The sequence below is a fragment of the Pelobates fuscus genome, chromosome 4, assembly GCF_036172605.1.
Source record: "Pelobates fuscus isolate aPelFus1 chromosome 4, aPelFus1.pri, whole genome shotgun sequence".
Lineage (NCBI taxonomy): Eukaryota > Metazoa > Chordata > Amphibia > Anura > Pelobatidae > Pelobates > Pelobates fuscus.
The window spans coordinates 171211426-171355604 of NC_086320.1; the positions used below are offsets into that span (position 1 = coordinate 171211426).

A 144179-nucleotide genomic window follows, 5' to 3' on the forward strand; every position below is an offset into this window, starting at 1 on the left:
AGTGGAAAATTTTAAGCCCCTTGCAGGAAGGGCAGCAAAACCTTGGCGGGGGAGCTAGGTGCTGAAAACAGACCATATAATTTTTGTTGAGAGAAAGGCTCGATTAGCATATATCACATGTGGCATAGTCTTGTTAAAACAAAGATATTTAAACAAAGATATTTATTTGAGCAGTAACATACCCCTGTAAATCTAAGATTCTCCTTAGTAGTAAAAAGTGTGGCAAGTCTACTGCTAGGATAGAGAACCTAGTCACATTGCATCAGACATCATAGTAAGCTGCAGTGTGAGCTGTGAGAGTGCCTGGGACAGATCCTGCTATCCAGGATCTGTCACATATGCAGCATGTGAGACAGGCACAGTAAGTAGGGGGATAGCTGGAATATTGGGCTATCTCCCCTTATATAGGGAGAGGGAAGGCTGGCCACATGGCCAGCAGGCAGCAGGGCAGCTCGGTGGGTGAGACCGGGCTGTTTGCGACGAACGGAGCCCATGCGGGTCCGAAAAAAAATGGCCGCCACGGCTCCAACAAAATGTCCGCCGCGGCCACAAAAAGGACTAGCGCGGCCTACCGCGTGGTGCTCGCACGGCACTGCCACGGCTCAAAAAGTTGCTCAGCGCGCGCCCAGTGGCCGCGGGGAGCAGGTGGGGAATAAGGGAGAAAGGGTATGGGCGACAGAGCCCAGCAGGGGGACCCAGGGAGCGGAAACAGAGTACAGGCAGAGTCAAAGCATCAAAGTAGGGACATCCAGTCCCCATGCAGCAGAGTGATAAAAACTGCATAAAGTAACCCAGAATAACAATAAATCAATGAGCAGTATCCAGAATCTATCATATAAGTAGCCTAAATACAGCAACAGATGTTAACAAGTGATACAGCAGCTACATAGCATGAGGTGGTATAAGAAATAACACAGAATAAACTGCCCAGCTAAACCCAGCAATAGACTGCCTAGATAAACACAGCAGACAAACTGTTAAAATAAATTCAGCAATTAAGCTGCCTAAACAAACCTATTAAATAGACTGAGTAAACAGATTGTTCAAATAAGCAAGCAGCATGTAGGAGAAAAAAACAACCCAGAGCAGAGACAACTCTGAGTTGGTGAGTGCTCACCTGGAGGCAGCAGCAAAGAAAGAGGAAGTGGAAGATCCTGCTTAGGGGTTTTATACTACTGTTGCTTTGTTCTGATTGGTTGTTTTGAAAAGTTCTGTTAACTGTTTCTTTGCTGCTGGAGGTTTCAGTAAAGAAGGTAAAGCAAATATGAAGCCTCCTGCCCTGCCATAAAATTTGGACGGATACCCCCATTTATACTTTATCTGATTATTTCTCAGAATATTAGTCACTGTCCCAAAATATCTTCTTCCTTTTCTAGTATGCCAAGACAAATCTTGGAATATTTTCAAATTTTGATGAGTATAATTTGCTTATGTCTCCATTTTTGATCTGTGTTTGAGCATAACCTGTTCTTTGAACCAATAATGATGAAAGCATATGAGAACGTCTCTAAAGGCCGTTATTGGTATCCTCTTTGGTCTGGCCAGGCGATGGAATCTGTCCATTATTTTCTTATTTGGCTCAAATAAACCTAAAAAAAATTAAACAAATATTCCTGTAATTTATCACCTGTGACTTGTTTGTTGATGCCTCTAATATGGATATTATTCCGCCGACGGCGGTCTTCTAAACCGCATATCTTTTGTTCCAGATCACCATATTTGGTAGATAATTGATCATATTGTGTTTGCATCTTGCTTTGTTGAAAATCCAAAGGCTCCAGCCTTTCTTCAATATGTGTCATTGTTTGGTTTATTGCAGCAATATCTTTTTTTTATCTCTTTAACATTATTTTGAAACTCTAAGGATATTTTTTAAAGTAATAGCTGTTGGCTTTTTCCCCCCAAGATTTCAGAAAACATTGCCTGTATCTCATTTACGGAATGAGTATTATTTTATCTATCCTTAGCTTGAATAAATGAAGCACCTTCACTTATTTTCCCTACGCTTGGAGATTGTGGAGTCTTTTCTCAGATCTGATATCTTTGATCTCTTTTTTTTTTTGTCAATCTTTCTTTTATTGAGGCATATGTTAAATGGGGTGAAAAAAGTTTTGTTGGCCTATGAGATTCTCAAATGTGGACGGACAGGGAGGGGGTAACCCTCAGGGTATAAAGTGAAAAGGGAAGAAGAGGCTGTCCTTCTGAAATACCTAATATAAGGATGTTGGTTAAAGACAAGATCTTCTTAAATTGTTAGGAGCCACAAAGTATTTGGGGTTATTTTCCAAGGACTTTGGTGTATTAGAGCAAAAAAAGCGTAAGAACAATACTTTAATAGGGAAATAAACAATCCTAACTAAAACAGTCACCAATTTAGATAGCAGTAGTGTGATGGTTAGCTAGCAGCTAGCAACCAGACTTCCTAGCATAGAAAAAAATCGGGATGGATAGGTAGGGGGGGTAGACATAAAGGGGAAGACACAACTTAAAAAGTGGACACAGGCTGTGTCATGATCCAGACCTGTGTGCACAGATATATATTCTATTGGTTCCTAGTTAAGGTCAACAAGTAGAATATCAGGCTACACTGTAAGTGGAGACAAGTGTCAAAATGGTGTAGCGTACTATACTTGTAACTAGGTAAATACTCCAATGAATGATTAGAATAAGGTAATGTATCAAAAAAACCTCTTTGCGAGAACAGATATGCTGCTACTTTCTAAATACTTCCGATAGGAGGGATACCAGTGTGCACCCTGTATAACGTGATAAGTATACGGTACAGTTACACTATCCACAGGTGTTATAAGTACGTGGAGTGCTGATATCAGATCGCCTTGTATAGCGCAATATATATGCTGATAACCATGTTCATTGATTAACAAGTGTACCGGGTAAGATTGTGTTTCACCCACAGTACATGTGAGAATTGACTGCTGCTGTACTCCGTAAGGTAAGAGACAAATTACTGACAAGATTAGAATGACTGGGGTAATGTATCAGTTTCCCATAATAAGGCACTGGGTGGAAGATTAAGTGCCACTAAGCAAGGCGGTATAAGCGATACTAGTTGTCTCCCGATTCAGAGAGACTGCGAGGTTAAGTGACCGCTTCAGTGCTAATGGGTGTTTGTCCCCGTGATGGACCAGTAGCGGAAAAGTCGGCACTAAAGGGTAACCAGATGTAAAGTCTGGTATATGTTCTATAGCGCCAGCTCGTTTACCTCTTTGATTAGTGCCTGCCGATAGTGTGTCAATTTTCCATAACTAAGCACTGTGGGGGAATATGACCCTCAGTTGGGCAGCACGAGAGGCAATAACGGTCTCCCGGGTCGGAGAGACCTGAACACTCCGTGGCCGCTTTGGTGCTGAACGGGTGACACTCGATTGGGCAGCACGAGAGGTATACAGGTCTCCCGGGTCGGAGAGACCTGAGCACTCCGTGGCGGCTTTGGTGCTGAACAGGAGCTGCTATCCGTCATATATTGTCATATGATGATAGCGGCTAGGAAGGGCGGCCCAACTACTATCGTCAGATAATTTGCTAATAATAGTATTAGAGGTAAGGAGCAGGAAAAAGTCAGAAAGATGCCTTCGAGGGCATCGGTTATAGTAAAGCAGAGGTGAAACTGATTTGCTAACAAGGGAAGTAGCGTTTTAGTAAAAGTAACCGAGTAAGTAGAATAATAATATAGTGTATAAGTCACAACGGTCTATCAATCAATTGTTATACACTATGTGATCGCTTGACCAAAAAAGGCCTGATGCCTTGGTCGGTATCTCGAACAAATAGAATAATTTGTAGCGAGTTGTGACAGGACCAGTTAGGTATCTATTTCAGTTTAGAATAGTGTCGGAAGGACCCGACGCGCGTTTCGCCCTGTTTAGGGGCATCAGGCCTTTTTTGGTCAAGCGATCACATAGTGTATAACAATTGATTGATAGACCGTTGTGACTTATACACTATATTATTATTCTACTTACTCGGTTACTTTTACTAAAACGCTACTTCCCTTGTTAGCAAATCAGTTTCACCTCTGCTTTACTATAACCGATGCCCTCGAAGGCATCTTTCTGACTTTTTCCTGCTCCTTACCTCTAATACTATTATTAGCAAATTATCTGACGATAGTAGTTGGGCCGCCCTTCCTAGCCGCTATCATCATATGACAATATATGACGGATAGCAGCTCCTGTTCAGCACCAAAGCCGCCACGGAGTGCTCAGGTCTCTCCGACCCGGGAGACCTGTATACCTCTCGTGCTGCCCAATCGAGTGTCACCCGTTCAGCACCAAAGCGGCCACGGAGTGTTCAGGTCTCTCCGACCCGGGAGACCGTTATTGCCTCTCGTGCTGCCCAACTGAGGGTCATATTCCCCCACAGTGCTTAGTTATGGAAAATTGACACACTATCGGCAGGCACTAATCAAAGAGGTAAACGAGCTGGCGCTATAGAACATATACCAGACTTTACATCTGGTTACCCTTTAGTGCCGACTTTTCCGCTACTGGTCCATCACGGGGAAAAACACCCATTAGCACTGAAGCGGTCACTTAACCTCGCAGTCTCTCTGAATCGGGAGACAACTAGTATCGCTTATACCGCCTTGCTTAGTGGCACTTAATCTTCCACCCAGTGCCTTATTATGGGAAACTGATACATTACCCCAGTCATTCTAATCTTGTCAGTAATTTGTCTCTTACCTTACGGAGTACAGCAGCAGTCAATTCTCACATGTACTGTGGGTGAAACACAATCTTACCCGGTACACTTGTTAATCAATGAACATGGTTATCAGCATATATATTGCGCTATACAAGGCGATCTGATATCAGCACTCCACGTACTTATAACACCTGTGGATAGTGTAACTGTACCGTATACTTATCACGTTATACAGGGTGCACACTGGTATCCCTCCTATCGGAAGTATTTAGAAAGTAGCAGCATATCTGTTCTCGCAAAGAGGTTTTTTTGATACATTACCTTATTCTAATCATTCATTGGAGTATTTACCTAGTTACAAGTATAGTACGCTACACCATTTTGACACTTGTCTCCACTTACAGTGTAGCCTGATATTCTACTTGTTGACCTTAACTAGGAACCAATAGAATATATATCTGTGCACACAGGTCTGGATCATGACACAGCCTGTGTCCACTTTTTAAGTTGTGTCTTCCCCTTTATGTCTACCCCCCCTACCTATCCATCCCGATTTTTTCTATGCTAGGAAGTCTGGTTGCTAGCTGCTAGCTAACCATCACACTACTGCTATCTAAATTGGTGACTGTTTTAGTTAGGATTGTTTATTTCCCTATTAAAGTATTGTTCTTACGCTTTTTTTGCTCTAATACACCAAAGTCCTTGGAAAATAACCCCAAATACTTTGTGGCTCCTAACAATTTAAGAAGATCTTGTCTTTAACCAACATCCTTATATTAGGTATTTCAGAAGGACAGCCTCTTCTTCCCTTTTCATATGTTAAATGGGATACAGAATAGAGTGAAGGGGATGTACGTTTTTTATACAGATTGGGATCATGCTAACATAATGTAACCTCTCTTATGAGTGACTGCCTCCTTTGATATTATTGTAACATTCTATAATATTATTAACAAGTTTAGCGTAATAATAGTAAAGTAGTTAAACACAAGCGAACCATCAAGTGGGTTATAACATTTATGTAACATGAGAAGCAATGCACGTTTTATATAAATGTGGCAGAACCGTAGCTTATCGGCACACCTTTTTATATACTACATGGAGATATCAGTTGTGTAGATGTTATGTGTATGGTGTAACTTGCTGGGCTAAATATGCATAGGATAGAGCTAGTCGCTCTTAAGGTTACAGGAGTGTGGCTTGTGTGTAGTGTGCCATACTTAAGAGTAGTAAAGTAGCGTAGAGTATGATACGGTAGAGTAGAGTATAGCACTGCCTATGGGCTTGTTAAAGTATAAAAAACAAAAATGTACAGGTATTGTATTTCTGTGGTGGCTGGAAATCAGGTGTGTGGCTCGTTGGGGGCCTATGTGTCGGAGTGAGAGTAGTTAGGCTCGTTTTGTTCCCCTAACCATGGGGGAAGCGGGGGGTGGGGGTAAAACTCCCCTCTTGTGTTTCCTGGCCCATGACCACCCTGGTAGTAAGGCTGGCCTAGGTAAGCGGTTCAACTAGAAATAATAACTCTTAACAGTAGTATTGGAACTAAAGTAGTGTGGATGCGGCCCTTGGTTGTTTATGTGGGCCGTGTCTGGTTAGTCTTTCAAGTCCCATTCGATGGTTCCTGTTGGCATCTCGGGGTGAAGGGGACTACAGTCGCCGGGTCCCAAGTGTGGGTGCTTGCTAGGTCGTCAGGAGGTGCGGTTATTCCCAGTTTCCTGAATAGAGCTAGAGCTTCTTCTGCTGAAGATAAGGTGTGAGCGTTCCCATTGTGGAGCACTCTGAGTTGTCTTGGTGATGTCCAGCGGTACGCTATTCCGGCGTTTCTGAGTCAGCTTGTCACTGGGGTCATTGGGCGCCTCCACTGTAGGGTGTGCCGTGATAAATCTTGATAAAAGGACAGGTCTGAGCCCTCGAACCGGTAGGGCGTGCGGTCTCGTAGTGCCGCTAGGAGTGTACGCTTGTCTTGAGCGGATGTGCAGTGGATGAGGATGTCGCTGACAGCCTGAGATGGGACCCTGGATGATTTGGGTACGCGTAATATATTGTCGATTATTACTTTTTGGGCTTGTGTCGATGATACTAGTGAAGTCACCAGGCGCCTCAGATAGTGGGGCAATTTCTCCTTTGAGATGGTTTCGGGCACCCCCCCGATCTTCAGGTTGTTTTGTCTGGAGCGATCATCCAGCATAGTAAGCTGTAATGAAAGTGTTTGTTGGCTTTCTGCACTTTTTGGAGCAATTCTCCCATAGTGGACACTGCTTGTTTTACGTCTATGATGTCGTCTTCAGTGGCGCGGACCCTGTCTGTCACCATCTGCAGATCTGTCTGTATCACTGCTATATCTGCTGCCCGGGTCTGTCTAAAGTCCGCAAGTAGTACCTTAATGTCTTGCTTGGTGGCTAAGTTGGAACAGCTCTGTTGTTCAAATTGAGGCTGTGTTTCCTCCTGTGTGGGAGTTTGGGGTGTATTGGTGGCTTTACCTGCTTCAGGCATCGCCATCTTGCTTTGGGCCTGCTTCTGAAGCATGGACCCGATGTCTCTGGAGTCTCCTGGCGTCCCCTGTAGGGGTCTTTGCGATCTCCTCCCCATTTCAGGTAGGTGCCCCGGCGTGGTGGCTGTGGCTGTCTTTGTTCGTGCGGCCAGGATCTGGAACGGGTGCTGCCACTCCTCGAGGCTGAGGTCCGGGGGTAGGTGGTAGCCCGCAAGCCTCTTTTTCCACAGTTTCAGCCCGGGTTGCAGGAAAAACTGCATGTACCGGCTCCTTGTGTCATGCTGGTGCTGGTCTGCCAGTCGGATGGTCGGGTCGGCTCCTGATTTTAGGTAGATTTTGCCGTTTGTCTCGGGAGCAGCGAGTGATGGCGTCCGCTCCGACCTGCAGTTAAGCCCCGCCCCTCTTTGATCTCTTTTTTATCTTTTTCAAGGGCCTGACTTTCAGGATTTTTTTTTGAGGCCATTATTTGGAGTTATAAGCCTTAGTAGAAAAGATGTTATTTCACTTGCTTTGTCACTTTACCTATTTAACTCTTTAAGCGTAAGTTCTCCTTTAAGCACATATTTAATAAGGCTCTTTCCGTTAGATGGGAAAAATGATTGCTCCACTTAGTATAGACTTAAGAGGTATTATATAAGGCATTCTTCTGCAACCAGCCAGGTGATACAAGCCATGAATTGCAGAGGGGAAAAAATAATATATACTTAGAAAATAATATATAGATCTTTCTTCTATAACCGATCAGGTGATATAAGCCACAGATTGCAAAAAAATAAATAACAGAAACAGGTTACTGTAAAATGCAATCAAAAAATGACTCCCCTTTGGATAAGATTTGTGCTCCACTTAGTATGTTCTTAAGAAATAATATGTAGGACTTTCATCTATATCCAGTCAAGTGGTACAAGACACAGATTACAGAGAAAAAAATAAGTATATGCTTAAAAAATAAATGTAAAACTTTCTTCTATACGATAAATATAACACTTTCTTCTACAACCACTCAGGTGATACTAGCCACAAATTGCAGAGAGAAAAGAAAAGGCAAAAAACAAGAAAAATGTGACAGAGTGCAATAAAATGCAGTTAACAGATGAAGTATATATTATTTGACTCATTATGTTGTTTGAATAAAGGACCTCTCTGGGGCTTCCAATCCATTAGCACCAGCTCAATGCTCTGGAATCTCCTTTTCATAAACTATCCAGCTTAGAGGTATGAATTCCAGCCAAAACACTGCTGTCTTTTGCTCCCCGACCGTCCCAATTTATTTGGACAAATGGATGAACGAGACAATTTTTGTTCGAATTGTGATTCTTTAGAAAAATAACTAAGTCTAGTTCCTCCTAATCTTCAACAAGAGAATACTAATTGAATAATAAATCTGTCAATTTTATTTTATTTTATTTAACTTTTTCTAACTAAAGGGTTACATATGTTAACCTACAATGCAATCCCTAGGAAAAACTCCTGAAATAATTCCCCTAACTCTTCTTATGCGACAAAAGACCATGTCTGCTAGACTGCTTCTCATCATCGTCAGAAACCAGGGGAAATACTACAGGCACAGATACAGAAGGTATATCAAACTGATTTAAACTATGTTTAATTGGCAATGCATTACATTTATATTACCAGAGTTAAATGATCAAACATTTAAAAGGTCGAAAAATGGTTTATGCACTAAGACCTTCTTCTTGGTAGCAAGGTTGATAGCTACTTTGATGTGACGATATATAGTTATGGGGTTGTTTTTCAAGCAGTGGATGTAAGATGTCCTTGAAGGAATTGTCAAAGAGAACCTAAAATACATATAATGATGCAGGCTTGTTAGTGGCAAGGAATGTACCAATGCAAAGACTGCAATAGCTGGGCTGACGTCAGTGTTACATTAGCAGAGAGGGAAGGGAGAAGGTGCAAGGGAATAGAGTCAAGTGGACAGGATGTAAGACTGCAAGATCAGAAAAGAGTAAACACCTACTCTACGACTGGAGTAAACTAACTGAGCATGTTTTCACTCCAAGCAAGTTTTATTCAGGCCGTCAAGAGCAGATGAATAATCATGTTAGCGAAAATGCTAATGAGAAGTTTCAAGATAAACGATAATTAGAACAGAGCCTTGTCTTCACATGTTTATTATTCCCAAATTTCCTACCCCTCCTCCACAAACTTGCACCTGGAGGACATAAATTGGTCAATAATCATACAATAGGTGGTTTGCACTCCACCACTCTATGAAGATACCAATGGGTATTTCCAAACACCTTTTTTCTTTTTTTTTTTTTTATTATTCTTTGTTTTTTATTTTAGACAATATTAGAGAAAGTATGAAAAGTTTCCTACCACTTTCCTACCAAATTGGTAACAAGCAAAACAAAATAAACAGTTATGTGGCAGACAGACCTTTAGGACAGAAAAGGATCATAAATAATGTACATGTGTATTGTTTGGGCACATGTTCAACTGTATAAGAATTTTACATTTTATATGTGTTATAAACATACAGGGCTGGACTGGCCCACCGGGATATTTCCGGGAAGAGACTGGAGAGCCCTATTACCTATAACTAATACCATTTGGCAAGTTTTCCCTCAGACTGTCACATATTCCTAGTTGGTTCTTCATTGGATTTCCACATTTTTGCAATTATTGATTTAGTTGCTAAAAAGGTATGAATATTTAAACACAAATCCTGTAAGTGGCATTTACCCCCCTCTAGTATAAGTAGCAGGACTTCTATTGAAGTTATCTCAAATATAAAAGCCAGATAATTCTCCAACCAATCAAAAATAATATTCCAATATGACTTAATTTTTTGGCAACTCCACTAAATATGTAAGCACGTTCCGTTGGGTAATTTGGGGTCAAATACCACCTGTTGGCCACCTTGAAATGTAATTATAATAGGTTTAAACAATGAATATATGGACCTATCTTTTAAATTGGTTTTATCCAGCCCGTATGGGATATTGAAATTCCCAAGTCTTTTTCCCAAATAGACATAGCTGGTGAACAAGGTGAACAAAAGCCACTCTTTTGATGTTGTCTTAATTAAGTGTTTATCGAAAAATTACTTAACGCTCCAACAAGAGAACAATTACTCTGTGGCATGCAGGAATTCTTCAGTTAATTTATTAAACTGTTTTATAATATTATTAGAGTTTAATAGATCTAAGAAGATATTTAATGCCTGCTTTCTTACATTTATTAAGATTAACATTTTCCACAAAATAAACAATTCTCTCTAACTTTTAACCCCTTAAGGACCAAACTTCTGGAATAAAAGGGAATCATGACGTGTCACACACGTCATGTGTCCTTAAGGGGTTAAAGGGACACTATGGGCACCTAGACCATTACAGAGTAATGTTTTTAAGAAACTGCAATAATTACCTGCTAGAGTTAACTTCATCTCTAGTCTCTTTCTACCAGGTGTAATTAGACCTTCCAACAAGTCAATGATCCCAAGCATAAATCAAATTCCACCAAGACTTGGTTGCAGAAGAAGTCCTGGAAAATTATACAATGGCCATCACAGTAACCTGACTTGAACCACATAAAAAACAATGGGATGTGAAAAAGGCAGTTACAGCACGCAAACCCAAGAATATTACGGATATTGCTAATGGGTAGTGGGCCAAGATTCCTCAGGAACGCTGCCAGAAGTTGGTGTCTGGCTATGCATCTCATTTACAGCAGCTCATAACAGCAAAAGGGTGCTCTACTAAGTACTAAAGATGCTTGCAATGGTGGGGTTGAATAACATTGAGACTGGATAAGTCATTATAAGGTACATTTTCAGTTGAATTTGGGGAAACCACGTGAAGCATTTGTTGAAAGTCTGTATAATGGGACAAGAAATCTGATTTTCAATGTGGGTTGAATAATTTTGTTTACAACTGTATATAAAGATTCATAAAATTAATTAAGAGCTTGACCAATATCAGATAACTGCATAAAAAAATTATCTTTGATAACCAGCATCATGACATCTATTATTTATTCTTTTTTTGCTTTTCTGATAATATTTTACCCAATTTGTTGCCTGGACTTTAAAATGTTTGCCTTAGTGTATCCATATTAAAAGCAGTCTTCTGTCTTAGGATAATATTTACCACTTCTTGAGTTTTCAAGAGCTTTGCAAGCTTATCATGGTTTTGGTCTATAGTTTTGGTCTATTCCTTTTATTTTAAACATTCAACTTAATGAGATAACCCCTACACACAGATTTAAATAGTTGTATAGGATTGAAGTGTCTTCAAGATTATTCTCTAAAAATATTTTTTTTAAATGGGAAATCAATTTTGACAAATATTCTATGTACTAGGCATGGGGAAAATTTTCGGTTCCGCATTCCGAAATTTGGGATTTTCGCAATTTGGCACTTCAAGACTTCGGAACTTCAGCAACTTCGTCACTTCGACACTTCGGAAATTCGGCAACTTCGGAACTTCGGAACTTCGGCAACTTCGGAATTTCACGACTTCGGCACCTCGGGACTTCTCTTGCAGCCGCTCGGTAGATAACTCTACCAAAAGGCTGAAAGACCTAAATTGGTCTTTCAGCCAAATTTACTAATACTAAGTAAAAATTACTTAGCATTAGTAAATTTTGCCCCTACTCGCTATGTCGCGAGTAGGGGCATGTCTAGTAAACAGTGAGCAGCCTGTGACTGCTCATTGTTTAAAAAAAAAAAAAGTATCCCCCCTGAGCGGCGGGTGGAGGCCCTAAATACTAATCAGGGGGGGACCGAATGTCCTCCCCCCTGACCCCCACCCCTGAGCGGTGGGTGGGGGCCCTACAGTAAAATAAGGGGGGGAACTAATGTCCTCCCCCTGGCCCCCCCCTTGAGCGGCGGGAGGGGGCCCTAAATTGGAATAAGGGGGGGTCTAGTGTCCTACCCCCTGGCCCCCACCCCTCAGAGGCGGGTGGGGGCCCTAAACTAGAATAAGGGGAAGGGGACCTTATGTCCTCCGCCCTGGACCCCACCCCTGAGTGGTGGGTGGGGGCCCTAAACAAGAATAAGGGGGGCGACCTAGTGTCCTCCCCCAAGGCAAACACCCCTGAGCGGCGGGTGGGGGCCCTAAATACTAATAAGGGGGGGAACTAATGTCCTTCCCCCTGGCCCCCACCCCTCAGCGGCAGGTAGGGGCCCTAAATACTAATAGGGGGGGGACCTAAGGTCCTCCCCCCCTGGCCCCCACCCCTGAGCGGCGGGTGGGGGCTCTACAAAAGTGTCCCCCCCCCCATTTTACACAGCGTGGGAAAGTTCTTTGGAATTTTCCCACGCTGTGTAATTTGACTCATAACTTAATCCACCAATCAGAGAGTTATGAGTCAAATTACACAGTGTGGAAAAATTCCAAAGAACTTTCCCACGCTGTGTAAAAAGACACAGAGCACTCTGATTGGTGGATTTCAAACCAACCAATCAGAGTGCTGTGACAGGTAAATGTAGAGACTTACCTGTCAGTTTCTTCATTTACCTGTCAGAGCACTCTGAGCCTAATTGCAGGGCGGGGCAAGGCTTTATAAGCCTTGCCCCGCCATGCAGAGCTCAGTCTGCGTGGAGCCCTCGCCGGGTGAAGATGGATTATTTTTTTTGCGCTTTTTTTTTTTATAATTGCGTCGGTTATTATGGTTTTGTATTTGGCCTTTTTTGGGGCTGAAAAAAGAAGATTTTAGAAGAAAGAAAACATTGAATGGTAAGTTTTATTTATTTTTTTACAGGTACTTAGTTAAAGGTCCCCCCCTTATTATTTTTAGGGTGAGGAGGGTAGGTAGGGGGATAATTTTTATTGGGGGGAGGGGGTGACTAGGGGTTTGGGGACCCCTAGTCACCTGGGGGGACGGACATTCTTTTCAGGGCCCCCACCCGCCTCTGAGGGGTGGGGGCCAGGGGGAGGACACTAGGTCCCTTATTCCAATTTAGGGCCCCCTCCCGCCGCTCAAGGGTGGGGGTCAGAGGGGAGGACATTAGGTCCCCCCTGCCTTATTAGTATTTAGGGCCCCCACCCACAGCTCAGGGGTGGGGGCCAGGGGGGATGACCTTAGGTCCCTCCCCCTTATTTTACTGTAGGGCCCCCACCCACCACTCAGGGGTGGGGGCCAGGGGGGAGGACATTAGGTTCCCCCTTATTATAATTTAGGGCCCCCACCCACCGCTCAGGGGTGGGGGCCAGGGGGGAGGACATTAGGTCCCCCCCTTATTCTGATTTAGGGACCTAATAGGTCCCCCCCTCCCATTATTTTACATTAGGGCTCCCACCCGCCGCTCAGGGGTGGGGGCCGGAGGGGGCCGGATGGGGCCGGAGGGGGCCTCGGGAGTGCGGACCTTTTTTTTTTTTTTTACAGTGAGCAGCCAGAGGCTCACTGTTTAATAGACATGCCCCTACTCGCGGTATAGCGAGTAGGGGCATAATTTACTAATACTAAGTAATCTTTGGTCTTTCAGCCTTTTAGTAGATAGCTCCCTAATACAGTGGGAATTAGGGAGTTATCTACTTATTCATTCCTGTCATTACATTGACTGGCCAAGTAACTTACATTGTATATGAATGTATGTTACTTGATTGTTGTAAGTGTTGCAAATGCTTACAGCTGGATCCTGGCTATGTTTGTATACTTTTTATTTAAAATTGTTTACAATGTAATATTCTTCTTATTTCACTGGGTAAGTATATTAGTACTTAGGCAATACTGAGCTTCGACACTTCGGATCTTCGGCAACTTCGACACTTCGGAAATTCGGTAATTTCGGGACCTCGGCAATTCGGAAGTACCCGAATGTCCGAATTGCCCGAAATTCTGGCGAATTCATATTCGGACCGAAACGAATTGCACATGTCTACTATGTACCTTTTTTTCTCATGAACAGCATTATTCATTTTACACATTGCTTTATATAGTCCTCTAATTCCCACAATAAGATATTACAGTCCAACCACATATTAGGAATTATCTTGTCTGTGCAATCAGATCTATAATTCCCCAAATCATGTCGATATGGGAGGACATATGGACATGAGACAGATGAGTAAATTCAGTATCATTTGAGTGTAAAATTCTCCAGTCATACATATCATATTTATCCAAATTTAGATTCTGTATGCAAATAAAATCTCCTGCTATAATTATTCTCCCCAATTTTATATTTTCTAGTTGTTGTAATAATTTTGAGGTAAGACAAACCAGTGGAACATATTATCAACAAATACTGTCCATGATGGTCAGAATATTGATATGTCATTTCAAATTGAAGAGGTTTTGAAATAACCTTGAAATAATTCATTGAGGAAATGTTTCTCTCCCCCAATTGATTTTATGATATAATCTCCAATGTACAGGCAAAAAACAATCTATAAACATAAAAACACAAAATACCAAAAATATCAGTGTGGGGGTGTAGTGTGTCTGAGGTGTGTAGTTTGTGTGTGTGAAGGGTGCATAGAGTCTATGTTGTGTGTAGGTGGGTGAGATGTGAAAATCTATCTTAATGTCTCCCCCCTCCTTTCTTCTTACCTTTTACCAGGAAAGGGAGACATAATGCTGCAAGCCCTGGTGGTTCAGTGGTGACACATTCCCTTTAGCCTGTAGCTGCTCCGGCTGCGGGCTGACTCTCCTGTACACCCGCGAGCACAGCACTGTATCGGAGCATTGCCATGGTAACGTCCTGCATCGCACCAACCAGCCTGCTCGTGGAAGGAACACAGAGCCTCCCAGACCCTTCCCTCCCTCTGCTGGAACTAAGCCCTCTTGATCTCCTTCACCGGCCTGAGAGGGCTTACAGCAAGGCTGGCTCTGCATAGGCTAACAGGAGAGATGGAAGGATCTCCCCTGCTGGCTTTGGCCCATGGGCATTTTCTGCAGAACCCAACACCGCCCACCTAAAATCTCGAATTGCCCTCTAGTGGGTGGTAGGGACTAGGTTGACAACCCCTGTACTAGAGTATGAGTATATATTAAAATAAAAGTGTGGATACCAAGACCCGAACATGTGAATAGCGTGACATAGATTTTGGCATGCTTTAAAAAGTAAAACCAGGCAAGTATAGAGTAGGTACTTAAGAGGAGGGCTGTGAGCGAGTAAATTGGAGCTGAAATGAGGGCACTGAAGGTATAAGCGTCTTTACATCCCTATCGATCCAACAAAATGGTGCCTGCATCAAAGATCAAGCACAGTAAACAACAAACAACACCGGGTTCAGACAATGAATATATTATAAAATATGACAATCTGGAAGCATATATAATATATAAATAAAATGGGGAAGTAAACAAATATATAAAATACAGACACTCAGTGCTGTTTAAAAAAAAAAAAGGAAATATAAAATAACATATATAAAATAATATAAGCATATGGTAAATGTGACATAAAATAGGAAGCAAAAACCAAAACATATGCAAAATATGAATATAATTAATAACATAATAAAAGAAAAACATGTATATAATAGTAAGGGCTTGTAGGTGGTTCCATGTGTGTAATGTTGATTTCCAAGCAGTAGCTATAACCATATGTATACATTTTGTGTTGGAATTAAAAGAAGAGGGCAAATTGTCCCATATTGCCATCACTGGGGTCAAAGGACCACTATAGTCACCCAGACCACTCCATCAAAAAAATCCACTTTACTTCCCATGTATAGGTATATAAAAGTAAATAAATTGTAAAATAATGTTTTGCCAACTGTTTTGCACATACTTCAGAATTGGTTTTATTTTATTTATTTCAGAAAGTGGAATTTTTCATTGACTACTGATGAGACAGCTTGCATAGATAATCTACCCTGGGAAACAAACTTTTTTTTTTTTTTTTTACTTACGTTAATACTGGTGATAGATAGACTGCATTGATGACCCCTCGAGTAGTGGCGTACTGGGGAGCAAGAGTAAAATTTGATACACGTTGAAAAGTGATGCATAATTTGAGGCTTGAGACTTATCAGTGATTCCTACATTTACATGCTAAATATTGTTTGCTAAGAAGCAGACCTTATCTGGCCAAAACTGTGCCGTTAAAGGGTTAATGAAGAGTTGGGGGTTTTTCACGAATCTTGCTGGGCATCTAAAAAACTGTATTTTGGGGCAGTTTTAGTGCTTCTGAAGAAAGGGGATTAAGGTAACTCACTGAAAAAAGTAAGTTATTACAACATTCCACACAACATAGCTATAGTACCGAATACTTTCCAATTAAAAAAAAAAGCAAGATATTTTCAAACCATGAAAACCAGTTACCGTATATACTCGAGTATAAGCCGAGTTTTTTAGCACATTTTTTGTGCTAAAAAACCCCAACTCGGCTTATACTCGAGTCAATAGTCTGTATTATGGCAATTTACATTGCCATAATACAGACTGGGGGCTGTGGGGGCTGTAAGAGAGTTTACTTACCTCTCCTGCAGCTCCTGTCAGCTCTCTCCTCCTCCGTGCCGTCCGTTCAGCACCTCGGTCAGCTCCTCTCGCGAGACTTACACTGTGAACTGACAGAGGGAGCTGCACGGACGGCGCGGAGGAGGAGAGAGCTGACAGGAGCTGCAGGAGAGGTAAGTAAACTATCTTACAGCCCCCACAGCCCCCCACAGAACTGCCAATGCTGGACCACCAGGGAAGGAGAGCCCCCCTCCCTGCCATGTATCAAGCAGGGAGGGGGGACGAAAAAAAAATAATTAGTAGTAATAAAAAAAAGAAAAATTAAATAATAATACAAAAATAATAAAAAATTAAATTAAATAAATAAAAATAATAAATAATAATAAAAGAAAAATTAAAATAATAATAATAAAAAAAATGCCCATCCCCCACCAAGGCTCTGCAACACACACACACACACACACTGCATTCATATGCACACACGCTGCACTCATACGCTCACACGCTGCACTCATACGCTCACACGCTGCACTCATACACTCACGCTGCACTCATACACACACGCTGCACTCATACACACACGCTGCATTCATTATGCACACACTGTAAATAAATATTCAATTAATATATATTTTTTTAGGATCTAATTTTATTTAGAAATTTACCAGTAGCTGCTGCATTTCTCACCCTAGTCTTATACTCGAGTCAATAAGTTTTCCCAGTTTTTTGGGGTAAAATTAGGGGCCTCGGCTTATATTCGGGTTGGCTTATACTCGAGTATATACGGTACGTACACACTAGTTATGACAAAGACAGAAAAGTGAGCAAAACCCAGAGGATTGCCATCCAGGGGTGGTATGCCCCAGGTGACGAAAAAAAGGGAGGCGCACACTAGCATAAGTGCTGCGCAGCAGGTGACAACTTTCTCACTGTCGCAAGTGGCTGCAGAGCAGCTGATACCGATACTGGGATTTCCCATTACCCCAGCCCTAGCATGAGTACAGAGCTGCGGTGAGCTGGGCAATCAGTGCCAAGAGATACCAGCAGGTAACCACCGGACCGAAAGATTGGATTCCACTAGTGCTCCCTTTTAAGTCAAGAAAACGGGGGCTAGGTGGACCTCACTGTGGAGAAAATTAAAACACAAATTGTGTGTGCACAGAGGGGGCGGGGAAGGACCGCCATGCTGGAAGGTGGCACAATAGTGCAGCTCCTGCAATCATTCCCAGTTTTAACACAAAAAAGACTCTATAATTACCCGACGACTGGCAACAGTGATCCAGTGTAGTGATGTCCCGAACTGTTCGCTGGCGAATAGTTCCTGGCGAACATAGATTGTTCGCGTTCGCCACGAATGGCGAACACATGCACTGTTCGGTCCGCCCCCTATTCGTCATCATTGAGTAAACTTTGACCCTGCCTGTACCTCACAGTCAGCAGACACATTCCAGCCAATCAGCAGCAGACCCTCCGACCTCCTGGACAGCATCCATTTTACATTCATTGTGAAGCTGCATTCTTAGTGAGAGAAGGGACAGTGTAGCTGCGGCTGCTGATTTGATAGGGAAATTGATAGCTAGGCTAGTGTATTCAGTGTCCACTACAGTCCTGAAGGACTCATCTGATCTCTGCTGTAAGGACAGCACCCCAAAAAGCCCTTTTTAGGGCTAGAACATCAGTCTGCTTTTTTTTTCTGAGTAATATAATTGCAGTTGCCTGCCTGCCAGCCTGTGTGTCAGGCTCACAGCATATACTGTGCCCACTTGCCCAGTGCCACCACTCACTCACTGGTGTCACAATAGCTTGCATTTAAAAAAACAAAACTAACTTTTTTGACTGTAATATAATAGCAGTCAGTTTCCTTCACTAGTGTGCGTTTCAGGGCCTGCCCAGTGCCACCACTCACTCAATGGTGTCACAATAGTTGGCATTTAACAAAAAAAAACTTTTTGGACTGAAATATAATAGCAGTCAGTTTCCTTCACGAGTGTGCGTTTCAGGGCCTGCCAGGGCACAGTGTCACACCAGTGCAACTCATATCTGGTGTAACAGTAGTGTACATTTTTTAAAAAAAAATACAATTTTGACTGTAATAGATTGAATAGCAGTTAGTTGTCTTCCAGCGTGTGTGTCAGGCTCACAGCGTATACTGTGCCCACTTGCCCAGTGCCACCACTCATATCTGGTGTCCCAATAGCTTGCATTTAAAAAAAACAAAACTTTTTGGACTGTAATATAATAGTCAGTTTCCGTCACCAATGTGCATTTCAGGGCCTGCCAGGGCACAGTGTCACACCAGTGCAAATCATATCTGGTGTAACAGTAGTGTACATTTTTAAAAAAAAAATAACATTTTGACTGTAATAGATGGAATAGCAGTTAGTTGTCTGCCAGTGTGTGTGTCAGGCTCACAGCGTATACTGTGCCCACTTGCCCAGTGCCACCACTCATATCTGGTGTCACAATAGCTTGTATTTAACAAAAAAAAAAACACTTTTTGGACTGTAATATAATAGCAGTCAGTTTCCTTCACGAGTGTGCGTTTCAGGGCCTGCCAGGGCACAGTGTCACACCAGTGCAACTCATATCTGGTGTAACAGTAGTGTAAATTTTTTTACAAAAATACAATTTTGACTGTAATAGATTGAATAGCAGTTAAGTTGTCTGCCAGCGTATGTGTCAGGCTCACAGCGTATGCTCTGCCCACTTGCCCAGGGCCACCACTCATATCTAGTGTCCCAATAGCTTGCATTTAAAAAAAACTAAACTTTTTGGACTGTAAGATAATAGCAGTCAGTTTCCTTCACGAGTGTGCGTTTCAGGGCCTGCCCAGTGCCACCACTCACTCATATTTGGTGTCCCAGTAGGTTGCATTTAAAAAAAAACTAAACTTTTTGGACTGTAATATAATGGCAGTCAGTTTCCTTCACCAATGTGCGTTTCAGGGCCTGCCAGGGCACAGTGTCACACCAGTGCCACTCATATCTGTTGTTACAGTAGCTTGCACGCATAGTATCAGTAATCGGAAAAAAAATGACAGGCAGATGCAGGCCACCCAGCAGGGGCCGTCGTGGTCGTGGTGCTGTGATTCCCTTTGGCCCTAGAATAATGCCAAGTGTTCAGAGGCCACGTACCCTGAATTTGAAAAGTTCTGAGGACATAGTTGACTGGCTAACACAGGACACCCAATCTTCTACAGCTTACGCTCGGAACCTCGACGCACCATCCTCCTCCAGCTTAGCTTCGGGCACCTCACAAGTTACCACTCGCCTGCCTGCCGCCACCACCAACACTAGCACCACAGCCGCTTCACTTGGAATGTCAGAGGAGTTATTTACACATCAGTTGGAAGAAATGAGTGATGCGCAACCATTATTGCCAGAGGATGTAGATAACAGGGATATGTCTCAGTCAGGCAGCATTACACACGTACGGTGTGATGATGATGTTGTACCCACTGCTGCTTCCTTTGCTGAGTTGTCAGATACAAGTGAAGCGGTTGATGAGGACGATGCCTCCGTGGATGTCACATGGCTGCCCGCTAGAAGAGAAGAAGAACAGGGGGAAAGTTCAGATGGGGAGACAGAGAGAAGGAGGAGGAGACAAGTTGGAAGCAGGGGGAGGTCGTCGCAAGGAGCTAGTGGCACAGTCAGACAGCATGCATCGGCACCTGGGGTCAGCCAGACAGCACGCCAATCAGCGCATGCTGTTGCCACCACCAGAATGCCCTCATTGCAGAGCTCAGCAGTGTGGCATTTTTTTTGTGTGTCTGCCTCTGACAACAGCGATGCCATTTGCAACCTGTGCCAAAAGAAACTGAGTCGTGGGAGGTCCAACACCCACCTAGGTACAACTGCTTTGCGAAGGCACATGATCGCACATCACAAACGCCTATGGGATCAACACATGAGTACAAGCAGCACACAAACTCAAAGCCGCCATCCTCCTCCTGGTTCAGAATCTTCAGCCACGTTAACCACTGCTGTCCTCCTTGCCCCCTCTCAACCATCCGCCCCTCCGTCTCTCACCTTGAGCAGTTCCTGCTCATCTGCCCACAGTCAGGTGTCTGTCAAGGACATGTTTGAGCGTAAGAAGCCAATGTCACAAAGTCAATCCTTTGCCCGGCGTCTGACAGCTGGCTTGACTGAACTCTTAGCCCGCCAGCTTTTACCATACAAGCTGGTGGAGTCTGAGGCGTTCAAAAATTTTTTAGCTATTGGGACACCGCAGTTGAAGGTACCCGACCAAAATTTCTTTGCACAAAAGGCAATCCCCAACCTGTACTCGATTGTGCAAAAGGAAGTAATGGCATGTCTGGCACACAGTGTTGGGGCAAGGGTCCATCTGACCACTGATACCTGGTCTGCAAAGCATGGTCAGGGCAGGTATATCACCTACACTGCGCATTGGGTAAACCTGCTGATGGCTGCCAAGCATGGAATGCGTGGCTCTGCAGAGGAGTTGGTGACACCGCCACGACTTGCAGGCAGGCCTGCTGCCACCTCCTCTACTCCTCCTACTCCATCCTCTTTCATAACCTCCTCGGCTGAGTCCTTTTCTGCTGCTGCGTCTTGCTCCACATCAATGGCACCCCCCCAGCTCCCCAGGTACTGTTCCACATCCCGGATACAGCAGTGTCACGCCGTATTGGGGTTGACTTGCCTGAAAGCAGAGAGTCACACCGGACCAGCACTCCTGTCCGCCCTGAACGCACAGGTGGATCAGTGGCTGACTCCGCACCAACTGGAGATCGGCAAAGTGGTTTGTGACAACGGAAGAAATTTGTTGGCAGCATTGCATTTGGGCAAGTTGACACATGTGCCGTGCATGGCACATGTGTGTAATCTGATCGTACAACGCTTTGTGCATAAGTACCCAGGCTTACAGGACGTCCTTAAGCAGGCCAGGAAGGTGTGTGGCCATTTCAGGCGTTCCTACACGGCCATGGCGCACTTTTCCGATATCCAGCGGCGAAACAACATGCCAGTGAGGCGCTTGATTTGCGACAGCCCGACACGTTGGAATTCAACACTCATAATGTTCGACCGCCTGCTCCAACAAGAAAAAGCCGTTAACGAGTATTTGTATGACAGGGGTGCTAGGACAGCCTCTGCGGAGCTGGGAATTTTTTTGCCACATTACTGGACGCTCATGCGCAATGCCTGTAGGCTCATGCGTCCTTTTGAGGAGGTGACAAACCTAGTCAGTCGCACCGAAAGCACCATCAGCGACATCATACCTTTGTTTTCTTCCTGGAGCGTGCCCTGGTACCCGTGGTGTTGTACGTGGCTGGGGGGAAGAACATACCTTCAGAGAGATCACTGAGGACGAGGAACAGGACATGAGTAGCTCGGCATCCAACCTTGTGCAAATGGGGTCTTTCATGCTGTCGTGCCTGTTGAGGGACCCTCGTATAAAAAGGCTGAAGGAGAACGACCTGTACTGGGTGTCCACGCTACTAGACCCCCGGTATAAGCAGAAAGTGCCTGAAATGTTACCGAATTACGGCAAGTCGGAAAGGATGCAGCAGTTCCAAAATCAATTAAAAAGTATGCTTTACACAGCGTATAAGGGTGATGTCACAGCACAACGGGAATCTAACAGGGGAAGAGGTGAAAGTAATCCTCCTCCTCCCACGACCACGCCGGCAAGGACAGGACGCTTTACAGACGTGTTGTTGATGGAGGACATGCGGAGCTTTTTAAGTCCTAAGCATCGCCACAGCCCTTCGGGGTCCACCCTCAGAGAACGACTCGACCGACAGGTAGCAGACTACCTCGCCTTAACTGCAGATATCGACACTCTGAGGAGCGATGAACCCCTTGACTACTGGGTGTGCAGGCTTGACCTGTGGCCTGAACTATCCCAATTTGCGATAGAACTTCTGGCCTGCCCCGCTTCAAGTGTCCTGTCAGAAAGGACCTTCAGTGCAGCAGGAGGTATTGTTACTGAGAAGAGAAGTCGCCTAGGTCAAAAAAAGTCTAGATTACCTCACCTTTATTAAGATGAATGAGGGATGGATCCCGAAGGGACTGACAGTGGGCGATACATTCGACTAAAAAAGGCCTGATGAGGGGGACTACTTAACACACCACTCCTATCTGGTGGCACATTAGATTGCACGCGCAGTGCCCCAAATTAGAAGTAGGAGGACCGACCAAGCATCTTTTTCCATCTCCCGCTTCCTGGGTGGAGGAAGAGAGACCTTCAATGACATCAGTGAGGACAAGGAACGGGACATGGCTAGCTTGGTATCCAACCTTGTGCAAATGGGGAGTTTGCGGTTGTGCAAATGGACTGTTTGCAGTTGCTTGCAGTGCGTTAAATGGGGAGTTTGGTCTGTCACTGTGAAGCGGGCGTAACCCTTACACTACCTGATCGATACAACATCATTCCTGATGTTTTAAAGCAGGTTATTCCAAACAATTTAGGAATGTTAAGTGATGTATGCCCTTTATGAATTAAAACCAGACTCTGCATCAACTATGTAATTTTCCATGGGAGTTTTGCCATGGATTCCCCTCCGGCATGCCACAGTCCAGGTGTTAGTCCCCTTGAAACAACTTTTCCATCACTATTGTGGCCAGAAAGAGTCCCTGTGGGTTTTAAAATTCGCCTGCCCATTGAAGTCTATGGCGGTTCGCCCGTTCGCGAACATTTGCGGAAGTTCGCGTTCTGAAAATGTTATGTTCGCGACATCACTAATCCAGTGATCCGTCACCCACGATGGGGACAGCTCGGGCGGTAAGTGGGGTGGACGGCCGCTGCCCTGCTATCGCAAAGCATGGGGCTAGGTGGATCTGGCCCTGTTTCTCCCCCCCCCCCCCCTCTGGACCGGTGGGGGTGATCCCGGTCCCCACCCTGGGCCTACCAGCGTGCAGAAACACCAGCACTCCAAGCTGTGGCAGAGCTGCCCCAGAACGCGGCGGCCGCAATCAAAATGTCGGAGACCGCATGTTGAGCCACCCAAGAGGGAAGACGGACGCACCCGCCTCACACTGTCAGCAGGCCAGCATGGGCTACAAGAAACCGTCAAGTACCTGCTAAAACCCATCCCGGGTCAGGCCAAACTGTGGCAGAGAAGCCAGAACCACGTCGAACCAACGCAGGCAGCATTACAAGTAACCGGCGAGGTCGGCACCTGCAAACTACCACCCAAACTCAACCAAGCTCACTCACAGAGTGTGCACTAGCAGAGAGAGACAACGCTCCAGCGACGAAGCTGTACACACTGACCCTCTCGGATAGTCCCAGTTTGACTTCTTCAGATATCTGATAGTGCCCTATTGCAGTGGCCCGTGAAAGGCACTCCTCAATTCAAGCAGCGCTGGGAGAAACTGATATGAGATCACTTCCTCCCAGCGCTTACAAAGGAGAAAACATGTAGGAAGGAAGCAGCCTGCCAAAGCACATACCCTTGCTCTGTAACTGGCCATCCTGGATCCAATGGAAGCCACCTTACTGCTGCTAAATAGTAAGCAAAAGAGAGGGTGGCTAAAAATAGTCAAAGATCTAAATTGCCAATATGTGGGTTTTTTGTTGGGTGTTTTACAGTGTGTGTTTTGCAGTTTGTGTCAAGCAATGTGATTGTGAGTGTGTAGCATTGTGTGTGTGTTTATCATTGCATGTAAGTTGTGCAATGTATAAGGCAATATGTAACTATGTGCCCTGGCACTGTGAATTGAAGGAGTACCACAACACCACAAACTGTTCACACATACACACACTCATAACACAGCCCACATAAGCATAAAACCTACCCTATAAAGAAACTGAAACACCCAATACATACACACAAGCCGCATATCAGAGGCCTGTATGTTTAACTTATAGTGTTTGGAGAAAGTGTAACTGGAGAACCAGGTAGCCGCCTTGCAAATCTGAGCCGGAGTTGCCAATTCCTTAAATGACCAGGATGTAGCAATTGCCTTGTGGAATAAGCCTTTAAATGAAGCGGATCTATCTTGCTAATGGGCCTTTGGATGCCATGAGACCATTCTTTTGACCCCGATAGAGAACAGCCTGTCGAAACAAAAAAAAAAATTCGTAGTTTTCCCAAATAGCACTGGAGTATGCATTTAATATCAAGGCAATGAAATTCACTTTCATTCATGTTCTGAAGATTCCGACAAAATTTTGGGAGAACAATCTCTTGACTAATATTGTCCACTGCAGAAACCTTAGGGAGAAGATAAAGGTGATGTTTTAAAATGACTATCCATATGAAAAATCAAATAAGAAGAATTTGCTACTAAATCTTGAAGTTCCCCAAGTAGTTTTGCTGACGTAGCGGACACTAGATAGAATGGTTCAAAAGGGGAGTCACAGAGTGCTGACCAAATAAATATCCCACGGGGACTAGTTCTCTGGTGGTTGGAAGGAGATCAGAGGATGTGAAGCCAAGTCTCTGATGGTGTAGATACTAATAGAAGAAATGTGGACTTTCAAAGATGCTGGACGTAGCAAAATACAATCGGAGAATATTCAGAAGATGATAGCAGATTTTCATGAATTCCCAGGCACAAGGAAGATAACTTTTTCCACATCCTGGAATAAACTCCACTTGTTGATTCTTTTTTGGAGGCAATAAGAATGACAATAAGTACCAGGCTTAAGCCTCTGGAACCTAGTATCTGCAGTTCAGACACCACTCTGTCAAACTGAATGTCTTGAGAGTCTGCAGAGGTACCAATTTGTGTTTAAAGAGGTCTACTAAAAGTAAAAAATGCCAGACGTGTCCTTTTGAGAGGTTCAACAACATTGAGATCCATCTCATCCAAGGCCAGAAGGGAAGAATCGCAATAATGCTTGCTTTTTCCAGGATCATTTTCTCCAAATTCCTTGGAATAAGAACAACTGGAGGGAAAATGTAGGCCAGACAACAATACCAGGATATTACTATGGCAACAACAAAGTCAGGATTGTCTGAATGGCTGATTGAGAAAAATATTCTGGTTTTCCAGGTTATTCTTGAAGCCATCAGGCCTATTTCTGGAGTTCGATTGACAACATTATTTCCTGAACTGTGTGATGGGAAAGAGACCAATCTCTTTGCTTCAAATGGTTCTGGTTCCATGCATCTGCCAAAATGTTGGATTCTTCTTTTATATAAACTGTCTATAGGGAGAACAGGTGCCTTTCTGACCAGACCATCACACTGGAACACAACCTTGCAAGGGAGGGAGAACGAGTTCCTCCTTGCCTGTTTAGATATGCAACTGTAGTTGCAAAACGAAAAAGTGCTCTGTGCAGTAAGGCGCTTATATAGTGACTTCTTGAAAAGCAAAAATATATATAGATAGTTGCTACTACACACACAAACATGCAAGAAAAATAAAGGTGTACTGAGTGGTATCAAACCATTCATGTAATTCTAGTGGAGCACTGTAAATTTACTTACCCTTATTGTAAGGGGAATGTAGTGACGCTAAAAATAGAGGAAATACAATATAGTGCATTAAAGTATACAACTTATAGTGTGAGCATTAAACGATGGATGCGTTCACATGGGACAGAGCCAAACAAGGATATGCTCAAGTCACAGCATCAAGGCTATATAATGTGATACCCGAACTTCTTCTTTTCTTTAATCCTGGGGTACTTCAGAGAAGAGGATAAAGTAAAATGGGAGACAAGCTCCTAATCGGATATTGTTAAAGCAGTATATATACAGAACAAGCAGTAAAGGTTCTGATCACCTTTTTGAACACCAACGTACTGGGCCCTCAGTAAAACAGCAGAGGTGCCACTATGGGGGGGCACTTCCCTTCTTTGGGCAAGCAGGTCTGTGTTTTTTTGTTGTTGTTTCACACAGGACAGCCGACCAGGATGCCTCAAGTTCTTGGTAATTGAATGACTTTCTGGAAACCTGAGGAATCAATTGGCCCTTTTTGACTTTTTTCCCCATATGAGCCCCCCACCCGAGAGATCATGTGTTCGTGGTGACTATAAGAAAACTTTTCATTCTGAATGAAAGACACTGTCAGAAACTGTGAAATCTTCTACCAATAGAAGCTCTTTATTGTAGATGGTTACATTTTCATCAATAGCCCCAGCAGACCTAGGAGACTCCCCTGCCAGAATGTCTTTGTAGAGGCGTAATTCGTGCCTTAGCCCAGTAGACATCTTAAATTGTAGCGGTAAAGAGGCTCAACAACCTCATTGTTTTACTTACGGTACAGACCTTTCTAGTCTGTAGGGCCATAATGGACCTGAAGATATTTGTAATCTTTTCTGCTGGAAGAAATACTTCCAAACTGAGTCTATGATGAGAACTAAAAATCAGTCAATCTAGATTTTTCTTGATTCAAGATCTAGCCATGTGATTTTTGGCAAACAGAGGCTATTTTTATGTTTTGACAATGCTATGATAAGCCGATTGTTTTAAATATGGAACAATATGGACACATTTTTTTCTAAATGCAGCTGTAATGACTATAAGAACTTTGGTAAACACCTGAAGGGCAGAGGATACACCAAACGGGAGGGCCCTGAACTGGTAATGTAGTACTGGAATTCTTCTTTCCGTTTGAAGCAGAAACTGAGGAACTTTTTGCAATGGGAATATGTAGACCGGCATCCCTGAAGTCTAATGAGCTTAGCCAAGCCCCTTCTTGAATAATGTGTTGCTGACTTTATTGTTTCCATATGGATTTTTTTTTTTTTTTTTTTTACTGGTGATGAATTAATTGACTGCTTTTAGGTCTAGGATTGATCTGAATGACCCATCTGGCTTTTGAACTAGAAACCGCCTTAAAGAAGCACTATAGGGTCAGGAACACAAACATGTATTACTGACCCAAAAGGGGTTAAAACCACCATCTACCTACCATGGTCCCCTCATGCCTCCCTAAACATAGAAAAATCTTACTTGTATTCAAGTCAGGAGCTGCTTACTTTGTCCCCGTTTCTTTCAGACCTGCCCACTGCCTGCTGAAATCAGCAGAAGTGGTAGCCTGATCCAATCACAATGCTTCCCTATAAGATTGGCTGAGACTGACAAAGAGGCAGATCAGGGGCATAGCCAGCCATGGCCAATCAGCATCTCCTCATAGAGATGAAATTAATCAATGAATCTCTATGAGGAAAGTTCAGTGTCTGCATGCAGAGGGAGAAGATACTGAATGTTTGGATGCATTTTAGGCAGCAATGACCCAGGAAGGATCTCTAACAGACATCTTAGGAGTGGCCAGTGAAGTTATCACTAGGCTGTAATGTAAAGACCGTGTTTACAGCAAAAAGCCTGAATGTAATGATTCTACTCACCAGAACAAATACATTAAGCTGTAGTTGTTATGGTGACTATAGTGTCCATTTAAGTAGGCGCTTGAAAAATATTCTGCAGGAAGAAGTTCTTTCATAACTTTTTTTTAAATACTACTGAATACTATTAGACTAAATAGCATAGAACTTTTCTTGGAGGAAGATCGAACTCTAAATAGTATCCTCTTCTTTATAATAGAAAGGGACCCAGTCATCAGTGATGGTTCTCTTGCCCTGGGAAATGAAGGCAACAAGTTTTCCTCCTACTGCTCTGGCATCATAACCTGCAATATTTATTTTTTTCAAGTGAACTTCCTTTTTCTTTATGTCTGCAATCAAATAGCGGTCTCCGATTTCTTATTCAAATAATAGAGGTCCAGGCACTCCTTGGTTCAAGACAGGTACTTTATTAAGAACCACAGCAGCAACGTTTCGACCCCAAAAGGTCTTTGTCAAAGGGTTTTGATGATTTCTTCTTGTCACAGGCTTGCAAAAGGAATCTTTAGAAGAATCTGCAGAAAAATGTGCAATTCCGTTTTTCCTCTTTCCAGTCTCCTGGCAAGGCCTTTTTTTCTAGTTGAGATCCACACAGTCATTCCTGTTCAAAACATACGTCACTCAGGGAATCTTTCAATGCAGTGTCAGCCAACCAGTTTCTGAGCCACACTGCTCATCTAGCCACAATGTAGAGGCCCATAGATTTGGCAAATAGTTTAAGGGTCTCTGAAGTTGTCAGAAAGGAAATCTAAAGCCATTATGAGGTTCTGTAGAAGCTTCACAGGATCATCCTTGGATTATTCCATATAAACTTTTTCAAGAGAATCTAGCCAAATACGTTGAGTCTCAGCTACAGATGTTCTTGCAATAAGAGTTTTACACTGTTGCATTTGTGGAGTATAGTTTATGTAAAATTGATTCTTCTTTTTGACCATCACATCCTGCAGCCCACTGGAAACTTATAGGAAGAGTAAAAACACTGTCTTGCTTTTGCTCTGCCCTTACTAAAATATAGGTAGGGGTAGAGCAATACTCCAGGTAAGTCTCAATCTCCTTTGGTATATTTTCTTCAGCTTTCAAGCATGCAACCATAATCCCAATTCTAAAGAAGCCCACCCTCGGCTCAAACTCCCATGCAACTATCGCTTGTCTTCAAGATCCTTGAGAGTTGTGTATGCAAGATTGACCAGCTTCCTTAAATCCCTCTGCTTTAGCCACCTTAGTCTGGATTCCACACTCGTCACGGTCGATACGGCCCCGACCAAAGTATCCAATAAATAGAATTGCTGCTAAATCAAGTGGTCACTACTATTTTATTTTTTAATTCTCTTCAACCTCTCTGAGCTATCATCATCCTTGATTGTGTTTTGGGCTGCCTCTCTGCTACATCCAAGTAGATGCCTGCTCATTTCCCTTAAACTTAACCTCTCCAAAACATAACTTCTCATCTTTCCTCCCTCAAAGTCAATGTAACAACCCATAAACTCTACCTCACAGGTTTACTATTTGATTCAAACTTCTCCTTTGCACGTTATATTGAGATCAGATTCCAAATAACGCTGCTTCCATCTCAAAAACTAAGCTTGCATCTGCACCAACACAAGATGCGGCTAAGGAGACTACTGTAGTCCTCTACTCATTGGTCTTAAAGGACCACTCTAGGCACCCAGACCACTTCAGCTTAATGAAGTGGTCTGGGTGCCAGGTCCTTCTAGGGTTAACCCATTTTTTCAGAAACATAGCAGTTTCAGAGAAACTGCTATGTTTATGAATGGGTTAAGCCTTCCCCCTATGTCCTCTAGTGGCTGTCTCATTGACAGCCGCTAGAGGCGCTTGCGTGCTTCTCACTGTGATTTTCACAGTGAGAGCACGCCAGCGTCCATAGGAAAGCATTATGAATGCTTTCCTATGTGACCGGCTGAATGCGCGCGCAGCTCTTGCCGCGCGTGCGCATTCAGCCGACGGGGAGGAGAAGAGGAGGAGAGCAGGAGGAGATCTCTCCGCCCAGTGCTGGAAAAAGGTAAGTTTTTACCCCTTTCCCCTTTCCAGAGCCGGGCGGGAGGGGGTCCCTGAGGGTGGGGGCACCCTCAGGGCACTCTAGTGCCAGGAAAACGAGTATGCTTTCCTGGCACTAGAGTGGTCCTTTAAGCATTCCTGGCTTGCTTTGCTACAACAGTCTAGAAATAATACTGCAGCGAAGCTCATCTTCCCGAGCACTCGCACCTTCCCCCTCTGTCTGTCCTTATACTGGCTTCCTGTAGGTACTTGCTCATAAATCTCTCCATAACTCTATTCCTACATATCCTCACTAATACACAAATATGTTCTACCTAGGTCCCTTCCATCTGCCAAAGACCTGCATCTTTCCTCCATACATACGCAGCCTTTCAAGACTTCTTTAAGGGTGCCCGGTTCCTATGTAACTCCCTTCCATGTACCATTAGACTCTCACCCAGTCTCCATTCCTTAAAAAAAAAATAAAAAAAAAAAAAATTGAAAACTATTCAGGATGGCATCCTAGAGTTGACAGCTTTTCCCTCCCAGCACCTTGCTTCCTCTCCTGCTAATATATCATCAAAAAAAAAAAACGTATAAACTTCTCTAGTAAGTTTCTCATACATGAAATACATCTTACCCTTACCTCTCACTTTACCACACTACCCCTAGAAAGTAAGCTAGTTTGAGAAGAGCCCTCAATTCCTATGCATGCAACTGGTACTGTTAACCCATCTATTGTAAAGCGCTACAGAATTTGTTGGCATTTTATAGATAATATGAAACCCTATCCATTATAATATTAAAATTTTTATATACACTTTAAAATACACTTATGTTGACTGAAACAGGAATTTTATTGAATCTAAGACATGGTAAAGTCAGAAGTATGACAAAAGTGGTTACATTTTGCCAACTTCTGAAGCAGGGCTTCCACCGTCAACTTCTGTCAATTCCCACTGTGCAAGAAGTTCTATGTAAATCAGCAACATAGCTGTAACATCTATAGTGCCGCCTCTCAGCAGATAGAGCTCCAAGAGTTGAAAAATGCTACAAATGCGTATTTACCTCCCCTGTAGTGTCACACAAAGCAAGCATGTGAAGTTTGTTACAGAGCTAAATTAAATTTCAAAGCATTTATCTTTCTGAAAAATAATTTCGAATTAATCTACAAAAGTATTAACCTCAAAATGATATCTTCCTTCAGTTAAAATGTTTTGATCTATTACTTATCTACACTGATATTTCCATAAATTTGAAAATTAGTTCAGTTTTATTTTTTTTCTTGTTTTTTGATAGAATATTTAATAAAAAACAGAACACTACGTTGACAACTAAAGTATTTTTATTAGTATGAACATCACAGAAAGGATCAGTAGAACATTAAACAGATACGGTGTTTTTGCTTGATAGGTGATCATAAAGGAATCCAAATAGTTCATCAACTTACCCTAAGCACAAAAACAAAGTAAAAAATATTAATGCAACCTATTTTTATTTCCACTGAAAAAAAACTAAATTGTATTCCCCGATTTCTTGCTCTAGTAACTGAGAGCCAAGTGTATGTTTAATAGTCAAAGTTATAAAACCGTGTGTGAGGATTTGATACAGTATTTCCAAATTTAGACCTATAAAACAATATGCATGTGCTGATTTATTACATGCACCAATAATGTTTACATGTTCAACAATTCTGCATGTAAGTAGTAAAAAGTTACAAAAGAAGGAGCTACAAATCTAGAGAACATAATACATATATAAAAAAACAAACGTGAAAATTGCCCTTGACCTGAGTAACCTAATAGAAGATTAATATGATACCACTAGGGTGTATCAGCACATAAAATGTCTTGCTTAAAACAGAAACCTTGGTATATGTCTTCTTGCCATCTTCCTCCTTCCAGCTCCATCTAAAACACAAAGAAATGGGTAAACCAGCAACTTTATTCTTTAGAGGGTTTTTGTTTTGTAAACTTTCTTTTCTTTCATTTTAGCTTTTGCCTCATTAGATACAATTCCCCTCCACCCAAAAGCATTGAACACTTAACGAGCAACTACTATTTTTGGAAATCGTCCTTGTGTAACAAAGAACGTATTTTTAGAAAGATGAAATGCATCTTCAATTTCTGAACAAGGAACAGAAATGTTCATATGCTTAAAATGCTTATAGCTAAATTTCATTCCAAAGCACATTTTAAAGAGGAATTATAAGCCTGAATCAATTTGGTTGCCATGTAACTGTCAAGTTATAATAAAACCTGTTAACAGCCACCCTTACCAACTGAATAATAAATGTGCCAAAATAATTGTTTTAGCCAGTGGTGTGTCCTGTGTGCTTAAGAAAAACGTAGTCTTGTCTTTAATAGATCAACATAAGTCATATATATATTTTTATTTATTTTTTTAAACTACCATAGTGGGTAATTCCATTTTGATAGCACTTTTTTTTTTCTAAATGCTTATCTACACATGCTGTCAGAAATGACCTTGTAAGGAAGGTGATGATGGTTTCTCAGCAAATCAGCCGTTGGGAGGCCTGTGTCTCTCTTTCCTTTTTTCTTTCAGCACCATCAAGAGGAAAAGTGAGAAAACAGCACAAATATTAGTTAACACCACATTCTTTAAGAAGAAGAAATCTACTCTGAATGTGGGCATGGATATGTATATATTGGGTATAGAATACTTTTCAAATGTATTAGTGATGAACGGTCAGAGCTAACCAAACCAAAAAAAAATCTATTTCTTCAAAGCAACTTCTAAATTACAGTGGAAAACTGAAAAACGTTTGTACCATCAGTGGGTTTTGTTCTTTCAGATTTACATAGATCTCAAGAAAAGTAAAACAAAATCTTAGAAATGGCTACAAAAACCTTGTTCACAAAAAGACTTTATTATCTAATAACGCATATTGAAAACATACAGATATCTGCATGGATCACTGTACATGCAGCAAAACAATCTTCACTTTACAATAAGTGAGTCTCAACTGTTTATGAGAAAGAATGTTTTGAACACATTTTTTTTTAAAAAGAAAAGGTTTCATTTACAAAACAAATAAAATAAAATAAAAAAGTAAAGAAGCAATTACCGCTTTTAAAAAGCAGCTGCTTTTGTTCAAGAGTGGAGAACAAATGCCTGTATTGAAAGACAACATGATCACAAGAAATGAAAACAATGAACAAATTATACAATTTAAAATAGAAACTACAATCAGTACCAGAAGGATTTACATTTAATAGTGGATAATTATACAATGGAAGTCCCGCTGGTACTGACTGGTGATACACAGAAGTACAGTTTCAATACAAAGGATTTATTTATTTTTAAAAATGTTATTTTTTTCTAAGCACAAGAACTTGACGTTTTCCCCAACTAGAACATTAAATGCAACTTTTTCAGAAAGTACAGATTCCTATGTTACAGTGAACTCTTTTCAATATGAAGCAAGTAGATTAAAAATATACTTAAAACCAAAATTAAACAGTACACTGAAGGCGCTCCTCCCATCAAGTGCACACACTCAAGGAATGGAAAGAAAGTATGGAATTAAACTGCAACAAACAGTGTCCAAATGATGAAACAAAACAAAAACCTGATGCAACAGTAGGTCACTTGAAAAACATGCAGTGGGATAATGCCACAATATGCTATCGAATCCTTATTTGTCTGCTGACAAAAGAAAAATATAAACACACAGACAATCTTAAAATACCAGTGATGTTGATGGTTTAAGCTTACCTTCAGTGTACTGAAAGTTGTACACAACCTGCTTTAAAAGAGGACACCATCCCTGCAGGCAGGCTCAAGAAGGAATAGGCCCTCCTTCGGCACTGACTACACCAAGGGCATGCTGCTGAGGCCTGCGCACACAACCTAGGAAAACGTGAATATAAACAGCATTTATGCTGGTCATGTTTTCTCTCACACAAACAAAAAAAAATAAAATAAAAAATATGAGCCATGACTGCTAAAAATAAAATATTAACATCCAAGCATTATTAAATTTCATCCGTGTTTTTCCCAAATATAATTCTCAAATCAAACTGCATTAGTACGGATTTTTTTTTTCCTGCATTTTCTTTTATGCAATTGTGCCAATTTCCATTCACTCTAATGTGGAGAAATTGTACAGATAACAAAAGTTTGTGAGACAACTTTTTGAAAAAAAAAAAAGAAAAAATTTAATTCAAACATTTCATGCTCTCAATTTGTTTTTGTTTTTTTCAGGGGAAATATTTATATATTTATATACATTAACAAGCTGCTGTGAAAGTATCTTCAGTCCTGATGGGTAACTATTCAAACCAGATTTAGATCTTTTCCTGGATGAACGGGTGTTGTAGAGCTTGATTGATGCTTATTCGTTTAGCTGGATCTAGCATTAGAATTTGATCCAACAAGTCCTTCAGTTGGTGAACTTTTTTACGCTGATCCTCCGGAAGCCGCTGGCATCCAATTAAATCAGCCAACAGGTCCTTTGTTGGGTTAATAGTACTCATAACTGTAACTTTCTCCTAAATGACAGAAAAAAAAATATGAAGGCATTGTTCAAATGTTAAAGTCCTATGCTACAAATAAGGCATACAAGTAAAATGACACCGCAAACCTTCATTTAATACAAGATCTCTGGGAATTTACAGATCTGTAACACACACTGTCCTTCTTGTAATGTGACTGGATGTAAAGGTAATCAAAGAGAAGTTTGACTTTTTATCAAAGACTACAGGAAATTTAGAGTCTTAATAAAATTAATAGTTTTCTTCACCATGGGAATATATTCTTATATGACAAAATAACATCAAAGTATGTGAAAACCACTTTGGTTACCGAACACAAAAAAGAACTGTAAATCACATTGATCGAGAAGATTGGGAGGGGGAATTTAGTTGACATATTTTTGTAGGAGACTGAAAAATATCAAAGTATGGTGCTTTGTAGAGGCACTGCCATGAAAAAGGTAGACATCGCTACTGCATGCTTAGGCTATAATTGATAACTAACCAATAATTTCCTCTAGTGTATCACTAGACACTAAAGTTGATAATAAAAAAAAAAAAAAAAGAAAACAATTTGCATTAACAAAACACATTGTAATTGAATAATGTGAAAAGAAAACATACCCTTTCTGTTACTTTATCAACTTCAATGTACATGAAGTTTAGATTTGCATCAAAGTGTTGATCCTTAAACACGCCTTTTCTAATCATCTGCAAAACATAATAAAATTGTGAAAAATATGCATACACATTTAATATCTCTGGCTGTTTGATATTAAATTAACTAAAGTCAAAAACCCATTTTACATATTTCCAAACAATAATATGGACAATGCTCAACAGTGTAACTCTTTTCTATGAAAATATAGGGAAATATATTAGTGTACATTGGATTAGAATTATTAGTCCAGTAGACAAGATGCCAAAATACCAGAGTATAGCAGTATGCAATGATAACTTTTTTCATTGGACTAATAGAATATTTCAAGACAAGCTTTCGAGAGTTTGCTTCAGACCTGAGGAAGAAAGGAAAACTCTTGAAAGCTTGTCTTTGAAATATTATACTAGTCTAATAAAAAAGGTATCATAACATATTGCAATACTCTGGTATTTTGGCATCTGCAAACATATTACAAATATTGTTTAGGGACAGTTATAAGAAACAGGATAGCATTTTACTTTTTAATTATGTTTAATAGGGTTATAAGTGATTTGTATTATACAAATAAAACGTAGCATTTTATAAAGAGTTATTTTTTGAATTTCATAACTTTAGCATGCACATAAAAAAAAGAAAATCTAATATTTCGATATTCACTATGCTTTACAAAGTGTAAAAAACACCTGCCATCAAATTTTTACTTCTCGTTTTTCTTTAAGTTTATCCAAGGTTACCTATATTTTTATTAAAAATATATATAATTACATTTTATTAAAACTAAAAACATTTATTTAATTTTAAAAGACAAGGGTCATCAAATTTTTATTTTTTAAAGCATAAAGGTACAATAACATTCTAAAATTTGGAAAACAATATCAGCTAGTTCGTTACCTTGTTTGGCATTTTTCCTTTTAAGTCCATGGCTAATTTTATCATGTGGTTGTTTGTTTTGCCAGGGAACAAGATCTTTCCAGTATAAAGTTCATATAGGGTGCAGCCCACTGACCACATGTCTATTCCGTAGTCATATATTTTTCCAATTACTGGAAGAAAAGCGTCATATTGTTAAAATAAATCACAGGTTTAAAAGTTAAAGCAGACTGAGCAAAGAATAACACTAGTAAGGCAGGTAGCCACAATTTCTACTCACATTCCATAAAACAAAAGGTACTACTAAATTAAAAGGATTTTGAAGAAAAGTATAATCAAAATATTTTATATTCGAACACATTTTGACCTTCACAACTTTGATATCAGTGATTTCTCATTTGACGCAAAATATTTTGCATTTTATATTCAAAGCAGAACCGGCTGTGCTTTTTGGCCAAGAAATATAGGAAAAAAAGAAAAGATGGCTTCATATTCAAAACATTAACCAAATATTTAAATGGTTTGTACAGGCCTTATTGCATCTATTATACGTTTGTTTTTCTCATCAACACAAGTATTTGTGTTACCATGTATGCTGTGACATACCCATAATAAAAATTATACTTAACAAAAATAAAATATATTTAAAGAAAATAAAAGACACGTAACTGTATAGGAAGAACATTAAAGAGAAATACATCAAGCAGTGTCTCGCAAGATTAGCTATGTAAAAGTATGACAAAAGTATGATAAAAGTTATTTTTCTAAATCAATGTTTTTAAGTTTTTAATAACTGGCCGGCTGCCAGTGCACATTCACAAAATTGCACATAAATTTACAAGTAGATGCCCGAGTTGGCACAAAGGTCCATTTTTTTTTATTATTATTTTTCTGCAGGACCACTTACTTCAGAAAACACTTAGAACTACAATGAGGGAATGCAGAATTTTTAAATTGTCAGGTTTACCGTTTCTATTGAGAATGTTTTGTTTTTTATGAATTTAATTACATTTTTAATTCACTGCAAGCTATATTATTATGTTAAAACAACCCTCCCCCCCCCCCCCCCCCCCAACCCTTGACACACCAGTCTCCACTTCTTTAGCCCCGACTTCCTGGTTTAGATCAATCCAATGCTTCCCCCATATAGAAACATTGGAAGACAGCAAAACACCACTCTGCGCCAAACAAATGCTCTCTATGAGAGTTATAATAATTGAATAACAGAGTCTGACTCCGTTATTCAGGGAAAGTTCCTTCTGGTGGCTATCTGGAACATTGCCACTAGAGGTGTGTTAACCCTGCAATCATAACATTGCCTTATCTACTAAACGGCAATGTTTTGGGTTGCAGGGTTAAAACTATAGGGTCACTGCACCAAGACAACTTCATTGAGATGAAGAAATTTTGGTCTCGTAACAATGTACACATACAGTTAAAAGTTGTTTACAGCCATTACATTTTCATAAAGAGACATCCACAAGTATTAATCTTATTCACATGCCTCTAATAACTATTAAACTTTTACTTACTGATTTCAGGTGCTCGATAAAATCTACTGACAAGATATGGTGTAATGTCATTATCTGCAACATGGGATGCAGAACCAAAGTCACAGAGTTTCAGAATGGTTTTGGATTCATTCACCTGATTTAAAAAACAAAAACGAATATAAAGATTAGTAAGATCTTACATCCCTGCAAATCCACTAAAGATCAAATACAGGTATATTTTAGTAAATATTTAGTGAAGTGAACATTCAATATATTCATAAAAATAAACTAAAATTAAACATTTGAAACCCACTTAAAAACAAATATAAATATTCAAATTTAGTACTCTTCCAATAGAGACAAGCTAAAAAGAAAAAAAGTATCTGCAAATCAGAGAACACACAAAGCAAGAAAAAAAAATATTTGTGTTCATTTACAGTAATTTAGAGGAGGTCATGATCAAGCTAATAAAGTTAAATTTTACCCGCAAATTACTCTACTTTTATCTTTTTGTAGAAACCGCTAAATTTACATTGAAGGGTTACAGCTCTAGGTGGCGGTTACCATCTGACAGCCACTTGCGTATCTCAACCACTATTTCTTCTCTAGGAGAAGCACTGGATTGGAAGAGATCGCAAAGGATATCAGCAGGCATGCAGACATATTCAAGGGTAATCGTAACTTTCACTACCAAAGTAGGGTGGACAGTGGTCACAGAAATTGAAGGAAAACTTTAGTATTGAAAGAACATTTGCTATTTTAAAAATATCAGATATTAACCCCTTAAGGACACATGACATGTGTGACATGTCATGATTCCCTTTTATTACAGAAGTTTGGTCCTTAAGGGGTTAAAAAAAGAGTTGCCGCATAAAATTTAAGTGAAAATATTGTTTCCTATTAAAACACCAGATACATTGTAAATTTTACTTTCAAGATACACAAGAAGGCAAACATATGAGGGAAGGGAAGCTGGAATATAGATATGATGAAAGATAAACTTAGGAAAACTAAATTGAGAGGGGCATTGCGATAAATCGAGTTAAGGAACTTAAGAGAGGTAAGTGAATAAATAAAGATAACCAGAAAACATGCAAATGGACAGGATTTAGGAAGCAATATATTGCGGTAGGATATGCAGTAAAGGGAAAGAAACTGCATAGTGCCAAGGACAATTTAGTTAGCAATCAAATACAATAAAACCAGAATAGCATAGAATGATGGAAATCCCTTACCAGAATGTTATCGGGTTTAATATCCGCATGAAGAATGTTGCATCTTTTTAGAAGCTTTAATGCCAGAAAGAGCTGCTGGCTATAGGACCGCACTGCCTTAATGTGGAGGCCTACATCTTTTCCATATTTCTTCAAAACTTCTCTCAAGTTCATACTTTATTTTTCCATAAAAATGGGCGGGAAAAAAAAGTTATTTTAGACATTAAAGATTAACATTGCACATGAGCCTACTTGTCGGTAACACTACAAACAATATCTTGATGTAAAACATTAGAAGACATCAAATGAAAGAACACACAAATGTTTCCTTAATCAGCATAAAATCAATAAAACAGTTTAACAAATATGTCTCTCGCGGTGCTTACAGGAACATCATAGGGACATGAACATAAATGTATATTTTCACACTATTTAGCCCCCCAAAAATATAGTAAAAACTCATCTTATTTCCTTATTGTGCAGCACTGACCAAGGCAGCATCTCTAATGGCCTGCTGAGTGGCCAGTAGAGGAGTTCCAAAGCTGTAATGTAAACTGCCTTTTTTTTTTTCTTTAAAGGCAGTGTTTACACCAAAAAGCCTGCAGGGACAGGCTGAAGACACCAGAACAACTACAATAAGATGTAGTTGTTCTGGTGACTATAGTGTCACTTTAATTTCTGACCTCTCTGCTGCAGTTTGGCTAATGTGAAAGTATATCAGGAAGATCTTGCTCATGGCAAGAGTCCAAGCAGCCCCCTCATCTTTCCCATAATTTGTTCCTCATAAAGTGAATATATATGAGACAGTCTAAGCCCCTCTTCTGGTATTTAGATCGTCCAAGTAATCACCACAGTTATATTATTCCACAACAGTAATTAATGCTCATCGCACAAAACAAGATGAAATGCTCATCGCACAAAACATAGTGCTGCCTTTCTAATTATTAGAGGATACACTGGAGACATGTTGCCTGCCACCATAATCCTGCACCCCTCCTAATGATTAGGCTCCTATTGACCTACTACAATTTTAGTTTTACATTGCCATTTGGCAAATAAGGCTGCTGTCAGTGGACCAATAATTTATTTTAAACACAAGAGTTATTATTCGCTTATCTCTCAATGGGCCTCTGAATTAAAAAAAGAAAAACAAAGCAAACAAACAACTTAGTGGGAAATCTGTTGGGGAGTTTTTCATCAAATTCATTGAATATGCAAATGTGTTAATATACAAATTTATTGCCCCCCCCCCCCCCTTTTTTTTATTAATTTTGTTAAACTACCTCTATTTTGCAAACTGAACCTTAGAAGCAATCAAAGAGTATGTTGAACAAACTCAAACAGTATTATAGTATGCTTGGGATATTGGCCTTCCAAATTTCAAGGAACACTATAGGGTCAGGAACACAAACGTGTTCCTGACCCTACAGTTAAAATTACTATCTAACCCGCCTAGTTCTCCCTTGCTCCCATAAATATAGTAAATCTTACCTTCATTCCAGTCTTCAGGCCATGGCTCTGCCCCTAATCCACCTCCTTGGCTGACATCAGAAGTGATCTCAGCCAATCACAAAGCATTGGATTGACTGAAATCTTCAAGAAGGCGGAGTGGGGACCAAACGCCAGCTTGGTCAATCAGCACCTCTTCAAAGAGATGGATTGAATCAATGCATCTCTGTAGGGAAAGTTCAATGTCTCAATGTAGACACTGCAAGCCTGTGTTTACAACAAAAAGCCAGCAGGAACAGGTTATAGATATCAGAACAACTACAATAAGCTGTTCTTGTAACTATAGTGTCCCTTTAACAATTACTTAAAGGTACACATAACCATAACATAATGCAGAATAACCAACTAAAGGGAACACCAACCCAATAGATATATATTCAAATAAAGAATCCATATATATTTGCAACATAGAAAATACAAAAATCTCACCTGAGTGGTTCAAATACTAAACATAAGTGCTGTTTGTGATAGAAATGCCTAAATAATCTCAAGCAATGAAATTTGTCATCTGGATCCGCATCATTTAATTTCTTCAGGAACTCCAATTCTTTCAAGCCTGTTTTTTGCCTATTGTAAAAAAAAAAAAATGGAAATGACCCTTATTTTATAAATGCTACAATTTTTAATATTGCATACTTATACACTGTATTAAGCAATGTTTGTTAGCTGTAAAAATGAAAATAAAATGTAGAAATTCAAATCTTTCCTGGAAAAGCATGCCTCCATCTTCGATTACATTCGATTATCTTTATAAAGATTGCCTTTTACTACTATCGATCACTGTTGGTGAAAGAGAAGAAGCCAAAACAATACATTCGGTTTCCTCCTCATTTGCCCTGGAATAGTCCAAGTGTAACACACAACACATTATGTGGCTGCAGCACTATAAAGTATGTACTTCAGTTTGACAAGAAATTTAATTGTTGAAGACTTGTAACAATACTCCAACACCATCAGCTGGTTGTTAAAAGGTCACTCCAGATACATTCAACAATACTTGTTTATGAATGTTATAGTTGTTGGCACAACTAACAACATTATTGCATACTCAATTTGACTGTATAAAATGAGGAAAAATAAAATTAAAAAAAATAACCCTGCTAACTGAACTAAAAGGTCTTAAATTGTTGCTCTTCCTATAAACACCTGATCTGCAGGAATGAATGGGACAAAGTCAGTACCTTGAAAAGTTCCACAAAAAAATGCATTACACCACTGTGATTGGCCAATCACTTATCTGGGCAGTGAAAAATAGTTTATTGAAATCCTGGTTATTTACTGCAGATGCAGCAATTTCAAAAGTGCATAATGTTTTTATCTTTTATAACGGTATTTTTAATTGGTTGTTTTAACATTTTCTAATATATTAGCCATATAATGTATTTAAAACATGCATTTCCTAAAGTAAATATGTACATATTTATAGGGTTGGATAAAAAAAGCCAGGTCAGCATCTTTGGTAATGCACATGTATGTTTGCATTAAGATATGCATATATAAATTAAAGCCATTCTATGTATATTAAGGCACTCAGATTCTCTGAATTTACTTCACTTTAGCTGACTATCAGTTTCCATGAATCTTCCTGCACTCCACTGTGCGCTCGCTCTTATTGTTCTTTGCCCTTACATTGCGGCTCTCACTCGCTCCAATTACTTTTTCCCACTCATTCACACCGGCCCATCCCAATTCTCTTCCTTTTCTCTACCACAAAGGAACACAATTTTCCCCAATACAGAAATTTAGATGAAGCGTTTCCAGTCAGGGCACATGTTAGTATGGATATTAAAAAAATTAGCAACTCAAAATAACTTAAAAATAAAGTTTATATCATTGACACTTACATTAGCTCATTGTTTCTGATTATTTTCACAGCAACTTCCTGATTTGCTCGAGCCATATCTCGCGCACGCACAACATTACTGAAGACTCCCTGGCCAGTGTATCCATACACATTGTATCGCTTCTCCAAAATTTCTCCTATATTTACACCTGTGTGGGCCAAGAACAAGAAAAAAAAATAGTCAATTCCACTAATGATCAAACAAGTAGCGATTAATTCATTTTATTTATTTTTAAGCTTGATAAAGCATATTTTAAAAACAGAGACTTCATTTTTCTTTCACAAATTCCAGTGTTTTTTTTATTAGATGTCCGAGGAGTGCCTGGCAGCAGCTCATCCCCTATATTCTGTCACCATAGGAAGTCGTGCACAGGCATTCACTCTTGTCTGACCAGGTTCGTAGAAAGTAAGGGGTGCAACATAACTTACAAAAAAAAATTAAAGCGAAAGCATGGGAAATGGAAGAGACATGTCTGGATGCAGTGGTGCCCATGTATGTTTTTGGTATACATTCTTTCTGTGCACTAGTGATATAGGCTTACATGCAGTATAACAGTGACAGACTTCAATCTGTTTTGTATATGTGTTTAAATGTGCTTTCTGCACTGTAGTCTGTCTACTTAATACAGTGCTTCATAAAAAGTTAGCATATTATCACAGTGAATGATAGTGGAACAAACTGCCAAAATTGCTTACGGTAGTAGCCTTCAGAATCTGTCCAGTTATCCCTTAAGTTAGGATTTTCCTTAAAGTCTTTTCCAATGCCAGCAGCTCTAAAACGAGCACTCTGAAAGAAAATGAGGCAATTGTTTAATTCTGGAGAGGACCAATTGAAACACTTAAATCGTAGATATGAAACCATCAAAAAGTCAGACTTTCACTTAAAAATCCAGCTTCTATCCATCGTAAATCTTAAGCATCTTTGAACTTGATTAATAGCTTGTTAAAAAGGACATTCCTTCAAAGTCATGAATGTATACAAGAGAAAGAGAAACAGCCTTACGTATTTGAACTAACTCTTTAACAAAGACTATTAAATCATCAAATATGGTTACTAAAGAGAGCCAGAGCCATAGACAGATCCCTCCATAACTAAAACTGATCTTCAGTTGATTTCGATCACATGTGTAGCACTTATTTCAAAGATGTTGATTGAATTTTAAATCATGGAAAAATTAATTGGGACAAAAAAAAACGAAAGAAAAAAATACATAATTGAGAAGGAGGCCTTACGTTAAATTATGATACCACTTGTCTCCATTTAATCTGTGATGCTACAAATTCTGATAATTGAAGGTTAAAAAGTGATGAGAATGCTATTTTTGGTTTATAGAGCAGTCAGTCCCTTGTACAAGCAGACTCCTCTACCTATGTATTCAGGTTTCTGTATACATGCCTTAGGCAACTAATGGCCAGCAATCACTACAGCAATGTAGTACAATGTATTTTGATTTTCTTTATTTATTACTAGAAAAACATAAGTTGTGTAACTTTTGTTTAAAATTACGCAGAAGTCTATGCATGCTGCATGACAAAATAGAAAATAATGGTTTGTCAGAGACAGCCCTTACTACTGAGATGCATGACCCATAATTTTCAATGCACATAACAGGAAACTAAAATTGAGGCGGGGAACACAACTTACATCGAAGTATGCAGCAAACATATCATCAGATTCGGTGAACATGTCAGGGGCAATAATTTTTTTCTGTGTAGCACCTTTAGAAAGAGAAAAACAATTAAGTATGTCCTCAATGATGCACCTCTGCAAGGCAAGCTTGATCTCCACTCCCTCCCTTTGTCATTTCCCCACTCCCTCCCGCCTTCATGCATGGCATTTTTTTTTTTAAATCTATACACACACTGACACAGAGTGCAAGCAAGAAGAAAGAATATGAGAGCTCTGAACGGACAAAAGATTAGAGAGACTCAATAGCTTGCCCTTCGGTAAAATCCCGCTCAGGTCTCAAAATAAATTTTTGCTCACTTGTACCATTACAGAGAGAACATATCTGAAGCATATCAGACTGGTCCCAGTCCAGATCCAAAATGCCAGAAAGTTCCCTCTGCACGAGAGGTACAGCAAACCCAGACGATCGTTTCGTCCTTTTTTTGGCCTCGTCAGTGAGGTGTAGCCGATACCCCTCTAGGCACAGTGAGCGCAGGGGTCCACGTCTGGAATACTCTTGACTTGGAGAAAGCCAAGTTAATGCATTAAAGCAAAAATAAAGAATATAAGAACTCTGAGAATCAACAAAAGCTTAGAGAGACTCAATAGCTTGCCCTTTGGTAAATCCCTGTTCAGGTCTCAAAATAATGTTTGCTCCGGGCCGGTGATACAGTCCAATGTGTGGGAAAACACGGCAGAGCTCTTCGCGAGGTACAGGATTCCTGGTACGTTTGAAGCTTTTTATTAAACTGACCTTTGGAGGAGGGGAGGGACTTTACTATTTAAAACCTGTTTTCCTAAAAAAAAGGTTTAAAGTAAATAATAAAATAATTGAAAAACGTGACAAATGGTTGCTGGAGTGCAATGCAAAGTCGCCTGCTTTTCCTTCCTAAACGATTTAAGAGAAACTATGGTAGCAGGAAAAAGGACAAGTAAACTGCTTTGTCAAGCACTAGAGTTTGACACTTACCATTATTCTGTTCTGTCATAAGATTATGTTTGGCTTTCACAGAAGCCTCAAAAGTGTCATAGTTCTCCCTCTCATACTGCTTAACGTCAGCAGCAACACGCTCAAGAATGTCATCTGGGGAAGCTGAGCGGCTCCGTGCACTGCTTTGAGGACTGCTGGGCTCGGAAGGTACAGACATATTGCTGTCTTCATTTTGATATTTGTATTTCTGCAAACATAGCAAAAGTTGAACTAAAATTTTTTTCTGTATTTTACAAAAAGACAATGAAAGATAAATTAGCTGCTTGTTATAACTATTCCTCTACTTTCCTACAACTGAAGAAAGCTAAGACTGCCTAAAGCTTGGTTAGTGCACAATGGTCAACTATGCAAGGTTCCATGAGAGAACAGGAACTTTCACAAATCTTCTAATGCAGTGGTTCCCAACGCAGTCCCCAAGTACCCCATAACAGTCCAGGATTTAGGGATTACCCCGTTATGTCTAAGGTGTTTTTAGAAAAAAGAAAAAAAAAACACTTTAGACAACAGGGTAATCCCTAAATCCTGGACCGGTAGGGGGTACTTGAGGACTGGGTTGGGAACCCCTGTTCTAATGGATATGCAGAAAAACACTACAGGCTTCCAATGCACAATTCGTAATAAGAAAGAAAATAAAAACAATATAACAGGAAATATTTTACGGCAACTAGCTCTTCTTTTAGAATATCTTTACAAAAGAAAACAAAACTGCTGAAAGCAGGAAGAACATTGTGGTATACAAATAAACAAACTGTCAGAGCAGATTCTTAGTTCATTGTAACTACTTGCAGCAGTACTGTACATCACATTTCTTTTAATGTCAATAGGACTTCAGTAAGTATGACCTTCCCATACAAAGAATTTCTCCTATATGTATGAGAAAGCACCCGTTTATATTGCTATTAACACAACGTGATTTTTGACCCTCCAGTTCAGTAACTACGCCATCTTTAGGTTTGCATTACTGAGGTTAAAAAACCAATAGTTTTACAGTCAGAATATTCAATTAGACACAATAAAACAAAGGAAGTGAATGGCGCTTACACAGTAAAAACCAAAACACAGTACTGGAGTGAGAAAGGTGTTCCCCAACACCCTAAAGTCAAAATGTACAGAAGGTATTAAAAGCAACAAGTGCCAAAATACACACAACACTCCCTGTGTATAAACATATAAAACAATACTTATGCATGTACAGGTATACGTAAGGGATGTCCCATGTAGTCAGTACCTACAATAATAAAAAAGGTACATAGTATAGACTGTACATACAACCAGAGAAATACGGAGGTAATTGGATACACTCACGGATTCCAGAGCCGTACCAGGCTCTGTATTTAGTGCCCAGAGGTGCCTCAAAAGGCTTTGCTGGAGAATCCTGGATGGTATCCCCCAGAAGTAGAAGGAACAGCAGCAGAGTGATGGTAAAAAAAATGTAGATTTATTATAAATATAAATTAAAATAATAACTGTGCAGGTCCCATATGGTGACTCACGAAATCAGTCATGCAGACGCGTTTCAACTCAGTCCGAGTTTTCATCAGTGCATAAAATCATCCGGTTGCTGTTCCGTTTAAATTCACCGCTATTTTGATTGCCGGTCACATGGGCGGAAGTTCGGGTGGCCGGCGTCTGACATCACTTCCGGTATTTCGGCGCTCATTTTCCAGCTTGATTATGTTTAGTGCGATTGCCCATTCGAGGCTGGAGACTCCATCTTGTGAAAGGGCATCTATTATAGTTCTTAGCATGCTCGCATAGAAAAAAACTGCAGTGTTGGAAGTGGCACAATGACATATACGAAATAGCGGTAATAATGCAATGTTGTGCATAGAGAGACATTATAAATACATAATGTGCAATATCAATATGGAATTAATTAATACATTTGTCCAACTAGAGCAGAAAAGTTTCATATTAAGGATGGACATCTATCATATCTTAAAGGATGTATCCATATAAACAATAATTACTGAAATGCAATGAAATAAGAAGTGTGGTATACAATAAAATAAAATAAGAATACACAATGTTAAAGCAACAGCAGCAGTATAGTAATATATATAAAAAGAGAAAATATGTATATACATTAAACAGCATGTGGGTATATGGTACAGAATGATCCCATCTAGGTGGTATGAATATAGCCCATATAGAATAAGATTGGTGGGTGAAAAAAAAACTAAAAAGAAGAGTCTCTATAAAAAACTAAAAAATATATAAAAAATGTAAAGTTATAAAAAAATGTACCAACTCAAAATCTAAATTTAGACCGTAGGGGGATAAGGTATTCAATTCAAAAATCCACCTACTTTCAATTTTACAAAGTTCTTTAAAATTATCTTCACCCCTCCAATCTTTTTTCTTTTGAGCAATGGCAGTGAAATTGACACATGAAGGGTCACTGTTGTGGCATTGTAAAAAATGTGCAGAGACACTGTGTTTGGCATACCCCCTCTGTATGTTGCCCAAGTGTTCCAGTATGCGGGTTTTTAAAGTCCTCGTGGTCATTCCCACATACTGGAGTCCACAAGGGCACCAGAGGAGGTATATCACATTACTAGAATGGCAAGTAAGAATAGAATTAATCTTATACTCCTTTTTAGATATATTGGAGATAAATTTAGTTTGTGTATCTTTCTTAAATTTTGTTCTTTTACAGGCTGTGCACATTTTGCATGGGTAAAAACCATGTTTTTGATTAAAAACGTTGGTATTAGCGGTATGTGGTTTTTATGTGGTTTCTGACCAGCAACGTTTGTAAATTTTTAGTACCCCTATATATAATTTTTGTTTTTTCACCAATGAAGTTATTAAGACCCTCATCAGTTCTCAGAATGTGCCAGTACTTCTGGACAATAGATTTTATGTGTTTAGCGTCACCGCTATAATCTAAAATTAGAAGAGGTTCCTCTGTTTGTTTAGTTATTTGTTTATCCTTATATTCTAATAGGGACTCTCTATTTAGCTGTCCGGTTTCCTGAATTTGATGGTCCAAGATGCTTGGATCATATTTCTTTTCAATGAAGAAATTTTTCAAACGTCCCGCCTGTTCTTCATATTCTTTGATGTCACTACAATTTTTGAAAATCCGGTTGAATTGGCTCTTGGGCACATTGCGCAACCACGGATCGTAATGACAACTTGTGGTGTCAATGTACCCATTGACATCCACTGGTTTGAAATAAGTTCTGGTGGAAATATGATTGTGTGAGACATAGATATCCAAATCTAAGAACTGGACTGATGTTTGGCTAATTTGACTAGTCAGAACGATGTTATTATGATTGTCATTAAGGCCCTCCAGGAAGAGATCCAAGGACACTCTGGACCCCTTCCATATAAAGAAGATGTCGTCGATATATCTGCGATAGAGGACCAGACCCGCTCCCATAATGTCCCGAGCTGGGAGGAAGGTACCCTCCCAGTGAGACATAAAGAGATTAGCATAGCTGGGAGCGAATCTGGTCCCCATCGCAGTACCGACTAACTGTAAAAAAAAGGAACCATCGAACCAAAAAAAATTGTTGGTAAGAATTAAATAGATACTGTCTATGATGAAATTAATCTGGCTCTCAGCAAACTTATTACTATGCATCAAAAAATGCTTGACAGCCGTGCAACCCAACTCGTGAGAAATAATAGTATATAAACTGGTCACATCACATGTGACCAGATGGTAATCCTCTTCCCATTGGATATTCTGTAAGGTCTTTATAAGCTGTGTAGAGTCCCTGAGATAGGATGGTTGAGATATCACCAAAGGTTGAAGTAGTTTATCTACATATTCAGATAGCCTACTTAGTAGGGAGCCTATCCCGGATACTATAGGCCTTCCAGGGGGTTTCTTTGTATCCTTGTGGATTTTTGGGAGGATGTAGAGAACTGGTATACGGCATACCGAGACATTTAGATATTTATATTCCTGCTTGTTGAGAATTCCATCTTCCATACCCTTACTCAATAACGATGTATATTTCTTTCTTATTTCTGGAGTAGGGTCCGCTTTAAGTTTGGTATAGGTGGAGGCATCATTGAGCTGTCTGTATACCTCCTCCATGTAATCCGCAACATTCAGCACAACGATGCCCCCACCCTTGTCTGCTGGCTTAATAACAATATTGTGATCTTGTTGAAGATCTCTCAGCGCTTTAGTTTGGGAATAATTTAGGTTATTTCTTTTCTTTTTGGATATCTGTCTCACATCATTAGTGACCAATTTCTCAAAGACCTTCATTTCGTCGCTAATGTGGTTTTTGGGAAAAAACTGGGATTTGTCTTTCAAATTTGTGTGTATAAAATTGTCACTGTTAGTATCTCTTAATTCATTAATAGGGGATTTTTTAAAATGTTTCTTTAAACAAAGTTTCCGAAGGAATTTGTGGATATCTATGAAAGTATTAAAAGGTTTATTGGAGCTAGTTGGTGCGAATTTTAGGCCCTTATCAAGGACTTCTAATTCTTTATTCGTTAATACTTTATTGGAGAGGTTAAAGATACCTAATGGTGGTTTTTCCCTCTTTTTTTTTTTGTCCAAAATTGAAAGTAGGTGGATTTTTGAATTGAATACCTTATCCCCCTACGGTCTAAATTTAGATTTTGAGTTGGTACATTTTTTATAACTTTACATTTTTTATATATTTTTTAGTTTTTTATAGAGACTCTTCTTTTTAGTTTTTTTTTCACCCACCAATCTTATTCTATATGGGCTATATTCATACCACCTAGATGGGATCATTCTGTACCATATACCCACATGCTGTTTAATGTATATACATATTTTCTCTTTTTATATATATTACTATACTGCTGCTGTTGCTTTAACATTGTGTATTCTTATTTTATTTTATTTTATTTTATTGTATACCACACTTCTTATTTCATTGTATTTCAGTAATTATTGTTTATATGGATACATCCTTTAAGATATGATAGATGTCCATCCTTAATATGAAACTTTTCTGCTCTAGTTGGACAAATGTATTAATTAATTCCATATTGATATTGCACATTATGTATTTATAATGTCTCTCTATGCACAACATTGCATTATTACCGCTATTTCGTATATGTCATTGTGCCACTTCCAACACTGCAGTTTTTTTCTATGCGAGCATGCTAAGAACTATACTAGATGCCCTTTCACAAGATGGAGTCTCCAGCCTCGAATGGGCAATCGCACTAAACATAATCAAGCTGAAAAATGAGCGCCGAAATACCTCAAGTGATGTCAGACGCCGGCCACCCGAACTTCCGCCCATGTGACCGGCAATCAAAATAGCGGTGAATTTAAACGGAACAGCAACCGGATGATTTTATGCACTGATGAAAACTCGGACTGAGTTGAAACGCGTCTGCATGACTGATTTCGTGAGTCACCATATGGGACCTGCACAGTTATTATTTTAATTTATATTTATAATAAATCTACATTTTTTTACCATCACTCTGCTGCTGTTCCTTCTACTTCTGGGGGATACCATCCAGGATTCTCCAGCAAAGCCTTTTGAGGCACCTTTGGGCACTAAATACAGAGCCTGGTACGGCTCTGGAATCCGTGAGTGTATCCAATTACCTCCGTATTTCTCTCGTTGTATGTACAGTCTATACTATGTACCTTTTTTATTATTGTAGGTACTGACTACATGGGACATCCCTTACGTATACCTGTACATGCATAAGTATTGTTTTATATGTTTATACACAGGGAGTGTTGTGTGTATTTTGGCACTTGTTGCTTTTAATACCTTCTGTACATTTAGAATATTCAATTAGTTAGTACAACAGTGTTACCTAACATGGCAAGTCAATTCTTCAAGGGCTCATTTCTAAAGCAACAAATGTTTCATGCGTGGTTTTAGAAATTAAATGTTTTTTAAAACATGTCTCATTTTACAAAATAACTTGCATTTCCATTTAGGTTTCTGTAGTTTCGTTTTGACAAAATATCTAATTTCAATAAAAATAGACCTGATTTTTTTTCTGTTCGCAGTTGTGTATGAAACATTTCAATGAATATGCACACGACAGGGTTTTTTTCTTTTTATCCACATATTCCTGGTCAGAACGCTAGAAACAGTTTCCAGTTTCCAAACATATCGATTCACTCTCTAGCAAAGATTCCATTTTTGTTACCTGTACAATGGCTAGCCTCTGCAGTCTCCTCTGCTCTATAAGAGCCTCTTCATCTTCTTCCTCAACATCAAAGTCTTCAAGACTAGGGAATATAAAAAGCAATAGTGAAGATTGAAGCAGAAAAGTGCATTTAAAGCAGATTGATTATGCCCGTTTTAGTAAATATCAACTCTTTATTAAAAGCAGACTGTTCTGTTAACATAGCCAATTTAGCTCAGTGCATGCTGCAAAAAGTCTATGGGCGAGGCACCAATAGTCCACCCCTTCTCAAGCGGACATATTAATGTGTACTGTGACTATAGTCAAGTTTGAAGCTTTTGGAATTAATTTTGCAATTCAGTCACTGTACTTACTATCCCTGTGGGAAAGCAGGGAATGTCATCACAGACAGCAAAGACAACTTCTTAAATAATAGTAAAAAAAATTGCTGCTTACAGACAAAAAAAAAAATCTTGTGTGGATCATGCCAACAGGAGGCGTTTTAAATTATATTTCACACATGTTTGTGCATAAACAGAAAATATGTTGGGAATACAACTTTGATGCAACGTCTGCTAAGAGACAGTGTCAGGAGTTGCAGAAAACAACAGTGGTAATGATGGAATATTCAGGTTTGCATTATGACTGGAGATGCCACCTCTGTGTATGTTACCAAACCATGTATAATACACGATTATAGAATAATGTTTCAATCAAAACTGAAGAAAAAAAACAAAACTTTTTGCATAACAGAAAAGAAAAGGCAATTAAGGAAATTGCTAAGTGGAAGTGACAACGATTATCTGAGATCATTAGCCAAGTCAAAATGACAAATATAAAAAATAAAAACCTTTATGCTTTTCCACCATGTTTCTGTGGTACAAAGGTATTAGCAGTGGGCATTTTGCATATTATGTTTAACCCCTTAAGGACACATGACATGTGTGACATGTCATGATTCCCTTTTAATCCAGAAGTTTGGTCCTTAAGGGGTTAAAGCGACACTCTAAACACTAATTTCAGTTCATGGTGCTGTAGTGCTTAAGGTGCCCAGAGCCCCCTGTTACCATCTATGAAGAAGCAAATCATTTTAGTTTAACACTTATCTGGAGCGCATGGGCTCTTGCGGTCTGACTTGTTCTCACAAATATCACTAAAATAAAATTTCCCCTTCAGGTTTAACAATATCAGTGTAGGGACACTTTGGTTGGAAATCACTTCCAGAGTTATGGCTGACACCCGCAGCCAATGAATTTCAAAGATTAATGGAATTTATATATTTTATGCACAAGCAGGATCTTCTGCTTTAGCGATAACTGTAAAGAGGGACTGGGCTGCATGTGTCCAGGGGAAATAGCTAAGTACAAAATAATTCAAAGGCTTGACACTTAACAGTGGGACAGTGCTTGGAGATTCCTTGCTCCATAACCACTACATGATGCTTAGCTTGTCCCTTAAAGAAAAAACAAAATAATGGCCTTGAACATATAGCGAATTCTTAAACTTTGCAAAACAACCTAATCATTTTATACATGTTGTGCACTATATTATTTATTTATAAAAAAAAAAACATCTTTTGAAATAACTATTTCATACTTTTCATCAGAAGAGTCTTGTTCCACTTTCATCCCTTCAGAAAGGCTTCCTTTAAATTTATCTTCTTTATCTTTGCTCCTGCTTCTCCTTCTCCGAGTACGTCCTCCCCGGGAATGAGACCGCCTTCTAAGACGAGAGCGGCTTCTTCGACTTCGGTCTCTTTAAGTAAAATAAAATGGCCAAAATTTTTTAAAGGTGCTGTCTGACTCTTATTATTATTATCAAATAAGTTTTATAGGATAACATTTATAACCTACTTTATTTAAATTCTATACTTTTTTGTATTAAACAATATTTTTTGTTAAGTCAATATATATTTTAATAAATGGTTTTATTTTTTTTTCAAAAACTACTTGTGAGTGGTTATATTTCTGTGTACATAACTTAAATATAAAGACTTCGTCCTAACAAAGATGCACAGACACAGGCTCTATCCCAGGCCTGAACAAGTACTCCAAATAAATAATGTCTAGCACAAACCTTTGTTTTTTTGATCCTTTATTTTGAAGTGCGATTTTGTTTTGCACCATTTGTAATATTTCTGTGTATAAACCAGTAGTGGTTAAGTTCATATTAATGTTCTTACAAGTTGGTACAATATTCTTGCTTACCGCCTATAAGGAGATCTACTTCGTCTCCATGGAGATCTACTTCTCCTGAGCGGTGAACGTGATCGTCTTCGAATAGGAGACCTACTTGGTCGCCTCCTAGATGGGGACCGTCGAAGAGGACTAGGATCTTTTGCTCGATCATATCTTGTTAGGGGATCATCTCTAGAGCGGGTTCTAAACAAAATAATCAGTAACAAAATAGGCATAGTTACGAATTAGAATTTAAAGCATTTCAAAGCAATAAAATGTAAACCAAAAATATATTTGTAATACACGAGGTGGTATATTTCTAATACAGGACAGAATGACAGGCTCCTGATTCATGGAGGAGAATCTCTCCCTTATATGGAAGTGAGCTGACAAATGTTTAAAAGGTATCTTTTATTTCTCTATACTTTGTTTTTAAAGAACTCGTGGGAATAAAAAAAAAAAAACACACATGGGTCACATCCAGTCTGGGATGACCCTATCAAAAAGTGACACCATGTAGTGTTTCTGGGCCAGAAAGCCCTGGCGTCCTCCTCCAAAAAATTTTCAAACACTTTGACACAAACCACGGGCACAATTGACATACAGTTGGTCCTCACTTAACGACCTACCTGTTTTACAAGGGCTCACACTTACCATCTCTTTAGCGCAGCGATTTGAGGGATTTGCCACGTTAGAGAGGAGGTCTATGTTCGGGGGAATTTTTCCTGAACATAGATTTCAGCGATTCCCTGCACTAGTGAGCTAATCTATGTTCGGGGAAGTTTCCCCGAACATAATTTTGCAGGATTCCCTGTACTAGTTAACTGGGCTATGTTCGGAGGAATTCCACCGAACGTAGGCCTGCTTTCTTTCGCATGCTCGCTAGCGCATCCTCACTTGCCGACCAATTTGTTTTACGACTAGGTCGTAAGAAGAGAGAGTCCGGTCGGTAAGTGAGGACAGTCTGTACTTTACATTAGCATTTTGCAATATCAATTTCGTCTATATATGAACAGCAATTGTGATATGCTTTTTTTGGATTTGTTATATACAGTTTAACTTCCATAAGACAATGTTCTGCGCATGTATATATTACTGCTGCATAGTTAACAGATTAGTTATAATTGCTTGGTCTTTTTTATATTCTTATTCTCTATATATTTGTATAGCTTTAGAAAAGGAAATTATACAAATTATAAAATAAATATACTTTTGGCTTGCACAAATTATACAAGACAACATCAAGCGCAAGCCAGAATTTTTCCAATCAAGCAAGTTAAAGGGACCCTGTGGGTACCAAGACCACTAATTGAAGTAATCTGGGTGCAGTGTTCCTTTTGCACTTAGTACTGCAATGTAAAGCATTGCAGTTCCATAGAAACTGCAATGTTTTTATTGCAGCGCTGTCTGCCCTCAGTGGCTGTCTACCAAACAGCCACTAGAAGGCTTCCCAAATTGAAACAGATCTTTTGTCCGGTATCTGACGCTGGACGCTCTTACGTTCTGCACGAGCGTCAGATTTTTCACCATTGGAAAGCATTGAATTAATGCTTTCCTATGGGGAGGTATAATGCACGCGTGAGGCGGATGAGGAGCTTCCACCCAGTGCAGAGGGACATCAGCAATAAGGTAAGTAAAAAAAAAAGGGGTTTTAACCCTTTATTTACTGGGGGATGGTATAATGCAGTTTTTTTTTTTGTTTTTTTTTTGCAAGATCGTCACTTGACTGGACAATTTAGTTTGGAATGGAAGAGAGACCATCACCACTGACAATTTCCAGAAGCAAATCAGCAGCAGGAGATTACTTGACCCTGGAATAAATGTAAGTGAACTTCTTACACCTCCTGGCAACTAATGTAGGAAATCTTTAAACCAAATATCGATTTTTAACGTTGGAGTGCACCTTTACGTAACCGAGATAAGAATTTTATTATAAAAAAATAAAAAAAATTATATATATCTATCTCTCTCTCTCTTTATATATATAATATATCTATATCTATACACAGGTTTATATACAGGTGGACCTCGTTTTGCAACCTATTTTACGACCGCTCGCACTTTCCACCAGGAGTAAGTGCAAGCCGTTGTGAGCATTCCCTGCTCTGGGGGGGTTCGTCTATGTTCGGGGAAACTTCCCCGAACATAGATGAACGCAGCATAGCAAAGAATCCCTCTAATCTATGTTCAGGGAAATTAACCCCAACATAGATTTGAGGGATTCCCTGCTCTGGTGCGCAGGTCTATGTTCGGAGAAACGACCTCGAACATAGACGAACGCAGCAGTGCAGGGAATCCCTTAACTCCTCACTTACCGACCAATTCGTTCTACGACCGTGTCGTAGGAATAGAACCTGGCCGGTAAGTGAGATGTATGTATGTATGTATGTATGTATGTATGTATGTATGTATGTATGTATGTATGTATGTATGTATGTATGTATGTATGTATGTATGTATGTATGTATGTATGTATATCCACATTTTGCCATGTTTGGAGTTTTCATGCAAATATATTTAATCTCATGGACTAGGTAATGGTCTAAAATAAAAAAAAAATAAAAAAAGATCCTGTTATTGCTCATAAGTTAACGGTTTCACATCCAACTCTCAAAGAGTACTCGAGTGTTTCTAACAAAAAAACATTACCGTAGTTTTGCTTCTCCTTGAAGACTGCAGTTTCTATTATTGAACCCAATAAAATGATTTAGAATACATATGACATCAACAGTGGTGATGATGCATGCAATTTGAACCCAACATCGTGAAAAGGTAAGAAACAATTAACAGCTTAACCATTTTACACAAATGTGGTACCAAAAACACCAAATACAAAAGATATAAAAATAATAACAATATAACTTAACTTGATGGCAGCTTCCCTTGGCAACCTTCCCACGTGGATGCCTGGATTAGCAAATATACAAACAAAAATAGGGAAAAACGCTGTCTGTACCTATATAGAAATTAACAATTCATAGTGTAAAACTGCATTAGGCATGTATAATGACACACTATTAGATGCACTCACAAAGTGTAGATAATCAAAGTGCCTTAAGGGTGCCACCCCTAATCCTTTAGGGGAGTATGGTTTGGTTCTCCAAACTCAGAAGCCAGGAAAGAGCAGGAAACGAAGTATAAAAAAATATATATATATTTACTGATAAAAAAAAAAAGCCACTGGTCCATGTGGCATTTTTATCAATAAATATATTTTTTATTTTTATACTTCGTTTCCTGCTTCCTGGATTCCTGAGTTCGGAGATCCAAACCATACCCCCTAAAGGATTAGGGGTACTTTGATTATCTACACTTTGTGAGTGCATCTAATTGCGCGTCACTAAACATGCCTAATGCAGTTTTACACTATGAATTGTTAATTTCTTTTTATGTACAGACAGCGTTTTCCCCTATTTTTGTTTTGTACATTTTACACAAATGTTATGTAGTATCTATCCTACAATAAACTGACTTAATATTTGAAATACATATATTAAATACAAAAAAAAAAAACAGAACAATGACTTGGCTTCTTTTTTTTTTTTACAATAACTATTTGGCATAATATAAACAATACAACTTTTAATAATTTCGAATTGTAAAGTACATTACCTGGGAGATGATAATCTTCTTCTCTCTGGTTCTCTTCTTTTACGTTCCATTGATTTGCTTTTTGCTCTCCGAGAAGGAGATTGGGCCCGAGGTGGAGTTTTAGCCTTCCGATCATGTGGAGATCTGCTTTGTCGCAAAGTCCTATCACGTTGTTTAGGAGATAAGCTTCTTGCTTTTGGGCTGCGTACTAGCCGTCGAACTGGAGAACGGTTTTCTTTCCCAGAAGAAGCATCTTTGGAGGGAGATTTAAGAGGTTTCTTATCTCTATCCCCATCAGACCTCCTGATTTTCTTTTCTTTTGACTTAGACCGTCTTTCTTTGGATTTGCTTCTGTCAATTATTATTGGAGATTTAGACTTCCTACTACGGTCTCTACCTCTGATTTCACTGACCACTGGTGATTTTTTCCTGTCCCTTGTTTTTAACCTTTCTTTTGAGGGAGATTTTGATTTAATATTTTTTTCTGGAGATTGTCGCCGCAAGGCTGGTGATCTTTTAAGTTGGTCTTGTGATCTGTTTCTTTTAACTGGACTTTTGGATTTCCTTCTTTCCTTTGACTTGCTTTGCGGTACTTTTTCTTTAACAGTTTCAGAATTGTTTTTTGGCTTTTTTTTCTCTGACTTGTGTTTTGTCTTCTCTTTGGACTTACTTTTGCTCCTTCTTTTAGAAGTGTTTTTTAAGTCATCTTGTTTTCCCTTGGCATTTGACTTGGAAGATATTCTTTTCCCATTACGATTTTTTTCATTAATCTCTCCCTCCTCCTCAGAACCAGAGTTATAACCCTGTAATATTAACCCCATGCCGGACTGGACTTTACCTTCCATTAATTCATTGTCAAGCTCTGCTTTAATCATAGCTCTCTGTTTCTCCAAGTCTTCCAGCAGAGCAAAGTCATCAAGTTTTGTTCTCTTTGATGGTGAAATGTCATCTTTGTTAATATCTACACCATCTTTCCTTTTGTGCTTCTTATGTTTGTGTTTATGCTTGTGTTTTTTGTCTTTCTCCTTCTCTTCTTCAGGTAAATGCTTATGCTTTTTGTGCTTGCTCCGGTGTTTGTGTTTCTTCTTTTTGTGTTTACTGTGCTTATTCTGGGGTTGTTCATCTTCAGAAAGTTCTCCATTTTCTTCAATAACACTTCTTTCTGACATATCTCCATCATCCATTCTGCAATAAAATACACATATTATATTGTACTCCATGCATTCCTATACTTAGTAACTTGTTTAATTGATGATGCTCTAGGCAACCTTAAGTACTCCAGATGTCCTTTACAAAATCTCATCTGATGCTTTGCCAGCATTATTGCTGTAAAAGCATTATAGAATATATAGTCCATAATACCTGGAGTGCCAAAGGTTGCATTTTCCTGCTCTGAACACTACACTGTTTTGTTTGGTAAATGTAAACATACCGCTAAGGACTTCTTAAAGGGACTCTATTGTCACCAAAACAACTAACCTAATTAAGTAGTTTTGGTGTATAGATCATGCCCCCTGCAGTCTCACTACCAAGTTATCTGTCATTTATGAGCTAAATTGCTTTGTTTATGCAGGTCTAGTCACACCTCTCTGCATGTGACTTTCACAGCCTTCCTAAACACTTCCTGTAAAGTGAGATTTAATGTCTTTACTTCCTTTATTGAAAGTTTTGTTTCGAATTTATTATCTGCTGCGCTGTTAATAGCTTGCCAAACCTTACAGAAGCCTCCTCTGTGTTATTAAAGTTCAATTTACAGAGCAAGACACAAGAATTTCTAAAGCAGGTTAACTTCTGACTGAAAATGTTAAAAAAAAAAAATCCCACAAAGACCGTATTAGCCACAGCCGGGGTGTAGTTAGCGCTGCAAAAATAGAAACAAAAGTGATTCAACTCCAAAATGGCAGAGAATTGAGCACTTCGACTTCAGCAGCATGATCTATACACACACAAAAAAACTGTTTCATTAACCCCTTAAGGACGGAGCCAAAATGTTTGATCAAAATAAAACTAAACAAAAACGGGAATTTGTCAATATAGGTCTGTTCAACCGTAATTCACCTCTTTCATATTAAGAGCACCCCCACTACTTATATATATTAATTTATGCAGGGGAAACAGGGCTTTCATTTAACATCAAATATTCAGCTATGAAACAATTTAATATGAATAAAATATTTTTTTTAAAAATTGAGAAATTAAGAAATTTTGTTTGTTTTTTTAGTTCAACTGTGAATGTCATAATACTGTTTTTGCTTTTACTGCAATAAAATACACATATTTGTATTCAGCGATGTCTCACGTGTAAAACAGTAAGTACCCCATGTGTACAAGTTTTATGGTGTTTTGGGAAGTTACAGGGTTAAATATAGCATGTCCCATTTTTTTCACACTGAAATTCGCCAGATTGGTTACGTTGCCTTGAGACCGTATGGAAGCCCAGGAATGAGAATTACCTCATGATGGAATACCATTTGCAATAGTAGACAACCCAAGGTATTGCAAATGGGGTATGTACAGTATTTTTTTTAACTTTATTACAGGCAGCAGGGAGACTACCTGTCATTCCAGGCACTGCTATGGACGGCTATTCCGTCCATGTGATCGTGAGGTCCTTGCAAGTACCTCGCAATTACATGGCCCAGGAAGGCCGGATCGGCAACAGGGGGACCCCCTGGAATGCCAGGTAAGTGCCCTGGTTGGTGGGGATGTGCTATGCCGCAAGCCGGCGTTTAGAGCCGGGTCCCCAAGGACGGCATAGCACGTCCGCCATCCTTAAAGGAACACTATAGAGTTAGGAAAACAAACCCGTTTTCCCGACACTGTTAAAACCCCTTCATCAGCTTACCTTAATTCAGCGCCGGGTTCCCTCGGCGCTAGTGACCTCTTCTCCCCCGCCGACGTCAGCTTCCAAGTGGAGCTGAATGTGCATGCGCGGCAAGAGCCACGCATTCTAACAGTCCATAGGAAAGCATTTCTTAATGCTTTCCTATGGACATCTATGGACGCAGAAGCACCTCTAACGGCTGTCAGGAAGACAGCCACTAGAGGTTGTATTAACCCTGCTATGTAAACATAGCAGTTTCTCTGAAACTGCTATGTTTACATGTGAAGGGTTAAAACCTGAGGGACCTGGCACACAGACCACTTCATTGAGCTGAAGTGGTCTGGGTGACTATAGTGTCCCTTTAAGGGGTTCAGCTGAAGCTGTTTTGGTAACTTTAGTGTCTCAACACTGCTATAGCACAACATTTCTATCACAACTGATTACTTTGACATTTACACCTTGCTATTCTTCACCCTTTCCACAGACATTCTCAGCATAGTTATTTAAAAAGCCACACCCATGGACTTAACATTATTTAACCACACTGCCCTTGCTTAATAGACACTGAAGGTTCCTATTTTAGATCCAAAGAATCTTTCTAAAACATGCTAGCAAAAACATTTTGATACACCTCTTCTGTTTTGGGTGACAGCAAAAGCAAAATATTGAATGAAGCACACATAATAGATGAAGAAACTCCAGTTGGCTACTTCCACTCACGTTACTATGTTACCAATATCACTACAAATCAAAGCTAACCTTTTATGACACTTTTCTGCAAACAAAATTTTTTTACATGTGAAGAAAAAAAGGCTAGAAATAGACGAGCCAAAAGTGCCAATATTTTATATTATGTGCTTTTCAATCACGAACTACTTAAATGAAGTGGTCTGGATGTAGTGTCCCTGTCCTTTTAACCCCTTAAGGACCAAACTTCAGGAATAAAGGGGAATCATGACATGTCACACATGTCATGTGTCCTTAAGGGGTTAAACCTTCCAATGTAAAACTTTTTTTTTTTTTTTTTTTTTAAGTATGACAGTTACTAGAGGCATGTGTGATGTGGAAGCACCCATAGTAGAGCACACATTTAATGATTTCCTATGGTGAAATTTGAATGCATTCATCTACGAGTAGCACTGGATTGTACATCTGCAGAGGAGGCCATGCCTACTCCGTGAAATTGCAGAATGTGGAGAGGTTAGCAGCATCCAGAGTGCCTCTGTGCTATAACTGGGTGCATTTTAATTGAATGCACTCAGAAGGTTGGGACAGAGGACCTGAAAAACATTATGAATACAGACTTTAAAGGATAACTGTAGCATTAGGAATGCATATCTGTATTCCTAACACTACAGTCTTGATGTGCCCACTTAGTATAAAAATAAATAAAGAGCGAGCTTACATCCACTCCAGGGCAGAGTCTCCCTCTGCGCTGTCGCGACTCCTCCTTGTCTGATGTTATCTTGGATGAGTGCCTCCAGGATGTTGTTTCAATTCAAAGATCCTCATAGACTAGCGTCTGTAGACACATGTGGGGCTCTCCATAATGCACCTATGATTCTGGCACTGCTAATACGACGTCCAAAGACTCGGGAAATAACAACCAGGATCTCATAATCAGAGGGTTTGAAGCCATGATTCCAAGCATTTTAATTATTAAAGAGTTTTCGGGTGTAGCACTCAGGGGGCAGGACAAAAGGCACTTTAACAACTTTAATAAGATGAAGTTGTTACAGTGCCCCTTCAAGTACAGTATCTCACAAAAGTAAGTACACCCCTCATATTTTTATATCTTTTCATAAGACAACACTGAAGAAATTACACTCTGCTACAATGTAAGGTAGTAAGTGTACAGCCTGTATAACAGTGTAAATTTGCTGTCCCCTCAAAATAGCACAGCCATTAATGTCTAAACCGTTGGAAACAAAAGTACACACCTAAGTGGAAACGTCCAAATTGGGCCCAAAGTGTCAATATTTTGTGTGGCCACCATTGTTTTCCATCACTGCCTTAACCCTCATGGGCATGAGTTCAACAGAGCTTCACAGGTTGCGCCACTGGAGTCCTCTTCCACTCCTGCATGATGACATCACAAAGCTGGTGGATGTTAGAGACGTTGTGCTCCCCTCGCCTTCCGTTTGAGGATGCCCCATAGATGCTCAATAGGGTTTAGGTATGGATATATGCTTAATAGTCCATCACCTTTACCTTCTTTAGCAATGCAGTTATAGTCTTGGAGGTGTGTTTGGGGTCGTTATCATGCTGGGATACTGCCCAATCTGCAAAGGGAGGTGATCATGCTCTGCTTCAGTATGTCACAGTACATGTTGCCATTCATGGTTTCCTCAATTAACTGTAGCTCCCCAGTGCCGGCCGCACTCATGTAGGCCCAGACCATGACACTCACCACCATGCTTGACTGTAGCAAAGACACACTTGTCCTTGTACTCCTCACCTGGTTGCCGCCACACACACTCGACACCATCTGAACCAAATAAGTTTATCTTGGTCTCATCGGACCACAGGACATGGTTCTAGTAATCCATGCCCTTAGTCTGCTTGTCTTCAGCAAACTGTTTGCAGGGTTTCTTGTGCATCATCTTTAGAAGAGGCTTCTTTTTGGGACGACAGCCATGCAGACCAATTTGATGCAGTGTGTGGTGTATGGTCTAAGCACTGACAGGCTGACCCCTCCCCTTCATCCTCAGCAGCAATGCTGTCAGCACTCATACGTCTATTTCCCAAAGACAACCTCTGGATATGACGCTGAGCACGTGCACTCAATTTGTTTGGTTAACCATGGCGAGGCCTGTTCTGAGTGGAACCTTTCCTGTGAAACCGCTGTATGGTCTTGCCCACCATGCTGCAGCTCAGTTTCAGGGTCTTAGCAATCTTCTTATAGCCTAGGCCAAGCATGTCAAACTCGCGGTCCGCATGCGGCCCACAAGGACCATCTTTGCGGCCAGGCGAGCACATTCTGATATTATAGCAGAGTAGGCACCTGCTTTCCCCACATTGCAGGTGCCTACTCTGCTCACATCGACCCGGCCAGGGAGGAAGCAAGGTGGAAGCAGCGAGGGAGCTCAGCCTTCCTGCTCCTCACTGCTCCCTCGCACTCGCTGTCTTAAGTGAAGCCGGGCGCCGGAATATGACATCATATTCCGGCACCCAGCATCACTAAACCACGCGAGGGAGCAGTGAGGAGCAGGAAGGAGATCTCCAGACAGAAGTTCCCCACACCAGCTCCTAATGAGAGTGATATTTTAGTTAAGCTTTGGGGTCAGTATCACAGTGAATCCGATGAATTGACAGCACAAAAAAAAATCATTCTGCCAGGTATTTGCACTTGCATAATCCAACTATTCTCTTGATAAATCTCACAAATGTCACTGGCCCGAATATATTGTTTTATGTATTCTAAAATCAGTAGGTAATAACACATTGAGTAAGAAAAATAGTGTGGGACATTCTGTGCTACATATGTAAGCAACATGGATTTTACACCGTTGAATTTAAGACCTTTATTGTGTGTGTCTGTCAGTATGCCTGTCAGTGTGCGTCAGTGAGTGTGTGTGTCTGTCTGTCAGTGTGTCTGTATGTCAGTGAGTATTTGTGTGTGTCTGTGTCAGATCAGATTTGGCACAGGGTGGTAGAAGGGGATGCTGTGGTTTAGTAGAGGGGGGGACTGGGATTTAGTAGAGGGGGATGCTGGGGGGGGTTATATTGTACTTTTTAAAATAAACCTACGTTTCTATGAAAATGTAAGGCATTTTTTTTTTGCGTCCCACATAAACTTAAACCTTGTTTATGTGGCCCGTGCCAGACTTTGATTTTGACATGCTTGGCCTAGGCCATCTGTAGAGCAACATTTCTTTTTTTCCAGATCCTCAGAGTTCTTTGACATGAGCTGCCATGTTGAACTTCCAGTGACCAGTATGAGAGTGATAACACCAAATTTAAACACACCTGAGACCTTGTAACACTAACGAGTCACATGACACCGGGGATGGAAAATGGCTAATTGAGCCCAATTTGGACATTTCCACTTAGGGGTGTACTCACTTTTGTTGCCAAAGGTTTAGACATTAATGGCTGTGTGCTTAGTTATTTTGAGGGTACAGCAAATTTACAGTTATACAGGCTGTACACTACTTTACATTGTAGCAGAGTGTAATTTCTTCAGTGTTGTCACATGAAAATATATAGTGAAATATTTACAAAATGTGAGGGGTGTACTCACTTTTGTGAGATACTGTATATAATAAACTTACTATTAACTCTGTTAAATAATAAATAAGGGGGGGGGGGGGGCGGAGCCTAGCATCCAGACAGAGCGGTCGTGCTTAACCTCAGCTTCTGCTACACTCTGCACTTTTCGGGGATAATCCCCCCTAAAACCTGTACAATCGCACACTGGACAGACACTAGCATGAAGGGGACACCCGGGGGTATCACCCGTTACCGAACACAAGCCTGTAACCCCCCCTGGAGACCCGAAAAAATGCCCTGAGTCCTACCGGAGATCGGGCAGACGTCCGCTCCCCAGGCTGACTGACCTGGACAAGGATCCCTCGAGAGGGTCATCTCCTACCCCCCCTCGTACCGATGGGGGACATCTCGGTCCACACCAAGCGACTGGAATTGCAACCACAAGCAAACCATACCAATCGATAAACTGCAACACCAGGGCAGCCAAACACACAACGTACCCAAAATGGCGGTGGCAAGCATACCACATGAACCAAAACGCTTACCTGAGATGGAGGATCACAGCGACATCCAACAGCACATAGATGCAGCTTTTGCCAGATTCTAGTACAGGCTGGGACACAGGGATGGAAGACAGCCACTAGAGGGTGGATTAACCCCAAATGTAAACATAACAGTTTCTCTGATAATGTTATGTTTACATGTAAAGGGTTAAAACCTGAGGGACGTGGCACCCAGACCACTTCATTGAGCTGTAGTGGTCTGGGTGATTATAGTGTCCCTTTAAGTAGCACTAACATTAACAAAGTAATGATGAAAAATAACTAAAAGTGGTCGTTTACAGTTTTGTTTGTCCAGATCTCTTGCAAAGTTGTGTACAGGATATGTAACTCTTTGAAAACAAATAAATGAGTACTTTTTACAGGGTATCTAACTATCATACCTCCTATAACATGCTTTATGAAAGGACATAAAATTCTGTATTTACATTGTGCTAGCAAATATATAGATTGGGATAAAGATCAGAAAGATATAGGTTGTTTTTTTTCTCCACCTGTTCATCAGCACACTATTACTGTGGATCTGTCACAAAGTGACAACTCTGGTAGAGGTCCAGAGGTGGTGGGGTTCAGCATAAGATAAGTTTACTTAGCTAAAGCGATCCCTTGCAGCCACTGCTTTTTTTTCATCCTGGAGAGCCTTTTTCAGCTCCTGGTGCTTCATCTGCCAGGAATTGTGTCAGTACTATAATCTTGTGCACAAACAAGAGTACAACACTGAGGTCTATAGAGGACTCTGTAAAACGTCTCAAGATGAGTGAGACAACCCCTGAATTCCAATGCCATCATGTATGACTGTGACTGATTTTTTCCCCAACCTTAAGCACGTACACAGGACAAAGTAGTAGTACATGGTATCTGTGGATTCCAACCTGGTCAAAAATCGGTATTTAATAAAGATATCTTTATGAAATACTGAAAAGTGTCAGAGCTGCTTTGAAAGGATTCTATAGTGTTAGGAATACAAATCAGTATTCTTAACGCTTAAATGCCCCCCCCCCTTTGGCCCAGAAAGGGTTAAAAAAACAACAACAACAAAAAATCCTTTAATCACTTACCCAATACAGCTCTGATCTCCCTCTGCACTGGGTCGACTCTCCGCCTCCTCCATCACTTGACAGGGGAACCTAATGCACAAGTGTGACAAACATATTAGGCCATCCCATTAGGAAAGCATTGAATCAACGTATTCCTATGGGAATTTCTTAGGCGCTCGATGTCCTCATGCATATCGGGAGGTCATTCAGCGTGATGTAGACGACCTGGAATCCATTCGAATTCTGGAAGCGCCTGTAAATACTGCAGTTTCTCAAAAACAGCAATGACTTGCACTGCAGGACTAAGCGCGACAGGAACACTACACCCAGACCACTTCAATGAGTTGAAGCGGTCTGGGTGCTTATGGTGTCCCTTTAATACAGTTGTTTTGGAATACTATGCAGCATAATTTACCTGCTATTTACAGTACTCGGCTGAGAAAGGTTCCCGACTAAAGTTTACGGTTTATAAACAACCATACTCTTTAATAAAATGCCACAACACGTTTTCATTTGATATACACATATAAGCTACTACACTGCATTATATTTACACAAGAACAAGCATATTAGCAGTATCTGGTTGATTAAAACAGATTTCAATGTTTCAGCTGTGTACACTGTAGGTAGCACAGTAGTTGGAAATCAAGCATGTTGCTCCCCAGCTGGGAATAACAGTCCACGGTGCCTAACTTCCAAACCTGTTTTCCTGGACATATAGTGGGCAGATAAAGTACAATAGCTGCTACAAGAACAAATTAAAAAAAACAAAACAAAAACAACAAAGAGTAAGTCCCGCCCTGCCACACCTCTCCTGCGTGTGTAATTAGCACCATGCGACAATGTTTCGGCCCCATATGTTCCATTTAGCTAATCGCCAGCACGCTCCGTGGTTTGGGCAGCAGGGGCCACTCGCCAGCCTGGCTGCTTATTCCGAGCTCGGGGAGGACACAGAGGGACACAGCATGGCGGCTACAGCCAGGGCAAGCGGGAAACGAGCACAGCCTGGCCCTGCTCTGCCCCGTGTGTGGCTCCCTATGGCACACGGGGGGGCTGCGGCCTTCACAGCCTAACGGGAGCCCAGGCTGGTCTAGTCTGGCACTGTGCCATCAGCCGTGCCCCCCTACTGCCACACCGCCACCACCCAGACCGTCGAAGCCGCTCCCGGGCCCTGCCAATCCCCCTTACTCTGTGTCGCGCAGCTCCGTGTCCGCGGCGGCCATTTCCATCGCACAGCAAAACGCTTCGGAGGACAGGTTACGGCGAGCGGAAAAGGAAGCCTGACGTCATTTCCGACACAGTGATCAACGACTTCCGGTACTGGTTGGCAACATGTTTTGTGCTGGCTGGCAAATGATGCTGCTTGCAGTAATGTCATTTAAAACATGTCCTTTTAGAAGTAATTGATAAAGATAATATTTTAAAGCAGATCTGTCAATAGATTTTTGCTCAACTTAATAGCTATGGGTTGTCCTTTTATTTTATTAAAGTTTTGAGTAGGTTTCATTTTTTTTTTAAAGGGACATTCCAGACCTCTAAAGTACTTTTGCTTACTGAAATTCTTTATAAAGAGTGTGGACTATTTTTTTGTTTTACAAAAAAGTGCAGGTTTCAATAGAAATTGGCAATTTCCTAAAGTAACTTTGTTAAGCCCACCTGGCTGTTAGTCAGTCAGACAACAGATCATGTTACTGTCTGAAACATGAACTATACTGACACATCTATACCCTTTCTCTCTTACTGCCCGCCCCCTCCCCGCACACACGTTTTTTCCCCCTTCTTTTCCCCATCTATATGCACCTTACCATTTCCCCTCTCCCCCCAACAGTGGACAGGTCCCATCAGGACAGAAATGTAGGTGAACGGGGTTGAAAGTGGTTTCGCCGCCCACTTTGAAGGTATGCCCGACCTGACTGCTCCTCAACATAGCTAATTATTTGTAAGACTGATCACACACAAGACGACGGGTGTTCACAGACAACACAGATGCCCAAACCTCCCCACAAAAATGTATATATGTATATTTTCTTGCAGCTCACTGAAATGTCAACCAGAACACTTCATCACCTTACCTATTTGTTCTTACAGTACCTTGTTAGAAATCTCTTTGATATACAATTGCTCCTGCAACTTGCCTATATTACCTCCTAAATTATTGTTAACTACTGAAAAACCTGAATAAAAATTGCTTAAAGGGAAGAAAAAGAAAAGGAAGGAAAGGAAAGGGAAAAAAACACAATACTGCTCAGCACATAGACATATATACATAGCTTAAGCATTATCCATGTCTCAAGCATGTTATATGAAGATAGTCTACAAGGCTAGGCAACCTTCGGCACTCCAGATGTTGTGGACTACATCCCCCATAATGCTTTTACACCCATAATGCTGGCAAAGCATCAAGGGAGGTGTAGTCCAAAACATCTGCAGTGCTGAAGGTTGCCTATGTCTGGCCCTAGCATAAGCTGCTGTTCTAGATGAGTATGCATAACTTGTTTCTATTTCACCTATTATTTTCCATACAATTATGCTGATTCCTTCTATAATCTAGGCAATGCTAATGTTATATTATGACTTCTCTTGGAATGCATGCGGTTGTTGTTGTTGTGGCAATATCTTGTATTCCCATGCATAACAAAAATAAAGATTGGAAAAAAACAGGTCCGTTACTTTCTGGTTTTTTTTTAGCTCATTGGAGCTAAACTCAAGATGTTGGTTATTGCCCAGAGCACCTTCCTTGCATAGCTGAGTGGGAATGCCAGAGAAGTCTGGGCTAGGAGGTCTTGTAAGGGCAGCAGAGAAGAGAACTTTTGCAAGCTGTTTTTAGAAATACCCTAACGGAAAAAAATGTGATGGAACATTAAATTAGTGTTTTGAAGTTTAGACTTGTATATTAATGTTTTTCAGCTGGTAGGAAAAAGTTAGATTCATTTTTATCTACTCCCAATTCAATTGATATTCATGGGTTCATCTTTGGCATAATATTCAATAAACAAGATTTCACTGGTAAATCCTGGACAGATTGATTGATTCCAGTTCTGCTATCTTGACCTTAAATTAAATGTTTAGCCACCCTAACAACTTAATTTTGATAGGTTTCTGGCACGGCCTTACCTTTAGGGATTAAAAACATCTTGAGAAAAATGTGTACGTTTCTCACACCATTTTGTGAATGGGGAGCCATGGATTGACTGAGAGCATCAGCTGCCCACTCACAGCCAATCAGCAGTGCATCTGCCAGCAGCAGCCATAATCTTCCGTTTTTTATTTTTTTTCAGCAAACGGAAGGTCAGGGATCAGAGAGATGTGGCGCTCGAAAACAGACTTTGGGGTTAAATCGTTTGTGAACAGCTTAACCCAGTGGTTTTCAAAACAGTCCTTAAGGAACGCCTACCAGTCCAGCATTTAGGGATTACCAAGTTATGTCTAAGGTGGTTTTATAAAGAATAAAACACACCTTGACACAACTGGGTAATCTCTAAATCCTGGACTAGTAAACATGCCTTGACGACTGGTTTGGAAACCACTGGTTTAACCCCATTGTGAGCCAGTGCCAGAGACTTCCTGGCACCATAACAACTTCATGTCAATAAAGTTGTTATGGTTCCCGGAGTGTTTATTTAACTTTGAAATACACATTTTTCAATTTTTCACTATGGTAAATAACCATGTTGATCTAGAACTGGAGATCACTTACACAAGAATTTGTAAATTAGGCAAAAATAGCTGAACTGTTAGCATTTCTAATAATTAATACATTAAAAAATTTACAAAATCAAAATGACAAAAAACTGAGGCTAAAATAGCCAAACAGTGACTGTAATTGGGTTCGAAATGTTTTCAAGAGCAGCTATTTTAGCCTGAATGTGCGTTTCAAATTCTGATTCAGTACAGTACAACTCTTAATGAACTGTCCCCAAACGTTTACCACAAAATAGCAACACATTGTGTCATGTTAATTCCCATGACAATTTCAATCAACACACAGGAGTGCTGATCAAGTTTTCCTAAATCTCACTTCCACCTGCTCATGAAAAGCAATAGAAATGTAATACCGGTTGTTGAATGGTGTTTATGCTGCCAAAAATATAAAGGGTTCCCTTAAAAAAAAAAAAATAATGATTTCTAATCCTACATAAGAGTAGACTGTATGTGAATGGATCCGCTCATTTGTTAATAAAGTTTGTTTAAACACGAAAAAAGAGTGGGAGGGGAGTGCACTGTGTTCATAACACAGAGCAGGGAGCAACAGGCAGGCAGTGTGAGAGCTCACTGTCGCCGGATGTAGTGTCACACTTGGTGAAGAGTCAGTATTCTAATGTATTTCCATTGGATACAATTAACACTATAGAATTTAAGTTTATAGAAGGGTTACTTCTCAACTATGTGTTTCTGCTGAAGATCTGGGACAGGAGGTAATTTATGTTTGATGGATGTTGATAACAAAGGGTGGCAAAACGATAGAGTTGTAGAAATACAATTAATTATTAGATGTCAATCAAAAGAACCCCACTCCACTGTTAGAATTTGTAAGCACCTGCGACTTGCCCACCAGCTAGGTTGTATATGTAAAGCAACAAACTACTGCTAGGAAATTAATTCACTCAATGTATTAACTTTTTACTAATAAATCTTTAGTCTTGCCAGATTTTATCATTTTCACTTCCTGTCTTTTAAGCTCCAATTTGTATCTATTATATATTTATAAACCATCACTGGAAAATACTGTCTCTTAAGTCGTTGCTTGTTGCATAAATGGTATGTGCAAAAGCATACCTGTCTCATATATATATATTATATGTGAGTATTGTGTTTTTTTTTTTTTATAAGGTGCACAACTAGAGTAGCACTTTATGTTGTCACTGGAAGAGAGTTTTTTTTTATTTCTGCACGGTTCACTTTAAAATTTTGTGTTTAGCACACTATTCTAATATATGCACTTTAGTATACAAAGAGTGACTAAAGTGGTTATATTAATATCTTTTGTGTTGTTAATATTTTGGTCTTAAAGACACAGCACACTTTATTGTTTGTTTTAGTGTTTACAGCTTAAGGATACCTCCATTGGCTACTCCTCAGATGGCTACTAGAGGTGCTTCCTGAGGCAGTGCTGCACAGTGTGCAGCATTGCCATTCAGTGTCTCCGCCCTCTGCATGGAGACACTGAACTTTCCTCATAGAGATGCACAGCCAGCTGTGTTTGGTTTGTGCTGGCTCTGTCCTTGACAAGCTCAGCCAAGCTATTGCTTTCATGGAAAGTATTGTGATTGGCCCAGAACGCCACTTGTGATGATGTCAGCCAAGCAGGCAGATCAGGGACAGAGCCAGCAGCAGCAGACTGCAATAAAGGTACGATTTTGCTATATTTTTATAGTGACCCTATTCTTGACACTATAGAAACAAGTGTACTTATTTAATGCATTCTTCTGAATACATGTTTTTATTTCATTTTTAGGTACACTGTATTTCTCAAGAGATGAATGAGCTAAAGTCTAAATACCAGTATATCACTCCAACCACTTTGCATATCAGTGCAGAGCTTGCAACCTCACACTTTCATAACTCTGTTGCCGAGGAATTTGACACACGGATAGCCTGTCTGGTGGAGGTATTTTTGGTGGAGATTTATAGATGCAAATTATGTCAGTTTACCAGTAGCCTAAAAAATAAGATGTGCCTTCACGTGTCTGATTCTCACCAAATAGACCAAGAGCACTTCATTCCCGGTGTGAAAGGCACTGATGAAGAAGAACATCATTCTTTTGAGATAGGTGAAGAAATTGCTCAGGAAAACAAGGAGAATGAGGAGAACCTAGAGAAAATGCCATTCTTGTTGCCTATGTATGGAATACTGAACACAATGAGCCCAGAGTCTTGTGACATGAGTATTGGAGATCATAGCAGTAATGCAAATGTCGCCAATGCTAGTGAAGTTAATTCACTCTTTGAGGAAGATGCATCACAATTCCAGTTGGACGAGTCTGGCCCTGATGGCTCCACCCCCCCTTTAAGTAGTGCAAATTCCCCGACATCTAGGAAAAGCAAAGACGAAGAAGATGCCCAGTGTGAACATCTCTTATCACTTGGACTTTGTCATATTTCTAACATAAGGTCACATACTTCATCCTCCACAGCAAAGCTACCAAAAATTGAAAATAAGGTACCCACTCAGACCCACAGTACATATGAAAAAGTAACACCACTAGACTGCTTATCGGTGGACAAAAATCCAGAAAAACACAGCTGTAACGAAAGGTATCTATGTTCCTCATGTCAACTTGAATTCAAAAGTAAGGAAACTTACAAAATTCACATGCAGTGCCATAAAGTGGATGGTAGCTTCAGGTGTTTTTACTGTGGGTGCTGCATTGATGAATGGAGTCAAATGGAAAAGCACATTCAAAGTCACAAAAACCAACAAAGGAGCTATCAGTGCCAAGTGTGCCAGAAGCGTTTCATGACACAAAAAGCATGGAAGGTTCACATGAAAAGCCATGACAAACAAAGTAATGTTTCCTTCTGCTCCAAGTGCCCTTCGTCTTTTGAGAGTGAACGTGTAAGGAACCTACACTCAACATGTCACTATGAAGATATTTTTAAATGTTTTCAATGTGGATTAATGGGTAAGCTAACCATATTAAATGTGATATTTTGTTCTATGAATGTTTATTTTTTTTTGGTATAGGAAGGGGTGTTCCTGCAACTGCAACTGCAGGTAGACAAACTAAATAGTGCACCAAGGGAAACGTTAAAGGTGTATTAATAATTTTGGTTTTTCATTTTAATGCATTGTCTTTATTCTGTATTAAAAAAATATGAAGTGGAAGACTACAGATTATACTCAATAAAGTTGTTATGCGGACTGGAGTCACTAGGCACATCTTACCTTCAGGGATGAAATTATTTTTATAGCAAAATCTTACTGTATTCAAGCCTGAAGCTGTAAATCTGCATGCTGTTTGACTCATAAAAAACAGCAGTCTGCTGACATCATCAGAAGTGGTAGCCTGATCCAATCACAATGCTTCCCCATAGGATTGGCTGAGACTGACAAAGAGGCAGATAAGGGGCAGAGCCAGCATGATTCAAACACAGCCCTGGCCAATCAGCATCTCCTCATAGAGATGAATTGAATCAATGAATCTCTATGAGGAAAGTTCAGTGTCTGCATGCAGAGGGAGGAGATACTGAATGTTTGGATGCATTTTAGGCAGCCATGACCCAGGAAGGATCTCTAACAGCCATCTGAGGAGTGGCCAGTGAAGTTATCACTAGGCTGTAATGTAAACACTGCATTTTCTCTGAAAAGACTGTGTTTAAAGCAAAAAGTCTGAAGGTAATGATTCTACTCACTAGAACAAATTCAATAAGCTGTACTTGTTCTGGTGACTATAGTGTCCCTTTAACCGTACTCAGCTCACAGACATTTTTACTGTGCTTCCTGATGACACAAACAACTGTGTTACTGGAGAAAACACTGAGGGACAGAATGGGGGCTGTGATATACTTGCTAGAGTAGCCAGGAAGAAAAGGAAATATTTCAGAGTGCTGAAGCTTGGATGAACAGGAGAGGCAGGTTTAAGAGGTAGAATTCTGCAAAGTATTCTTTTATATTTATATAACAGGACATTTTGTATGGTAAAAACTATAACAAGTACAAACGTGTCCTTTTATAAGTAGTTTGGGCAAAAACCATGCATCTGGTATCATGTAAAAAATTTAGGACGATTTATTGCATGATTCACTTGCACCTAAGGTATCTGGAGTGTCCCTTTGATGTGTACTTAAATGGACAATATGGTCGCCAAAGCAACTTTAACTTAATGAAGCAGTTTTGTTGTATAGATCATCCCGCTGCAGTCTCGCTGCTCAGATCTCTGCCATTTAGGATTTAAAGCACTTTGTTTAGACAGCCCTAGTCATACCTCCTTGCATGTGACTTGCACAGTCTCCCTAAACACTTCCTGTAATGTGAGATCTAATGTTTATACTTCCTTTATTGCACATTCTGTTTAGTTTAGAATTCCTTATCTTCTGTGTTTGTTAATAACATGCTGTGTGTGATTAAAGTTCAATTTACAGAGCAGGAGATACAAGTGTATATGAAGGAAGTTAACATCTGATTGAAAGTGAGACAATATATATATATATATATTTATATTTATTTTTTCATACAGGCTGTCAGTCACCGCCATGGGAGGTGTGGCTAGGGCTGCATAAACAGAACTGAGTAATGAGACTCCAGGGGCATGATCTGTACACCAAAACTGCTTCATTAGGCTAAAATTGTTTTGGTGACTAGTGTCCCTTTAATTTGCTTTGTGCATAGCCTATGTAGCCTATTAAAGTTTGTCAATTTTTTTTTTAATTTTGAAACTAACTTCTACAGTTTACTGTCTAAATCTGGGCCGCATTTATAGGCAGGATTACCTCTACTGCATTATCCAAATCCGTTTCATCCAACTGGTTGACATAGATTGGCTGAGAGTGCTCAGCCAGCCTGCCCAAACACTCTGAGCCAGTGAAAGTCATCCAGTTTGGATGAAATTGACATGGATAATGAGGAAATGGTCAGTGTAATTAAGATGGAGATAGTGTGTTAGGTTGTTTAGAATTAACTCTGTAATATCAATATGCTGTCCAGGTGTTGTCCCTTAGCTCTGGGAAAAGCCCCATTTCTATTAAACCATTTTGTCATTAAATTGTTTAGAGCAAGGTCTCCTTCACCTCTCGTCTCTGTTATATTCTGTATGTAAGTTATTTGTTGTCAAATATCTCCATTTTATCATTGTAAAGTGCTGCAGAACATCTGGCTGTTACACAAATGCTAATTATAATAATAATATTAGTGTTCCTTTAATGACGTACACATTTGCTTAAATGGGTATTGATAGGACACGAATATGTTGGAGACAATAAACTGTCAACATATCACAACAACTTGCCGCTATATTTGTCAGGTGTAAGGTTACAAAAGCAAAGTCTATTAATTCCCAATCACGGCATGGCTCCCATAATTATAAAGTTTCGATTACTGCTAGATCTTTTTGTTTCCCCTTACCATTTTCTATATAGCCAAAGTAAAAAGATTTGTTTGTTATTTATGTGCATCCTATTGTATCCATTTGCACTGGTGATTACCAGTGTACTCTCATGTAAGCATAGCTTATCTGTGAAGAAATATTATTGCAATGAAGAAGCGCTGCTTATCTTTGAATACATAATATTGCCATGAAGTAATTGTTTTTTTTTTTTTTATATATGAATGTGACACACTACGCAATAATAATAATACACTTGTTTTTGGCTCTTAAATTATCACAAGGGAAATAATGAAGGCTCATTCTTGTATTCTCTCACATTTCTATTTTTAATATCTATCCAGATCAAGAATGGAGCAAACTATATGAACATTTGCTCAGCCACGGTAACAATCTTAAACCTTACATTTGCAACACTTGCAACCAAAGATTCTTCAAAAAGTAAGTGTTATATAAGAAAGTGCTTCTGCCTAGTTTTATCAACACCCCCCTCACCAGCCTTTACTTTACTATTTTTCATCCTTTCTTCACTCTACTCCATGGGTGTCCAACCTTGGCCACATTGAGCGCAGAGCTATTGTCTTGGGCCACACATAAAATCTATAATATTAATTTATATAATAAAACTTTAAAACCCCTTTTAATTTTGTTTAGTAGATAACTCCTTTATGTGAAATTGCCATATTTAAGGATACCAAATTAGGGAGCTATCTACTAAATATATATACCTGTATAAGCACACATAACCAGATATACACTCAAAATCACATAAACACATTCAATCACAAACCTATACACACCTAATCACACACATACACTCACAGACCTATGTGCACAATAACAAATATACACACATAATCACAGATGCACACATACAATCACTGACCTATACACAGTCACATACGCACGCATATAATGCAATATAATGGCGCTCCTTAATACTTTTTATATACTGCCTGTTGGATCCATTTACAGAGGCAAGTTAACACAGAGCAGGATAATCGTAAAAAAATGCAGAGTTTTAAACCCTAGGCACCAGAAATGGAAATAATCCGGTCCCTGAGAGCTGAGAACCAAATCACCTAAAGGGAAGAGAAGCTCCAGACGACTGGAATGTGTCACAGAATCTTCTGTGCATTTACAATGATGTCCGGAGTCCCCATCACAATTGGTCTCCAGCATTGCGGCCATGGCCAAAAAAAAAATAGTATCCTTCCCTCAGGGAGCTATTCCTTAAAGACTTTACGTACTGAGGGCTTCTAAGAGAGGAAGGCTGAACTCTCTTAATAAAAAGCTAAATAAAAATTTGCTTAAGAAAGCCAAAATAAAACTTTTTTAAAGACCTCTTAAAAGGGAAGTGCACACAGGAAGAAAGACTCAGGATTAGGTCGTAAAAGGGAGTGTTTATATTGTTAATTTTCTGTCCTATATAGCCAAATGGGAGTAACTAGCCCTATAATAATGCTGCCATGGGTTAGCGAGGAATGCTTTGTTTTAATAATATTTTAAGGGTGATTGGTTAGTTGCATTGTTGGCTGATCACATCCTTGGGCTTCACCTTGGCAAACTAAACAAATTCAGCTTTTGTTTAGAGAACTTGTATACTCACCTGCCATATGACAGGATAATTGTGATACGCACATGTGAAAAATCAGACAAACTGCTTGCAACTTGCTTATTAATCGACAACATATACTACTTTCTTTTGTGTCTGGTGTTTTTAAGAATTGTTTTAAAGATGGATGATTTACATAGGTTTCATTTAAGGATTCTCCAGCACAGCGAGGCATTAATTTATGGCTTCTTTATAGACTTTACTACAGATTTGAACATTAATCCTGGATACAAATTTGTCAAATATAAACCTTCACATTAGAGTACATTAACTGCTAAGTGTAATATTTAGACATTGTATATGTTTGCTGGGGCTCTTTTGTTTTCTTCTCCCTATAAAGAGCATGTTACTAGTGTTGGTTTAATATACCAGTACCATCTCTAGTTCAAAGTGGACCTCTGGCATGAAGGCAATATATATATACACCTGCTCCCCGATCGTTTAAGGAATATTCACCTTTCATCATATTTTTCCTCTTTTTCTTTTTTTACTTTAAAGGGCTCTTACTGATTTGTACTATATCTTTGTAACTTACTTACTTAATATTGAATTATCTCCTTTTATTCATCATTACCATTAATCACTCCAATAAAATAGATAAAAAAAAAAAAAAAGAAGCAGATAAACAGATAAGACTTACTAATAATTTAATTGGTCTCATAATATCCACAATCTAGGCACGTTTCTTTTGCGCTTTTTTTTTCTCTCTCCTATGGATACATTTTGTCTCTTTTTTTTCCCATATCAGTGGATCCCAACCTGTTTTCACTTGTGTACCCCTTGTCAGCCGATTTCCCTCATATTAGTGATATGTTTGTAATTAATATAGTTCGTGTTATTTCAAACTTTTATATATACCGTCCAGGCATTATACAGCAGAGTTCTCAGTAGCTCTAGAAAGTGTGAGTTAGTCTTTTATTGGGTTAACTATGATTAATAAGACTTGACATATTGCACTATTATTCCTCCTATTTAGTCTTTTTCTGAGGTATTGCAAAGACAATAAGTGTTAACCACTGATCTTTCATGTGTATGTATATATGTGTGTGTGTGTGTGTGTATATATATATATATATATATATATATATATATTAATTATTTGATATTTTAACTCTGCATATATTTTCTACTTCTGGCGCAGTCTTTCTTTTTGTCACATTCTGTACTTTAAGCTAGGTTTGCAAATCCCTGCTTGTTCACTACTGCCTCCTCTAAATGTGCCGTACACAAATGGAAGGCTTGACCTGTAATTGTGGGAGGGACTATTAGTCCTATTTAAACCCAGTGAGCCCCTGCTTACCTGTCGTCAACGATCTCGGAAGTTCTCCTCCCACCGCACCCTTTATTATTTCATATTATCTAGGTGGGCCCTCTTTTTACAGGTCTACCCTCACGTCGGTTTCGGCACACCTCAACCAACTTTGTTCTTACTAAACTTTCATTATACCATACGTTCCTCTAAATGTATGTGTGTGTGTGTGTGTGTGTGTGTATATATATATATATATATATATATATATATATATATATTAAACCAGTTACACTTTTTCAAGACAAGGAGTGCACCCTTATTGATTATTGTGTGTAGTCAGGGACAAAGGTTGAGAATAAAGCTTTGTAAATAAAGCTTGTCGGTTGTGCCGTGCCGAAACCTAAGTTCGGGTAAGCCTGTATAAATAAAGAGGGCTGGTTGGTGGGTGGGTGTAATTGATCGAAGACCGCTCTGATGAGAGGGCAGGCTGAGTATTTAACCCCTTAAGCACACATGACCTGTAGGACATGTCATGATTCCCTTTTATCCAGAAGTATGGTCCTTTAAGGGGTTAAGCCGGGTAACCCCTCCCAGAAATACAGGCAAATTGCCTTAATACTTGTAGTCGGGGGCAAAGACCGAGAATAAAGCTAGTCGGTTGTTTCGTACCGATACCGACGTTCGGGTAAGCCTTTATAAATAAAGAGGGCAAAAAGTTTCAATGCAAACTTTATTGCATATTCAATACAACATATTATAACGCCAAACTTTTAAAAGCTTGCTTTAATGCTAGTTGCAGTTGTGGTATTTATCTTACATATACAGAATAGAGATCGACCGATATTGATTTTTTTTTTTTTAGAGCCAATACCGATAATCTGTGAACTTTCAGGCGATAGCTTACCGATATTCTGTACATTTATCGTTTTGAGAAGGAATTTTTTTTTTTGCAAATCAAAAATATACATGCCAGTCAGATTTTTTTTTTTTTATGTTTTCAGGAATATTTGTATATTTGTATGTGTGTGGGTAGTGGATGCAATGAGAGTATTTCATTAGTAAGTGCAGTGTGTTTGTGTGTAAATATGTGCGGTAGGAACTTCCCCCAAAGTGTAACTTTCCCCTGTCTTGTCTCCCACGGTACAGGAGATTCAGTCAGAGAGTGCTCTAAACCTAGGACCATCAATAGGTTGTCATTTAGGTGTATGAATGAGGTGTATGATACTCGTTTTCCTGGCACTATAGGGTCTCTAGGTCCCCCCCCCTCCAGCCGGGCTCTAGTGTGAGGAAGGGGTTAAACACATACCTTTTCTCCACTGCCAGGCTCCCTCGGCGCTGTGGACTCTCCTCCTCCTTTCCCGTCATCGGCTGCATGCATGGCAAGAGCCGTGCGCGCATTCAGCCAGTCCACAGGAAAGCATTCTCAAAGACGGTAAGCACTAAAGCTCCAACTGCCGGCGTTGAAGTTGTTACAAATCTGTGCCTTTCCAAGGAACACAATAGGTCTGCCCAACATATCTTTCAGCCCTCGTTGTTCAGATTGGGACCTTCCAGATAAGCAAGAACAGGAAAGGTATAAACAATATACCAGCGAATGAATATAGATATAAATAATGAGGGGGTATACTCACCCCTCCAACATAGTGATACAATGTGTCCAAATGTACATACAAAGTAAAACAACAAAAAAAGAGAATATAGTGCAGATGGTTTACAAAAATAAAAAATGAATAATAGTAGCAATTGGTTGAAACCACTCACGTGGGTTGGAGCCTATAAGCTATTGGCTCTGTAAGTGACTCCTTTTTGCTCTTGAGGCAGCAACACACCCCTTTATCCCAAACGATGTTCTCCAGAAGATATGGAACGAGCAGAGAGAAAAAACCTCATAGGTGGTATTGTACAGATAGTGTATACAATATAGTGAGATAGTAATGATTATGCTCACCTTAGACAGAGCCTTGAATTCCTGGCTCTGAGGTTTGTTGGCAATATGCTAATTTATTGGGATAGCATTCCCCACATATTGTTCCTGGAGGCTAGAAAGGACTATATGGACTAATATAAAAAAATAACGATTTATTGTAGAGATAAAAAATTATAAAAAAAAATATTTAGACTTCTCAAAAGCATATAATCAAAATGATAGAAAGTCCAAGTATAAAAGTCCAAACTCCAGCTAAACGCGTTTCACTCTTGTATGAGCTTCCTCAGTAGCTGTGAAGTAGCCTCAGGAATCTTCCACTTTAGAAGTGTTCTAAAGTTAATTCGGATCCTCCCTTTGGGGTCACAGGATGTGTAATTATCCAATCATAAGGTCAGAGTCTCTTTCAAATTTCTTATACTGATCTCCTGTGGTAAAAAAAGCTTACATTGGCTGAATTGCCTGTCAATCAATTAAAAAAACTTGATTAGAACAAATTCTATTGGTGGTTGGATGGGGCTGTCATGCATAGCACCCATTCATCTTCCCGAATGTCATCATTAATAAAAAAAACAAACAAAAAAAAAAAATGGAATGAATATTAACAAAGTGAAATAAATAGGTACAATAACAGAGAGGTATCCCTCAAATATAGAATAAAAGGGATTACCAAAATAGGGGTCGATTTAAAAACTTACTGGATGAGGAAGTGCAATCAAGACAAACTCCTCCCATTGGAATTCAAGACTTCATTTTATAAAAGGACATAAAACCAAATAGCATAAAAAATGTTCCGATGGTACAAATATAAAATTGCAGATGGTACAGATATAATATGATAAATGTTAAATATATGTTGAGGATAATTAAAGGAAGTGACAGAGTTCGAAATCTATATTTAAACCTTTGGGTTGTAAAGTCCCAAGGCTAAAAATCCACCTCATTTCATTTTGAGCTAAAATTTTATTAAAATCACCGCCTCTCCAATTTCCTAAAGTTTTGTGTATGCCCATAAATATGAGCCCCTGAGGATTGCTGTTGTGTGTAATCTTGAAATGATTGGATACACATTGTCCTTCATATCCCTTCTTAATGTTCCTTATATGCTCTTCTATTCTAATATGCAAGTTACGTTTTGTGCGGCCCACATACTTGAGGCCGCATGGACATTTCAACAGGTACACTACATTGGTTGAATGGCAAGTGATGAGATTGTTTATGTTGAACTCTTTTTCTTTAGTACTTTTGAATTTCCCTATATGTCTTTTTTTGCTTCCAGTGTTCCTGCACGCCAAACATATTCCACGACCAAAGAAACCTTTCCTAGTATCAATTGGCTTTATGCTGCATGGTTTTCTGATGTGGTTCCTTACTAGTAATTTTTTCATGTTAGGTGCCCCTCTAAAGACCACCTTGGGTTTGTCTGGTAGAATGGTGGACAGTACTGGGTCTTCCTTTAGGATTGACCAGTGTCTATTAATAATTTTTTTTAAATGACGTTTACCATGACTGTAATTACAGAAAAATGTCCATCGTACCAGAAGTAATTGCTGGTTAAAATTAAAAGAATCCCTTGCATAATAAAATCTATATGGTCAGGGGGGAAATTGCCTGATTGCTCTAAGAAAAACCTGGTGGCCATACAGCCCCTATCATGTGCAATATTGGTGTAAAGGGAGCTCACATCAGCAGTGGTCAGAAAATAGTTTTCGTTCCACACCAATTTTTCTATGTGTCTTCATATATCCCCAGTTTCCTTCATTATTTATATCTATATTCATTATAGCGCTCCACTATTGTATTGTATTGTATTGTTTATACCTTTCTTTTTCTTATATTTTGCACTTTATTGTGGATTAAGGTATTCCACTTTTTGTGTTGAGCTGCTTTTATTCAGGCACTTTAGTATATCACTCACTATCTCAGTAAGGGATAGTTATTGTTTTCTCTGAACCTTCCAGATAAGGCCTGACTAGTGGTAGGAGAGTCAGCTTCACTGGGACACAAATTGGTAGGATGAGAAATAGGTGCACAAATAGCTCATGACTGGGGTGTGAGCCCTGCAAAGTGGTGGCAAAAAAGTTCAGTATCTAACTGGCTACAGTCTGAATGAAGGTTGAACTGGGCCAAAGCTGCCGCCGCTTTAGCAGAAAAAGATCTATGATAGTCATAGAACGCATGACCATCATATTTTGCCCCACGTCTACCAATTTGTGTAAATACGTAATGATCAGACATTTTGTGTTCCCTCTGCAGCAAAGTATTGTACTGCTCACACACAGTATTACCTTATTGGGACCTTAGATGTGTGTCCTCTGCAAACACTGACACATGGCTTCCAATGACCTTACCATACGCTCTGCATCCTTCTCAATCAGCAATCATGTTGACATCTTCTGAGTTCTCGTCTGACCGGTTCTCCTATTGGAAGCACCTTTTATTAGTTATTAGTGTTTAGCCTTGCAATGAAATCAAAACTGCAATGTATTACATTGCTATGCCATTGCACCCTGACCACTTCATGGAGATGAATTGGCCTTGGAGGGCCTTTAAAAAGAAGTGGATCCAGGAGAGAACACTTTTATCAAAGCGCTAAAATTTCCATTACACCTACTGTTGCTTTTAATACCATAGAGATACTGGAGAATTTGACATGTGTGCACTTTTTCATAAAATCCCAATGATTAATGAATTACATTCGGTTGTCACAATTCGGCCATTCTAACCAAATATATCCCAAGTAGATGTTTGACATAATTAAACCACAATTACAGATATAAACTTATCAACAATTCTAAAATTTTAAATTCATCCAATTAAAGATTTTGTAATGGATATCTATCTCCCTTCCACAAAACCAAAGTTTTTTTTTTTCTTGTAAACATATGTGATATTTTGTTTACATTTATTGCAATTCATTTAGTGCATCATTCCTTGATATTTGTATTGTGTAAACTCTCTTAAATAAAGATTGTCAAAAACAACCTCTTAAGAAAACCAGGAACAAACTAAAATTAGAAACCATTCCAACTGCATTCCATCTACTAATGGCAGGTAGGTTTTTAGGGCAGAGGGACTCGTGTCCTTCAACAGTGACTCGATGTTTATGGGAAAAGACTAATATGTGTGTTCCCAACTGCCATTTGCAATGACTAACATATTGTGGCTAATACAAGATACGGTAATTGTAATTGCTGAAACGTTACAGATAGTTTCCAAAAGGTTTTAATGAGAAGCACAAAAAAATTGCTTTTAAAAAAAGACTTGCAGCACTTCACTAATATATGTTACATGCAGACAATATGGGTGTAATAAATCAAACATGATCTATCCTTACATATGTTATATTTAATACTGACTCACAGTCCACACATGCTTAATCTGGATTTCTTAAAAGTCCTGGTATGCTTTGTAGTCAGCATGTGCATTTCCTGTATTGTATTGTGATGCTTGTTTGGTTTTTAGGTTCTGTAATATGAAATAAAGGATTTGCATTTAACTGTCAAAGGCAGAAAAGGTAAATAGTAAATATATTTATCTACGTATATTTAGCCTGTCCTCCTTCACTGACAGGGTAGGATTTTGGCAGCTGTGTGTGCTGACATCAGATATCCAATATGCACAGAGTTAAAGGATCACTATAGTGTCAGGAAAACAAACCCGTTTTCATGTGCAGAAAAAAATCTGTGATCGACGTTTCGACCCCTATAGGGCCTTTTTCAAGATCTTGAAAAAGGCCCTATAGGGGTCGAAACGTCGATCACAGATTTTTAAATGCACCAGTGAATAAACGAAACTTCTAATCAAGACCTGTGAGTGCACCTTGTATATATTGTTGTGGTTTATATATAACACTGAGGTTTGCACCCAGGCAAGGATACCTTTTTTGTTTGTAATAGGGTGAGTGCCAAGATTACATTTATTTATTTATATATATATATATATATATATATATATATATATATATATATATATATATATATATATATATATATATTACCAATTCTGGCACTCTTCCCAAAAATCAGCTCTCAGAAGACTTCAGACCAAGGTGCTTCTCAGTGCAAAATATACAATCCAAAAGAATGAGAGCACTCACTGGTTTTGAAAAACTGTGTATTCAAATGCTAGGCAAACAAATCAACGTTTCGACCGTCAAGCGGTCTTTATCAAGATGCCAAATCAATACAAAAACAGACAATATATAGCATGTCTACAGATAAACTTACCCTATCACCGTGTAAAACCCATTACTCCGACATGCCCCTGTGATCGGCGCCGAAAATCGCGTCCTGGCGTGCGTGATGACGTCATGTCATGTGATCGCAACTCTGACAGTTGCCTAGTTACGGACTCAACATGTGACGTGAAATCATGTGATCGCAACTGGTGTCAGTTGCTTAGAAGCAGCTAAATACTGTGAACTATAGTGTAATGTAAATCGAAGACAGATAAAAACATGCATGGAGGATGAAAGTATTATTCAATAGCTGAATTAAATACTCTAATGTATATTGAGAAATATGATGCAGGCATATGAATGGCAATATTAGAGTAGAAAGGACATGGCTCATGAATGTATTGCAATGTGTGAAAAAATAAGTAAATAAATAAATAAAAAATATAAAGAAACATTACATGAATAAATAACTAAATAAACATAAAATGTGGAATATAAAATATATAAAAATAAAATAAAAAATAAAATACAATAAAATAAAAATAAATATAAATATAAAAATATAATAAAAATAAAATAATAAGAAAAAATAAAAAATGAAATATAAAAAATATCAGAATCCAAAAAAACAAATAAAAAATGAATGAAAAAAGTGAAACAAAAAGTGAATGAAAAAATAAAATAAAGTGACAAAAATGAAACAAGATGATGATCATGATGAGAATATATCTAAATATGTGTGAATGACTAGACTATATGTAAGTGTAACCTGAATGAGTGAATAATATATGGACCAGCGTGATCTGAATTATGTGATACTGCTGGTGACTAGAATGCACCTATAATGTAAATGTGTGAGACTATGAGTGTGTGAATACGTATGTGAGATAAAACCCTATCAGGAGAATGTAGTGACCAAAAGTGTGAACAAAGAAACCCAAAACTGGTGAACATAAACAACGTGGAAAAAGTGTAAAAAGTAATCTACAAAAGAGCACCACTTCCAAAGTAGTCTAAGAATGCCATTGTCGGCCGACACCACACTGATGTCAAAACTTGTGTGTAATGACCATCAACTTCAGGTTGTCCCATACAGAACTCAACTAACAAGAGATATATTATGTGTTATGTAAGTATGGGAATCGGGCAAGATGCTACTTGCAATGCGAGCCATTTTTTCTCTATGAATATCCCAAGAGAATTCCGAAATCATAATGCAAATCAAACATAAAAATTCCATAAGAGAATAGGGCTGAAAACTGCTTGAAACCCCGATTTAAATATAGAGTTATATTAACGGGTGTTTAAAAAACAACTAAAGCATATTCATTCAGTCCCTTGGGTTGAACCGTGTCAAGATACTGAATCCAGAACGTCTCTCTTTGTAAAATAATCTTTGATCTGTCGCCACCTCTGGCCAAAGGGGGAATGTGATCAATGATGATAAACTTGAGAGTTGGTAAACGATGTTGCAGTTCAAGGAAGTGTTTCGCCACCGGTTTATCTGTTTTGCCGTCTCGAAATGCCGTCATGATCCCCGATCTACATTCATGAGCCATGTCCTTTCTACTCTAATATTGCCATTCATATGCCTGCATCATATTTCTCAATCTACATTAGAGTATTTAATTCAGCTATTGAATAATACTTTCATCCTCCATGCATGTTTTTATCTGTCTCCGATTTACATTACACTATAGTTCACAGTATTTAGCTGCTTCTAAGCAACTGACACCATTTGCGATCACATGATTTCACGTCACATGGTGAGTCCGTAACTAGGCAACTGTCAGAGTTGCGATCACATGACATGACGTCATCACGCACGTCAGGACGCGATTTTCGGCGCCGATCACAGGGGCATGTCGGAGTAATGGGTTTTACACTTTGATAGGGTAAGTTCATCTGTAGACATGCTATATATTGTCTGTTTTTGTATTGATTTGGCATCTTGATAAAGACCGCTTGATGGTCGAAACGTTGATTTGTTTGCCTAGCATTTGAATACACAGTTTTTCAAAACCAGTGAGTGCTCTCATTCTTTTGGATATTATATATATATATATATATATATATATATATACACACACAACTAAAGAAAAATAATTTACAAAAAATACATATATAAATAGAATTACATAAATATACACATAGAATTCAAATAGAGATACATGTATATATATTTAAATTCTACGTGTATATTTGTGTAATCTTTTTACATAATTGTGTAATTTTATCCATTATAATTTGAGTGACATGTCTGACAACCCAAGCAGAAAGTCCAGATAATTTAATTTGCAAGCTCTATATTTAACCTTGTAACTCTAGATCAGGCTTCCCCAAACTCCGGCCCTCCACTGGTGAACTACAACTCCCATGATTCTATGAATGAAATAGGCTGAGAATCATAGGAGTTGTAGTTCAGCAACATCTGGAGGGCTGGAGTTTGGGGAAGCCTGCTTTAGATTAACCCCATAAAACCTGTACATGGGGGTACGGTTTTACTCGGGAGACTTCATCGCGATTTAGACAGGGGAGCTGCTGGGAAGGTAAGTAAGATTTTGCTGGGCCCCCACTGCACAGTCCATGCCACAGGATCACCAGGGAATACCACATCCCCCCTCTCTGGCCAAGTAAGAAGCATGGAGGGGGGACTAAAAAAAATTTTTTTTTAAATAATAATGCATTTTACACAAATAACATACCCACAGAAACGCAAACACACTCTGCATTATATAAACACACTACACAAACGCAAACTCTGCATTCACATTACGTACACTCTGCATTCACTATACACACACACTGCATTCACTTTACACACACTCTGCATTCACTATACACACACTACACAAACACACAAACTCTGCATTCATTATATACACACTACACAAACACACACTGCATTCACTAATCAAATACTCTCACTGCATCCACTACACACACACATATTCTAGAAAACATAGAAAATTCTGACTGGCATGTATGTTTTGTGCATTTACCTTAATAAAAAAAAATTGCAAAAAATTAAATAATAAACATGTTCAGTTAACAGTAGATTCGTGTATAAATAGTTTTTTTTTTTTTTTTTAAATTGTAAATGTACAGAATATCATAAGTTATCGGCTATCGGCCTGAAAGTTCACAGATTATCGGTATCTGCTCTAAAAAATCAATATCGGACGATCCCTACATGAAATCCTTGTTCCAGGTTTTGTTTTGATCAGTACTTGTACTATTTCCTCCATCCATAACCGGTTAATCTATACTTGAACTTTGGTCATCAGTAAATACCGTATTTATCGGCGTATAACACGCACTTTTTTCCCCTGAAAATAGGGGAAAAATCGTGGGTGCGTGTTATACGCCGATATCCCATAATTACTTACCTGTCCTGAAGCGTGGGCCGGCTTCACAGCTTGCACCGCGGTACAGGAACTTTAATTTCATGTTCCGGTTTCCGGCGGGACTGAAAGGAAGTGTGCACAATAGTCTGCACACTTCCTTTCAGTCCCGCCGGAAACCGGAACATGAAATTAAAGTTCCTTTACCGCGGTGCAAGCTGTGAAGCCGGCCCACGCTTCAGGACAGGTAAGTAATTATGGGAGGGGAAGTACACTATGGGAGGGGAGGGGATGGGGGGGGGGGGGAAGTACACTATGGGAGGGGAGGGGGGGAAGTACACGAGGGGAGGGGAGGGGGGGGAAGTACACTATGGGAGGGGAGGGGAGGGGGGGGGAAGTACACTATGGGAGGGGAGGGGAGGGGGGGGAAGTACACTATGGGAGGGGAGGGGAGGGGGGGAAGTACACTATGGGAGGGGAGGGGAGGGGGGGGGGGAAGTACACTATGGGAGGGGAGGGGGGGGGAAGTACACTATGGGAGGGGAGGGGAGGGGGGGGGAAGTACACGAGGGGAGGGGAGGGGGGGGAAGTACACTATGGGAGGGGAGGGGAGGGGAGGGGGGGGAAGTACACTATGGGAGGGGAGGGGGAGAATACTATGGGAGGGGAGGGGGGAGAATACTATGGGGGGGGAGAATACTATGGGAGGGGGGAGGGGGGAGGGGGAGAATACTATGGGAGGGGGGAGGGGGAGAATACTATGGGAGGGGGGAGGGGGAGAATACTATGGGAGGGGGGAGGGGGAGAATACTATGGGGGGGAGAATACTATGGGAGGGAGGAGGGGGAGAATACTATGGGAGGGGGGAGGGGGAGGGGGAGAATACTATGGGAGGGGGAGGGGGAGAATACTATGGGAGGGGGAGGGGGAGAATACTATGGGAGGGGAGGGGGGGAGAATACTATGGGGGGGAGAATACTATGGGAGGGGGAGAATACTATGGGAGGGGGGAGGGGGAGAATACTATGGGAGGGGGGAGGGGGAGAATACTATGGGAGGGGGGAGGGGGAGAATACTATGGGAGGGGGGAGGGGGAGAATACTATGGGAGGGGAGGGGGGGAGAATACTATGGGAGGGGAGGGGGGGGGGAGAATACTATGGGAGGGGAGGGGGGGAGAATACTAGGGGAGGGGGGGGGGACACTATGGGATGAGGGGGGAATAATATGGGATGAGGGGGGGGGAATACTATGGGAGGGGGGAAATTTCCTGGAATTTCTTTCTAAAAATGAGGTGCGTGTTATACGCCGGTGCGTGTTATACGCCGATAAATACGGTAGTTACATCAATGTCCATGACCACTTCTACTGTTAGAAATTGTAGTATTTAAAGGAATTTGTAAGTATAGCCTTTAACTTGAAACGCTGCACATCCAGAGATATTTGCTGAGATATTCTTTGCCGAGGGCAGACCCCCTCCCCCCCACCCGCCAAAACATCGCCTCTTCATCTGTGTGCATCTTAGCCTGCCTTACCCCCTTTTAGTGTATATTATTCCCTATTTGTCCCCATTGTGTGTCTTACACCTCCCTTTTGTATCACTTACGACCTCCCTTTGTGTGTCTTACTCCCCTCAGCCCCTTTGTGTGTCTCCTTCTTCTCTCCCAGACCCTTTGTGTGTTTCTCTTTCAGCCTCAGCCCGTATCCCTCCCCCGCCCCTCTGTGTCTCTTTTTCCTCTTGTCCAGCCCCCTGTGTCTCTTTCACCCCCAGCCCCTTTGTATTCCTTCTGTGTGTTTCTTTCATCCCCAGCCTCTCTGTGCATCTTTCTCACCCAAGGCCCATCTGTGTGTCTTTCTCCCCCCTCCTGTCCCTCTGTGTGTCTCTTTCCATATGCGCTACTTTCCCCTCCATGTCCCTTAGTGTTCCTCTCCCTTTCCCTCCATGACCCTTAGTGTTCTTCTCCCTTTCCCTCCATGTCCCTTAGTATTACTCTCCCTTTCCCTCCATGTCCCTTTGTGGTCCTCTCCCCTTCCCTCCAAGTCCCTTTGTGGTCCTCTCCCCTTCCCTCCAAGTCCCTTTGTGGTCCTCTCCCCTTCCCTCCATGTCCCTTTTGTGGTCCTCTCCCCTTCCCTCCATGTCCCTTTTGTGGTCCTCTCCCCTTCCCTCCATGTCCCTTTTGTGGTCCTATCACCTTCCTGTCCCTTAGTGGTCCTCTCTTCTTCCTGTTATTAGTGGTCCTATTCCCTGTCCCCTAGTGTTCCTTTGCCCTCCCCTCCATGTCCCTTAGTGTTCCTCTCCCCTCCTTTGGGGTGGCTATATAGTAGCCTCAACCTTATACATCGAGAGAGAAGGTAGGTCAGTTTGGAGGGTAGTGTGGTATGTCCAGTCACTGTAGGCCGTGCTGGTTGGGCGTGGGTTTGTGGTCACATCGTATGGTGTCCATCGCTTGTCTCCCGTTGTGCCCCTGCCACGCCATTCTACGAGTTACGTGTGTGCTGGCCCTACGAGAGAGGGGGACAAGGGATAGTAGGTTGGTTGCAGGTCCCAGTGCAGGTTGGAGCAGGTAAGAAGGGGAAACAGGGAGGCGTGGGGAGGAGAGAAAACCAGGGAGGGAGGAGAAGAGGGGCAGGGGCGTGAAGCCAGAAACAGGAAAAGGAGGGAGGGGGCAGGGAAAAGAAGAGAAGAATAAAGGGGGGAATATACTCACAAAAAAGGAAGAGGTGGGGGGAGTATACACATATATGTATACATTCACACATGGATGTGCACACACACATACATGCACGCGAAGATGGGGGAAGCGGATAGATGCCGGTCAATAGGACATTTTAAATGTGAAAAAAACAAACTTGAAAAAAGGATGGAGTAATCCTTTAATTTGCCGTGGGCCAGATTATCACGAAAAAAAATTATATTCCTCCATGTGTAGTCCCAGCTGTATACAGGGATTGTATTCTACCCATTCTGCTTGTTTGTTGGTATTTTACTATTTTTAAATAGTTTTTTTTTATTTTATTTTATATTATAGAGCTCAACTAAAAGCACACTCCTCTAAGCACATGTCTGTTACTTGTACTATCTGTGAAAAATCATTCAAGACCAACCAACAAATGAACAGACACCATAAACGCTTTCATCACAAACCAAGTATTGGTGAAAAAAGAAAAAGAAAGAAAGCAGCAAACCACACATTTGACATGGAACCGGAGTGCACCACCAATCCGGAGCTGTATTCAAAAAGAGAATTTGAATGTGAAATATGTAGCAGGTACTTTTTTTCATGTATTTGTTTTTTAAGAAATATACGGAGGGGAAAAAGCATTTTTTAAATTGTATTTTGTTCCATTTAGTGCATATGCAATTGTTACGAACGTCAGTAGTTATGGTACTTTGTTCACCTATTCTTTCCCCAATTGCTGAGCATCAGTGATTATAGCTACAGCTTGGGTGTAGATATGAATAGTTCAGATGAATGCAGCTTCGAAGACGAATCTCCCCAGCCAATAAAAGGTTACCCAAGCATGAGCCTAGACTTTATGAAGGGTACAACAGGAATAATGTTTTATTGATGCCACACTGGCTTTTCTGCAAGTCCCCATGCAAGGGGACCTCCCACAGTACACAAACGTGACAACCAATCATAGATCTTTGTTACAGTTAAACACTCCCATTGTAAACATAAAATCTCCTCCTCCCTGCCTGTGAGATAATTAGGTAAGCTAAGGGATAACCCAATTATCTCCAGGCAAAGTGAACACATTTTTCCCAAAACTTGGAACACCCCTTAAAATGCATGGTATCCCCACATATCCCCTGATAGCCCCAATCTGGGTGACCAACATATTCAAATTTCACCCATATCGGTTCAGGGGCTTTCTCAAAGTATGGAAGTCTTAGTTCACCGACCGCACATGAGGCTCCTGACCAATACAGTTCCATGAATTCAGTGTGTGCGGTCGGTCAATTTCGAAAAAGGCATAAAAACTAATTAAAACACGAACGGAGCCTCCTTGCTCATAGGAGCGATTGTTCCCCTTGTTCGTGGGCAGGGCTGGCCTTAGGCCATTAAGCGCCCTGTGCGAAAAGTCTACATGGCGCCCCCCTGCCCCTACCAAGTTGCCTGTAAACAGTCACACATACAGGCACAAGCAGACAGTCAGACACGCTCAGTTACAGGCAGACAGTCACACATGCTCAGTTACAGGCAGACAGTCACAGAGCCAAACACACAGTTAAAGGCAGACGGGCACACCGTCACAAGCAGACAGTCACACATACTCCGTTACAGTCATACACACTCCGTTACAGGCATGAAGACACTCACGCTCTATGATAGGCACACACACACTCAGTTAAAGGCAGATAGTCACACATACAGGCACAGGCACACACAACAGCACAGCTACAGCGACATACACAATTGGAGTCATACACAGGCAGACAGTCACAGACACAGTCACACACACACAGGCAGACAGTCGCACACAAACAGTCACACACACAGGCAGACAGCCACAGGCAGGCAGGCAGACAGACAGTCACACACACAGGCAGGCAGTCACACAGACAGTCACACAGGCAGGCAGACACACACACAGGCAAGCAGACACATGAACATGGAGACAGTCTCACACACATACACACACAGGAAGGCAGACACATTGAGCAGGCAAACAGTAACAAGCAGTCACAGGCAGGCAGACAGTCAGTCACACACACAGGCAGGCAGACACATGAACAGGCAAACAGTAAAACACAGGCAGTCAGTCACACACACACACACACACACAGGAAGGCATACACATGAACAGGCAAACAGTAACACACAGGCAGGCAGTCGGTCACACACACACAGACTTACCTCTTTCCATTATGGCTGCAAGGGGTAGTGGATGCAGTTGGTCGTTGGGGAAGCAGGGGCGCCTTCCTGCTTCCCTCTTCCTGTGCAGCTTCGGGTAGGTATTACCAGGGGGTTCAGGTATGTATTAGGCCCTGCCGCTCATTAAGTCCCGCCCCCACCGCCGAGATTTTTTTTTTTTTTTTTTTTTAATAGACCCGGGTGGAGAATAATTAATCCTTCACCCGGGTACCTGTTTTAGTTCCCCTGTCAGCCGGCCATGTGCGAGCTGTGTCGGCTGTCGGGGCGCTCCCTGGTCTATGGCGCCCTGTGCGGCTGCACAGCTCGCACACCCCTAAGGCCGGCCCTGTTCGTGGGAACCGAACTACCGAATGGTGCTCTCCTGGCTGTTCTAAAAAAAGGAAGCAGTCATTCGTATGGTTTCAGCGGTGTTTGGGAAGTTGAGTGTCTGATCTCAGATCCAGAAACTCGATGACCAAGTCCCGCTGCCTCCTTTAGAGCAAACAAGATGGACGCCGTTTTCTCTTCCACATGGCGTTCGGCTATACGAACGTCGGCCTCCCAGCGAGAGCGCTCAATTGACAGTTCCCTTTGTAGATAATGAGCCAGGAGGGAGGTCTGTGTTCGGTAGTTTCAATCTACGACACTAATGAACAAAAAAAATAATGAATGGTCTTTAGAAAATACAGAATATAAAGTCTATTTTTTTTCACAGCAATATTCTAACAAAAGGTGATACTTTAAAGATATATGAGTCTTTATGATTTAAAGCGGCACTGTCATGCCGAACTAACCTTTCTTTAATCGATTCATCTTCTCTTCCTCTGTCAGGATCTGTTATTAATTTCTTCCTGTCTGCTCTAGTTTTCTTTAAAACATAAGACAAAGTTGGGACTACTTGTCTTATGGAGGTTTCCTATGCGTGACCATCTCTGACCAGCGGAGGAGCAAAGTGTGCTTCATTTCCGGTGGTCAGAGAAATGTTCCCATAATTCTCACCTTTCCTCAGTGTTCCCACGATGCTTTCTTTCACTTTTCACGAATGTCCTGTCACTTAGACAGAAAGCTGGCGAAACTACCGAATTGCGTCCTAACAGAATGAGAACAGTTTCTCCATTCATGTTAGGACGCTATTCAGGACTTTGTTCGGATCGGAATTTCATTAGAATGAATAAAACTCTGATCCTATTCGTGCCGCGGCTGCATCTTGCACCCACTTAGTAGATAGCTCCCTAATTTGGTATTAGGGAGCTATCTACCAAAAGGCTGAAAGATCTAAATTGGATTACTTAGTATTCGTAAATTATGCCCCTACTCGCTATGCCGCGATTCCAAAGAACTTTCCCATGCTGTGTAAAATGATTAGCAATCAGAGTGTTCTGAGTCAAATTGCATTGAAAGGCTTTATAAGATGGTTTTTATTTGGCCTTTTTTGGGGCTGAAAAATGAAGATTTTAGATAAAAGAAGACATCAAGTGTTTTTTTTTTTTTTTTTTTTTTTTTTTTTCCAGACACTTAGTTGTTTTATTCCCCCCTCACTATTTCTAGGGTGAGGGGGTAGGTAGGGGTTTAATAATTTGTTTTGTGTGGAGGGGGGGGGGGTTACTAGGGGCTTGGGGACCCCTAGTCATCTTGAGGGGGAGGGGGCAATTTCATTTATGCCCTTATACACACACTGCTGCCCCCCCGTACACACACGATCCTCCCATACACACACTGCCCCACAAATTCATACAGTGCACACCCATACACACACTGCCCCACACACACATACAGTCCACACCCATACACACATTGCCCCCCCCCCCATACACACACTGCCCCCCATACACACACTGCCCGAAACACACATACAGTGCCCCCCATACACACACTGCCCCAAACACACATACAGTGCCCCCCCATGCACACACTGCCCGAAACACACATACAGTGCCCCCCATATACACACTGCCCCAAACACACATACAGTGCCCCCCATGCACACACTGCCCCAAACACACATACAGTGCCCCCCCATGCACACACTGCCCCACACACACATACAGTGCCCCCATACATACACTGCAGCTCTCTCACACACACACACTGCCCCACACATACACTGCCCCCTAACACACACACTGCTGCCCTCACACTTCCCACTGCTCCTATGCCCTATATCCCAGCAGACCCCAGGTAAGTTGTCAAACTGTTACTTACTTTGGGAATGGGATCCTGGCACCATAACTACTTCACTGAGCTGTAGTGGTTATTGGGCCTGGATTATTTTTTTAAAATAATCTACAAGTGCCCCTCCCGAGATCAGGCTCTGGATCCGCCACTGACCCCCATAGAGTGAGGGATGACATGGGGGTGCTTAAGAAGTGGCGGGGAGCACTGCTTCTTTTTTTACATTTTACAAGGAGGGAGCTGCGCGCCGGTAGCTCCCTCTTTGTAATAAACCGAACCAATGAACACCAATATTCAGTGTTTGTTTGTTCGTCTGACATTTCTATTTATTCATGCGTCTTTCTGACGAATTAATAAATAGATAAAATGTCCCACAGAACTTCATCTACCCAAACAAAGATGGAGGCACCCAGGACCTAGGTCCGGGCACAAAATAAAGTTACAAAACTAGGTAATATGGGGCGCTTAGGGGAATTTGGGGGTGTTTAGGGGGTCAATTAGATGTAGTGGAGTCGGGAGGGGGTAAAAAAAACAGAATCCGGCAATGACAGTGCCGCTTTACAAAAACAGAATTAGACCACCCAGGTGCAGCATATATACAATGAATGTAAAACGATAATTACTTCCTTTTGATTTGGTATAACAAAGGATTCCTCTCAATCCTCAATGTACATGGAAAATAAGATATACCTAAACACATAAACAGAGAAAGAAAAAAACTCATAGGGAAATAACATTAATTAACATTGGCCCCTTATTTTAATGTTGCACTCACAAAATTGGGGAGATATTCAGGCTCATCAATAATGTATGGACTCTCACAGGTTCATCCTCATTCAGATATCCAGTGATGCATGAAAAAAAAAATAATAAACACAGTACAGTGCTGATATGAATTAAAATCACACGCTTTAATGAATGCACTTACAGTGTACAAGTAGTTAAAAAAAGCCCATCAATATAGTTTTGTGTTTCCAATCTCTTTGATGAAAAATGGAGGGTTCTTCATAGAAGTGGTAGGCAAAAATACAGATGTACCGTATATACTCGAGTATAAGCCGACCCGAATATAAGCCGAGGCCCCTAATTTTATCCCAAAAAACTGGGAAAACTTATTGACTCGAGTATAAGACTAGGGTGGGAAATGCAGCAGCTACTGGTAAATTTCTAAATAAAATTAGATCCTAAAAAAAATATATTAATTGAATATTTATTTACAGTGTGTGTATAATGAATGCAGTGTGTGCGTATGTGTGTGTGTATGAGTGCAGCGTGTGTGTATGAGTGCAGCGTGTGTGTGTATGAGTGCAGTGTGTGTGTGCATGAATGCAGTGTGTGTGTGCATGAATGCAGTGTGTGAATGCAGTGTGTGCAGGGCCGGTGCAAGGATATTTGCCGCCGTAGGCAAAAAAAAAATTGTGCCACCCCCTCCCCCCCCCCATATGTCCTGACTTCCCCTCCTCCTCCCTCAGTGGTCCTTACCTCCCCACCCCCGTGTTCCTTCACTCCCCCCCCCAGTGGTCCTGACTCACCCTCCCCTAGTGGTCCTTACCCTCCCCTCCCCTAGTGGTCCTTACTTCCCCCTCCCCTCCCATAGTGGTCCTTATCCCACCCCCTCCCTCCCATAGTGGTCCTTATACCCCCCCTCCCTCCCATAGTGGTCCTTATCCCACCCCCTCCCATAGTGGTCCTTATACCCCCCCTCCCTCCCATAGTGGTCCTTATACCCCCCTCCCTCCAATAGTGGTCCTTATCCCCCCCCCTCCCTCCCATAGTGGTCCTTATACCCCCCCTCCCTCCCATAGTGGTCCTTATACCCCCCTCCCTCCCATAGTGGTCCTTATACCCCCCCTCCCTCCCATAGTGGTCCTTATCCCCCCCCTCCCTCCCTCCCATAGTGGTCCTTACCCCCCCCCTCCCTCCCATAGTGGTCCTTATACCCCCCCTCCCTCCCATAGCGGTCCTTATACCCCCCTCCCTCCCATAGTGGTCCTTAACCCACCCCCTCCCTCCCATAGTGGTCCTTATACCCCCCCCTCCCATAGTGGTCCTTATACCCCTTTTTTTTATTATTAATTTTTTTTTATTATTTTAGTTCTTATTTTATTTATATATTTTTTTTTCGTCCCCCCTCCCTGCTTGATATATGGCAGGGAGGGGGGCTCTCCTTCCCTGGTGGTCCAGTGTCATTGGCAGTTCAGTGGGGGGGAGAGGGGGGCTGGCAGAGCTGTACTTACCTTTCCTGCAGCTCCTGTCAGCTCTCTCCTCCTCCGCGCGGTCTGTGCAGCTCCCTCTGTCAGCTCCCAGTGTAAGTCTCGCGAGAGCCGCGGCTCTCGCGAGACTTACACTGGGAGCTGACCGAGGTGCTGAACGGACGGCGCGGAGGAGGAGAGAGCTGACAGGAGCTGCAGGAAAGGTAAGTACAGCTCTGCCAGCCCCCCTCTCCCCCCAGTCTGTATTATGGCAATGGAAATTGCCATAATACAGACTCTGACTCGAGTATAAGCCGAGTTGGGGTTTTTCAGCACAAAAAATGGGCTGAAAAACTCGGCTTATACTCGAGTATATACGGTAGATAAAACCGTAAGTAAAAAATAAACTCTACGTGTTTCGTCTAATAAGTTAGACTTCATCAGGAGTAAAAATGAAATAATATACAGATAAAGTGCCTAAGTAACTCTGAGGACCATAGCTGTATTTAAAAGTCCCTCCTACAGGTGTCGGAATCCACTCAACCAATCCGCTTGTCTCGGTTCACTTGTTTCCAATTGTTCGATGGCTCTCTTCCTTATATGGGGTTCCGTTGGATGTCCGTGGAACGCATGTGCATTTCACCGATCAGGAAGTGTTCTAACTTCTTGTGTAGTTGATACTGATGGCAGTGATATGCGTTTGGAACGCATATGCGTTCCACTTCGTTTTTCCTTCTCAGGATTAACTTAATAAGTCCTCATTAATTGTAGAGTACAGAATAATGAAACGGAAACATATAAAAGCATATTAATGATTCAATATATGGAACATATACTTACATTTTTCACAACCCAAAAAAATATATAATCAAATACATAAAATGTGTAATGCCAAAAATGAAAACCATGTATGACACTATTCAATGAGTAGTCTAGAGAACCAAAACATATTAATGGTTCGATGTATGTAATATAGGTATGCATTTTCCACAACCAAAAAGTATATAATCATTTAGATTATATACTTTTTGGTTGTGAAAAATGCATACATATATTGAACCATTAATATGTTTTGGTTCTCTAAACTGCATTCATTAAAGCGTGTGATTTTAATTCACATCAGCTCTGTACTATGTTTATTTATTTTTTCATGCATCACTGGATATCTGAATGAGGATGAACCTGTGAGAGTCCATACATTATTGATAAGCCTGAATATCTCCCCAATTTTTTGAGTGCAACATTTAAATAAGGGGCCAATGTTAATTAATGTTATTTCCCTGGGGTTTTTTTTCTTTCTCTGTTTATGTATATCTTTTTTTTTCCAGTCTTTATGATTTCCCTTAAATGAACACTTCAAGTGCTATAACCACTACAGAGCTGGTGCTGGTCGCAACCTCTTCTGGAACCAGAAGTTCCATCATGGCACGTGTGCTCCCCTGAAATGCAGGGAAGACTGCTTCTGGCTCTAGAAGAAGCTGTGGCTTGTGCTGGGCAGACCCCAAGTAAGTTGTCAAATCATTTACTACTTACTATTGGAGGGCACCAGGACACTGCTAGCACCATAACCACTGCTGCATGCCATAGTAGTTCTGGTGCTTGGAGTGTTCTTTTAACTTTCAAAGTATGCTCCAGAGTAAAGGTTTGTGATCTATTTTTTCCTAAACCTATGCACCTAAATCCTCTGTGTTTCTATGTAGCAGATATCACATCTACACAACTGATGAGTAAGCTGTATACTCTACCTACTTTGGTGTTTAAGGAATTGTTAAAAAAATAATAATAATAATAACCCTGCAGACCATTGGTTTTAATGCATTACATTCTACTGACATGATCAGAAATTAAATTGGAAACTGGATTTAAACAATCAACTTTCCCTGAAAAACTGTGCATCCAATTTAGCTTTAGTGTCCCACCTTTAGCAATTTTATTACCGTATATACTCGAGTATAAGCCGAGTTTTTCAGCCCATTTTTTGGGCTGAAAAACCCCAACTCGGCTTATACTCGAGTCAGAGTCTGTATTATGGCAATTTGCATTGCCATAATACAGACTGGGGGGAGAGGGGGGCTGGCAGAGCTGTACTTACCTTTCCTGCAGCTCCTGTCAGCTCTCTCCTCCTCCGCGCCGTCCGTTCAGCACCTCGGTCAGCTCCCAGTGTAAGTCTCGCGAGAGCCGCGGCTCTCGCGAGATTTACACTGGGAGCTGACAGAAGAGCAGAACGGACGGCGCGGAGGAGGAGAGAGCTGACAGGAGCTGCAGGACAGGTAAGTTACAGCTCTGCCAGCCCCCCTCTCCCCCCCACTGAACTGCCACTGGACCACCAGGGAAGGAGAGCCCCCCTCCCTGCCATATATCAAGCAGGGAGGGGGGACGAAAAAAAAAAATATAAATAAAATAAGAAATAAAAAAAATAAAAAAATTAATAATAAAAAAAAAGGGGGTATAAGGACCACTATGGGAGGGGGGGGGGTATATGGACCACTATGGGAGGGAGGGGGTGGGTTAAGGACCACTATGGGAGGGAGGGGGGTATAAGGACCGCTATGGGAGGGAGGGGGGGTATAAGGACCACTATGGGAGGGAGGAGGGGGGGGGTAAGGACCACTATGGGAGGGAGGGGGGGGATAAGGACCACTATGGGAGGGAGGGGGGGGGGGATAAGGACCACTATGGGAGGGAGGGGGGGGGATAAGGACCACTATGGGAGGGAGGGGGGGATAAGGACCACTATTGGAGGGAGGGGGGTATAAGGACCACTATGGGAGGGAGGGGGGGTATAAGGACCACTATGGGAGGGGGTGGGATAAGGACCACTATGGGAGGGAGGGGGGGTATAAGGACCATTATGGGAGGGAGGGGGGGTATATGGACCACTATGGGAGGGATGGGGGGGGATAAGGAACACTATGGGAGGGAGAAGGGGGATAAGGACCACTATGAGAGGGAGGGGGTGGGATAAGGACCACTATGGGAGGGGAGGGGGAAGTAAGGACCACTAGGGGAGGGGAGGGTAAGGACCACTAGGGGAGGGGTGAGTCAGGACCACTGGGGGGGGAGTGAAGGAACACGGGGGTGGGGAGGTAAGGATCACTGAGGGAGGAGGAGGGGAAGTCAGGACATATGGGGGGGGGAGGGGGCGGCAAAAAATGTTTTGCCTACGGCGGCAAATATCCTTGCACCGGCCCTGCACACACTGCATTCACACACTGCATTCATGCACACACACACTGCATTCATGCACACACACACTGCACTCATACACACGCTGCACTCATACACACACACATACGCACACACTGCATTCATTATACACACACTGTAAATAAATATTCAATTAATATATTTTTTTTAGGATCTAATTTTATTTAGAAATTTACCAGTAGCTGCTGCATTTCCCACCCTAGTCTTATACTCGAGTCAATAAGTTTTCCCAGTTTTTTGGGATAAAATTAGGGGCCTCGGCTTATATTCGGGTCGGCTTATACTCGAGTATATACGGTATCCGTTAACTGTGTAGTAAATAAACCTCAAAATCACTCATAAATACCATAGTTTCCTGTAGGGGTCACTAAACAACTAAGCAGTTTGGAGTGCTCTGTAGGACATGATATAAAGTGAGAATTGTCAGGAATTCACAGTGAAGTCAGCTATGCTTCCCGTTTGGCGACTTTGGCTTTACATTTCACATTCACTGCAACATTCCAAAAGTTTTCACTTTAGTCCATGAATCAGTTTTTTTCTCTCCCTTTTAATTTTGGTTGGAAGGTTTGTTTTTCTCTAGAACAAGGTATGAATTATAAAGATTGTTTAGTTGTTGGTGGTGGTTGATATATCGTAGTATGCATTAAAATCACTTGATTTCCAAAATGCCCCATTGCAGCCGGGTTCTTTAAAATAAACACAATTTTGTTGAATTATAGCTCCAATAATCAAAATCACTTTCATGATTATCATAAAAGCTTGAAAATCACTCTAAAAGCTAAATTCTTTTTAGAAAAAAATAATACTGTAAAATCCAGATAGCTAAATGGCCCAGCTACAAAGGGGTTAAATAAAGTTTGCCATCTGAATTCTTTAATGTTCATCCACATTTATAAAAATTGTTATGTAGGCTGTGCAGATTCTATTCTAGTTATTGTACAGCTGCGTTTGAGGAAGTGTTTAAAGATCTGCTGTTCCAAATGGGGATTTTTATGACTAACATAAGAAAGAAACAAGAAATATATTTCTTTAGTTTTTTTTCCCCATTCTTTTATCTTTTTTTTATTTTAAGGTCTGCATATTTTCTTCCCATGCTGGTTTTGAAAGATTCTGAAACCAAGTGCATTAGCTGAGAATCGTTCTTTATTTGCCTCAACCTTACCCCTTAGTAATCTTTCTATTTCAGATGCATGTTGCCATTGTGTTTTAAAAAGATATTGAGCTGCGCTCTTCTAAGCAGCTTTCCTTATGCAAACTCCCCTGCTAATTGCTGCTTTGACTAAATTTATTCTGCCTATCCCCACCACGGTGTTAGAGTTTTGCAAAGGTTGCTACTAGAATATTGTATTTTTACTAAGGCTTGTTTTCGTTTTAGCTGTTTTTGTGCAAATCAACATCGTTTCATTACTGAATATATGTAGGTCTTTTTTCATATTTCTGAAATCATTCTGATGCAAAACAATATGATAATTGCAGTGATTTCTCAGCATAGTTTTATTCTTGTAAGACTCTGGATTATATAAAAGTACTCCTTTCTGTCCCAGAGATTTTTCATTTTAGCTGGAATCGGCTAGGTGATTTGTTAGTGTAAGGCTCGCCTTAGAGGTTTGCCTCGATACAGCAGATGATTTTACAATTTGGTGGCAATTTTACTGGTACTAAAAACCTAGGTCATATAAATGAACATAGGGATTTTGGATAGTACACTGGTAACTCCCCCACTTCTATATTTGATATTAGTGGGCATTTGAGTGCAGGGCCCTTTTCTCTTTGAGGTGGTTATAGGGCTTTGAATAATCCGTTAAAGCTGGGGTCCAAGTGAAACTACTCAGTTACTGGAAGGTGCAGTGTTTAGTTCCACTCCAAAATGCAGAACTCCACATCTTATATTTTTTTGAAGCAAACTTTAATTTGACCTACCCCATTAATGAGGTCTCGTTTCCTGTCCTCATTATTTCAGATCATTTGGGCAAAGGGTACACAGAGGCTATAACAGCTGAGAAGATGCTTTAAAGGCAATTTTAATATATCCAAAAGATGGCTATCATAGGGATATCGGGCGTGGTATGAAATTACATTTCTTACGTGCCAGACCAATGATAGTAAATGATTTATGTCCAATGATTTCACTACAAGGGAAAAATAGGTTTTAACTTCTATTTTATTGAGGTTTGTCAAAAAAGTAAATTGGAAAAGGTAACAACAATAAGAGGCAGAAAAAGAGTAGAGCACGCGTGACTGTATAACAAGTAACCGATTCCATGAACACATTCCCTTTAAAGATGCCAGTGGGGGGGGGGGGGGACAGCACAGTGAAACATCAATAGAGGGAAAAAAGGGCTGGTCCACCTGAAGGGTTGACAAGGCAGCGTGGCGAGAATGCACGCCAGACTGCCTTTTCTTCATTTGGCCTACTGAGGGCATTGTTTATGCAGGGTCCTAATGCCTTAAGCTTAGTTCATGTGTGTAGAATGATGCACTTGCACGCAGTCAGCACCAAAGTCAGGACAGCAGGACAGAACCCAAAAATTGGGATTGTCCTGCTAAATTCTGAATGGTTGGGAGGCTTGTGTACAGCTAGTCCATAAAGTCCAAACATGGTAATAACAGATGGAGGTTCTGTAACCCAGGGATCCCCAGGCCACGGACCGGCGCCGATCCGCATGAATTTATTGCCGGTCCGGGAAAGCTTTCACCCGACTTGATCATAGCATCAGGAAGTGTGCCTCTCTCTCTCCTGCAGGACCAGAGGGGAGATCAGAGATCTCCTTCTCCGGCCCGCTCGCAGTGTACTGTTGGCACCCGGCAGGGAAGGGAGGGAGAGAGGACCCGGGGGAACTCTAACCTGTAGCTCCACCGGGTTCTCCTCTCGTGAATTTGGAGCGTTGCCATGGTTACCACAGCAACGCTCCGAATCTCGCAAGAGTGAAATCTAGCAGCTTCTGAGGCTGCTAGAGTTCTCTCACCACAGGGACCACCATTGATTCCCTACTGGACCACCAGAGATTGCAGGAAATATTAATCTACCCTCCAACCCCACAGACCTACAATCATTCTCCCCTATATGCACACACACTGCCCTCCCCCATACATACACACTGCCCCTCATATACACACACACACACACACTGCCCCCCATATGCACACACACACTGCATCTCTCACACATACCATTGGGTTTTATTTATAGCTGACGCCGGTCCGCAAAATATTTCTCCTCTTTTCACCGGTCCCCAGGTGCTAAAAGGTTGCAGCACGCTGCTGTAACCGATACAAAGTCATACAACAAATATATAGTTGAATAATTTTGAGACAGAAGTCATTATGAGTGGCATTATCAGATTAATTTGGGGATGTAATTTGAAGCATTTGTTGTGTTGAGCTATTTCAATTGCATTTGTTTGATTTGTTCATTGCAAACAACTGAAAGTCTGTACAATAAACCTGATTATGTGTTGTGTTGAATAATTTTGATTCCAACTGAAGTACACTTAAAAATAAAAACAAAATCTGAAGCACTTAAAAGAACACTCCACTGGCCATATTATACTGCACACCAATAAAGCACTTCAGCAAGCTGAATTGTTTTTTGGGTGTGAAGCGGTCCTTTAAGTAGAAAATTGGTGTTTTTTGTTATTTTAATTACAATGTGGTCATTCTTTATGTCTGTTTTCATGATAATTTTTTACAAAGTCAGAAAAAAAAAAATACAGTTTTTTTAATTATATGCAATCTACTGAAGCAGACATATACCCACCAATATTGGTGTGTATATGTTAGTGTTAACCTTGTTTTATAAATGTGAAATATGTTAATCACCATGTCTGTATATTTTGGCTCGCATGCTGGGGGGGGAAGTGATACTCAAACCAGGAAACTTGCTCATGACTTCCTTGAACATGCTTTGCTGTTCGTTTCCAAATAGAATGTCTAACTTACATCAATAGGTGAAAATACACTCTATATTTATTGAGGTCCCCACAGCAAGCTGCACAGCGTTTTAACCTAACAATATGTCTTTATTACGTTTTTGGATGAACTTGAGAAAGTCATAGGTTGAAACAATGTTGAGCTTGCTATGCGAACCTCAATAAATTTTGGGGTGTGTGATATTTTTTTTTACCTATTTATGTTTGCTGGACATTTTATTTTTTTATTTTTTTATTCATTTTTGGATGCATTTTTGTATCTACAAGAAGTGAGTACAGATATGCGAGTGACTGTTGGTGGACCTTTTTATGTTCTGTTGCTTATTAATTTGTGTGTTGTGTTTTTTTTTGGGGGGGGGGGGTTCTTGTCAAGAATGAATGTAAGATAGGTGCGGACAGGCGAAGATGGTGCTTGCGAGAGGAAGGGATGAATTTACATCTCTGACTCACTCAAAAATGGCCATGCCACCACCCATCCCCACTACAGCCAGCAAAGAGTAAACAGATTCATAAGCTACATTTAATATAACATTGGCAATTAAAGGATTACTCTAGGCCCTATAACCTCTTAAACTTGCTTATACTGCAGGAACCCGGTCTGAGCAATGTTTCATTTTGAGATTCTGCCACATACTAGATACATCAAATTTTTTGCCATGGGGGAAATTTGTTTCAGGGCTGTCTATATCTATTTTATTCAAGTTATGCATGCAGCATCTGATTGCACTGCTTGGACTTGGCCCTCCTTTCACAAGAAAAAAATGAAGGCACGGGCCATGGCTTTGGCAGAGAGCAGAACATAGCCCAGTTCACAAACAATGATCACAGCCGTTGCATGATCCGTTTACAGAGCACTTACACACGTGATGAGTTGAACTCTTCCTGGGGATTAACTACTGTACTCATGTTCAGTAGTCAATGTGTTAACTTAAGAGTTTGTTCCTGGTGTGGCAGTGCTATGCCTGAAGCCACAAGTAGAGCAGGATTAATAATTATGTGGTCACCTACGACCCAGGAATCAGGCAGAGGCCCTGAAACTTCAAATTTGCTTGGCGTTATTCCAATCACTCGGAAGAATGAAAGCCGGGTTCAAACCAGGACCTAGGACCTTGTGGGTACACAGAGGCATGGTAAACCTTATTTGTAATAAAATATAGGGTAATGTATAATCATACAACTAAACTATGACCAGTATTTGATTTGTAACATAGTTACAATGTAAGAGCCCAAGGTCCCAAATATTCACAGATGGTAGTGGAGTATCAGTAAATGTTGATAAGGCTATTGATTTTGAAGGGATTTTTATATCCTTGAGAATACCATCTGAAATACTATAACTATGATATTCTAAGGAGCATCAGTTTTTCTGAAAATTGTTTACCATTATATGTTTGTCACATCCTGCTCTGTTCTTTGGAGATGTCTGGCCTTGGCTTCTGGTATCCAGTATCCAGTTACAATTCTTGTTTAGTTTTTCTTGTTTTTTTGATTTTCTATTCTATGTCTGGTTTTCTTTATGCTGGGATTTCTGGGTTCATTCCTAAAGTCCGTCCCTGGATTTCCCAGTCTCTTGGATTCATTTAAATGTTTGTTTTATTTGCCACACCCGTTTGTTTTCCTGGACCTGAAGCAGTGTTTCAAGTCTCTGCCCTTTCTTGCAGGTAAGTGCTATCTATACATGTCTTCTTTGGTTGTTTTAGTATACATTAGGCAGTGTTGGACCTGCCAGATATGGGGTAAATTGGCGTTGTTGGCAGGCTTATGCAATGTATGATTATATAATGTGACTAAATCCCCATGATTTTCATATATAGTGCTTAGTTATTTCTCATCTTGTTTTGCCTATGTTATCTTGTCTTGTTTTAGTTTGTATACCCAGTCCATGTCCAGTCCTGTCCAGTTATGCCCATGTTATGTTCATGTTGTCCTCATGTCTTGTGTATATGTTCTGGGTTTAGCTTACTATCTTTCTCTGGTTCTGGGTTCTATTAGTTCTGTCTTGTTTTCATGTTTGGTGCCTATCTCTAGCCTTGCCTTGTTTCTAGTACTGGATACAATCTTGCTGCAGAGCCTCCCTATTCAGCTCCTGGGAGGTCTGCTTAATTTCTAAGCTCCTAGTTCCTGGTATCCGCTGAAGCTGATTCAGGGTCATGGTATGTGGCTGCACAAACGCTGGTGCTCAACACCAGGGGGCGTGCGGTTACCCTGCTAATCCACCTCCACACTGTGACTCCTACGCTAAACATCAGGCATACTGGGTACCGGTCCACGCACCGCCGCCCGGACAGTGTCTGGGTCCCGGGCACCGGACCGCCACCCTGACAATGTTAAAATACATTATTAGCAGCAGATCTGTTTACTACTGATCCCAATCTTCTAACAGGGAATATTGTAACAAACTAATATTGTCACTTTCACAGTTTGTGTGCTTCTAAGTTGGTCATACATTAGTTTTGTTTTATTTTGTTTTGTTTTTGGGAGGGGGTTTTACTTATTTTTCCAGGCAGACAGCTCTTTATGGAACAGCTAGTCACCTGAGATCTTTCTACAGCTCACCCAGCCCTCACGATTTCAGTCCTGATTTTCAGGTTTTGTCCCACCATGCCAGCTTTGTTCCCCAGTGTCCTGCTTTTGGGGACACCAGGGAACTGTTCCTAACTACCACATTGCAAGCACATCATTAGATGTGTACTATGCTCAGGGCATTAGGACCCTACAGAGAGCACTGAAAAAGTGCTCCGTGCATGGTCTGCCCTTGGAGGGCCAGGTTAATTAATTGGTAGACAGCTGAGTGTGCATTCATACCATTCTGACCTATCAACTCTACAGGCAGACCCATCCCCCAGGGACTCAGTGGAGCCAGTGATGCGAATCACCACACTAGTCCATCCCCTTTTTCCACTACTCCCACCAGTGTCCTACTTCACAGGGAGCCAAAGTTATGGGTAAGCTTCTGTATATATATTTTTTGTTTGTTTGTTTGTTTAAATAACCTATACTTCTTTAGATGTGCTGCCTAGGCACAATACAAGTTAGTGGGGCAAATAGAACAGACAGAATGGCTGTGTTCCACATGGATGTCCTAAATAAGAACTAAAGGTATTTTAAACTTTATAACAGCTGGTTTGAGTTGGATAACTTTTTTTTTTGCGTGTGTGTTGAATGTTGATGCAGAAACAGAACCTGCTACTTGGGCTTAGTTGAAGTATTCGTCCCAGCACTGCACTTTCCATATGAACTGACCTCTAGCAGGCATACATATTTTATTATCATATGACCACCTTGCCTCGTCTCCCTATTTTAAAATGGTGTGGAATAAAATGGGCAGTAAGTTGCAATAGTTTTTTTTGGTAGCACAGTTTGGAAAGTAATTCTTTTAATGACTTTAAATAGGATAAAATACTGAAAGGAGGTTGGGCTGCGTAACACTTGAACACATCATTCTTTTTTTCACTGCGGTCAGTGCATAGAGTGATGAAATAACACTAGTTATAATGATCTCACTCTGTAGATGAATTGCCTTATTGTTTGTTGTCTTGTTTTTTGTTTTTGTTTTTTTATATAAATTCCATTTTTGTTGCTGTTGTGAATGTAGGAAGTGTTCTTCTAAATTGGCTCTTCAGAGACACATGGGAGTGCATGCTGAAGAAAAACCTTTTCATTGCCAAAATTGTGACTACAAAACCAGGCTGAAGGCGTCATTAATACAGCATATGAGAATACATACGGGTAAGAATCTGCATTAAAGAAAAAAGTGTGTGTGTGTGTGTGTGTGCGCGCGCGCGTGTATATATATGTGTGTGTGTGTGTGTATATATATATATATATATATATATATATATATATATATATTATATTATATTATATTATTTATTTTAACCCTCCTCCCCAAATGAAAATTTGAAATTGAAGGTAAGTTTTGTGATGGATAAGCACAGGGTTGCCAGTGTTTTTCTGGACAAACACAATTTATTCATGTTGATGATTATGTGGGTACTACACTCCATATTTAGAATTTGTGTGTTGCAGGGTTCTCGCATATTAATGACTTTATTTCCTCCCTGTAGCATTTAAATGCTGTAAAGTACGTATCGGCACCTTCCATAGGCTGCCCATCAATACGTCCGTTATATGTGTCTGGCAGAACCCCCAAATGTTGGTTGTGCTTGCACCAATATGCACATTTTCTTGTTTGTTTGTATGTATACGTTTAACACAGAATAGTTGTCATGTAGCTCCCTTTTTACCACTGTGAGTGTAATATTCCTTTCTCAAATTTTAGGAATTTTAATGATGCTCTAAGATCCAGGCTTGGCTAGGTTAATTTCACATAATCAGTATTACCTATTGGCACAAGCAATTGTGAAGAAAAAAGGCAGCCTTGTGAGAGACAAGTCAAACATGAAGTAGGACACCCAAGTAAAAATCATGTTAAATCTCTATTTGAACAATGTATTTGAAAGATCTATCCAATGGCTTGAATGCATACACACTTTCCATGAATTTCAAATTTAACGGTCAATTACAGTAATCTAATCTAAATAAAACATAGTTGGCATGAATATATACAGTGTTAAACAATTATGTAAAAGGATATAGTAATTTCTGAATTGATCACGTTTATATTCAGTATCACAAAGACACAAGTGATACATGCTAATATGGAAAACTGTCTCTTGGGAGTTAGTAGTGTGAGAACCAGAGGATTAGTGGGTCCATTGAAATTAACTAGACATATTGAACAATTGATAAAATTTACTGAGAACTCCCAGAAACTAAATGTGCTGGCTAGTCTTCTATAGCTCAGACCATCGCCAAGAAAAGGAGGGCTCGTTTTATTCCTTAATCATCGGTTCTTTTACCACTCAGTCTGCCGAGTAATTTGTGTATGCAGAACTTGTTTCCATGGCTATAATAAAGACTATTTTCTTTGTAAACATTGCATCTTAGAAGCATTTTTATTCTATTTTATTCTAAAATGTTTAACTTGCTTTTCATGACATACAGTTTTATCCTCTGAATTCTCTGTTAAACAGGTCAAAGCAGTGAAATAGTTTCAAAGAGAATGCATACTGTATCACTAAATATTCAATTTATGGATGATCCAGAATGTGCGAAAGAGGCCCTGTCTGCAACAGAAAGGCAGCCTACTCATTCTAAAAGTTTTAAGAGTTCATAAATGTACTCAGCTATTTTTAAGATGTTTATTATCAGACCAAAAAAATAGAGAGTTTTGTCGTGCAGGTATACAGGCGATTCAAAATATTTTTGAGATTTTACAAATTTGTTATGCAGAAACGGAAACAAACACTAATACTTTTCACAATGATAATTTTGTAATTTAAAATTCAAAAATATCTTGGTGTTTCATTACTGTACTCATACTTTCAGAAGCTCATTAGAAGGCTCATTAGAAGGCTTTTAATTGGCAGCACTGCTTATTTACTTAATTTTAAGATCTTTCCTACAATCTCCAGCAAAAACGGTTAAGTAAAACAAGCAAACAAAAGTGATTACAAAGTGTAAGGACTGAAAGGAACTTATGTTGCACATATTTATCAACCTCCTATGTGATTTGGCCATGGAAGGAACCTAGTCAAGTCAGTATTCCTTTGCATTCCACAATAACCACCAGGTTCTATGTTGGACATATGTTGTATCCTAGCCATGCACATGGAAAGTAAGACACGTCTAGAATTGTGATTTTAGTCAAAGGGGCCAAACGGTGTTAATCAAAATACATTCATAAAAAAAGGGCATGCTTTTATGCTTTGCATAGGTCTTAAAGTCCAGTCTTTGGTATCTGAACCCTGTTGATGCTTGTATTCCATGGATTCCTTTTACTGCAGGTCTGTGAAAGACTTCTTATTTATCAGACATCGTGTTTCTTGTTTATAATTTTTTTTCTTTAGGTGAGAAACCTTTCAAATGTGAGCTGTGTTCATATGCCTCAATAGATGCAAGTTCCCTGCGTCGACACAGCAGAACACACACAAGTGAAAAGCCTTACAAGTGCCAGCGCTGTTCTTATAGCAGGTATATCCACCCTTCTGTTGTCTTGGCTCAAATACTAAATATATCTCCGCAACCCACCTCCAAGAAAAAAGTTAAATGATAAAAACATTTAAAGGGACACTGTAGTCGCCAAAATAACTTTAGCTTAATGAAGCGGTGTTTGTGTATAGATCATCCCTCTGCAGTTAACTGCTTCATTTACAGGCATTTTGGAGTTGAAAAACTTTTATTTCTGTTAATGCAGTCCTAGCCACACCTGCCCTGACTGACTGGCACAGTCTGCATGAAAACAAAATGTTTTCACTTTCAATCAGATGTAACTTACCTTAAAAGTTTTTATCTCCTGCTCTGTAAATTTAACCTAGTCACACAGAGGCCCCTGCAGGGTCTAGTAAGCTATTAACAGAGCAGGAGATAAAAAAAAAAATCTTAACTATACAGAATCTGCAATAACGTTATTGTAAAAATTAGATGGCTTTTTACAGGAAGTGTTTAGGAAGGCTGTGTAAGTCACATGCTGGGAGGTGTGGCTAGGGCTGCATAACAAAGTGATTTAACTCCTAAATGGCAGATAATTGAGCAGTGAAACTGCAGGGGCATGAGCTATACAACAAAACTGCTTCATTAAGTTAAAGTTGTTTTAATGATTATAGTGTCCCTTTAAGCACTAATCGAAAAAAGGGATAGAGCTATTACAGAACATTGTTGTTTTTACAAAAAAATTTTTAAATCCATCTAAATAATCTCAAACAAATTTGCTGATCACCATATCAATTTTTTTTTTAAATTCTTTATTTTTGTCATGCAGTGGTGATACATCAGTAAATAAAGACATTGGTTGCATATACACACAAAGAGGGAAGTCTTGCAGAATTAACAAGTAATGTCAGGCTAAGTTGATTATAACAATTAATGCAGGCTAAAGATATATGTCTGGGTATTGAGCATAAACCGAGTCAAAACAATTGAGCGTAGTATTACCCGGACAAGTCTCAATGTAACAGCTATGCTGTCTAGAAGCAGATTATATAGAATACAGAAGAGTACGCTAGCTGTATAAGCTTATATGTAGCTTGAAAGGAGTATCACTGGGAAACATGTAGGATGTCATGCCCACACCGCAGTGAAGCACACAGATTGTGACCACATCTATGAATCACCATATGATAACACAGGTTGGATTCTAAAATAAATGCTTGTTTGTGCTCCTTGCTGGGCTTTAAAGTTGATTATGATAACATAGACTGTTAAGCCAATATTTCATCAAAGAGCTCTGTCCTAGCTACTGTTATATCTAAATGACTGTCTGTGAAAGTTAAAAGGTAACTATAACCCCTTTCACATGATTCCATTCCTTTACCTGTAGAAAATCTAATAATAAAGCACATGAAGGCCTGGTGTCCCATATGGACGCCAAACTATGCGTCCATGACGCTAATGACAACAGCCATTTAACCCATTTGGCAAAGGGGGTCACACAAACTGGTTTATGAGATTTAACATAGAAGATAAGCAATTGACCAGATGAAGAATGGCGGAGAGGTGTCTCAAAACGAAATATAGCAGTGTATGGTCAAAACGACACATATTTTGGGTTCTGCAGAAAAAAAAGGGATACGAAAAAAACCGGAGGTCGAGCTGTATTTGGTGCAACGGGAAATGTAAAAAGTCATGCTTTCTGGGGAAAACCGTAAAAGCGTTGACATCAAAGTGCATGCAAATCTGAAACAGAGAAGAAAAGTGAACTTGACAAAGTGAAAGAAGATCATTATTGAGCAAATCATGGAGAAAACACAATACGGTGGAAAAATTGCAAGGTTTGGTATACTTAGGGCCTGGTGGGTGTTGAAGACAGATACACTGTATGAGATGGCAAATAAGAGGATCCTTACCCACCAGGACATCCTTAAAAAGTCATATGCATAACTGAAATTGCACATGACGTTGATAAAATGGTAAGACTTGCCCATAGAAAAGAAACAGAAAATTCTAAATAGCTGGAACAAATGCCAGAAAAGTCCCAGCAGGTGTGGATTTCTTTGAGCATTGTTAAGGAGAGACTAAAAGACCGGGAGAAGCAGAAGATCTACATGCAACCTCTCCAGCAGACTTTGGATCCAAGGTTTGCTCTGCCAGAGAGGGGTGACACTTGCTGAAACTTGAAGATGATGAACTATTCAGGAAATTATTGCAAATGGTGGAAAGGTATTTACCACCTGAAGTGTCCAATCCCTTTTGTAATGCATACACAGCAGTATTGTTCAAATCTGGCTAGCCAGTTGAAGTATCTGATGGTTGATCTAGGGTGCAAAGAGGTCCCCATGAACCCATGTACTGTTTGTAGGATTCATGCATCTGAGGAAATCTCTGCTCACTTCTGGGGGAAAAAGGGAAATTCGACCAACATCTGTAAATTTGGTAGAGAAGGACTGTAAGTGAATTTGATCAGTCGTGTTTGTGGGAACCTGGTGTCCTCTCTATGCTGTGCTGGGATTGGAACCACTGCCTGGTAAACACACACTGGCAGAACTAGAGTCCTTGGGTGGTGAGAGGATCTGAGGGCCAGAAGTAGCTGGTGGCACAGCTTCTCTGCTGACAAACACATCCAAAACACCTCTGGTGGGTGATGACTTTCTTCAGCATGAGTTGGGCTTTATTCAAAGTAGAGACATACTGGATACTGCACTCACCAAATAACCAAGGTGCTCTAAAGCTAAGGCTGGCCAGGCCTCCTTTTCAAGATATGCATAATAAGTAACGGTTCTGGCAGTCTGGGATAACAAAAATAGCAACTTTATTGGGGCAACAGCAGCAACATTTCAACCTTAAAGGGTCTTTATCATGCTTTATAAGGACCCGATGGGGTCAAAATGTTGCTGCTTTTGCCTCAATAAAGCTGCTATTTTTATTATCCCGGAGTGCCTGAACCGTTATTATTCTGCCTTTCTGCTTCTGTAATTCCTTCAGAAATGACTCTCAAAACAGCATTCCATGAGCTTGAGGGTCCATCTCCCATGATTCTCTCTGCCATTTTAGATTCAATTTGTAATAATCCTGCTTTGTATATTCCCAAAGCATGAGCTACATTTACGTTGCCTAAGAAACAAAAACATTGCAGGGCGTGGCCTGAAGTCCGAGCAGCATGGCCGACTAAAACCGGAGCTCCTCACCACCACGCTGCTAATAGCCATTTACTGCACGCACACCTACCCTGATGGGGCGCACAAAGTGATCGAAACACATGCAGACCCCCAGGGCTGCACCCCAGGCACTTTCCTCGGGTCCGATGGACGGATTTCTTCAAACCCCACTGGGGCCTGACCGTGAGGCACACGGATCCAAGATGGCACCCGTTTCCCCGGCCTCATCCAGCTCAGACCAGGAACAAAAACATTGCGCCCATTCCGCACTGCATGCACATCTAATGACTCACCTTTCAAGGGGGCTTTGTCTGCCAAATATAGAATCTTGGCTGAGGTTCGGTCATGTCCAAGAGCTTGTTTTGGATGACCTTTAGACATTCCATGCCCTTACAGAGATCTCTGCCACTTCTGGCCATGAAGGAGGTCATTACGTATCGTACTCGGGAGTCTGAGCAATCTTGTTGGGTAAGGACATTCTTGGACATTCCACTCTGAGGTGCTTGCTCACCTGTGTCTCAATAAGTGTCAGAAACCAACAGGTGCAGGTCATGATGTAGGACACTGAGTGGGCAGAGCGTCAGAGAAGCCGTCGGGTAACTGACTAGCCACTAATGTAGAGCAGCTGCTACTCTCCTCTCTGAAAACTACACCTGCTCCTTGTAAGGAACGCCTGAACGGAAAAATACATTGTAGCAGACCACGGGTAACTCGATGGGTTACCTCCGCTAATCTGTTCCTTCAGCCGCTCAGGAACCCTTACAACAAGCAGGCAACCATTTCCCCCCAGTAACTGGAAGACACACAGCCCTGGGAGTACAACACTGACTGAACTGCCGTTTTATTTTGTCTCACATGGTTTTACAGACACAGACCCCCTACATGGAGTCTACAACACCATACAACAGGTGTTTTGATCCCAAGAACCTGATAGGAGGGGGAGAGGCACAGACTAGCACTACATTTCACTTAACTATATTGTTTAGTCTATAGAGCTGCTGCCCCCCTCCACCCCCTTTGTTGACCCACAGCTGCATATACAGACACAAACTGCTCTATGTAGAATACAGGCACACAACACAGCGACATCTAGACACATGTAAAACAGTCACAAAAATGGCACCGAAAGCTTGTGGCCAGCGCCAAACAAATCAGGCCATCCATACCTTCCCCCATGGAAATAAACAGGCCTGCAACAATTCGGTTGAACCCCATTGAGTCCACAGTCCAAGTCCTTGTGGTCCAATGTGACTGGACAATTGAGGGAGCACATGTGGGTATGAAACTCGGTGATGACTTTCCGTCACATACATACCTTCCACCTGCTTCCATATCGACATGCACCAGAAGGTAGATATTTAAAATCTTTATTGCATACTAGGCGGCCGGAGTGAAACCATTCCACCCTCCAGAATACAAGGGGTAGTGCTGGTGGGAATCCACAAGGATACTTGGTGCCACAATCCTACTACAACTGAATAGTGAGTAAAAGAGGATAAAGAATAAAAAAAGAGAAAAGGGAAGACCTATATTAATGGAAAAACAAATGTTGTCCCGCATAATTCTGGTCTTATCCAACTATTGAAGGAATAGAGCTGACATTTTTCAAATGATTTATCTAGGGAACCAAGCAACACGATCTATAATTTATCAATCTGTATATTGACTGGATCAAATGAATTATCTGAAGCAATGTTGTAAATCCTCTCTATCCTCTGAATCTCACGATCCAAAATGGCCTCTTCACATTTGGAACGTGCACAAGAAGGCGATATTCACTCTGCAGTCAGCACGGCACTAAGCAGTAAAGAAGGACAGGTAGAGCAGAAAATAACCACTGGAACAGCACAATGGCATTTATGGGGGCTTAAAATTGGGTATATTGCCCAAATAAGGGCACAGAGACAAACCCAGGGACCTAAGCACAGAAGCCAAAAACTGTGGATAAAGCAATGGTTGGGGGAGGTAGAGAGTATAAAACAAGAGACCAGGTAAATGTGTGCAAAAAGGCAGCGTACAATAGGAAGAGCAAACACTCTGACCTGTGGTATGGTTACATCCTGTTTTTATTTAGGTGGTGGCAGTGTATTTGGCTTTACCAATTTTCAAAATCCTGTTAAGGTTTTTGGTAAAACCCCAATAAATTAATTTCAATTTCAAATGTATTTCTCAAAGCCACCTATATATTGTGTGATTTTTTTTTTATTTTTCAATTTGTGTAATCATATTTTTATATTGTATCTTGCATCTAATTTTACAAGTATCCAATTCAATCTTTCAGAGTTGAGGCAGCTCAGGTATGCGCCTAGTCTACCATCGTCTTCTTATTGCCTATGCCAATATTTCATCTGTAACAAAACTGTCAATTGTGATTTTTATTTAATTTGGCACAGTTTATTTCTTTGAAATTTTTACATTTTTCTTTTTGTTTTGCACTATTATAATGTTTGTGAAAGTGGTGCTTACACATTTATGGTGCTATGAGTTAGGGATCGACCGATATTGATTTTTTTTTTTTAGAGCCAATACAGATAATCTGTGAACTTTCAGGCCGATAGCCGATAACTTGCCGATATTCTGTATAAACTATTAATACACAAATCTACTGTTAACTGAACATGATTATTTTATTTATTTTGCTAATCTTTTTTTTATTAAGGTAAATGCACAAAATATACATCTCAGTCAGAATTTTTTATGTTTTCAATAATATATGTATGTGTAGTGGATGCAGTGGGAGTATTTGATTAGTGAATGCAGTGTGTGTGTGTTTGTGTGGGGGATGCAGTGTGTGTGTGTATAGTGGATGCAGTGTGTATCGTGAATTCAGAATGTGTGTGTGTGTTTGTGTAGTGTGTGCTGTGAGTGTTTGTGTAGTTTGTGTATATAATGAATGCAGAGGGTGTGTGTACTGTGTGTATATAATTAATGCAGAGGTTGTGTGTATGTGTGTATAATAAATGCAGAGGGGGAGTATATGTAGTTTGTGTGTTGCACAACACAAAGCTATGTTTAGTTATGGGCCCCTGGGGTGGAGCATTTGGAGAGAAGGGTGGGCCAATGCTCCACTCCTCAGTTTAGACACAACTGGGAGAAAGGTCCAGGTCAGAGTTTTTTGGAACAGTCTCCAACCCACTGCTCAGTTGCAGATAATCAGCTGTAGCAGTGGGGAATAAACCAATCCCTGCTAGGCAGGTACAGGGGGGGTTGCTGGCTTCCTCCCAGGAATCAGGTAGGAGAGAGGCTGTTCGGGTTGACGGAGTTTAGCCACACCCCCTCTCTGACGCGGTCTCATCACGCTACATAATGCGACCGCACCAGACACAAGACGCTGGATTAATGAACGGCGTACCGCGGAACTTAACCGGCTGAAATTCTCTCTCTACAACTTACCTGTGTACCGAATCGGACTGAAACTCATCTAACCGCCTTCTCCTCTCCTCGACCACGGCTTGTATCTGACTCCTCTCGTCCTGTCTCCCCAAAGAACCTCCCTGGAAGGGAACTCTGGAACCAAACTTCAACCTCAGGAAGCTTAGTTATTCGTTCCCTCTGTTATACAAACTTTTTCTCTCAAAGACTCCTGAGCACTCATCCTTAGGTCTGCTCTCAAGTCCTCCAATCCGAAATAATTAAAGATACAGTAACCGTATTTCTTATATTGAATTGCCAGTTCCTATATTACTCTCTATAAATCTAATTCTACATCTAAATCCAAGAAATCTGCAGTTGAGCTCCATCTCAATCTATGTAAACGTGACATAAGGTTGGTGTGATATGTTTTTGTTAGTTTAACCCTGATAGAGAGGGATATTAAAAGTGAGTCAGTGCTCAGACGAGCTAGGTTTTTGTTTAAAGGGGAAACCTGTTATATTGATGCTTTAGTTGTGTTGCTGTGTGGACTTGCCAATAAAGGTGCCTGGATTATATGAAAACCAAAGGACCGTGCCTGTTGTTTACCCTAGAGGACCGTGCTATCTACAAACAAGGATCACACCCCCCTCCCTGCTTCTTACCTGGCCAGGGAGGGGGGATATGGCATTCCTTGGTGGTACGGTGGGTTGGACTGTGCAGAGAGGGCCCAAGACACTCTTACTTACCTTCCCAGCTCCCCTGTCTAACTCTCGCGGCCTGCGTGCCGCGCTGAGCGTTGCCATGGTAACCTGTGGAAAAACTATGACGGCTGTGGGACTCGCGAGAGTTAGACAGGAGAGCTAAATGGAGCTACTGGGAAGGTAAGTAAGAGGGTGCTGTATTGCCGCAGGCCCCCCCAGGACACTGATGGCGGTCCTGGTCTACATTATCAGCAATATCGTTATCTTTATTGGCCAATACCGATATTGCTGAAAATACAGAATATCGGCCAGACCAATAATCGGTCGATCCCTACTATGAGTCTACAGCTGCTGTCCCTCCCTTTTTGGAGGTTGAAAAAGAACAAGGCTATCACCAGCACACGACACTCTTCTTCTGCAGTTGAAATGATGACATGAAATTCATACTTCTGCACTATCAAGTATGAACCACTACAACCTTAGACGTCATCAATTGTCTCATAGCAACTACTGCAATGAGCTGAAGTAATTATGTTGCTTAAATCATGAATTTAAATTCATCAATCTGTCTTCCTTCCAAACCCCCGCACACACCCGATATCAATGACCTACATCTCGCAGATATCTTTTAATGCAATAAATGGCTGGAGAATGATAGGAGTTGACGTTCATGTCTTGATGGTCAAAGTTTGAGATACCTAGCTTAGAGTGTCCCTTCATGTTGGATAGGAAGAGTTCTAATCATCACACCCATATATGGCATCATATAAACCCGGATCATTGATCTAATTATGGAAAATATTGCATGTTAATTTAACAAAACATATTGATGATCTGTATATAATTTTTAAATATTTAACAAATGAAGCATTTACCTTGCCTACATATATAATTGTATAGTATAAATTAGGGCTGTGCAAACTGATTTGTGGTCTCTAGGTAGGCCTAGATAGAATTTTGTGTAACGTATTATACTTTTTCTTTATTCAAAGCATTGCTTGTTTTTAGTCCTCTCCCAAGTAAAACAAAGTTATTGTATGGGGAAATTCTCCAGGCTTTAACAACCTGTTCTAGTTTAACTACTCTTTTAAACTTTGCAGACAGCGACTACAAATCATCCAGCGTTGCTTTAACCCTTGTAACAGCTGGTTATTATTGGACAATGTGACAAATCCAACAAGATCTTCACAGAAATAGGTCTAGGAATAGTTATTCAATGTGACATGAATTTTGTTTTGATTTCAGTATTCAGAAGAAGAGTCTTGACCTGCACATTCGTCGCCATCACACTGGGGAGATGTTCAAGTGCAGCTCTTGCCAGTATTCATCTCCTGACAAACAGTTACTGCAGAAACATGTAAAGAAGTACCATGCCGCCGAAGAATCTTAAAGAAATTCTCATTTAACACGGTCATCATGGAGTACTGGAGGGGTCCTAGTAACATAATGCAATCTGACCAAAGGCGGGATGAAATGCCAGGTTACAAATGTATGCGCTTTCTACTGAAGTGGCATTGATATAGACCTAAGTAGAAAACAAAACCATCCATCCCATGCTCTACACTTTGATTGTCATAGAAGAAAGATGTACACGCTCCATCAGAAGATAAACACAGGCCTCCCTACAAAAGTACTAATGTGAAAATGTAATTAGTGTTTTAATGCGACAGAATCACATAGCTTTGGTAAACACATTAGTGACGTTGTCATGCTGAACCCTTTATGTTGTAATTAGATGATTTTTTGCTACTGTTAATCTTCCAAATAGGCATTGACATGCAATCCAAATGTTTCCAATTATTTTTATCCTTTTCACAAAAGTATTTGATGACTGTAAGACACTGTCAATGCAGCTCTTCACATTCTATTAACTGGAATTCAGGGTAGGCGTTTCTCGCTTTTGTTGTAATAATGACAGTAATTTCTAAATTACATTTGATGTGTGCTTTCATAAAGCCTCCATGGTTTTACTGAATTAAATCTATGCCTGTCATTTTATACACTTTTACTAATGTTTGTAAGTAAATCATTGTTACTAATGCCAGAATGCTCAATAATTAATACCATTTTGTAGGGTTTTTTTTGGCCTTAATGTTACATTTATTTTACATACTATTTTCATGCTACTGTTTGGTATTGTTTTTTTTTGCTATAATCAGGGACGTTTTAGCTGCGAGCCAAACAAGGCATTTGCCTTGGGCGGCATTTTACAGGGGGCGGCAAAAAAAGCTGCCCCCAAATGCCCAAGCCAAATGCCTTGTTAGCCTTGCGGCTAACTCACTTGCTGGGCGGCGCTGGCGGGCGGCTGGCGAGGGAGCACTTCCCCTGAGCTGTCTGCTCAGCTCCCTCGCGCGCCGCAGAGTGAGGCTGGGAGCCGGGATATGACTTCATATTCCGGCTCCCAGCCTCACTCTGCGGCACGCGAAGGAGCTGAGCACACAGCTCAGAGCAAGTGCTCCCTCGCCGCCCGCCCACCCAGAAACCAGCCCAGCAGTCCCACTAGACCCCAGGGAGATAGAGAACACCCTCTCTCCTCTCCCCCCCCCCCCCCCCAGCATTCCCAAAGGTAAGGAGGCTGGAGGGGTAAATAAAAAATGTGAGTGTGTGTCTGTTAGTGAGTGTGTCTGTTAGTGTGTGAGTGTGTCTGTTAGTGAGTGTGTTTGTTAGCTAATGTATGCGTATCTGTCAGTAAAAGTGTGTGTGTATTTAGAAGGCGGGGCGGGAACGGTTTGGTGGGGTGGGGGGGAGGGGGCGCCTGAGTTTTGTCCTGCCTAGGGCAGCACAAAACCAGGATACCCCACTGGCTATAATCTCACAGTTCAGTAACCATAACTGTAAACAGAATTAAATTAGTAGGCATTAGAGTAACAGGATACTTAGTGACACAAATGTCTGTCTGGTTCGGCACATTAAGTGCAGTGGTAGAGTTCGTTATGCTGGCTCAGATTTTTTTATTAAACTTTTTTTTTTAGTTAGGAAATAAAGTGCATTAGAGTAGCATTATCACAGGGGGGGATAAATTGAAAGATGGGGGGAGTTAAATTGAAAGGGGGGGGAGATAAATTGAAAGTGAGGGGGATAAATTGAAAGGGAAGGGGGGTATACATTAAAAGGGATGGGGGAATAAATTGACAGGGAGGGTGGGGGGGATGAATTGAGAGGGGGGGAATAAATTGACAGGGGGAAAATAAATTGACAGGGAGGGGGAATGAGAGTGGGGAGGGGAGGGTGACAACGGGGGAGAAGAGAGGGACAAGCAGGGGAGAAGAGAGTGACAAGGGAATGGGGGAAAGAGAGGGACAAGGGGGGAGAAGAGAGTGAATAAGGAGGGAAGGGGGAGATTGACACCCATCTCTCTCACACACACACAATGCACCCCTTACACACAGAAAAACACAATGCATTACACAAACAGACACACACACACACACACAAGCAATGCAACCCTTACACACAATGCATCCCTTGCACACACAGAGACACACAATGCATTTCTTACACACACTCAATGCACCCCTTACAGACGCACACACTGCATCCCGTACATACACAGAAACATACCTTGCAGCCCTTACACATACAAACACAGATTCACACAATGCATTCCTTACACACATATCAGGGCATCCCCTACACACTCCACCCCCTGTGAACAAACTCATTGGTGGAACAGGAAGGTGGACCCTGGGACCCAGACCATGAGCTGTGTAAAGGGCCCCCAAAAAATTGAGCTGCTTCCCGTTCTCCCAGAACATTGATTTTTGTGACCACAGTTACAAACAGCCTCCAGAGAGCCTGTTCTACACCAGACCAGTGGAGCCAGACTGCAGCTAGAGCCCATCATCATCCTCATCTGGTTGTAAGTAGGCAATCTAGCATATTATTCGTGGCACTAATCTCTAATTTACCTCACATTAAAGAAACACTATAGTCCCCAGAACCACTTCAGCTTAACCCCTTAAGGACCAAACTTCTGGAATAAAAGGGAGTCATGACATGTCACACATGTCATGTGTCCTTAAGGGGTTAATGTAGTGGTTCTGGTGTCTATAGCCTGTCCCTGCAGGCCTTTTAATGTTAGTTAACATGGTAGATCGTATGGATGGGGCATTGTGATGTCACATGGGGGGGGCAGCAAACTTTACTTTTGCCTAGGGCGGCAAAAATCCTTGCACCGGCCCTGTATAAACCTACATAAAAATATAGATAATACAAGTTCTTGCATTTGCTGCTAGCGCTGTGCGTTTTTTGTAGTCAGCTCTCCGCAAGCAAAGAAGAGACTCCATGCATTATGATATGCCCACATAACCTATGCTCTGTAGACCTTATCCTAAAGTTTGCTTTATAAGAATAGCAAATGTTTGTAATTGTTGTAATGTTGTAATTAAACTACCAGCTTTTTCCTGCTCAAATCAACATCAGAACATACATTTGTAGAAAACATGGAAATGTATAAAAGAGCAAAGCTATTATTAAAAATATATATATTTAAAATTTACTAAAAGAAAAACCCATCTATAACCTAACCTACACATTGTGCAGTGTGTGTGTGTCACATACTGAGGTTTGGCAAGTAAATAATTGTTGCAAGTGCCAGAAAGCTCAATAACTTGCATCATTTTATAGTTTTTCTTGCCTTAATGGTATTTTTACTTTATTCTAAATCAAATCAATACACTTTTATGTTAATACATTTAGCTTTAGGCAGCCATGCCCAATTAGCACTTGTCTAGTTGTGATGTACTTGTCAATAATTAACTGATCCATATAAAGGAAAACGCATTTTTTTTTTATTATTAATCATAATTAATTACCAAATCAGATCACTTTCTTTTTCTCTACAGATTTACTACTGCAAGTGGGTAATATAATGTACTGAGTTTTGGTGTGTGTACACATGTCCTTTGTAGTGAAAGATTGTTTGTCTGGAATCTTTAAATAACCACTGTCTTCTAGGGTAAGCTACATTGGAGGATGAACTCGAAATCTGGGTTCAAGCGTTTTATTTATTTATTTAAAAAAAAAATTGAATTCTTTATTTAGGTCGTGCGTGACGATAACATTCAGGTGTGCATTACCACAACGGTTGTTACACACAGATCATGAAACATGGAAGTGTAGACACGTGGTGTTATAGGGTAGGCACATTTTTTGTTTTATAGAGAGAAGACTAAAATATACATTCTGGTCTAGACATGCAATATCATACATTTACCATGAGAGCAACATGCTAGAAGGCTCGTAGGGAACGTTTGAGAATATCATTTGTGCGTGGATACGCTGGCCTATGGATGTGTATATGCGCGGATTTTTTCCCCTGGTAAAATAGAAGTAAAGTAAAATAAAATAACTGTACAGAGGCCCTACTGGGGACAATCATATAATTTTGTGTTTTATCCTGGTTGGCATTGCTGTCTTAGTGAGTATTGCTGGCGTTTAGTCACCGTTGTAGTGCCACCAGGACTTTTCTTGCAGGGTGAGTTGTGCCTATATCTGGTAATACAATATACAAAGAAACCAAGCTAAAAGATGGCGCAGTAATTTCTAAGTGACTAAAAGATATTAAAACAAATAATAGCAGCACCTTATAAGTGTAAAAGCTCAAAAACACTAGAATACAAATAGTTAAAACATAAAGTGCGCTGTGTCTTTAAATAGCTATGCCTTCACAAAATTGTGCAAAATGCAACACTCACAAAAGTGCTTGAGTGCAAAATGTGCAAAACAATAAATGTTGTGACTTGTGTATAGATTCTTATTATACAACAAATTGTGATTACAACAAATTGTGAAAAAAAAGTGTTAATTTTGTGAAATAATGTAGTTTCCTTTTTATATGTAGAGCATCATTTACTTCTATCAATTTGGGTTTGTAAAACTACATTATTTCACAAAATTAACACTTTTTTTTATCACAATTTGTTGTATAATAAGAATCTATACACAAGTCACAACATTTATTGTTTTGCACATTTTGCACTCAAGCACTTTTGTGAGTGTTGCATTTTGCACAATTTTGTGAAGGCATAGCTATTTAAAGACACAGCGCACTTTATGTTTTAACTATTTATATCTGGTAATAATTACGCCCGGCTATGGCAGGGTTATGCTCGGAAGTTTTGCTATACTAGTGTCAGGCGGGGGGGAAACAGTGCGGTCGATAGACCTTCCTGTGAAAGGAGTGTATCCAACAGGCAATTAACTTTAGCAGCCTAATAATCTAACCGTGGCTGTGTAACAGGTAAGAATAGGTAAGTATATTTAACTATTAAGTCCGGCATAGTACGGTTCAGTGTCCAACATATTTCAGGTAGTCGCAGTCCCGTTCAGGTTCGCCAGGGATCCGCGAGGGACGAAGGGTGTCACTTTTTCTGGATTCCATCTGTGTGCCGGTTTGGTTGTTTCCTGGGTCTCAGCCCCATTCAGAGAGTCCCGAGGGAATCCCAGCGTGGGTAGTAGTGCTTTGGCTTCCTGGAGGTCTCGCACCTCGTGTGTGGTATCTCCATGTAGAATCATCAATTTGCGGGTCTGGTGCCATTTATATTTTAGTCCACGTTGCTGCAGAAGCGTCGTGAGTGGTCTGAGCGACTTTCACCATGCCAAAGTGCCCCCTGTGAGGTCTGTGTAAAAAGATAGCTCCATTGTTTCGAACTTGTAGGGGGAGCAGTTTCTGGCCGCTGCCAGGACAGCGTTTTTGGCTGATTATTGCTGGAACCGTATGATCAGGTCCCGTGGTGCTGCCGCTGGTGCCGAGGCTGGCTTTGGGGCCCGGAAGAAAAAGTCCACGGTAACTGCTTTTGCCTGCCGTGGTGATAGTAGGGCCACTAGTAGGCGCCTCAGGAGGTGCGGCATTTCTGCCTGTGGAGTATCCTCTGGGATGCCTCGTACCTTGACGTTATGAGCCCAGCGTGCATCCTCCAGGGCCGTGAAAAGGCGCTCATGCTCTTCATTCTGTTTCTGCAAGCCTTGGACCATTGGAGGCAGTCTCCAGTGCTCCCATTCGGCCTGTCAGGCCGTGTATGTCGTTGCGGAGTGAGGCTACGTCCGCATGAATGTTCTTTTGGAGGTCCGCGAGCAGCGTCTTCAGTACCGCCGTGGTTACTGGTGAGCCGTCCACCTTTTGGGCGGCTGATGTTGATCTTTGCATGGGTGTTAAGTCCGCTTCCTCGTCCCCTGAGGAGAAATCGGAATAGGTTTCCTTGTAGGCGGCCATTTTGGGCCTAGCGGTCTCTCGTGTCTGCTGTAGGAGATCCGCAATATTAGGTCCCTGCCGTGGTTTATCCGGTTTTATTTTCTTGTACTTGTGCCCCATCTTGTTGTTTGGTCACCCTGGGACCCTGTGGGGAGTCCAAAGCGGGGTTAGTTGTGTGTATAATAGATGAATTTGGGCCTGAAAATGCCAGAGCTCTGTTAACATGCGGCTGTTCAGCTTGGCTGCTTGGCTCCGCCCCCGTTTACATTTTAACCCCTTAAGGACAGAGGCAATTGTGCAAGTTCTGAGCAAAACAAAACCTAGAATTTGAGCTATATTTCTGTTTAACCATAATTTACCTCATATTAAGTGCACCCACACTTTTTATATATATTATTTTGTTCAGGAGAAATAAGGCTATTTATTTTACATCTCATTTTTATATATGGAACACAATTTAATATGAATAAAATGTAAAAAAAATTGTGGGAACTTAAGAAATGTTATCTACCAACTTCTACATGGCCGTTGGCATCAACCTTTTTAGATAGGCCTCCTATTGGGATAAGCAATTAGATGCTTTCCTAGTATGTCGGAGAGCTCCATACCAATCCAAAATAGGACAGTCAATGCCTAAGTCCTTTTCCCAACTAATCACATAGGGTTACATACGCATTATTATCTATGCCCATGACTGCTGCATAGCAGATGGACAGCAATCTTAAGGAACACCAGGTTTGGCGCAGTATTTAAAAACCAAAGGAAAAAAGTTACCTGCGCTCTTTCCACATCCCTATGTATTTTTAAACAAATTGAGGTTTTTAGTTACCTGGCGCAGTATTTGACAAAGACTGGGAGAAGTGTGTCATCTATTTTACTTAATTTTCTGGAGGTGAGTATATTATTAATGCGTAAGTGTATGAAATGGTTTAATGCCAATCTAGGAGGAGTTCTTTTTTCATTATGTGGTGGAATCTCGGTAAAAATAAATTTAGTAGGCCGAGATTACCACGTGGCATGTGTACGTGCATATGCTGACGTATCGATCAGTTGGTTGCACGTGGCAAGATACGATCAGTAGTGTACGGAGCATGTGCAAGAATACAGGATATAGTATTCCCCCTCCTCCATTGTGCTGGACAAGCCATGCGGTCAAACAGGAAGTTAATTCTTATTTGTGTTGATTGGTCAAGGGAATGTGCGGGTGGAGCTTAATATGGGAGGAGTTATATGCCTATATAAGGAGCCTGCACTATTGTCCGGGGCTCAGAACTTGCTGTATTTTGGTGACGCTAGTCCCTCTGAGTCCCGATCGGTGATCCAATAAAGAATCTCTTCCTTCCTGAAGAAACCTGTGTCCATCTCTCTGTGCTTGGCTTCCGTCAGTTTCTCCGGTATCATTTGGTGCATTGGCCGGGAAGCTCATCGTTCAACGGTAGCTGAGAGGCAGAGGCGTGAGACGGTCTATCTTTGCCCACGTTCTCTACGGCTGCACCCCTGAACTTCTGCGTGGACCTCCCTTCGTCTCGGCGCCACTGGTCTGTTGTCCAGGAGATCATCGGCCTCTACGTGAGAAGTGCTGGGGTGTCCCCGTCGATGAGTGTGAACTCAGGTTCAGGAACGAGGAGGTAAGACAACTGCTGTTTTAGACGGCAGGACCCGCTAGGGGTATACCGATTGTGCGGTAGGCCCAAAGGGGTTTTTGAATCTGTATCTGCCCCCTCTGTCGGAGGGAAGGAGCGAAGGCGCACCGCTCGATCGAACGCTCTTTAGTCAGACCGTTTGATTTGGTTAGTCAGGCAGGGCGCTCTGGTGTAAAATAGCCCTAGCCGGACACCGGTGTCTTGTCTAGACTAGCGTTCTAGGGTGTATATTTTGTTCGCTAGGTCGGAGGGACCGGGAGACTAAGCGGCGTCTGTGTAAATCCGGTTCGCTAGTTCTCATCCTATCTGGGCTAAGTGGGAAGGCGTGTAAATTTGGAACCCACTAGACTTTTGATAGTACGACTAAGAGGCGTCTGTGTAAATTCGGTCCTCTAGCTCGTTGTATAGTGCGACTAAGAGGCGTCTGTGTAAATTCGGTTCTCTAGCTCGCTATATATGTGGTGATTGGGCAGTGTGGCTAACCAAAACGTATGTAGATTGTTTTTAGGTAGTCCATTCAAGGTACTGGCCAATAGTTTAGTTGGGAATTGTAAATGTGTTAACGATTGTTTTAGTAAAGTGTATATCTTGTTAGATAGCGCGAGCTCAGCCGTCTAGCGAGAGTGTTAATAGTGTGTTGCTGTATTATAGTGCACGGTACCATAACCCTGTATATTTACTGACATTGTATAATAAGTACTAATCATTGTCGTCCATTGCATGTTTAACACCATAACCACTAATAATTGTATTGTGACCTTAACTTGTGCTTTGACCTATGCTAACCGTACTGTAACCGCTATTTGTAAAAGACGATGTTACTGGGGTGTGTTATAGACGGGTAATTCGTATATAGAGAATTATAGCGTGGGTGACTGTATAGTTACGCCAAAGGGCATAATATTGATTATATAGTGACTGGTGTAACAGCTGTGTGTGTACGGGAATTCCCTGAGTGTTTATTGTTATTGTGTACGTTTCACTTGGTAACCGTACCACGTGGTGCTGTTGCCAGAGGAAACGGGTGTGACTGTTGAATAGTACGCGTGTATAGTAATCGTTGTCGACGACGTTCCATTGTTAAATATTGGTGCGTCGCAGTCAACGATTCCGGATCCCTTAGGATGTATGGTTAAGAATTTTAAAAAGGGATTCAAAGTTTGTGATTTTGGGGTAAAGATGTCTCCTGTACGTTTGGTCACTTTGTGCACTAGGGAGTGGCCTACTTTGGTTGCGGCATGGCCGCCACGTGGCAGTTTGGATCCAACTCTGGTACAGCGCTTACACGTGGCTGTATCAGGTAGGCCTGAACTTTACGGCCAGTTTCCTTATATTGACTGTTGGAGACAGGCCGTAAATGACTCGCCAAAATGGCTCCGGACATGCCACGAGGAGCAGTGTCGCCTCATGGTAGCTAGGACTTGTTCGTCCACTAGGACTGGTGTTAGGCCCATTTTGGACACGCCCCCTGAGTCCGAGATCCCTTTGCCGCCCCCTTACTTTCCGTTAAGAAGAAGTGACGCAAACGCAGGAAGTCCTGCACCCCTCCCCTCATTACCCTCATCCACTTCCGCTTCCTCCTCCAGTACAGGATCCACCCCCCCTCGTACTAAATCTCCCCTTCCGGAACCAGAACCCACCCCCATTAAAAACGAATATCCTGATTTGGCGCCACTTCAGACTTCCGGTCAAGCTTCATCTAGCTCGGCCCGAAGTGTTCTATTTACCACCTTTTCCCAAAACCAACCTCCCACATCCCCATACCCTATCTCTCCCCGACCGGAACCCATGACTGACGCCTCTCTACGTAGCCCCATCCAAACCCGACAGTTGACTGGTGCCCAACAATTAAAGCACTATCAGATGCCTCTTCGCCTAAATCCCGGGTCAGCTTATATCGATGCCGCAGGTCAAATGGCACACGCTGACCCAGTCTTCGTATATGTCCCATTTACCACTACCGACCTTTTAAACTGGAAGACCCATAATTCCTCGTATACTGAGAAACCACAAGCCATGACTGATCTGTTCACCTCAATAGTACAGACGCATAATCCGACATGGGCTGATTGCCAGCAGTTACTAATGACTTTATTTAACAATGAGGAAAGGACAAGAATAAATCAAGCAGCCATTAAAGCATTAGAAGATAGAGCCCGTGCTTTGAACCAAGCTAATCCAGCAGCATGGGCCGCAACACACTATCCCAACACTGATCCCGATTGGAACGTAAATGGTGCTGATATGGTTCAACTCAGAGCCTATAGAGACGCTATAATTGCTGGCATGAAAGCAGGAGGAAAGAAAGCCATTAACATGTCGAAGACAGTTGAGGTGATTCAGAAAAGCGATGAAGCGCCCAGTGTCTTTTATGACCGATTATTGGAGGCATACCGCTTGTATACCCCCTTTAATCCGGAAGACGCAGATAATTCCCGAATGGTTAACTCCGCCTTTGTCAGCCAAGCATACAGAGATATTAAGCGCAAGCTACAAAAGTTAGAAGGGTTTGCAGGTATGTCCATCACCCAACTAATGGAGGTAGCTAATAAGGTTTATATGAACAGGGATACAGAAAGCAAGAAAGAGGAAGAGCGCAAGATGCGTAAAAAGGCTGATATGCTAGCGGTAGCGATCGCAGGCGTAGATAGACGGGGCCCAGATAGAGGCGATAGTAAGTGGAATGAGGAACCTCTAAGTAGAAATCAGTGCGCTTACTGTAGGGAAGAAGGGCATTGGAGAAATGAGTGTCCGCGAAGAGAACAGTCTGAGAGAGACAGACCTAGGTCAGGTTACGGAAACTTTAGAGGCAGAGCGAGAGGTAGAGGAGGCCCCGGAGGGAGTAATGGGTATAGAGGGAGTAATGGGAACAGAGGAAGTGTGAGGGAAGATAGGTATATTCCAGCAGCGCAAAGGTCCCGCGATAGAGAAGGTAGGGACTTCGTAGGATTGGCTGACACGGTCATGGAGGACTATTGATACCGACCGGGCTCCATCCCCCTTGGTCGAGCGGAGCCTATGGTCGATGTATCAATAGGGGGGAAAAGGAGTGCGTTCATGATCGACACTGGTGCTGAACATTCAGTGGTGACTAATCTAGTTGCTCCTCCATCTGGAAGGACTATTACTGTGATAGGAGCAACTGGAAGAAGTGCTGAAAGACCGGTTCTTAAAAGTCGACTCTGTACATTGGGAGGCCACGTAGTAAAACACCAATTCCTTTATATGCCTGAATGTCCAGTCCAATTGTTGGGACGTGATATGCTATCCAAATTACAAGCGCAGATTACGTTCCTACCAAATGGAACAACATCTTTAAAGTTTAATGGACCTTCAGGTATTATGACTTTATCCGTACCAAAGGAAGAAGAGTGGCGACTTTATACAGTGTTGACTAGCCAAAACCCTAGGAGTGATGAGACATTGTTTAACATACCAGGAGTTTGGGCAGAGAACAACCCACCAGGACTGGCCCGCAATATTCCACCAATAAAAATTGAACTGAAACATGGGGTTTATCCAGTGAGCCTAAGACAATATCACATTCCGCAGAAGGCTAAGAAGAACATCCAATCCTATCTGGATAAGTTCATACGGTATGGTATCCTAAAATTCTGTACTTCCCCCTGGAACACCCCATTGCTGCCTGTTCAAAAGCCCGGTACAGATGAGTATCGACCTGTACAGGACTTAAGAGCAGTCAATGATGCGGTTGTTAGTATACATCCAGTTGTACCCAATCCATATAACCTGCTTGCTTTAATTCCGGGCGGGGCTACTTACTTCACAGTCTTAGATCTCAAAGATGCCTTCTTTTGCCTCCGAATTGCCGCAGAAAGTCAATGTATTTTCGCTTTCCAATGGGAGAACGCTGTAACGGGCTCAAAACGCCAAATGACTTGGACAAGACTGCCCCAAGGGTTTAAAAATTCACCTACCCTATTTGGTTCAGCCCTAAGTCAAGATCTATTGGATTTCGAGTCCATCCCAGGAGAGTGTGTCTTGTTACAATATGTAGATGACTTGTTGATAGCAGCAGTTACAAAAGAAATCTGTCAGCAAGCGACGCACGATCTACTACACATTCTCTGGAAGGCAGGATACAAGGTGTCTAGAAAGAAGGCTCAGTTGTGTTTGCCAACTGTCAAGTATCTGGGATTCCATATCTCTGAAGGTCAAAGGATTATGGGGCCAGAGAGAAAAGAAGCTGTCTGCCAAATACCAATACCCAAGAATAGAAGACAAGTGCGAGAATTCTTGGGGGCAGCAGGCTTCTGTAGGATATGGATTCCCAGCTATGCGATACTAGCAAAACCTCTGTACGCAGCTATCAAAGGTACAGAGCACGACCCCTTCTTATGGACCCAAGAACAGCAAACGGCATTTGAAGATGTGAAGAAGGCTTTGATGAGTGCCCCAGCATTAGGTCTACCTGATCACACACGACCATTCTACCTGTACGTACATGAGCAAAGAAGAATGGCTGTGGGAGTATTGACACAGTACTTGGGATCATGGCAAAGACCTGTTGCCTACATGTCTAAGCAATTGGATGCAGTGGCCAGCGGACTTCCACCTTGTCTAAGAGCCGTAGCTGCAGCCGCCCTGCTAGTAGCTGAAGCCGATAAACTCACTCTGGGTCAAGAACTTTATGTACGAGTCCCACATGCAGTACAGACGTTGTTGGATTACAAAGGAAATCATTGGTTTAGTAACAGCCGTATGACCAAGTATCAAGCAATGTTGTGTGAAAACCCAAGAGTGCATTTAGAGACTGTAAACACCTTAAATCCAGCTACCCTTTTGCCACAACCTACTGAAAGTCAACATGATTGTTTGGAAGTAATGGATGAAGTATTTTCAAGTAGACCAGATCTTCGTGATTTTCCCATCCAGAACCCCGATGTTCAATATTATACCGACGGCAGTAGTTATGTAAAAGAAGGGATCCGCTATGCAGGATATGCAGTAACAACAATAGACAAGGTGATAGAAGCTCGGCCACTGGCGAAAGGAACATCAGCACAAAAGGCAGAATTAATAGCACTAACACGAGCGTTACAATTGGCTGAAGGTTTAAGAGTAAATATCTATACGGACTCTAAGTATGCGTTTTTAACCACTCATGCCCACGGAGCTTTGTATAAAGAAAGAGGACTACTGAATTCAGAAGGCAAAGAAATCAAATACGCAGCCGAAATCCTACAACTATTGGAAGCAGTGTGGGAGCCGAAAGAAGTCGGTATCATACATTGTCGAGCGCATCTGAGAGGAGATGGTGATGTAACCAAGGGAAATCGGATGGCAGATAGTGCAGCTAAGCGTGCTGCTGAATCAGGAAGACAGGAGTATGTGGGGCATATAGCTGCTCTAATACCAACCCCACTGTCTCAATGGACTCCAGTTTATACAGCTCAAGAAGAGGAGTGGTTAAAGACTGAACCGGGAAAGTATCTGGAGAACAAGTGGTATCAGCTAGAAGATGGAAGAATAGTTATACCAGCATCGCTAGCGGTAGAAATTGTCCAAAATTATCACAACGGGACACATTCTGGGAGAGACAGTACTGAAGAATCTCTCAGGAAACATTTCTACATACCAAGATTGTCCAACTTGACTCAGGCCATTGTACGTAGATGTGTAACGTGTGCTAAGAATAATGCAAGACAAGGACCAGTAAAGCCACCAGGAGTCCAGTTTATGGGGGGACTCCCCATGTCCGATCTACAAATAGACTTTACAGTGATGCCTAAATCGGGTGGACATCGTTACCTGCTGGTAATTGTGTGCACCTATTCAGGCTGGGTAGAAGCATGTCCTACTCGTACAGAGAAAGCAGGAGAAGTTGTGAGATTCCTGCTACGAGAAATAATACCCCGATATGGACTACCCTGTTCTATAGGATCGGACAATGGTCCAGCTTTTGTTCACCAGTGCCTACAACAACTGACTCATATGCTTGGTATAAAGTGGAGGCTTCATACTGCATATAGACCCCAGAGTTCTGGTAAGGTAGAGAGAATGAATAGAACTATAAAGAACCAGTTGGCTAAAATGTGTCAGGAAACCCAACTTAAGTGGAACGTTCTCTTACCTATAGCTCTATTGCGAATCCGCAGTACCCCTACCAGAAGGATGGGCCTCTCTCCTTTTGAAATTATGTATGGGCGACCACCTCCCGTACTTGGTAACTTAAGGGGGGATTTGAGTCAGTTGGGAGAAGGAATTACCCGGCAGCAGGTTGTAGAGTTGGGTAAGACTATGGAGGAGGTACAGAAATGGGTACAAGATAGATTACCTGTGAATATATATCCCCCTGTTCATAGTTATCATCCAGGAGACCAAGTGTGGATTAAAGAGTGGAATAATGTACCGTTAGGGCCCAAGTGGAGAGGTCCTTATGTTGTTCTTTTGTCTACCCCTACAGCGATAAAAGTAGCAGAAGTGACTCCGTGGATACATCACTCCAGGGTTAAACCAGCAGCAGTCGATTCTTGGCAAGTTACAGCAGATCCAGAGAATCCCTGCAAGATCCGGTTAAAACGCACTACTCAGTCGGAGTAACGAGGAATTATTGTGGATTACAAATTTTATTGTTACAGGTGTGAGTGAGAAGGCCATAATAAAGCCTGTCCGCTTACCATCACATAGTGTATAAGCCAGGAAAGTCTCGAAGGGACACCTGTGAAGACGAGCAGAACTCCATTCCCTGCAGCCCGCACATCCTGGAAGCTGAGGTTCCATCGCACGGACGAAGACTGAGGATGACGGCGAAAGATGTGCTTTTGATTGTGTTTATTTACATGTGTTTTTATATTCAGGAAGGTAGAGGTACCGACACTCCTAGCTGTGAGGTATGCATTAAGACTACGAGAACAGGTAACCATATTTCCCAAACCCTAATTTGGCATTCACAATACGAGTGTAAAGGAGATGTATCGAGATGTAGATACTTAAATATAGACTATAGTGTGTGCCATTTAGGAGTAGGAGAACCTAAGTGCTTCAGTCCGGAGTATCAGCCTCGTACAATTTGGTTGACTCTCAGGAATGGAGATCCTCAGGGGACCCTAATTAATAAGACGGTGTTAGAATCCGTACATTCTTCGGGTGTTCTGCTATTTGATGCGTGTAAAGCGATATCGAGTGGTAGAAAGCCGTGGAATGTATGTGGGGATCTTAGATGGGAGAGGACGTATGGGTCTAACGATAAATACATTTGTCCCAGTAGCAAAAATAAATATGTGAGTCCTAGATGCCCAAATAAAGACTATAACTTTTGTCCATATTGGTCTTGTGTGGGGTGGGCGACTTGGGGACAGACAGTAGACAAAGACATGATAGTGACTAAGTTGCCGACTAGCCCATATTGTAAGTCTATGGAATGCAACCCAGTCCATATACTTATTAATAACCCCGACAAGTTCCTAGATAAGTATGGAAATTTATTTGGGTTTCAGATATACGGGACGGGTTTAGATCCTGGGACATTATTGTTTATAGGAATAGAGACTGATACGGTATCCTCCCAGACTCATCAAGTATACCATTCCTTTTACGAAGAGATGAGTATAGATAATAAGATCCCCCATAATGCTAAAAACCTGTTCATCGATCTAGCTGAAAGTATTGCCGGTAGTCTTAATGTTACCAACTGCTATGTGTGTGGAGGTACTAACATGGGAGACCAATGGCCTTGGGAAGCAAAGGAGGTAATGTCCGGTTCTGAGGCAGTTGACCAACTAATATCTACACAAGCCGATTATCATATGAGTGTTAGAGGTAAATCTGAGTGGAGATTAAAGACCTCCATCATAGGTTATGTTTGCATAGCAAGGAAAGGAATAATGTATAATACTTCTGTAGGAGAATTAACTTGTCTAGGGCAAAAAGCTTATGATGATGATACAAAGAATACAACTTGGTGGTCGGCTTCAAATGTCTCAGAACCATCTAACCCGTTTGCTAGATATGCCAATTTAAAGGATGTGTGGTTTGATCTATCCATCACATCTACCTGGAGAGCCCCAGCAAATTTGTACTGGATCTGTGGTAAGAAAGCCTATTCGGAGTTGCCACAGGACTGGGAAGGGGCATGTGTGTTGGGTATGCTCAAACCATCCTTCTTCTTGTTACCAATTGAAACAGGTGAGACTTTAGGTGTTAAAGTGTATGATGTGAATCATAGGAAGAAAAGGGGACCCATAGAGATAGGTACCTGGGAAGATAATGAATGGCCTCCCCAGCGTATTATAGATTATTATGGGCCAGCCACGTGGGCTGAGGATGGTACTTTTGGTTATAGAACCCCTATTTATATGCTCAACCGTATTATAAGGTTACAGGCGGTGGTTGAGATTATCACCAATGAAACATCACAGGCGCTCAATCTTCTAGCGAAGCATAACACCAGGATGAGGACAGCAGTCTACCAAAATAGATTAGCCTTGGATTACCTTTTGGCAGTAGAGGGAGGTGTATGTGGGAAGTTTAACCTAAGCAATTGCTGTCTTCAAATAGACGACGAAGGGCAAGCAATAGCTGAGCTTACTAGCCATATGGTTAAACTAGCGCATGTGCCTACTCAGGTATGGAAAGGGTACAATCCAAGTAGTTGGTTTGGTAGCTGGTATGAATGGTTTGGAGGGCTTAAGGCAGTGGTAGGTGGAGTCCTACTGATTTTATTGTTGTGTCTACTCCTACCGTGTCTTATACCCTTAGTAGTTAGGTCTGTGCAAAGCCTGATAGGAAGTATAGCAGAGAGGAAGGCTGCTGCACAGATAATGGCGATATATAAGTATAAGGCTCTAGATCAAGGAGAACCAATGCAGGAAGATGAGTGTTAAAAGATTCACATCATAAGATAAGTCTGGTCTGGTTCAAGGTAACTTGCGGTGTAAGCAAAACTAAGGTTATGTGATGCCTCAAGTAATTGTAAAATATCAAGAGGCATCAAAGGGGGGAATGTGGTGGAATCTCGGTAAAAATAAATTTAGTAGGCCGAGGTTACCACGTGGCATGTGTACGTGCATATGCTGACGTATCGATCAGTTGGTTGCACGTGGCAAGATACGATCAGTAGTGTACGGAGCATGTGCAAGAATACAGGATATAGTATTCCCCCTCCTCCATTGTGCTGGACAAGCCATGCGGTCAAACAGGAAGTTAATTCTTATTTGTGTTGATTGGTCAAGGGAATGTGCGGGTGGAGCTTAATATGGGAGGAGTTATATGCCTATATAAGGAGCCTGCACTATTGTCCGGGGCTCAGAACTTGCTGTATTTTGGTGACGCTAGTCCCTCTGAGTCCCGATCGGTGATCCAATAAAGAATCTCTTCCTTCCTGAAGAAACCTGTGTCCATCTCTCTGTGCTTGGCTTCCGTCAGTTTCTCCGGTATCAATTATACCCTGTTTGACCCATTGTCAATATTGTAGTGGTTGATCCGGAGATAGAGATGTGAATGTGTGAATGGGAGCAAGTGAAAGTAATGCATAAGGTTTTAGGAAGAATTCTCTAGCTTGCAGTAGACAAACCTGAGTTTGTAGCAGTCCAGCTCCCTTGGCTGGATTATCAGACTCTGAGTGAAATGACTCTACCTGGTGCAACACCTTGCCTGGATCTCCTATTTAACCCTTACAAGGGAGTTAGAATTCCATCAGGAATTACACCACATTTACTCTCACAGTGTATATTTTTGTATATTAAATATGCCTTGTTGCAGTTTGATTAAATAATTTAATCTTTAAATAATAGCATTTTCTCATTGCCTCGCTTTGGTAAACAAAAACGTTAATTTAGGTGAGCAATGCAACAAAGATAAGTAAACAAAAATGAAAATACTCTTACCTCTAGAACACTTTGATGTCCAGGGTGTTTCATTGTCCCATTATGCTATCGGAATAACCATGTGTGTTGTGTTTCGGTATCTACATATAAAAATGTATCTACATAAGCATGCAAGCTTAGGTATTACTTCCATAGTACATACGTGATCACAGTGTCCACTCACTTTAAAGGAACACTATAGTCACCTAAATGACTTTAGCTAAATAAAGCAGTTTTAGTGTATAGATCATTCCCCTGCAATTTCACTGCTCAATTCACTGTCATTTAGGAGTTAAATTACTTTATTTCTGTTTATGCAGCCCTAGCCACACCTCCCCTTGCTATGATTGACAGAGCCTGCATGAAAACAAAAACTGGTTTCACTTTCAAACAGATGTAATTTACCTTAAATAATTGTATCTCAATCTCTAAATTGAACTGTAATCACATACAGGAGGCTCTTGCAGGGTCTAGCAAGCTATTAACATAGCAGGGGATGAGAAAATCTTAATTAAACAGAACTTGCAATAAAGAAAGCCTAAATAGGGCTCTCTTTACAGGAAGTGTTTATGGAAGGCTGTGCAAGTCACATGCAGGGAGGTGTGACTAGGGTTCATAAACAAAGGGATTTAACTCCTAAATGGCAGAGGATTGAGCAGTGAGGCTGCAGGGGCATGTTCTATACACCAAAACTGCTTCATTAAGCTAAAGTTGTAAAGGTGACTATAGTGTCCCCTAAAGTATTTCATTGAATCTAGACAGTTGCACCATGTAGAGTGCTGAGATAAGTCTGAGTAAGTCCACGTGGGATAGAATAGATTAGATCAACACCAAACTTAAAACTATTAGCTCTTATTGTAATTTACTTACCGTATATACTCGAGTATAAGCCGAGTTTTTCAGCACATTTTTTGTGCTGAAAAACCCCAACTCGGCTTATACTCGAGTCAATTGTCTGTATTATGGCAATTTGCATTGCCATAATACAGACTGGGGCTGTGGGGGCTGCAGAGAGATGTTACTTACCTTTCCTGCAGCTCCTGTCAGCTCTCTCCTCCTCCGCCGGTCCGTTCAGCTCTTCTGTCAGCTCACAGTGTAAATCTCGCGAGAGCCGCGGCTCTCGCGAGATTTACACTGGGAGCTGACCGAGGTGCTGAACCTCGAACCTCGAATTTAGAAATTTACAGTGTGAGGCACGGGTTAACCGGGAAAAAATAAAGGGAATAAAAGAAAATTAGGGACAAAACTTAAAGAAATAAAATAAAAAACAATCACAAAAAAAAATAGAAAATAAGCAAAAGAGCGAAAATCAATATACCCACTCAATCTTACAAAAATAAATTTAAATGTAAAAAAGGGGGGAAAAGAATGTGTATATCTACCAGCATGTATATATTTGCAAGCAACTATGACAACAAAAAAGGGGGTAGATAACTCAATCAGGGGGCACAATAATAAAAAAACAAAAAAAAAAAAACAAAAAAAAAAAAAAATTAGAAATTAAACTATAAATACCAAAGAAAAAAGAAAAAAAAAAAAAAAAAAAATAGAAAAAAGAAAAAAAAAAAGCTCCGATGCCAACCTGAGAAGGCAAAACGCCACTGGGGCAATTGATTTCAGATAGCTTTGGGTGGGGGGACCGGGACGGGCTCTAAGGATACGGAGGGACTGCTCCACGACCTGCCCCGATCGATAGCATACAGCGGTACAGAATACTGACGCATGCACTATGGGGCAGAGATGCTACTTTTACACCTCCAGACGTGGGGCGACCCCGGGGTACAGGGAAGCCCGAAGGATCAGTCCCCAAACTCTCATAGGACTGACAAGGTCGAATTCCCCTAAGAGACACATGGACGGTCCAGATTACCAGGGCAGGAAGACAACCTCGCAGGCGTGCTCACGCATATTCCATAGGGCCTAAAAGGACTAGTTAGTACAAGTTCGGGACCATGCATCCGTGCGCTAAACCCAAACTTAATGGGCTAGCAGCACTGATGCAGACGCACCACACAAGTCTGGCAAGAGATAAGACCAGACAGTTTATATTTCTTTTAAGTTGTATAAGTTTTACCTGTTTATGTAAATGTGAATGTGATCAAACTAATGACCTCTCTTTTTTCCTCCCCCCCCCCTTGCCCTCCTCATGGTGGCCGGAGCGTCCCAACCGATGCGATCAAAACAACAGGGATCAGAGACATCCCAAAAGCAACACCTTGGAATCATCAAGATGACCACACCCGTAAGTCAGCTTACATGCACTCACCCCATACACCACAATGTCCACCCACATAAACTCCCTAAATGTCAGAGGGTTGAACGCCCCTAAAAAGCGCAGGCTTCTATACAGAGAACTTAAAAGACTAGGCCCAGACATAGCATTTCTGCAAGAAACCCATCTACCCAAGACTCTGGGAATATCCCTTAGAGACCACACTTACAGTACAGGTTATGAAGCTAGAGCACACTCCAAACGCAACGGAGTAGCTATACTAATACACAAACGCTGCCCACTTCGGGTCACAGGGGTCAACGCAGACAAAGACGGACGATACATCATACTCTCCGGGACGTTATACGCACACACCATTCACCTCATAAATATTTACGCACCTAACGAACCAACCAGGGATTTCTGGGATCAAATGGCAGACAAACTGAAGGCTCTACAACACGGCATGATTATAATGGGAGGCGACTTTAATGCTGCTCCGTGCCCAGCCATTGACAGGGGGAGCATAAGGGGTTACCCACGCTCACACGGCAGAGGGAGACAAGACAAACTGGTATCTGACTTCATTAGCACAGCGGGACTCATAGATGTGTGGAGGGCCCACCACCCGGGAGAGGTCGATTACACATTCTACTCCACACCTCACGACTCATATTCCCGCATAGACTATTTCCTAGTTAACGACCAAGCTATCCAAAGGACCATAAAATCCACAGTAGGATCTATCACATGGTCCGACCATGCAGACATAAGCATAGAATTAGGCAACCTTTGCACAGCAACCCAATGGAACTGGAAATTAAATACCTCCCTACTACAGGACCCAATTATCAAAGAAACTATACGCAAGGAGATAGTAGAATATTTTCAATTAAACACCACTCAGGACCCAACACCCACCACCGTATGGGCCGCTCATAAAGCGGTCATCAGAGGTGCCCTCATTAGAGAAGCTACCAGAAAAAAGAAACAAAAAACACGACACCTGAAATCCCTCCTGCGTGACCTCCACACTCAAGAACAGAGACATAAATCTAACCCCACCCCCGAAGGGCTCACAGCCCTACTAACGACCCGACGCCACATCAAAGAGACCCTCCTAGACGATGTAGCGAAGGCGATGACATGGTCTAAGAGAACATTCTTTGAACAGGCCAACAAAATGCACACGCTATTAGCACGCACACTCCGCCCACGACCAAAACAAACACACATCACGACAATGAGGGACCGCACAGGTCAGATTAAGACAGCACCTGCAGACATAGCTCAGATATTTACCGAGTTCTACAAAACCTTATATAACCACACACCCACGGTGGCAGACAAAACACCACACATGCGGGATGAGATCAGACAACACCTTAGCAAACTAGACCTCCCAAAATTGACCCCCTCAGCAATAGAATCCATAGGGGAAGAATTCACGGCAGACGAAATCGACAAAGCCATATCACGCCTTAAGGGTCGTAAAGCCCCGGGCCCGGACGGATATGAGGGTAGCTACTATAAGACATATAGAGAAGAACTGACACCCCACCTGTTACAGTGGTTCAACCACCTGATGCAGGGCGGACATCCCGACCCAGACATGTCCACGGCCCACATAGTATTAATACCAAAACCCGGAAAAGACACGACCTATCCAGAACACTACAGACCCATATCTCTGATCAACCACGACGTAAAACTACTGGCCAAGATTTTAGCAGACAGACTTTCCCCACACTTACATAACCTAGTCCACGCAGACCAAGTGGGATTTATCCCCGAACGACAGTTATTTGAAAACACCAGACGCAACATAGACCTAATTTGGACACAAACGACTTCACAAACCCCAACGCTCATCCTCTCTCTCGACGCTGAAAAGGCGTTCGATAGAGTAAAGTGGATATACCTGTTTGAACTCCTACGACATCTCCGATTCCCTGAGACGTACATCCAAACAATCCAAGCCATGTACACCGATGTTAAGGCTCTCCTACGGATCCCAGGCGCCACAACAACCCCCATCGCCCTACATAATGGCACACGCCAAGGTTGCCCACTGTCGCCTCTCTTGTTCGTACTCACATTAGAACCCCTACTACAAGCGATCAGATCAAACAGCTCCATAGAGGGAATCACAGTGGGCGACCAAACATACAAAGTATCGGGATACGCAGACGACGTCCTTCTCACCCTTACAAACCCAAGTAACTCAATGACGGCATTGGACAAAGAACTAACAGAATACGGCGCCCTTTCAGGTTACAAGGTCAATCTGTCCAAATCCGCTGCTCTCCCGATAGCCATGACCGCAAGCGACACGACACACATGAGGAACCATCACCACATACCTATAGCACAAAACGCCATAAAATATCTAGGGATACAACTGACTGCAGACCCCAAAAAACTTTACGGGGCGAACTACACCCCCCTTCTTAGGACCCTTGGTGCTGACCTCGACAGGTGGACGGATAAGCCTATATCCTGGATAGGTAGGGTCCACACGATAAAAATGAACATCCTCCCCAGACTCCTCTTCCTCTTCCAAGCCCTCCCCTGCCCCGTCACTAAATCGGATCTGGCCCCCCTGCAGAGGACAATTGGGGACTTTATCTGGCAACACAAACGACATAGAGTGGCCCGCAACATATTATACAGACCCAAGGACGGAGGGGGACTGGGATTGCCCCATCTCTATAACTACTACTTAGCGGCCCAACTGGCTCAGGTGGCCATGTGGCACTCGACACCGGGCGACCATAGATGGGCGGACCTAGAATCCGGCATGACAGGAGCCGACCTACCCCAATTCTATATCTGGCTACCCAAAGAACACAGGGCCACCCTACGCACTAAATGCCCAGCCATCCTAAACGCTCTCCGGCTGTGGGACACCGCAGCCCTAAAACATAAACTAACCACGACACCCTCCCCAATGATGCCCCTGTTGAGAAACAGAGCTTTCCCACCAGGAATGAGGGCCCGAGATTTCAAAAATATAGAGGAGGCGGGACTACAGAGGGCGATACACTTGTATGAAGGGAACCAAATAGTATCATTCGACAAGTTGACAGAAAGGACCAGACTAGGCCCTTCAGACTTCTTCAGATATGTCCAACTTAGAGACTTTGCACAACACAACCTAGCAAAAAAGGCAGCAAAAACTATGCTTACAGGTTTCGAACGCATATGCCTCAAAGAAAACCCCCCAAAGGGACTTATCACAAATCTCTACGCACTCATATGCACAAACGGCACTGACTGGGGCGACCTGCATTACACCACGCAATGGGAAACCGACCTCAATGAGACCCTAGAGGGCACGGATTGGAGAGAAATATGGGATGCAAATAAAGCTATCTCAGTATGCGTCACCCTACAAGAGCAGGCCTACAAGACCATGCTGAGATGGTATACAACCCCGGTAAAACTATACCGCATGCAAAAAACCCCAGACGATCTGTGCTGGAGAGGGTGTGGACATAAAGGGACTTACATCCATATGTGGTGGGAATGCCCAAAAGCACAGACCTTCTGGAGGGATATTGGGACCCTACTCGAAAAGGTATTCCATAGGCGTATAATTGTAGATCCATGGGTGTTCCTCCTCTCTAGATCGCTAGACGACTGGCCGAGGAAGGAACAGAAACTCTTACATAAAATTACGCTGGCGGCCAGACTTACAATGGCGCAGGCGTGGGTCAAACCAGTAATCCCCCAGGTAAACACGGTAATCCACAAAATAAAAGACATACAGGTTATGGACAACCTCACAGCACTAGTGAGAGGCAACATAAAAACCTACGAAAAAATATGGGAATTGTGGATGGCTGGCGATTGGGAGATATAACAAGAGACCATAACAGGCCCACCTCGCAGACCCGGCACCCCAAGCCGACATAAAGAGCATCCCTCAACACGGCGCTCCGACCTCCACCATGAGGAACCCCTCCCCCCTCCTCCCCCCCCCCTCCCCCTCCTGTTACTCCATAACTTTACGGAGGAGGGACTGACCACCTCTATCCATTCACAACCAGGGGAGGTCATGATCCTTACATACCCGGCCACTCAGTAACGCTGGAAGGTGTATAAACTAGAGATCTGAACCCGGAGTAAGAATTTTTTGACCAACCGACATGACCCTCCTAGCATGTTTTTTCTTACGTTTTATTGAGTTCCCTTTTACTGTGTTCTTACTATGTTTTATCTACTAAATATACAAAAATGACACCAAAAAGCGAATATTGGCAGACCTCAGGAACCACACCTGAAAGGCAGACGCAGTGTAATCTAATACAAGCCGAAACATGAACTGTTTCCAAACCGATGTACTCGACTGAATATGCCTTGTAACTAATGTTCTATCACAAGTGTGTATACCAATGTCATACCAAAAATAAAGAATTTAAAAATAAATAAATAAAAAGCGTTCCTAGGGCATAGGTCATTGCCCTGTTGTGGCTTAAGTTTTGTTCCTAATAGCACGTTATATATCTTGTGTATTATTCTGGTACTGACTTTGGCTTTGTTTAATTATTCTACCTTCTATTCTCCTTTGGCTTGGCTATTGTGATATCGCTATTCTTGATTTTTGGCTTGCCTGACTACGGTTTGTCCCTGACTATTCTCCGTCCTTGTGTATGTTAGCCTACCCACTCTAAGGTCTGGTATACGTTTATCCTTTCTATTTTAACTCTGTGTGTTGGGTTTCACTGTGTTCCTGTCAGGCAGAGAGTGAGGTAGGTGAGATCTTTGAAAGAAAAAAAATTTAACGGACAGATTAGGGAAAATGGAAAGAGCCTGCAAGGGGAGAAGCAGATTACATCTGTTGGCAGCGTGCAGTGTACACTGACTACAGACATAGAATATGCACAGAACTGACATTAGGCAGCCCTGAACTATGTGTGACGGGGATGTTATTGGCTACTGCTGTTATTGGATCAATTGCCTCTTAAAGTGTCTGTCACAAAAATGAGTATTTCATAGAGATCGACTCTTTATGAAATAGTCAGATTGACTGTGTTGGAATTTCACAGCAATTCCAAGAGAGTCTAAAGATATACTGAGACAAAGTATGGACAAAAGGCAGAGCTACCTATTGTCAAGTTTGTTATCCAGTTCTCATCGCAGCACAGAGCTTCTGGGACCAGCTCAGTTCCTACTCTACTTATGTTATGTGTTCTCTATTTTAAACTCCCATACGTTCATGTTGTGCTTCCTGATAACAATTGACCCTGCAGGTACAGGCACCAGCAAGAAGGAATTAGCAAGATGGAATGTCCTTTTAAGCATATCTATACATCTCCCAATGCTAAAATCCTAGGTCTGTATTTGATTTATTTTTTGTTTTGCATATTTATTGAAAATATGAGTAAGAACCTATTACACACAAACAATATCAATATTAGGCAGAATTTTATGTAAACATATGCATCAGGAAAAGGTATTAACATTGTGGCAGAGGTCCGAGATGGTAAGTATAAGTGGTATCAATAGATTCCCGACAGAAAATAACAAAATTGTTATTGTTAAAAAAAAGTACACAAGCAGTGAATTTGGAGATTGAGGGGTGGATAGAGAGAGATACTTGGAATATGGAAGACGTTGGGATGCAGGGGAGATGGGGGGAAGAAAAGAACAATTATAATCTAAAATTTTAATTTCTATAGCTAATATGTGAAGTTATGGCCAGCGCATATTTTCAGGAGGAAGATGGTGTGGAAATTAGACTAAGATAGATGTCTGAGATATGAGCACAGCATTTGGTCCCGAGAAGACAGACCAAAGGACAGCCACCAAAGCCAGTAGAACCAGACAGAAATATGTATCTAGATTTTACCTGGGGTTGACAGTGTAAGGTCTTCAATAGATCATATTCCCTCTCCACTTTTTTTATCCAGTCCTGAACCGTTGGCATTATACTCTGCCTCCAGAACCCCGGAATAAGACCATGGCCAGCATTTATAAGGTTAGGAAGTACTGTTTTCCTGTAATTTTTTATATGGAATAGAAAAGGAGTGCAGTAGGTAAACATTGGGGGAAAAGTTATAGGGATGTCTGTGAGTGTGGTGAGAGTTGCATGCACGTTCTTTCAAAAGGGTTGTGTGAAGGGGCATAACCAAATATAAAATACGGTGCCATTTACATCTCCAGCATTCTGTATTACATCTCTCTGAATAAATGACTAGTTTGTATGGTGTTTTGTACCAGCGAGGGAGCATCTTAAAACCAGATTCTTGGTATCTTGTGCTGATGGTGGATTTGTGTGTGAGGTCTTTCTCCCAGTATTTTGTGAAGTAAGGTATTTGTGAATCATTAACCCCTTAAGGACACATGACATGTGTGACATGTCATGATTCCCTTTTATTTCAGAAGTTTGGTCCTTAAGGGGTTTTAAGGGGGAGACCAGGATCATGAACAGTTATGATGCGTTAAAGATATTGTCTGAGTGCACAAGGACTCAAAGAAGGTCAGTTGTTGATTGGCAGTTTTAAATTTTAAATGTAAGACCAGAACAGCTGAACTGAAATTATAGCGGATTCTGAGATCAGCTATTGTGACCTTAAATTTGAAATTATAGCACTTTGAATTCACCATGAATTCTCACTTTAGGGAATAATCTTGTTAGTGAATAAGACCACAAGCTGTGTATGTTGGCCCTATAATTGTTCATTCAACTACATTGTGGTAGAGTTATTTAACACGCTTTACCATTGTGTTTAAATATGTTTTCCCTGTACTAAAAATGCATAGCAAGTTCCAAACTGATCATTTATTCATATAATTTCTTATAGCTTGCCTGTCTTCAAACTGCAGCTCTTATTTGGTCTCTGAAGCATTGCAAGTTATGTTGGTAATTCTTTCCAGATGACTCAGTTTTTCATTCTTGACTTATTTATTTTAGAGACTAGCTTTGAAAATCTGTGTAGCTCTCCTTCAATCCAATATGTGATTCCTATATGCTTTATACTTTTGTACCACTGTGGCAGATGAGTCTTTCAAAGTACTTTTTTTGCTACAATTTCAGTATTCAGAGAAAGAGCTAAGTACACGTTTTCTCTTTTAAGAAACTGATACTGAATTTGTGCTGGTGGCCCCGTAAAGGTACCAAGCTTAATTTAAGGGTCCAAGCTTTAAAGCAATACTACAGTCTTCTGTAGTGGTTATGGTGCCAGGAGTTCCCTGGCACCTCCACATTGTAAGTTTTTGAATGGTGTCTTATCTAAATTATATGGGCACTGACCCCTCCTTCACTACCAATGTCGAAAGTTGAAAGGTTCTAACCAGGAACTTCTCATTGGGCTGCTAGAGTTAGCTCTCAGC

At 41.1% G+C, this 144179-nt stretch overlaps 2 protein-coding genes across 9 annotated transcripts; one reads left to right on the plus strand and one right to left on the minus strand.

The window, feature by feature from the left end:
- Positions 1–31112: 31112 nt before the first annotated feature.
- Positions 31113–66320, minus strand: PRP4K (pre-mRNA processing factor kinase PRP4K). 8 transcript variants are annotated; one of them, XM_063451768.1, is made up of 19 exons: positions 66232–66320; positions 65065–65133; positions 56432–57595; positions 52850–53023; positions 52239–52397; positions 50664–50745; positions 44511–44718; positions 43517–43590; positions 42568–42658; positions 41873–42020; positions 40458–40595; positions 38541–38694; positions 37345–37459; positions 35834–35985; positions 34906–34992; positions 32874–34299; positions 32272–32343; positions 31653–31695; positions 31113–31236 (listed from the first exon to the last, which is right to left on the minus strand). In XM_063451768.1, exons 1-16 carry the CDS (start codon positions 66270–66272, stop codon positions 34096–34098), a joined length of 3060 nt encoding a protein of 1019 aa, XP_063307838.1. In that variant the 5' UTR covers positions 66273–66320; the 3' UTR covers positions 31113–31236; positions 31653–31695; positions 32272–32343; positions 32874–34095. The 8 variants fall into 8 exon arrangements, with proteins under 8 accessions (XP_063307838.1, XP_063307832.1, XP_063307835.1 ...); XM_063451762.1 differs by having other exon boundaries at positions 31113–32343; positions 32874–33658; positions 34038–34299; XM_063451765.1 differs by having other exon boundaries at positions 31113–32343; positions 32874–32920; positions 33524–34299.
- A 2974-nt stretch (positions 66321–69294) lies between these two features.
- On the plus strand, positions 69295–118040 carry LOC134608713 (zinc finger protein 260-like). The gene is made up of 7 exons (XM_063451770.1): positions 69295–69458; positions 70499–71666; positions 74429–74525; positions 89428–89667; positions 106353–106486; positions 108670–108793; positions 117213–118040. Exons 2-7 carry the CDS (start codon positions 70520–70522, stop codon positions 117355–117357), a joined length of 1887 nt encoding a protein of 628 aa, XP_063307840.1. The 5' UTR covers positions 69295–69458; positions 70499–70519; the 3' UTR covers positions 117358–118040.
- The last annotated feature ends 26139 nt before the right edge of the window (positions 118041–144179 follow it).

Coding starts and splice junctions, on each gene's coding strand:
- LOC134608713 (XM_063451770.1), top strand. CDS start 70,520: ATGAATGAGCTAAAGTCTAAATACCAGTATATCACTCCAACCACTTTG. Junction 106,487..108,669: donor GCATATGAGAATACATACGG/GTAAGAATCTGC, acceptor TTTTTTCTTTAG/GTGAGAAACCTTTCAAATGT. Junction 108,794..117,212: donor CAGCGCTGTTCTTATAGCAG/GTATATCCACCC, acceptor TTTTGATTTCAG/TATTCAGAAGAAGAGTCTTG.
- PRP4K (XM_063451762.1), bottom strand. CDS start 66,272: ATGGAAATGGCCGCCGCGGACACGGAGCTGCGCGACACAGA. Junction 50,746..52,238: donor CAAGACTCTTCTGATGAAAA/GTATGAAATAGT, acceptor TATATTCCCTAG/TCTTGAAGACTTTGATGTTG. Junction 34,300..34,905: donor TTGATAAAGTAACAGAAAGG/GTATGTTTTCTT, acceptor TCTGTCATTTAG/GAGAAAGTTACAGTTATGAG.